At 41.1% G+C, this 144,179-nt stretch overlaps 3 long non-coding RNA genes across 4 annotated transcripts; 2 read left to right on the top strand and 1 right to left on the bottom strand.

Moving 5' to 3' along the window:
* The first annotated feature begins 79,231 nt into the window (after positions 1–79,231).
* Positions 79,232–93,010, top strand: LOC308481156. The gene is made up of 3 exons (XR_013988484.1): positions 79,232–79,294; positions 88,683–88,801; positions 92,730–93,010. It is a non-coding gene; the product is annotated as an uncharacterized lncRNA (long non-coding RNA).
* A 10,114-nt stretch (positions 93,011–103,124) lies between these two features.
* On the bottom strand, positions 103,125–130,986 carry LOC308481158. 2 transcript variants are annotated; one of them, XR_013988486.1, is made up of 3 exons: positions 130,875–130,986; positions 127,857–127,965; positions 103,125–103,196 (listed from the first exon to the last, which is right to left on the bottom strand). It is a non-coding gene; the product is annotated as an uncharacterized lncRNA (long non-coding RNA). The 2 variants fall into 2 exon arrangements; XR_013988487.1 differs by lacking the exon at positions 103,125–103,196 and adding an exon at positions 126,557–126,929.
* LOC308482275 lies at positions 118,507–120,429 on the top strand. The gene is made up of 3 exons (XR_013989180.1): positions 118,507–118,549; positions 119,598–119,708; positions 120,313–120,429. It is a non-coding gene; the product is annotated as an uncharacterized lncRNA (long non-coding RNA).
* Positions 130,987–144,179: the final 13,193 nt, after the last annotated feature.

Genomic DNA, 144,179 nt, shown 5'->3' with positions numbered 1-144,179 from the left:
TTGAGAACACTGTCCAACCATCTCGCCCTCTGTCGTCCCCTTCTCCTTGTGCCCTCAATCTTTCCCAACATCAGGGTCTTTTCCAGGGAGTCTTCTCTTTTCATGAGATGGCCAAAGTATTGGAGCCTCAGCTTCACGACCTGTCCTCCCAGTGAGCACTCAGGGCTGATTTCCTTAAGAATGGATAGGTTTGATCTTCTTGCAGTCCATGGGACTCTCAGGAGTCTCCTCCAGTACCAATGTCATTCAGTACCTGAGTGTCATTCAGTACCTGAGTGCTATGTCACTGCCAGTGGAGATGACTTGCATGCCTTCCCATGTCAGTGTAAAGCCATCTCCTTCCAGGAAAGTACAAGGGGATACATATGACAGCAAGCCACTGCCTTCAACTCTGCCTCCATCTATAAGATGCAGAGGTGACAGCACTGGTATGAAGAGACCTTGCATGCCCAATGTCTACAAAAAAGTGCCCTTTCTGTTTGCCCAGTTCCAAGGCTTGGGACATCACCCATGTGAAAGCTGTCTTCAAAAGGAGAGCACAGGATGTGTGTCAATTGTTGTAACAATTTATTAGCTTTCCTTTTTGCAAAAAGTCTGATCTTTTTGTGAAGTGGGTTCGTTTTGCAAGCACTCCAAATCAGCTTTAATTGTGCAGCCTGAAGTTGCTGGCATGTTGTTGAATCCCACCCAAAATAGTGACAGTCTGGAAGTGCCGTGGCCAAGGAAGACCCAATTCAAATGCCTACTTGGCCAGAAGGTTGGGGGGAAGCATAAGCTAGTGGAGTTAGGTCATAACGGACTTGCAAGAAGGATGGGATGAAGGTAATAACCCTACATTGCTTTTTTAAAAATTATACTTATTTGCAAATACAAATAAACTAGCACTAATGTAAGTTCCCAATAATAGTGTGTGTTTTTCTAATTTTGCATGAAATGGATAATGTTAAATAGTCTGTAGTTTGGTTTAATGGATAGCATTAGAATTTACTTATACAGAATGAAAAACTTGAGCAAATGACAAAAACATTTCATAGATGTGTTTCTACCAACTGCTTGCAGCAACAACATAAAAGCACAAACAAATGCCCAGGAACTTGAACAGAACTGCAAAGAGCCTTTTTTGGAAGCTTTCTGGAGAAAACTTACTGTTGCATGCTTTGTATCTGAGGATTCTGTGCCATATTATTCCCCACATCTGGGCTTTGGCAGGTGGAGAGGTATGCTTAACTTCCTCCATCTCAGTGCCATTATGTTGCATTCGTTTTCCATGTTTGCACAGATGTAACTGTAAAAACCTGATTCAAATGAGAGCTGTGAGAGCTTGGGAAAACCCACCTGGAAAGGCAGCTTGGAGATGTGTGTGTTTGTGTGTATACAAGATTGCAGTGGAAATTTTTTTAAAGAAGAAGAAGAATGGCATTAAAAAATCATTATAAAAATAAAATGACAGAGGCCAGTTACCATTATTTAGTGCATAAATTCAAGAATAGTGTAAAAAGCATGAAGTCTATTCCCTGGCTATTAGTAATTGAAAAGTTTGAACAAGGATGTCTGCAGTTGCTTGATTACTGGGGAGATTTGAGATGCATGGTGGCTATAATGCTCATAAGGATATGAACTAGGAAGACCTAGCCTTATGCCGTTCATTTTTTGGTCTTCTGGTAGGGAAGTGGTCCAGTCAACAAAGTCAACAAAGGTTTTATGAATAACTGACAGGTAGTTGTTGCCCAGCAGTGTCAGAAAGTCACCGTCCAAGAGCAAAGCAGAAGGCAAGCTGTCCAGAAGGCAGCTGGAAGGCATTGACATGTGAAAATGTTGAACCAGTTCATAGCAGGGGTTGGCCAATGTGGTGTCCTCCAGATGCTGCTGGACTACAACGCCCATCAGCCCCAGCCAATGTTACTAATGTTCAGGGATGGTGGGCGTTGTAGTCCAATAACATCTGGAGGACACCATGTTTATGAAGTCAAACCTGGTTGCCTCATCATGCAAGTGGGTTTCCAAACTTGAACATTATTAAGGTAGGGGTGGTTCTTCTTTCTGATATGGGATGCTTCATGAGCATTGTGCAGTTGGGCTTGTTACTGCTCTGAGAACTGGTATGACCAAATATACATTACAAGTGCGGCCCTATTTCTACCTGTGAAATGTTGGCTAGCATGCCCTGCCCAACCATGAATCCTCTCTTGGGAATGGTGGTTTCACCCTTAGTATGGATGCATTTGCTCCAACATCATCACCCTTACCTAAAGGGGACTCCAAAAGGAATTTTCCCAAGGAGAGGGGATGAGAAGGTCACTTGAGGAGAGGTGACCAATCATGGGGAAACAGACTTGGCCAATTTAGGGTCACTTCAACCCCTCCTTGTACTCTGTTCTGCAGTGAAGGTAGAAGGTCTAGGGTGTATGATGCAGGTGGGCTTTTCACTCCACATGGCTTTGAAGCAGTGGAGGGGCCTTCCCTCCCATTATTCTATCCTTCAGCACAGAGATGCTCCATAGCATCACCTGTACTTCTCCCCCATCTACCTTGTTTGGGGGTGGCTGAAGCTTCTGCTTGGGGCTGAAGAGCAGAGGCAGTGACAGCAGGTATTCTCCTTCTGCCAGCCCAGAAGTAGAATTTGGCAGTCACATCTATGGCACAAAATGACAATGCAAGTAGTAGAGAGCTTTGCTTATAAACCCTTTTATTAGAGTCAATGGGCACCCATTGCAGAGCCTTTTCTACAGTGACCATACTGTAGGTATTTCACTGGTGCCATAATAGACTCCTGTACAGGGGTGTGGGCGGGTGGTTTATTGCTGAATTATATCTTGTATTGTTGTAAGATATGGCTTGCATTGTTCTCAAGTAGAGCAATCAGGGTGATGAAAATGAAATAGATATTCCCGTTAAATTATTTGGTGAGTGTCCTCTCTTTGATTAACATCCAATGAAGGAGCTAATCCATCTCTAAGTAAAATGCGGATCACTACGGAAAACAACAAATAGACATAGGAGAAAAATGCAAGAAAGACACGGAAAATGTTCTTTAAGGCTCCAAAGACATCCACATTGTTGTAACTTTTAAAACGCTGTTTGCTTGCAAAAGGCTTTTCAGCCCGATCTGTCTTTGTTGATTGCTGATATCAGTTGACATTTTAACATGATTCTGTGTTTGCCAAAGCATCTTACGGTGCCACTTTCAATATCAGAGTCGATCTCGATGAACATTTGAACGCTTTTGCAAACAAACTTTCTCCCAATGAATAATTGAAGAGAGGAACAGCTTGTGGTGTATGCTTGGAACTAATTTTACTATATATAGTTGGAGCGAATGAAGATGCAACCAAAGGCCGCTACCATTTAAATACTCAGTACTTCGTCTGTTACCTTGACTAGTGTAAAGTTGGTTCCCAAGGTAAAAACTAAGTGGTCTGCTGGCATATGGTATAACCTCCATTTGAGCGCTAAAAGCTGGATACTGTTTTTGTGAAACAGATGTTGTTGAGTGCAGCAATGCACAACTGACTCTATCTAACAGCTGGGAATCCTCCGTGACCCATATAGCTGGAAATAAACATGGTCCTATGCTTGGCAAAAGGAGAAGGAGGCAAATTTTCATTTGTTAAAAGGGCTTCTCAAAATGAAGAATAAACGTTTCCCGCTCTAACCTGATTTTTATTCACCAGAGCCATCTCTCCGGCAGTTTCATGCAATGGCCTCATATTATTAGAGGCCCCCTTTGCCAGATGAAGGCTGCAGTTGCACTGACATATAGTGCAGATGGAAAATAAACATCTGCCTCAATCAAGAGAGGAGACCAACAGACAAGGCTGACGAATATTCTCTGGCATGCCTCTCTTTTTCAGGGAAGCACATAAATGCTACAGGACCAAAACCACTGGCATCGTCTGGTGCTGTCCTTATGTGGTTACTGACCATGAAGAGAGATGATTAGTATGCGCTCTCCAAGGAGGAGTGGTGCAGATGCTCAGAGTGATACGCTTCCAACTCGCTAGGATGGGGTTTGCTGTAGCCATGTATGCTAAGCTGCAGAGCAGCTTGGGTTTGTTTTTTGCAATGTTTTTCAATGACATTTAGCACCCATAAATCCTCTCTGTTGTTGGGATAGGGAGGGGGGAGAGAAGGCGTTCCAGCAAAAAAGAGATTGCACACACAATATATATATATATAGAGAGAGAGAGTTAGTATAGCTTTTCCCCCATAGCACCCAGGAAAATTGTCATGTTACAATTTATTTCTATGCTGCCTTTTGGCCAAAGATCCCAAAGTGGCTCACAAAGGGTTATATACACATACAAAGCTCAGGCAGCATATTAAAATACAACCTAATAACAAAATTTACCGTACTTTTCCATGTATAAGACTATGTTTTTTCCCTTAGAAATCATGCTAAAATGTTGGGGTCATCTTATACATGGGTAGTGCATTTTTATTGGTTGCTGCCGCGCCACCAGAGGCTATTGTGCGTGTCATTGGTTGCTGCGTCAATGGGTGGTGTTGATTGGCCGATGCTGCGGCAATTGGATGGGCGATTTGCTGCTTCTGGCGGCGAGGGGGTATATGGGGGTCAGATTTAGTGATGCATGTGGGTGAGCGGTTTTCGGCATTCCCCCCTAAAAAAAGCTCTACAACCCTCGGAAATCCCCCACCCACCAAAAGCTCATCAACTCTGAGCATTCCTCCGCAAAAAAGCTCAACAACTTTAATAGGGGGCGCCTTATACATTATAGATGGAAAAGTACAGTCAATAGGAATAGCCCAATGGAGTATACAAGATAAAAGAACTGAAACTCAAACACATACTCTCCCATGCTTAAGAGCAGAAATATGATTCCCTCACAACGGCCAAAAGAGAACCAGCAGTGGTGCATCCCATTTCAATGCTTCAGGCAAAACAGGAGCTGCCGCCTTGCCCTGCCCTGCCATGGCCATTGCTGCCATGCCTGATGCTGCTGGCACTGTTTCTCTGCCTGCCCTGCTGCCTCCACCACTGGCAGTGAGGCAGCAGTGGTATTAGTGCTAATTTGGGGTGAGATTTTGCCCAATTTGGGCAAGGTCTCGCCAAAACTGCATGAGATCTTGCATGCTCCGCAATATCTCGTGCGATTTCAGATGTGATTTCAGTCCAAATCAGTGCCAGTACTGGCGTCGCTTCTGCACTGGTGGCAGAGGCGGCAGAGCAGGTGGGCCCCCACAAGCTGCCACTTTGGGGGCTCCTGCCACCTCAGTCCTTCTAAAGGCTGAGCTGACTCTGACTTACTCCCACTTCCTCTCCTTTGTACAGTAGCATAGCTACTACAGATATTCACACACTTCTAAATACTCCACCCAGGCCAGTAAAAGGCAATTTTTAGTTCAGGTTCATTACCCTGGTAAGTTCAAAGACATGCTTGAGCCAGGTAAACAAAAAACACTGAATGAGAGTGCAAAACAGGGCTGGGAGTGAGGATGGTTTGAAGTGGGAATGAGATTTGGAGAAAGTCTTGAGGGCCAGATAGAGAAAAGTTGAACCTAGTCATAAATTGTTTAAAATTTGTATTTGGGGGTGTGTGTGTGTGTGGGTGTGTGTAAAAGCAATATTTATATTTAGGATCTATATATATCTTTTACTTTTAACGTTCATCTTTTTCCCATGTATCATTTGCAATAAAAAGGCATTCATTGGCATTAGGACCATCAGGTTTGTAAGTTAAAAATATAGTATAGCCGTTATTTATACTTTGTTCACCTCAACGTTGGTGTTTACATGGTTGTTTAAATAGTCAGAGATATTTTCTCCCTGCTTTGGCTTGTTTTAGTAACATGACACATCCTTATGAAAATATGCTGCACCCCAATCTGAGCACCAATTTTCCAACACATGCATATGAAATTATCGGATGGTCCTGCTGTTGGAAATTTATGTTTTCTAGCATGTTAGAGAAAGTTGGGTGCCTGTAAAAAAAGATTCTGTTTGTTATAATTTGTCGCTTCCTTCCCACTCCAAGTTTAAATAACTGGCTGCTTTGTTTAGAGAATCTCCCTGATGACATTTCAATTTCCTGATCTCCCTACTGCTGCTTACATTCTGTAATGCATCAGTGTTTTTTTTTGTTTTTTGTTTAATTCACAATCTAAGACTAAAGTAAGTTTGAAAATCTGGAGCCAGTCCAGCGAGTGACTTAAACCTTCTGGAAAATAAATTTGGAAAATTATTTTTTCTCTACATTTGTAGCAGAATGTCAGCAGTAAATAGCTCATGTCTTCTGCAGAAGAATTTAAGAAGAGCCTTGGTGGTTCAGAATGAGACCAAAATCTTATTTAGTCTAACATTCTGTTCTTACAGGAGCCAGCCAGTTGCTGATGGAAAGCAATAGCTCACTTCCCACTTGTGGTGATGATGATAATTTCTTTTTTGATGGTAGATCCACCTTCCAAAACAAACATTCTAACAAGACTAGTATATTGCTTTGAGATGTACAGATCTTTGGGGTTTGATAGCTATGAACTACACAGGGATTAATACATTTTGTTCCAATGAAGGCCAATACGCATGGAATTCTGTGAAAAGGATTCCAAAACTTTATCAGATTTCAAAAGAAAAGTACCATGTAAAATATATATTCTTTTTTCATCTTAAAAGGAAGTGTCATACATCTTCTCATGCAACATTTGATTAAGTGTACTTATTGAATAAGGTCTGTTATGCTTGCTTGAAAAAGCTATAAGTTGAAACGTTTTTTAGCATAATCAAATTATAAAACTGCACTAAATCTTCACATTTAAGTGACTGTGTCTTCATTGAATCCCAAATTTCCATTATACCTAATCATATTCTAAGCAAAGTAAAAATAATGCAACCACATGGAACTAGGAGGGCAAAGTCTACTGTCATTAGCAGTAATGGAATTAACATATACACTGATATAAAATAAGAGGGGAAAATCCAGAACCCTCTTATGTATTGTAGAAGTTACAGCTGGCCATTGGTCCACAGAAAGATCACAAAGGTTGTAACACTGGTTTACTGGTCATTAATATTACTTGTAGATTACAGAATATTTTAAATAGAATATAAAATAAAATTGTGTCTATGTTCCTACAAGCTTTCTGAAATGCAAATTCATGGGAAACATTAACATTAACGTGAACATTGACTTCCATTACGACTTTCCCCTTCTCAGTGTCTCTCCATTCTTGCTCCCATGCTATGGTCACTGCTGTTGTGCAACCTCTCTTTTGCTCCCTTACCCAGGATTGTGATGCAGCAGCGCAAATTCTCCACTCTGGGCTACACAATGACTGCATCTCTAGACCACCACTCTAGGAATCATAACCTCTTCCACATTTTGTGTGTGAGAGAGACAGAGAAGCCGGGGAGTGATCCATAGGGTGAAATGAGCCCAGGTGGAGTGAACAGAAATAGACTGAACAAAGGAAGTATGCAGAAGTGGAGAAAGGATGGGGAAACACACACATAGCTCAGGTGGTAGGGATAAAGAGAAAGTAAGATGTGCTATCGTGCAATGCTGCAAGCTACCCAAATTTGACTCTGGTCCTGCCTACGGACAGCATGTATTTCCCAAAAGATTTCCCCAAGGAATGCAACTCTCACCAGAAAAAAAGTTTATACCCTTATTTAAGAGAAGCATACAAATGAAAAGACAAGCTATCTGCCCTAAGGCAATCAATATTACGATTACAAACAAAGTGTAGAATCAATTTACACTTGAAATCTACAGTGGGTAATATCCAAAACAAGGCTGCACATTTTAGTAATTGATTTTTATTTTTTTACCAGGAAATAGAAAAGTTTATTTCACCACTTTCCCCATGAATTAGGCAATGAAAGTTATGCACGGATGTTGCCCAGCAGGCAATTTCAATGCAGAGCCATGCAAAATGCATAACTTAAAGCAGGAGAGAATTGTCCTCCAACTGGGCCTCAGCTCAAATAGTTGGAAGTGTATTGGATATTGTTCATATTTGCAGATGTTCCAGAGGAAGTATTGAAACCATATTTGCTACACAATTAGTTGTCAAAAAAAAGCAATTTGTTTCTAAAATGACTTTGTTTGCACACACAGATGAATGGGTGGTCAATGATGCCCGAATTATAAAAGATTCACAGACTTAACTAAGGAGAGATGCAGAAAGCTTGGTTTGCTTCAATTATAGTTTGGCATTATGTGTGAACCCACTACCAGCTCTATTACCATAGCTCATTTGACCACCCCACCAAGATGATCTGGAAAGCCAGCCAAACTTTCAAGAAATAGGCTAACAACAACAACAACAACAACAACAACAACAACAACAACAACAACAACAACAAAGTTATTTATACCCCACCCATCTGGCTAGGTTTCCCGCAGCCACTCTGCACAGTACCCGACAGAATATTAAACAGAATCAAACATTAAAAACTTCCCTAAACAGGGCTGCCTTCAGATGTCTTCTAAAAGTCAGATAGCTGTTTATTTCCTTGACATCTGATGAGAGGGCGTTCCACAGGGCAGGCGCCACTACCGAGAAGGCCCTCTGCCTGCTTTCCTGTAACCTCACTTCTGGCAGTGAGGGAACCGCCAGAAGGCCCTTGGAGCTGACCTCAGTGTCTGGGCTGAACGATGGGGGTGGAGACGCTCCTTCAGGTATACTGGGCCGAGGCTGTTTAGGGCTTTAAAGGGCAGCACCAACACTTTGAATTGTGCTCAGAAACATACTGGGAGCCAATGTAGGTCTTTCAGGACTGGTGTTATGTGGTCTCGGTGGCCACTCCCAGTCACCAGTCTAGCTGCCACATTCTGGATTAGTTGCAGTTTCCAGGTCATCTTCAAAGATAGCCCCACATAGATTATATTGCAGTAAACTAAGTAGGCTAAGGTTTGTTTGATCATCTGTCAGACAACTCATGGTGAGCTGGTCATTTATTAAACAAGCCATTACTTAGACAAACCATAGTGTAACATTATTGGCGAACCTGGCTAGTATTGGACTTCAGCTAAAGAGACCTCTATTTGAATCTGTACTCAGCCAAGATACTAAGGACAATTCCATAGCCTGTCACTGTCTCTCTAGCTAACCCTAGCTTGTGGCATAGTCTTGAGGATAAACTGAGACTTTCAGAGGAAGGTTGGAGTACAAATGTGATAAATAAAGTACATAAAATCAACTAAGCCCCCATATACCCAATTAATTTTAAATATGACACCTAAAACATCCCGGGATAGCACTCTATGTTGTAGTGGTTTTAATAAGATGCCAGGCATGTGGAATGTCACACATATTTGTGTGTGTGCCTGATCAGTGTCTTGCATAAATCAAGCCTTAGTTTATTCCATGAACGGCCTCTGCCTGTATGGTAGAGGGAACTGGTGAGATTGGATTTTAGCAGTGATCTGTGAGATTTGTGAAACCGGCAAAGCTTAAAACCCATTTGCCATGTTGTTCCCTAGAGTCTATGACTCTGGCAGGCAGTGTCTTAGTACATTAGTACCTCCTGTAAGTCTTCCAGCTATTGGGAATGGCCTCATTATTATTTAATAATATTTTGGCTCAAATTGAAATTATCCCTCAGCTGTGGAAAATATAAAAAAAAAAATGAGATCGCATGCCCTCTGACTGTTGAGCCACAGAAAAGAAATAGGCACACACATCTACTTTACACTTTCTCCCTATCTCTTATTCACCCCACACTCACCAATTAACAAGAAGGGAACTAAAAATGGAGAAACAGAAACTCCCCCATTCTTATATAGTATGAACAGGCAATGAAAGGAGAGGCAAGCTATTTCATTATATTGCAGAAACAACCCATAATTCTTATGGCAAGCAAAAGGTGGTCTGGTTGAAAAATGATGATAATAATTAGCCATTTAGAGTGTTAAGGCAGCACTCAACTGAAATATATTCCCAGAATACTTTTCTCAAATGTGGGGCTCTGGAGAATGGGAGTCTTGTTTGTTGCAACCACTTGTTTTGTGGTGCAAGATGCAGCAGCAGTCATGCTCCCTGTTGCTGTTGGATATCGTCCACCCATCCACAAAGGGCCACATAATATCAGCAGAAAGCATGGCCCGCAATCTGATGTGGCTTCATTAAGGCACAACATCATCACTGGGTGTCATGAAGCAAACTATAAGGTGTGACTGGAAAGTTCGGTGAATGGTCACAGAAACTGGACAGCGAGAAATATTCGAACATACAATCGGCATTGGAAAGCCATGAAATGCTCACAGTTGTGTACAGAGATGAAGCTGTACCTTGAAAGACAGTGTATGAGCAGTTTAAGCGTTTCTACGAAGAGTGGCAAACCATCGAAGATGACCCTCGGTCTGGCAGACCATCAACGAGCAGAACGGCGGCAAATGCCAATGGAGTTATGAGTTATTGATGCGGGATCGGCATTTGTCCATCCGAAGGATGGCGGAAGAATTGCATATCGTGAAATCGTTACTGAGGTTACTGAATTGTCCCACCCTTCGTATTCTCCCCATCTGGCCCCACCGGATTTCTTTCTTTTTCCAAAACTGAAATCTGCACTGAAAGAGCACAGCTTTTCCAACATTTCACATGTCCAAGCTGCTGTGACGAGGGAACCGAAAGCAGTACAAAAAGAGGACTTCTCCAGAAGTTTCCAACAGTTCTACGAACATTGTCAATAGTGCATATCAGAGGGTGCCTACTTTGAAGGCCTGTAAACAGGGGCGTAGGAAGGGGGGCAGTAGGGGCGGACCACCCTGGGTGCCCTCACTGAGGGGGGTGACATTCAGCGCGCTGCCCACCCGCGACTCCCAAGCCTACCCTGAGCCATTGTGGTAAGGGGGGAGCTGCGCTGTTTGCCGGTGGCGTTCCTCCCTCCCCCCTTTGTTTTGACAGCTTGGGGGAGACTTGGGAGTCATGGGCGGGTGGCGCACCAAATGTCTGCCATGGGCGGCTTGCTCTGCCCCTGTGGGCAACTCCCTCTGCCCCTGGCTGCAGGGTGCGCACACCACTCCAGGCACCCGAGTGGCTATCCCGTGCCTGGGGGGGCACCCTCCTCACCACGTCCCCCTCGGGAGCGCACCCACCCTGAGCAGGGTGGGCATATGCTCCACCGCTGCTTGTAAAGCATGTATATTCGAATATTTCTCGCTGTCCAATTTCTGTGACCATTCACCAAACTTTCTGGTCTCACCTCGTAGTTCTGGCTATGGTTCCTGTCCTCACCCTGCTCCTGGCAGAAAAACAGTGACTGCCAGCAACTTAGAGACAGGTCAGTTCAAGAAATAATAGCAATAATAATAATAGTAATCATCATCATCATCTGGTGAGGGCACTGATTCATTGCCTCTTCCAATCTAGCATATGAAATAAGAGGCTCATCTTGAATAATGGCTGGGCTGACTCTGCTTAGGGAGCAATTATAGCTTCTGTCCTGTTTGTCCCATGCTTCACCCTTATTTACACTCCATCTACAAAATTGCCCAAATGGCCTCCTGACTTTGTATCCTGTAAACAGGTTGGTGAAGTTGAGAAGAGGACACTCCAGCTGAACACGAAAGACTGCCTGATCCCCATAGTCTTTATAAGCAGGAAAGTATAATTATAATCATTTTGCAGATGGGAGGTTGAAATAATAGTCTAAGGGCACCCAGTGAATATGGCTGAGGTGAAATTTGGGCTATGCTTCCTGAGATCTTTGTCATTGTGTTATACCATCTTACTTATCACTCAGTATGCCCCATAAGGCAAAAGTGCTCTATATATACTCATAGGGGAAGCCAGGATTTTTTGGGGGGCAGGCTTTTGTTGGGGGGGGGCAAACCTCAGATTTGTATTGTTTTTTTATTGATTTAAGGGGCAGCTGGCCCCCATGCCTCCCCTTGGCTATGCCCATGTATAAACCTTTTATGTTTTATAGTCCTGGGATATGAATCTGGTCAGTGTCTGGATAGGATGATTGCCTGGGAAGCACATGTATTTGATCTTGAGTTCCATAATGTAAGAAAGGTGGAACAGAAAATGTAAGTAAGTATCTCAGTATAGAATCTATGCTACCTTCATTCATTCATTCATTCATTCATTCATTTATGTATGCAAGCATAACTCAATATCCATAACACACATCTAAATCTGCAATCATTGAACTTTACTGTATGTTTTCAACTGAAATAACAAAACAAAAATATCATCTCTTCGACTAGTAGTCTTCATGTCAGTTTTGTGTCCTCAGAGAGCATGGGAGTAAACAATTCTTTCCCTCTAATCTTTATGTGAAGCTTAGGAAAACTTTATACTAAAGCTTTTGATTAAATGGGAAGTTGTGCAATATGAGAAATGTCCACATACTCATATATATTATATTGTCCCATTTTTATTTAATAAGGCAGTGGTCTCCAAATTGCATTTTTTTAAAAAAAATGAAACTAGAGCTGGAACACATCACTATTTTGTTTGCTGGTTAAAAGACACAGTTGGGAAACACGGAACAGCACGGGGCCTTGGCCTGTGGTAAGGAATTGTGATTTCTCCATAGAAAACTAATGCCCCAGCTGCTCCACAGGCATCGAAATGGCTACAAGAGGATTGGGAAGGAGCAGTTGTCACAGATGGGACCATACCACATGGTCAGTGAAATGAGCCCATTTTACTCTTGCAATAACTAACTCAGCTATTGCACATCAATATTTTAAGGCCTTGTGTCATCATGTGTTAAAAATTAGCTTTGAGATGCCATGTTATTAATACAATAAGGGTGTTATAATAAGAGTATCAACTGGTATGATACATCCATGAAAAAACATTGTCAATAATTTATACAGTTATTTTATTCTTTCTTTTTTCCATCCTTTGTTGAATAGAAGAAATCGCCAGTGTATACAGCTGGTCCTTCATCAAGAGAACTACACAAATTAGTACGTTAAGCTGAGCTTTAGAGTCTTCTTTCTGTCCTCTCCTTTCTTTTCTTAGGCACTGTGGAGCATGTGGGAAAAAAACCATATACTCAGCCTCCATTGATTCTAGAATAAAATGTTGTGTGCACACAACACACAAACAACAACTGCCTGCAATTGGCTCTCTCTAGATAGATATAATGACTAAATTCCTGATTCAAATTTAATACAAATGGGGAACCTGTTGCTCTTCGAATATTGTTGGGCTAAATTATCCTATCACCCCTGTCCATGGCCCATGCTGGCTGGGATAGCTCAGAGCACGAATCTAGCAACATATGGAGGACCACAGGTTACCTACCCCTGATGTAGACAGCATTCACCAGTCTTCTTTCATTCTAGATACAACTGTTAATTGAAGAGTCTTATAAAATATAACACCCATATGCTTCTGAAATGTTACCTCTAATAGTTTTTCAGTGATGAGTTACCTTAGAGTGTGCTACTGCAATTGAGAAGAACTCTGCACAGGTGGTTATATGATTTAGGGTCAAACACACACACACAAACACATTTTGATATGGGAAAAGCATACCAAATTCTACCAGGACAATTAAAGAATACAGGTGTGGCCAGTGCTTTTTTTCCCCTAAAAAAATGTTTAGGAGTACTCTCATTTTGAAATATTGCCCCTCAATGAGGTCAAACTTAGATTCACAAAATGTTTAGGGGTATGCACCCCCCCCCGCGTCCCCCCAGGAAAAAAGCACTGGGTGCGGCACAGAGTAGGTTTGCTTGATCACATTTAACACTCTGAAGTCAAAACAAGACATTAAACAAAACATTGAAAAGATCAGAATGTTGAGCTTTTGCCAATAAGCATGTTGCTCCAATAATAGCTAAACAATAAGATCTTAGTTATTCAAATGCAAATTTGTTTATGCTCTGCTGTTCTATTGTTACATAATTTTGACCTGCTTTAATTGTTTCTCAATTGATTTGAGATCGATCTCATGCAAGTCATCTTGGAATTGTTAATATTGAAGGGAGAAGAACACATCCCTTTAAAAAAAGCCAGTTAAAATTCTACTGCTGAGATCAGTCTGTGCCTTTGGGTTCCAAAGCAAATTCATCTGGATGTACAGTATGTCAGCAGCACACTGAGGGATTGCTCTTACTATTTCCTGATGCTATTGAGTGGGAAGAGCAACAATACAGGGTCATTGTATCTGGACTCTGAGGACTTACTCTAACAAAGCAAACTTTCAGATCTCATCAGCTTTCCAGGTGCTTCCTTAGGATGCTGCAGATGTGACCATAGAGGACCGATCCCCCATGCACCAATCCTATAACTGCAGTCACATTCACTGTCACCTTTTCTTCTTTGCAGACAGCCTTTGGTTTGACAACCACAGAACATGACATGGCTCTTCCTTTGTTTATAACTGGAAGAATGTCTACCATGAAACTGTGACAACATAACTCCTTGCTGAACCTTGTTCTAGCCTCTCTCTCTCTTTGCTGTAGGGATATGCTGTTTCCCATGAGTTGCCTCCTTTATCTTTTCTAATGTCAGGTATGACCTGAATTTCACACTAGCTATAGTTACTTGCATTACTCACTACAATTCCCCTAACTTGTAAGGATGGCATCGACAACATGTGCTTTTACCAGTGCGAATACCACCATCATAGTCATCAAGAGCAATGCAGATGTGTATATACAAACAAAGGTAGACAGCTGCCATGAATAAAAGCTGTGCAGATCCACACCTTTGCACTGAGGAGTTAAAGTTAGAGTCTGCTGATTGTTCTGGCTGCCACTTTCTGCATGCTACATGCTATCAGACACCTGTGCCTACAAAGTAAAATTTCCCTTTGTCTTCTGAAACAGAAATAATTTCTATTTGTTATTTTTTTGAAAGCCCACCTATGCATTATTTCTGTCTGCTGGAACATTTATATGATGCTCGTGAAACAATTCTTTTGTAGCTTATATACATGCAAGAAGATAAAGAAACCCACAGGCCTCATCATGCCCTGGGTTTTTCACACACAATACTAATACAAATGGTAGTTTATGCTTCTCTTCTACTTTATACTATAAGCACTGGATGTACTCCTTGAAAATTAGGGATGGACACATAAGTCTATTTCTGACATGTGCCAGTTTCATACATCTCGATTTCACACATGTAGCTTCCTTCTGATTTTAAATCAATGTATGCATTTCTATGGATTTGCCCTGCGTGCAAAGACAGGCTCTGATGCATTGAGCGGACAAGACCAATAGTGGGTCCAATGGCCAAAAAGGCAGCTTTTGCATGTGCTGTAGGGGCAGATGGAGCTTGTCAACCTGGGAAGGTAGCCCATCTAGGACAAGTATAACTCTGATCCTACAACTTCTCTGTCTTGTGATATATCTTCAGGAGAAGAAAAGGCGAAGGAGCAAACCTCATGTCATTACACAAATCTCATGTTGCTCCCCTTTTTGGCCACTTCCCCAGCTTTCCTTTTCTCCTTTTACTATTAATCATATAAGGACCTTTCATTTTCTCTAAGCGGTGAAATATAAGAAGAGCTCTTGACTGACTTATCATTAATATCTTGAACAAGTCAATCACCAACACCAGTGACCGTATTCAGTGCTCCCATAACATGCAACACCCTAATAAATGTTTCTTCAGTACATGACAATTGTATTAAGAGTCACCCCTATTATCCTAATTAACTTCCTGAAGCCATGTATTACTAAAACAAGCTATCGCACCAGCAGGAAATTAACCTTTAGTAGGTGAAAAGGCCCAGTTCAGAAATTGCCACTCACTTATCTGAAATAACGATAATGTCAAGATTTAATCTTAGCTCGCAGTTATTAAACCTTTTCTCATCAAGCCAAGACTCCACTACTGTCCATACACCTAAGTGGATTATACAGTTAATCAGAATATAATTAAGTGGAAGTCAGCTATATTATTCAAAACATACCCTGTGTGAATATTCTATACATAGCTGTATATCAGAATATTTAGGAAACTATAAATTTCATGAAGTGCACTTTTGTTTTTTTCAGGCTACAATGTTTCCATATCTTAATGGCTGCAGGAAATTGTCACATTATAATTACCTTCCCCCAGATAACTACAACTCTTTCCTTAAAGAAGTTGCCTTCCTTTTTCTCATATAAATTGTCAGGTCTCTACAGAGGCTATTTTAATCCCACTGACTTCAGTGAGATTGAAGCAGTCTAACTGTGTGTAGGATTGGAAGCCCATATCACCTGGATGGGACTAGCTAGTCAATTTCCCAATGCAATACTTTTTACAAGCAGCCAAAAAGAAGCCTCCAACTTTGTGTGAAGCTTTTGGAGCTATAGGCTAGCATGCTAATTTCACCATATTGGTGGAATAGGAACCTCTAGGTGCCAGCCTCCCCCTGTCAGCTGGAAAATGGGCAAACTGTGGTAGGAAGACCTGATGCAAGTTATAGAACTCTTTTCAGATGGGAAAATTAAGGAGAAAATGCAGCAGTAGCCACTCACTGACTGCTTCAGTACTGAACTGGCCTTTCTCAAACTCTGTGCTTGAGCTTTGATGACACAAGGTCTTTTCCCCAAGCAGATGTCCATTGCTGAGGTCACACTGTCATGGTGACTGAGCTGCAAAAGTGCTTTAGGATTATACAACATTGACAAAACCAGACACAAACATAATAGAATTAAATGACTGCGTTTAACTTATTGGATTCAGATGGCATTAGCCCTATCGGTAGCAGATGTGGTGCCTCATGAGAGTGAAGCAAACCATCTCTTTGAGCTTTCATTATTTGTCTGAAATCACCACCCAACATGACAGATGCTCAAGTTGTTGCGGAACACCTAAGTAATTTTTCCCTGCTAGGCAACATTTTGCAATATTTTTTTGGAGGGGTTGGGGAGGCGGATCTTTGGGAGAATAGAGAATATCTCAAGAATGGTTTGGCACATTTATTACGCTTCTGTCACATGCCTGGAAACAATGACATGATATTTTGTTTTATTTTTTTATTTTAATTATTATTATTATTATTTACATTTATATACCACCTTTATCTTCCAAGGATCTCAAGTTGGTGTACATGGTGTACATGGTTCTCCTCCTCCCCATTGCATCCTCACAACAACCTGTGAGGTTGGTTAGGCTAAGAGATGGGGAGCTTCTCTTAGGAAGGAAAGGAGGGAGGGAGGGAGGAAGGGAGAAAACCCAATAGTGAGAAACAGTAGTGGAATGTATGTATTACTATATACCTAACACCCCTTGACTCTTCCATTGTGACTGAAAAGTCATTCTTTCATTTTGGTCTGATTCATAAGTTTACATAAATACACTCAATGTAAGGTTCTTGGGAGACAGGTGGATATCATATCACTGAGAGCTAGTGTGGTGTAATGGTTAAAGTGTTGGACTAGGGCTGAGTGGGGATTCAATTGATGCGTTGGACATACATGATATATAGCATCCTCTAATCAGGGGTTAGTGATACAACAGAGAAGAAAAATTGTGACCTTTCTTTAAGCATCAACATTGTTAACTGTCCCTCGCTCCTTCCATTGCTAAATATGCTATGAGAAACTACCTTAGTCTTCAAACTTATTTAAGAGAGACCATCTTTTGTATATACCGACTCAAGAATATAAGTTCTGTAAGATGTCTATGTATGAAGCTACAACTCAAATCCGCTGCAATTTCATGTCATATCTTTTGCATCTGCACTCTTGTCCTTGTTGTTTTTTCATTATCCATTTATGAATAATGTATAAGCAGGGTGGGAATTTCATATTTTGTCCTTTTTTATTTTGTGTCCTCTAAGTTACGCTAAAAGACCCCAGTGGGTGGCAAGCTCACTAAAACACAATAATCTCATCTCGAGTGCTATACTTAATGAATAATTCCTGAGCATTAATTTTAATAGCTCTCATACTTTTTAAAAAGCTCACTAGGAAGATTATCCCTGTGCCCTGCTCTTTACTTTCACAACTCTTTGGGGGACAACTGCAACCCCCTTTTCATACAGACATCTCCGAACACCACCTTGACCACCTGTAGAATGAAGGTGGCTCGGTGGCTCCCCTCAGCTTTCCCCTATAATATTATTCAACTTGTTTCTGTTATTATTTACTCTGTGGCTTCTTCCTCACTGATACACCTCAGGCTACTGGCATGAAGAAGCATCACTTAAAAAGTAATTTAGCAAATAAGGATGGTTTCCCGTCGGTGCAAATAAAAGAAAAAGTTGTAGTAAATAGCTAATGTAAGCAAGAGGTGCCTTGGGGGAACCCAAAGAGTGACTTCTTTCAAACCCGCAATAACTTCTGGTGCTATTGGTCCTGAGGCAGCAGGAGTCAACATTGTTTAAAAAAGCTCCCTTATGGTGTTCTCATTAATTAACTGCTCTGTTTGTTGATTCTAGATTGATTCAGTTTGTTCTCTGGAGAGTGTTTTTGGAAACTCAGTAATGCCTTGATGCAGAATTTCATCTTCAGGCCCTACGTTCTCAGGATGCTGCTTTGCTCAGGTCATAGAGACGATGAAGCGAAAAGGAGGATTTGTTAGGTTAAAAATGATAATCAAAATATTTTAAAATTCAGATGTAATTTTTGAAGAGTCTCCCCACAGAGCCAAAATATTACCTGAAGCAAAGTTTGACTGACAGGCAGGCTGTAACAAACAGAGAGCCAGGCAAATGGCATGCATAACCGATAGGAAAGTATTTGCTTCTAATTATTTGAGAAAGCATTTTAATTAAGCTGTTTGCCAATTAATACCTCATTGTCAGTGTTTCATAAATATTTTAAAAGGTTTCATAAACTTTCCTCTTCTTATAGCAATGCTTAATTCAGGTTCTTGCGGGGGTGGGGGGGAATCTCACAAGATAGCTGGCTAAATATTTTTGCTACTCTTATAAGCAAATAGACAAATCAATTCTCTCCTTTCTCAGATGAATGAAAAGTAAATTTCAGATATTATGCCATCATATGAATATGACATGTAGGAGTTATAAGTTAAAAGCAGTGGGAAATACTAATTGATGCCTGCCCACTTGTACAATGAAATTCTGATTGCGCCATGGGGCTTGCAGTGTCCCTTCTCCCCTCTATAGTACCTTGCATACCCCATCCCAAAAAATCTGTTCTCTTCCCCACTGCAGGAGAGGAGAAGGAGGAGAATCCCCATTGCATGAATTGATTGGATCTCAGTGAACAGAACCATAAAGGATGTTTTTCTACTTCCCTTCTCATAAATTTCCATTTTGATAATTTATCACTATGCATTTTACCTGCTACCTAGAACAACAATAGTGGTAGGAAGTGCAGGGCATTGCCAAATATTGGGCCAGTATAATGCAGCTGACATATCCCTGGTTAAATATGTCGGGGAAATGCTACAGAAATCTGCAAAAGCTGCAAAAAAAGATTGGTGGGACCAGGGGAGGGGAACTGAGTGGGTCAGCCCTATCATTAGCCAGAGTATGTCGGCCCCCTCAGGTGGCAGAGTAGACAGAGCTGTGCATATCACACAACCTACACTGTGCACAATAAGCTAGCTGCTCTTGGGTGCAGTAGACTCTGTATCATTAACAGTGCTGGAATAACATTTAGTGGCCAGGCTGGCTGGCTGGCTGGCTGGCTTTTCTACATGAAATTGAGGGAGACACCAACTTGCCCTTTGCTTCTGGCAGGAAAAAAAATATGTATTGAGCCAGCCCTGGCACTTCCATGCCATATTGAAAAAATCAAGCTAACTATTGTGTATCTTCCACAATAGGCATCCATTTGGTGTTAGAACAAGCAACAGCCCAAAATATCTGAGATATGTGTAATTTCAACGAACACTTCTCAAAGGCATGCTTAGCTTCCTTTTTTATGGTGTAGATTGCTATTATAATGAACGCTATTATTAGCAGTGACCACAGAACAGTACCCCACATTTTAATATCATTGCTTCTCTGACCGACATATTGCAATTGACAGTAGGGAGACATATTCAGGAAAACCACCAGCAATATTCATTTGTTGAAGCTGAGGCATTCATGCCTTTGGTGCTTTATTCTTTGACCTGTTTTTCAGCTGGGAGCAGCTACAGTATAGTCCATTTCTTACCCATGTCAAGAAGATTTCTGTCAGTGGGCAGACAAGCAGGTTTTTGATGTTAGGCAATGCCTGTTTGAGTCTAGGTTTTTCCTTAGCTTGGCCATTTCCCCCAATGGCTATGAAAAGTGAACGCTTAGCTCTTGGGTTTTTATTTTTAAAACCCTTGATGTCTTTGTGGCAATCACACTGTGCTTTAGGATTGGAGGAGGAGAAGGATTTCAGGGGGGAAACTAGACTTTACAATGAGGCAAGCTCTATGTTATGTGGCTCTGCCACATTTCTCTAAAGGGATTTAAGGCACATGGTGGGCAGAAAGGAGGTGCGTAATTCCACATTTTTTTATTTTAGCACACAAGTTTGCCCCTTGGGCGGATGCTCTGGACAGAAAAGAATTTCAGTTACAAATTTCTATCCGAGGCAGCAGGGCCCTCGAATGCATCTGACGGTTCTTCTCTTTGTGCATTTTATATGAATGGCGCTAGCATTAGAAACATACATAGAGATACAAATGTATAGGTGTAGCATATTGTTATAGATCTGTGGGTGCTAAATCCTTGGGTTTAATAAATGTTAGAATCTAATTTGAACTGGTGTGTTAGCTGCAGAATAGCCAGACCCAAGTGTGTATTGGGGGTAGTAAGAGGTGTGGTGGACACACTGATAAGTTTCTGTAATTTTTTGCTGTTTAGTCCTTTAGTCGTGTCCGACTCTTTGTGACCCCATGGACCAGAGCACACCAGGCACTCCTGTATTCCACTGTCTCCCATAGTTTGGTCAAACTCATGTTGGTAGCTTCAAGAACACTGTTCGACCATCTTGTCCTCTGTCATCCCCTTCTCCTTGTGCCCTCAGTCTTTCCCAACATCAGGGTCTTTTCCAGGAGTCTTCTCTTCTCATGAGGTGGCCAAAGTATTGGAGCCTCAGCTTCAGGATCTGTCCTTCCAGTGAGCACTCAGGGCTGATTTCCTTCAGAATGGATAGGTTTGATCTTCTTGCAGTCCATGGGACTCTTGAGTCTCCTCCAGCAACGTAATTCAAAAGCATCAATTCTTCAGCGATCAGCCTTCTTTATGGTCCAGCTCTCACTTCCATACATTACTACTGGGAAAACCATAGCTTTAACTATATGGACCTTTGTCGGCAAGGTGGTGTCTCTGCTTTTTAAGATGCTGTGTTTGTGTGTGTGTGTGTGTGTGTGTGTGTGTGTGTGTGTGCAAAGGGTTGTCTCCAATGCTAGTCCTACTCAAAGGAGACCCACTGAAATGGACATGCCTAACTTCATTTTAATTTCAATGGGCCTTCTCTGAGTCAAACTTAGTTGGATACAGCCCAGAATTTTCAGCCTGGTAAAATCAAATGCCTGATGGAACAAAAAGGTCTTTTACACCACAGTGGAAGGCTAAGAGAGGAGCAAGAGAGGACTCCCAGGGGAAAGAATTCCAAAGCCTAGGAGCAACAGACAAGGAGAACCTCTTTAACATCCCAGTCAAATGTCATTCAGATGTCAGAGGGACATGATGGAGACATCCTTGTTAACGTGTACACGTTACACATAAAATGTTTTAATGTTCGTTGCTAGCTGTTAAACTAATTTGCTGGACCACAGATACTTTTTGTTTTTGAGGTATTTTGACTATTTGGAATGAAGGTTCAAGAAATGTATCAATGTGCTGGAGTCTTATTGAACAAAAGATCTCCATGAACCACAAACAAGCCAAGACGTAGATGATTTAAATCATTATTGCGCCCCTCCTGCAATGTTGTATTGGCTATGACTAAGATCTGCCTCATACATAACTCTCCTATGTAGGTTACACATTCAACAGGCCATAAGAATTAACCTCAGGCTGAGGTTCACACCACAAGAAATTTGAATGTGGTCCAGGTTACACTTGTGAATACTCATGTGAATATTGTCACATAATCCATCCAAAACCAAAGGCTGTCTGGCAAGAGCAGGGAATACATATGACTTTAAAAGGTAGGGAGATCCAGGAGAGGGGACCAGTGATTTATGCAGTGTCACGCCACCCACAAGGCAAGAGCTAGGGACGAGGGAAAGTCAGAGCAGTCTGAGGTGGAGGAAGTTACACAGGATGTGGTGGAGGAAGAAGGGATGGGTCAGGTGAGAGTTGGGCGAGTAGATTCCCCACCCTCCCCCATTCCACTGTCTCCTAGAATCAGGAAGGGCTTGAAAAGGTAGTAGTAACAGTGACAGCTTCCATGCAGGAGAAGTATTAGGTTGCAGGCACGCAACCTCTCAGAGGAGGGTATATAAGCCAGAGGAGGGGAGGGGCCCCACTGTTGCTACAACTTCACCATAGGGCCCAGACCCGTGCATAGTGGCCTAGAGGCTAGTGTTGTGTGAGCATGTGTCTTTGGAGCACCATAGTACTATGCATGTTTCTCTTGCCAAGAAAGAGCTAACTATTAGACATGTGTCCTCCTTATTTGGGACAGGGTGTGACAATGGATCACTGGCCTGATCCAGCAGGCTCTTATTATGTTCTTATCTCAAAGTGATTTAAAATCTGATAATATATATACAACTGTTAAAACAAGTGTCTATAAAAAGACAATTACACAAAACGATAATAATAGAAAAACAGTTTAAAACAACAGCAGCAGAGACAGAAAATTAATACAAATCCAAAACAGAAACCAACTTTAGATCTCTAGAGAAGGTTGGCCAACAGAAAATTATGAGCATTACAATGCAAGTTATTTTTGAGTCAATGAGATACAATGCAACTGCTCACTTCCATCCCCATGGAGGGATATGAATTTCAATATAAAAGAACACAACTTTGTTGCATGGGACCGCAATATATGCTCTGCAATGCACAAAAGAACAGGCACTCTTGGTCCTCCAGCCACGGGAGAAAGGCTATAAGACCAGATCAATCATTCAAGTGTGTAGCCTTTGCCACCCTCTCAGGCAGACACCATGTAAATGTCCTCTATATGCCTGGTGCTCTGCAGCTCTGGAAGTGCACAGCTGGTGCAGAGACTGAGCGGGAAACAGCTGCTCTCTGAGGTATGCTGCCCTTGGGAGCAAGCATGTTTCGAGTTAGAAATATGTTGCAAAGTCGCTACTGATTGAACCAGAAATAACTTCCCCACTGCAGCTGCCAGCGAGAACTTCAAGGCCCTCTATATCTGGCTCAGAGTGAGGTTTCAGGAGAGTCAAACCAAATGGATAGTAGAAAGAAGGGCTTGTGCTAGGGGTGCTTAAACACTTTCAGAGGAAATGGCAAGGGCTTGCAGTCCAGGTGCAACTCTTGGAGATGTGGACGTTATTATACAATGAAATTTAAAGACTGCCTAAACGAATCTCCAGTGTGGAAGCACTCCTCTCCATTCCTGCCTTTTCCAAGTCTCCCTAAACACAGCTGCTATGGTCCAAGAAATCTGTTGTTCTCCAGATGTTGACTTCATCTACGGGGCCACATGTTTCCTATCCATAACCTATAGAATGGCTTCTGAAAAGCCTTCAAGGGGATCTGAAGGTCTGACCTCAAGGGCAGAACAACCCTCCTCAACCTGTTGCCCTCCAGTTGTTTGGGTCTACAACTTCTATCTGCCTTGACCATTGGCCATGGTAGTTGGGATTGATGGGAGTCATTGTAGTTGATACCCAAACACTCAGTGATCTTGAGTTAGCTTCATATTGTATTATGGATTGGTTGAGAAAATTTGGACAGGCTCCAAATTTTTCATTTCTGATTCTTGTTATATTATTGTTTCTGATTTCTGATATCTGGTTTACATTTTTGTTCTAGGGATTTTGGTGAGAGAGAGAGAGAGAGATTTTGTCATATACCATTCGGAAAACATTTGAGTTGAAGGGCGGAATATAAATGTAAATAACAACCATTTATTTTGAGATATTTCACAACAGAACAGATTTGTATTCTGCTTATGGGTTTTCAACCAGCATCTGGATGGCCACTGTGAGAACAGCTGGATTTAGATGGACCATTGGCTTCATCCAGCAGGCTCTTTTCATTCTCTTATTCTAGGCCTGACCACAATTTAGACAGGATGACAAATCAGTTTTTATATATACTTATAAATCCTCTAGCACAAGGAGGAATAAAGAGCAAAGTCTTTAATATTCTCTTTTTAGTACTCCTTAAATAAGAATTTGTACAAGGATTCTTATCCATTTTGTTTGATAATGGCTCATATGAAATTTGATTTCGATTGAAAAATCAGTCTTGGCATCTCCCTAGTGACCAAGCACTTGGGATCATGATAACAGTTTCAAAGCGAGTCTTGTGCTTGGTTTTGAAAGCCAATCATTTTCCTATTAGCTACATGTTATTTGATTTCACCTAAGCATAGCTGTGGCTCTTTCTTTTAACTGTCCAAAGCAAAATGCCTAACATAATGTTAGCAAGCCATTGTGGTCAGCTCTTCATTCTAGCATGCCAAAGCAGATCAGCTTCTCATTTCAGAGTGCATTCAGGCATGTTGCTCATGTGTAAATGCTACATGCAAGCAGGGCTAAGCTTCACTCCTCTGGGTCACTATACTTGTCACTCTCCCTGAGTTGGAGGTAGGGATGGACGGATTGGTCAGATTTGGTTCTCTCAGTTTCTCATTTTTCCAATCTTAAATTCAATTCTTCACATTTCTTCAACAATTTGTGAATTTATTTTTAATCTTCATGAAAATTTGGCAGCATCTGAGTGTAATTTTCTATTAATGAGCTTTTTTTGTAAATTTTTGTTGGATGTACACATATTTGCGAAGCATTTCCCCCTTATAATGCATCTGTGTATGTTATTTCCACTGATATGTGCATTTTAATGCACACTTTACTCTAGTAATGCATTTTTTGTTCACATCACTTGGGTGAAGAACTGCACTGCAAAATTCAGAGAAGTGTGGATTTCGAGGTATGCCTGTGTGTTGTTTCAGAAAATGTGAATTTGGAAGGTCTGCCTTTAAATGTGAACTGAGTTGAATTTCTCCACCAATCCTCAGTTGGAAGACAAAGTCAGAAGCACTGGGGGCAGCTATTTCCCACCTGTAGAATTTCCCCTGAGAGTGATTGGATGTCGCCCATTGCTCCCAGCAGGAATTGCTCTATATGCATTCAGAGTATGCCGTGGTACAGAGCCCTACATAGTGGCTGCTCAGGCTGTGGGTGACTAGTGATTCTCCCCCACCCCCAAATGTACCCATTTTTGTATGCCATATAATATAATGCCGAATATAATGCTTGAGAATTGTTATTCTCACTGATATTTGCAATTATCTGCACACTAAATACCAGTATGTGCATTTTTGTAGTCATTGCATGATTGGAGAACTGGACCGCACAATTTGGAGAAGTGCAACTTTTCGGTGTTTTGCGGTATGTATTTTGTTTTAGAAATTATGAATTAGGTAAGTTTGCAAACTGAATCCTCCAGTCCTTTTCCCCAGTGTCCACAGCTTTGTCCTGTCGGTCAGTATCAGCTCCAGATTTGAAAACCCTCCTAGCATTGCCCCCCAAATGGACTTCCCAGTTAGTGCCTCTCCTAGTCATGGGATGGCCCATGTATGTTTGGGGGCCCTCCCACTCATTCTACTTAGTGGGGCCTGGGACATCCACCCCAAAGTCCCTGGCAGCATTACTGATCTCCCCAAAGGTATGTCTGTAGATCCAGGGGGCATCAAAAACTTCAATGTCATACATATGAGTTAGAAAGGGGGGGGAATGTGTCTACTGTAGAATATGACAAGAGTGAATGTGGAAATTAACTCTGAGCACATCCTTTGTTCTAAGCTGTAATGCTCTGTATTAAGATTGTCCCTTTTTAATAGCTTTCGAAAGAATTCCTTGCATAATGGCATTCTAGTCATTATGTTAACGTCAACAAACAAGGCAGATTAATGTTTCAAATCCTGAGCTGTCTCGCAGACGGCTTATTAGAATTGTAGGCAGATCTTCATTAGAATGAATGGCATCTGATTCTCCCAGCTCGTCACAACAGAGGCACCTTCTTGCTTGAGTGTCACCCTGCAGATGACAACGTTGGCCATTATGAATGACACTCCACAATTCGTTACTTCCTGCCTCAAATTGTAGTTAATCTTTCATCCAAACTGTACACATGTGCAGCTTTAAGTGGGCTATCGCAGCAAGTACCCAGTAATGCTGCAAGCACATGGAGACTGACAGAAGGTAAATTGCTTGTCAGGAGGTCTGTATTTCAATTCGCAGCGTATTCCAAACACGTAGCGGCGAAAGCTCTCCACAACAGCTGCTTTCATTGCTAACTATTTTTGATGTAAATGTCAATAAAGCTCCAGGCCCTTTCATATTTTTGGCCAAGACTGTCCATCTTTCCCTATGCAGGCTGGCAGGTTGAGTTCCATTTATCTACTCTTAGGAGCATGTCTTATAATAATGATTGTCTCCGGAGACTGTTTAGGGTGATTGAAAGCAGTGATTGGGACAATAGGCTGCTGGATTTCATTGCTGGAGTAGGCTGACAGGTGACTCCTTTTATATCTTCTCATCTGGGGGCAGAGGGATTTTTTAAAAAAATAGTTGCACACGTTTGTATGTGATCAACAGACAAATCCAGATTGCTACCCTTAGGGTACCTGACTAACAATTCATGTAACAGTTATTTGAAACTCACTCATATTTCCATAGTTAGATCCAGGGTTTTTTTTCCAAAGTACTTTTTCAGTGGATTGTGATAACATGAGACTGAAGCATGTCCACATTGTAGTATGCACCATTCTGGTGTATGTTTCTGGTAGATCCATAATGTTGATCCATATTCATTCCTGGGTATCAGTACTACTAATATGGAAATCAGTACTTCAGTACTAATGCTTGTTGCACAGATCTCATGTAGTCAACTAACAGTATTTATGAAAGTATTAAAACTGCACACAACCTTTCCAGTTCTAAATATATTTACTTGGAAAAGAACTTCATTCATTTGAATGGAATTTACTGCACTGCCCAAGACTGTCATTCACAATCCACTGAAGCAATTCAAAAAGCTGCTACCAGAGTTAATGCAATTTATTGATATTGATATCAGGCAGGTGCCTCTGCTGTACTGTTTTTGGCATCTAATAAACTTATTTTATGTTTAAGCAAGCTTACTAGATATGCAAAATTGACATGCATTTTAAAACATAATTTTATAATACATACTTTTAAAATTGCTGGTTTCATTTATATTTTGAGAGTGTTTTGATTAACTTGATTTTAACACCTGATTTTAATTAACAATTTTAGTGTATATTTTATGTAAATCACTGAGTTTTTGATGATTATATAATGTATAAATCCTGTTAAATAAAATAAATTTCTTGGAGTTCAATGGTTCACTGAGTTGTTAAATATTTTAAACTCAGTGGTTTTAGCTTTGCAGTGATTCCACTTTCAGGTGGCTTGCACTAAAATGTTAGCGTGTGGGATGCTATGTATATGCAATATACTTGTAATATGCAAGATTTCATCTACCTAGAGCCTACAATCCAGGGTTTTTTTAAGGGCTATTTTGTACAGAGGGACACAGAAGTCTGAAGTTAGTATTCACAGGCTGGTGGGTGGTATTTGAAATCAAAAAATATAATAAAGTTCACTCCTATGGTTGTTTACTTAGAGGTAAGCCCTTCTGAATCCACTGGGACTTACTCCTAAGTAAGTGCGAGTTGCAGCCTAGATTTACAAGAAAAAAATATTGTTCAGTATGTGTGATAATGGTTTCTCTTCCACTACTGCATGGTATGATTATCCTAAGAAGGCAGTCAGGTAGAATTCTGGAGATAATATGGCAAAACTGTAGAAAATATTCACTCAGAACCAGCATCTGGCTCCTTGGCAGACCCCAAAGGCAGTTGTGTTGGCACCTTTGAAATTCCCTGTGAGTCTATGCAGTTGCCTATGGTTACACTGCAGATGGGATCTGTCTAGGCTCCCCCCCCCCCACTATGTTCCCCTCCATTCACTTTCATTTCTCCACAAGGCATATGCACACTCAGTCATTAGACCCACTTTACATGCATTTGGTACAATCCTTAAATATAAGGGGGAGAAGCAGCAATTTTAGAAGGCTGTTTGCTTGTTCTTCATGTGCAAGAAAAAGAATAACAATCTTGCACAGTTACCATTGTTTCGATGTGCATAGTAGTTGCTTGATCTTTGCAGGATTTTTTCTTACTTCGCTTTTATGCATAATCTTTCTATCATTTCTCTGGATGGTTTCAACACTCCAAGACTGGCCGCATTTTATTCAAGGCACCCAACACAAATACATTAATGATTTCTTTATATATTTATATTTCATCTTTTGCCAAGCCTGTCAGCCATGGCACAGGCTGAACTATGCTATTCAACAACAAGAAGAAGAACAAGAAATAAAATAAAAGTTTGCAGAATTCAGCAGAGAAATGAAACTGCAGGGGAGGGAGATAAAAGCTAACAGTGGTAGCAATGGCACTAAAGGGTCTTCAACCCATCTAGGTAAAAAAGGTAAAAGGTAAAGGACCCCTGGACGATTAGGTCCAGTCAAAGGCGACTATGGGGTTGTGACGCTCATCTTGCTTTCAGGCTGAGGGAGCTGGTGTTTGTCCACAGACAGCTTTCAGGGTCAAGTGGCCAACACAACGGGACACCATGATGGAAACCAGAGCGCATGGAAATGTCATTTATCTTCCCACCGCAGCAGTACCTATTTATCTACTTGCACTGGTGTGCTTTCAAACTGCTAGGTTGGCAGGAGGTGGGACAGAGCAATGGGAGCTCACCCTGTCACAGGGATTCGAACTGCCAACCTTCCAATCAGCCAAGCCTAAGAGGCTCAGTGGTTTAGACCACAGCACCACCTGAATCCCATCCATGTAAACAGTAACCATGAGGGAACTGGTGCACTAGAGCCCCTAAATGAATATCCAGAGAGTGTCAGTTGATGGAGGCAACTGCAAACAGCCTCCTAGGATAGCATGGGCATGCCAGGGCCCATTAGGGCTGACATTGATAGCTGTCATATTCCTCCTCCTGCTGCTCCTTCAAAAAAGCTTATAGTTGAAGAGGCAGATATATACTCCTAAGTAAATGCCTTCAGTATCAGGGCAACAGAAGCCAACACCATTTCTGTACATATTGCTTTAAGAGAGTTTTTAAAATGTGAAACTGCACATGCTCATAAAAGTATTGTTGTTATCTTAATCAGGGTTGCCAAACTAGTTTTTGCCTGATTTTTTGCTGTGATGCTTAGATAGCCAGCATGCTGCCCTTCAGATGTTCTGCAATCCCCATCAGCCCAGCCAGCATGGCCAATTGGTCAGGGATGTTGGGTGTTATAGTCCAACAACATTTGGAGGGCACCACATTGGCTACTTCTTCTGTAACGTAGAAGGAATATAGAAGCAGTTGTAAAGTATAAAATGGCAGTGGTTACATAGAAGGGAATTGTAAATTGGGTGCTTTGCAACATGGCCATCTAAATGGAGGCCCCTGAAAGACCATTAAGCCCAGGGTCTAAAATTTCCTAGCTGCACCACTCATTGAGGAGGCTAATTGGCCTTCCAAGAGAGAAAATAACACAACATAGGTACCAATACAGAGAAGGTCCTGTTCTGTGTTCCAGCCAGTTGGACCTCTGGTGGCAGAGGGTGCTTGACAATTAATTCCATGGTTGGGCCAGTTAATATAGGAGAAGGTATTCCAGGTCCTAAACTCTTGAGGTAATTATGGGCATCTTACATTGTGCCCAGAAACATACTGGCAGTCTATGCAGATGAAACAAACCCAGGAATTATTTGTGCACAGGTCTTGTTTGTGGGCTTCCAACAGGCATCTGGTTGGCCTGATCCAGCAGGCTCTTCTTATATTCTTAGAATTATAAACAGTGCAAAATGGGTCCCCAGATACAGCTTTGGTTGCTACATCATTGACCAGATGAAGTTTCTGAACAGCACCCTATGTTGGGAAATTTCTATTCCACCTTAAGGAGCAGACATGGAACTGTTACGTGTCACATGTCTGTTTACATTCCAGCACTGTTTTGCTGGCGTTAGTGGAACTTCCGCTGTGTTATTGCTTTTGCTTTTGACTCTCTCGCCGAGAAGACAAAGAGAGAGACGACATGTTTCTTTGTCCTGATTTAGGATTAATAAATCCGTAGTTGTAGTATGCTTCCACAAGCCTCATGCCTATTCTGTTTGCGCAGTTTGCTCTGCTGATATAGTGTGTCCTGGCTTTGAAGCCTGGGTCACTGATTTACATTGGAGAAGAGGCCAATGGGTCTTCGCAGCGGGAAGGAGACGACCCAGCTGGGGCTAGCCAGCTGGCCTTTCGACCCTCAGCACACCCTACAGATCATGTTTTCCAGGGTAGCACCCTGCAGATCATGTTTTCCAGCTTCATGGATACTGGCATCTATATCTGCCTGAATGCCAGCATCTCTAAGGTCATAATTTATGATACTGGACTGGCAGTGCAATTGGTGTTCCTCTCTAAGTAGTAATTTGCCAGTGCATGAAGTCGTAGGGCTGAAATATAAAGCGGTTATATAAATAATAGAATATCTTTATTTTAAAAAAAACTTGATAGGGAATCATCTAAGTGAAATTCAGACAGGAGTCGAGAGCTGAGCAGTTTCTCATCTGGGTTCAGTGCCAAAGGGACCTCTGGCTTTCATACTGATTGTAGAGTGGAGAAAGAGATGAGACAGAGAATCAGTTCTTTCATTTTTATAAGATATATAAAAAGAAATCCATGCATAACACTTTAGTAAATGTATTTCCAACACAGCAAATGGTGTGTAAAATACAAAAGGGCTACTTTGTAATAATATTCATTAATATTTCAGTTAAATCAACAGACTATGAAGGAAGGAGAGTGCAGGGGGGGGAGATAAAAACTTAAGTATTGGGATATATTAAAAATTCACCATATTTATTAGACCGACCATTTGCTTCTTCAACAGTTATGAGTTAGGCATAAGGAGAACTATATCACATTAACAGTTGAGCTGGAAAGGACCACGGAGAGCATCCTTTCTCCCTCTAGTGATAGCATAACTGTCGCTCTCGCTTTGTGTCTTCTGCTGTCTTAAAAAGCCCCAGCGTATATGGTGTTTGCCTCCATCCCCTTGGAGCATTTCTTTTTTCACAGGTTCTTTTGCTTCTCCTCCCTCTTTCCCACCCCAAGTAGCATTTTCTCATGAAAAGGGGGGGGGGGGAGAAAGAAAGAAAGAATTTGGCAAGTTAATTGAAATAAAGATTCCCTTTGCTTCTCATTGCACTTATATCCACTTCACTAAGCATACACTTCCCCACCCACATACCTGCTTTCCTTTGGGCACATTAGCTCCTTAGAATCTAGGCCCTTCAGGTAACTCAGCTGCAGTATATCATCCACATGTTCTGAAGGCCAAGGGATCCAGCAGCTCCCACACATGTAAATTTTGACCCAGAGTTCAGAAGTGTAGCAGGAAGATTGTCCCTGTTCTCCCTCTAAGTGGATTCAGATAACAATGCTGTTGCCACCACCTATTGCACTTTGCCACATCGCCAGCTTTCTACATGGTTGTAGTTGTCCACCAAAGCGTGCAGCTTTGGGCGGGATCCCATTTCGGCTCTTGCAATTATGGAAGGGCTTTTGCTCCAGCGAAGGCATCTGCTAATGCAAGTAGAAGGGAGGCAGCCCTCCAAGCACCCCAAAATCTGTTCCAGAGCATTGGGGGGTCCTTCCAGAAAAGGAGGGAAAGTAGGGGGGGAGAGACTGGCACAAATTGCCTCCCCTCCACTTCCATTAGCATATACTTCAGCTGGATTGAGAACTGTTCCATGAGAACAATGGCACCAACTGGATCCCACCCACTGGGATCAGCTCGGCAGGAATGTGGACCTGTGAAAGTGTGTGTGTGTGTGTGTGTGTGTGTGTGTGTGTGTGTGTGTAAAACTTACCTTCTAGCTAGGTTCTTTTAATGCCAGTTCATATACTAGCAATATTGAACACTGGAGCTGCTGTTCACACAGGAGCTTGTCATTCCATGTGGCATGGGCACATCTCAAATAAGCAACATCCATGGCATGCAGTGATACATAAATTGGTCAAACGTTGTTCAAATGACCACATTTATTTATTATTCAGAAATAACAAAAATGTATATTATTTAATATTATTTGAGTGGCAAGCTAATTCTTACAGGACAAGCTCATACATTGGCTGCTCTTTTTCGCTGTGTATTTCCTAAGTAAGGCTCCAGTCCTAAACATGCTTCCTAGGGAGCAAGCCCAATTAAACCTAGAGGGACTGTCTCCTGAGTAAGCAGACATAGGATTGCACTGCCTGCCTTTCGTATAATAGATTCTGCAGCACGGGAGAAGTTGAGTGATGGAGGCGGGGGGAAATGGCAAGTGGCTGGCCTTCTGTTTATGTCACAAACAACACAATACATTGTGGCCTGACAGAGCTGTTTCTGTCTGCGGCTCTTGGAGTGTTCAGCAATCACCTTTGGCCTGACAAAAGTTGGCATATGGAAGTGGAGAAAACAAATGTTAAGTTCAACCTCAGCCTGCAGGCTTGTGAAATTTCTCTGGTATATTTCATTTAACAATGGGGAAAAATCTTCCTTTTCATTGTAAAGTGAGGCCACTAAAGTGTAAAGGTCTCTTGAGAATATGTACCAAAAGTTTCTTCTTTGACTGCTTGTCCTGGTGAGGTAGATTTGTGAAATGAATATATATCAAAATAGCTGGTTGTAGTCAATGATGTGATTAATGCCAATTCTCTCTACCTACTTCATGCCATATCATGTACTGTTCTGGAGGCTTTCCCAACCCCAGTACCAACTTTTTGCTATGGCATGGAGTGGCTGCAGTGGATGAGGAGGGGGATGGTAAAAACCAGATTCTCTGTCTTGAGCAAGTGGAAGTATAAAGTGAGCAAGTATAAAGCCAGGACACCAAACTTCTGAAATTTGCATGCCATAATACTCACTTTCTCTATCTCATCTTGTATTTAACAGGCCTCCCCATCCCCTTTTTAGTTTGCATCCAGATATTTGGAGAGCCAAATACAAGACATTAGGTTTGTATGGAAATGAAGGATGCAGTTGTTTAAAAACTGTCTGAAGTGGCTCTTGTTCTACACCAGTGATGGTGCTCTGCCAGAATTGAACAGCAGGTTCACTGAACAATTGAGAACATTCGTGCAAACACTCACTTCTTTCATGGCCTTCTTTGATGCTGGACCAGATTCTCTCTTGGACTCCAAGACTCTAACACCTCTTGTGCTATTGGCTCCAACTGATGATGAGCTACATCTGGCCTGTGAAATGAAAATAGCAAAACCTTTGATTCAGTCCAAGTTAAGTAGATCTCCATCATCTGCTCAGTCAACTTTTGCCAAGATGGATGATACCATGTCAGAACTCTGATCATTTCAGAGGTGGAATTCCATTTTCTTTTTAGCCAACACTTGTTTTTGTGTATATAAACAAGGAAGGCATTTACTCTTTAGCATGAGGATCCTTTCAGCTTGCCTTTCTTAATGTTCCCATTTTTTAATTGATTGAAACAATAAAAGTGGCAACAGTTTATTTGACAACATGCTGCTCCAAGTTAGGTCTCTGTTGTAATTACAAAACAGAGCAGTAGCAGAGAAGACAGGAAAATAGCACTTTCAAAACGATATAGGGAATCTTTCTTAAAAGCGCAGAATGTCTTTCTTTCATAAAACCTGCATTAAATCACATGATTCATTAAATCGCATGATAACTGTCTTTCTGGATCAGATCCATTTTGTTCAATACTTTGCCACCAACAGATGCTTCTTTGAATCTTACAAGCAAAGCATGACTATCCCATTGTTGATCCCATACTTGATCCCAGCATCAAGTAATTAGAGGTATAGTGCTTTAAAATATGAAGGCTTTTGGCTATCAGAGTTAACAGATCTACCCTCAATAACATATTAATCAACAATTTCCCCCTGTTTCCCAGACAGCAGGAAAGAGATGGAAAAGCAAAGTAGGCACACTTGCTGCCATTTTTTGTGTGTCTCTTTGCCATTCATCTACAGAGTACTTTGACCATCACTATGTGTGCCAAGGCTGACCAAACTGCGGGAGGCAGTGGAAGCAGGAGTGCCTGGCGTGCTCTGGTCCATGGGGTCATGAAGAGTCGGACACGACTAAACGACTAAACAACAACAACATGTGTGCCAAGGCAATGTTTTTACAATCAAGGGTAGGGGAAGAAGAAGTGATGAAGTAGCATGTGCAAGTTAACCCTCCTTCCTTCCAATTATAGCTTCCTTCACATAGGTGGGGTAAAGGAAGTGGATTGCATAAACAGATAACAGCTGAAAATTGATAACTGAAAGGCAAGCTAGTTACACAAAACAAAACAAAAAATAGCTGTGGACTGTTGGAGCCAATGGGCCAGTCTCCCATTAGTCATATCCATGAAATTGACTCTAGTTGCCGGCCTTGTCCTGCTGTTTGTGCATTTGGCTTCTTTGTCTAAGCAGTCTTCAGCTCTTTCCGCTGTAAATACCTTTCTGCAGGGTGCTGAAGAACTACAAGTTGATCACATTTCGGCTCTTCTCAATTCCTTTAACTACTGTAGTCTTCTCCTCTATGGCTTTCCTTTGTCCCTACTTCATCCTCTCACATCTATGCAGCATACTCTACTGCAGGCATAGGCAAACTCGGCCCTCCAGATATTTTGGGACTACAACTCCCATCATCCCTAGCTAACAGGACCAGTAGTTAGGGATGATGGGAGTTGTAGTCCCAAAACATCTGGAGGGCCGAGTTTGCCTATGCCTGCTCTACTACCAAAGTTATTCCCTTATCTCATTGCTCTGCATGGACCCCTCTTTCAAACCCTGCCATGGCTTGCTGTTCACTCCCAAACCTTCCACACACTTCCCATCCTTACTTTCAAATCCTTCCATGGTCTTGCTCCACCTCGATCTCACCACTTTTTTTATCCTGATATATTCCTTCTGATGATGTCTGCTTGTTCAGCTCCTCTACCTACAGCTGCCTGAAGGTCTCATGCTCACCGAAACAACTTCACCTGTGCTTCATTGCTGCCCCACATGCCTAGAACTGCCACCATGTGACCATCTCTCTTACTTCCCTAAATTTATTTTCAAAATTCATCTTCTCCATGAAGCCCAGTCCTAACCCACTACTGTAACTAAGCCTTAATATTAGGGTAGCCAACATGGTACCCCCCAGGTGTTGTTGAAATGCAGTTCCACTGTCCCTCAGACCTTGTGGGAAGCCAGACTATATTTTGAAGAAAGAAAGGGTAAAAAGAACGAATTCCTATGCCCCACAAATAAGTCAGAGATGCATTTTAAATAAAAGGACACATTCTACTCATGTAAAAGCACGCTGATTCCCAGACCATTCGCGGGCTGGATTGAGAAGGTGATTGGGCTGGATCCGGCCCCTGGGCCTTAGTTTGCCTACCCATGCTCTTTAGATGGCAATGGGTGTTACCTTTCTCACTTCAAATCTTGGTAAGCTAACCCTCCTGCTCATTCTGCTGAATGGGGTTGTGGGCTTCTGCCTCAAATGCACCTCTACTGTGTCTGTTTCTAGACTGTAAATTCTTTGGGACGGAACCTGCCCCATCCTTCTTTGTAAAGCACCATGTACATACAAGATACTTCTATGTAAAATGTTATAAATGATTGGTATCCTTGCTCAGTTCTTGCAATTTTCCACCTGTTTGAAGCCATGTTTTAGAATACAGCAGACTTCTGTCTGGAGAAGTCAAAGATTTAGCTAGCTTGGCTGGAGATTAAACTCTCCTTGCGTCTTTGTAGCAGACTGAGTTGTCCTTCCAATTCAGGGTTGAGGTCATTGGCGGTGTAATCTGAGAAAGGGAGCATCTGTTTGAAAAATACCTGGCCTGTGGATATATTCAGGAACACACTTTCTGCTGCTGCCAATCTTTTGACCTTCACAGGCAGAAATACAGACCAAACCCAGGAAAAACAAACAGGTATTTTTTTAAAATGTAAAAAATAAATAAATCTCTATTCCTCTTTAGCTTTTGCCAATTGGGATGCAGGCCAAGAAAGCAAACAAAAGAAGCATTAGGTCAATGTATAGTGCAGATATCTAAGGACACCTGGGGGCAGCTAGAGAGGGTGACCACATATTTCCCTTTGAATTTTCACAGCGAGAAAAGATGTTTTGCTGTTGCTCCTGCCACTTCTATAAATAAAATTGATTCAGTTTCCATTTGTGGCTGTCTGATATTTCTAAAAGCCATTGAACAGGCAAGGTGTAGAATATGCAACTATTTAAAGTGTCATGATAAAAAATAACAACCAAAAACCCAGAGGATTATTTTCATTGTCATTTGCCATGCAGACGGAGTCTCTGCTTATGTTTATTAAACCTGCGGCTTTACCTGCTTGGGGAGCCACTGCCCACCCCTCAGTAGACCATTGTAATCCTCTCCCAAGAGGCTGCCATGTTCCAGAGGGGCCCCCTTCACGTGGGTTACCTGCTTCAGCTCGCCTAAGCAACACTGAAAGCCATATGCGAAGCTGCAGGAAAACAGATGCTGTTTTTCCATTTGTGAAATCAAGTTGCTGGAAAGAAGTCAGATTTCCAATATATGAAAGGCTCATCTAATCAACCTACACAGAGACGGTGCAAGCTTTCCCCAGAAATATTTAACAACATGGTTCCTACTAGCGGCAAGTAGAACTGTATACAAAACCATCGTATATAAGGAGGTGGCTGGCGCCTAGCCTGCTTGTTCTGACCACAATTTCTCTTCCCACAGTGGCAAATGGCACACTTAACTTTCATAAACAAAGAGTGTCTGCAGCCTGGTTTCTGATTGCCAAGATGGCTTCAGGGCAGTAATCTCTACAAGTACTGTAGATTTAATGAAAACATCTTGATTGTTAGATAGATAATAGCCTCTTCTGTTAAATTTCTCCTTGTCCTTTGGCACAATACAGAGCATTATACCTTGCTTGGTCACAGTCACATAAAGGAAAGAGACACTTCTTAGTGACAATAACACCCATTGCTCACATTTTCAGCATGTTTTTTTTTTTAAATCTGATCATATGAGCATGTTTATTTTATCATGTCTGAATGACATCTCTGTTTTTAGCTTGAGGGGAGTAACGAAAGCTACACTGGATGATAAATAGAGACACATGTACAGTGGTGCCTCGCAAGACGAAATTAATTCATTCTGCGAATTTTTTCGTCTAGCGAATTTTTCGTCTTGCGAAGCACGAAATCCCATAGGAATGCATTGAAAATCAATTAATGCGTTCCTATGGTCAAAAAAAGTCCAAACAAAGCCAAATTTGGTACAACAAGAGTTTATTAAGTGCTCTTTAAAGTCACACATACTGTAAAGAGCATTTCAAAATTCAAACCCAGAATTTTTTTAAAAAAACAGCAGAGTGGCCCAATGGTCACAGAAAATCATAAAAATGCAGAAAAAAACACACAAGCTTCCAGATTCTTGCAAACCCCTCCCCAACTGTTCCCCCAGCCACCCAGCACACAGAAATTCAAATCCAGAATTTTTTTAAAAAAACAGCAGAGTGCCCCAATGGTCACAGAAAATCATAAAAATGCAGAAAAAAAACACACAAGCTTCCAGATTCTTGCAAACCCCTCCCCAACACCAAGTCCTTGAATTCCAAACACCCCAACCCAAAATCCAAAACCCCCCAAAAAAGTTTTAAAAGCTTAACTTACCAAATGGCTGCAAAAGAAGTTTTGGAAAAGCTTCAAAAATCACCAAAGTCTTTAAAAACCTCAAAAAAGGCTACTATGTACACTGCGTTCTATGAGTTGCTCCTCGAAGTCAAGTCGCAACTGTATTAACGGTGTTAAGAAAAGGGAAACAAACTTGCAAGACATTTTCGTCTTGCGAAGCAAGCCCATAGGGAAATTTGTCTTGCGAAGCAGCTCAAAAAACGGAAAACCCTTTCGTCTAGCAAGTTTTTTGTCTTGCGAGGCATTCGTCTTGCGGGGCACCACTGTATGGCTATACCTTCAGCAGCCACTGAATCTAGTGCAGCTAATGTCCACTGGATATGGTAGGGCAGAAGGCTGGGAGACCAACAGCAAGTAGCACCAGAGCCAATGGCAAGCAGACCCAACTCATTCTGGTTTTGTCCCCATCCTCCATGCTGCTGAACTTTACAAGGGCAACACTGAGACTAAGGAGAAGGAAACTGACTGGCAGGGCCACCCCTTTGACTGGTTGTAAGTAACAAGGCAGGTAGACGGGTGCTGGGTGAGGGCAGCCTGAGGTTGGCAGGGCAATGCCCCAGTCACCCTGCCAGACCAACCTACAGCGACCATGTGACAAGCAACTTAAGCTGATGGCTTTCCATTTAAATATATGGACACAACAGCAGAAGCAGGTACTTGCAGTGATGTCAGTACACTCATTAATTGGATGGTACAATTTAGGGTCACAAATAATTTCCTAAATTCACAGCATACATTTTTATAGAAGTGTATCACGTCACCTCTGTGCCATAGACTCCTTTTGCAATGTGCTCTACAGAGAATTGGTTTTCTTTTATCGCTTTAGTTTTGACAGTGACAGAAAGTACATGAAGAAAGACTAGAGGAAGAGGAAAGGCTAGTACAGTAGAAGGATGAGAACCCATTGAAAGGAAAGGTAAAACTCAAATGGACTGGGGCCAATTATTATTATTATTTTGCCATGGTCACTGTTGAAAACACAGTAGTGACCTTGATGAACTCTTCTTAACATTTTTAAACAAACTAACAAAAAGGTAATCAAGGTAGCCAACAACATGAATTAAAAAATTCTATTCCCAGAATCATATATGGAAATTAGCTTCTTGCCAGAATGTTCACAAGTCCCATTATAGATTTGGACAGTAATCAGTATTGTAAATGTGAGAATCCAGTAACTGTTGTATCTTCCCATCGTCTCTTACAGAAATATTTGTGAGATAATTCGGTTAACTAAAATGCACTTAGGACTGACTGAATAGTTATAATTCTAATTTATGCATTCATTATTTGTAATGAGGAAATTTGTATTGTACAGGAGATGCCATCCAATAAACCCTTTGTGTGGTGTATATGTTTTGTTATGACCTATGGCTTAAACACATAAATGAACTGCATTCTCTCTCTCTCTCTCTCTCTCTCTCTGTGTGTGTGTGTGTGTGTACAAGACCACCACTATCACAGTGCTTTGAATGTCTTCATGTTCAAGTTACCATTTTGCGTCACATTTTTGGAACACACTATTTGTCCAAAAGGAAATCAGGCTGTGTGTTTGTTTGTTTGTTTGTTTGTTTGTTTGTTTTAAAAAAATAATTATACTTTTACTCTAACAATGTGAAACATGGCATCATTTTTATTTTGCTAGGGATGAAAAGCTAATGAATTTGAGTGTTATATCCTGTCATGGGTCATTGGTTAATTAAAAGTCTGATGTATATATGCAGCTGATACTTCTCACCCTAATGAAGAACATTAATTCTAGAACATGTGTGGCTACAGTCACATTGCTACAAATTACTACAGTCTTTCCTTTATCTGTTTCCAAGAAAGTCTCCCCTGGTTAGTTATAAAGAAAATGAAAAAAAATACGAGGTCTTAGTTCTAAGCAGCATAAATTACATGTATCAATCAGAGGAAGCTTAAATTAAAATACACATTTGGCAAACTGATATGAATATGTTGATCTCATCTGTGAATCAAAATGATTTAATGCCAGGACTGACCCCCCACTGATCAACATGAAGGTCACTGGAAACTGATTGATTCTCATTGAGAAATGTTGTTCTGTCTGTTAAAGGTGCAATTTTATAATGTGTAGCTAACCAGTAATTCTAATGTTTGGCAGACTGATTTATTTTTTCACAAAAGAAAATGGAGTTCATTGCTTTATTTATGTAATGCAAAACAGATAGCTAAATTAAAAAGTGAAAAAAGAAAAAAAGGAAATGAAAATGGTTTATGGTTCCATGCTGAGGGCTTTCCCATGTGTTCATGATATTTTCTAATCCAGAAAACTACTATTTGATAAATAGAATGTTACACCTTTCAGGTACAGAAAGATGATAAGTCTTCCTTTATCATTCCCCACATGCTTTCTGAAAATGAGAATAACTAGTTAAGTATTGTACATTACGATGCAAACCTTTCCAGATTCAGTTTAATCTTAACTTATTTTGGGATGTCTCTAGCAAGCAGATGGGCAAGACAGGGATCTTACTGATCACTGACATGGATTTTGGAGCTTTTCTATTTATTTATTTATTTGTATTTATAAGACTCCTCTTAATGAAAATGATGTAGGCACCAGACAAGCTTCCCTAGGGACAACAATTCATGGGGGGGGGGGGGGGTTTCACCAAAAAGGTCTTTTCCATTATTTTCCTATAACCAAAGCTTTTCATATCATTTTTTTTTTCTTGTTCTGGAAGCAATGTCATGGCCATACACACACACATATTACTAAGGTTTGGAGCTTTTCTGCAGATGACAGGACATGGCTTTTTATGTATTCAATTTATCTATTACATCTCTCACCCCCTTCTTCATCCAAGAAGCTTGTTGTTGTTGTTTAGTCATTTAGTCGTGACCCCATGGATCAGAGCACACCAGGCACTTCTGTCTTCCACTGCCTCCCGCAGTTTGGTCAGACTCATGCTGATAGCTTCGAGAACACTGTCCAACCATCTCGTCCTCTGTTGTCCCCTTCTCCTTGTGCCCTCCATCTTTCCCAACATCAGGGTCTTTTCCAGGGAGTCTTCTCTTTTCATGAGGTGGCCAAAGTACTGGAGCCTCAGCTTCAGGATCTGTCCTTCCAGTGAGCACTCAGGGCTGATTTTCTTTAGAATGGATAGGTTTGATCTTCTTGCAGTCCAATGGACTCTCAAGAGTCTCCTCCAGCACCATAATTCCAAAGCATCAATTCTTTGGCAATCAGCCTTCTTTTTTTGGGAAGATCAAGGAGCTTAGGATAGCTTATAAGGTTCTGTCTCCATTTTATCCTGACAACAACTCCATGAAGGACACTGGACTGCAAGAGCAAGCAGCAGAGACAAAGCCCAAGCATACCCATTGAGTTTCATGACTGAGTGGAACCCTGAACCCTGATTCCCTACTTTGAATCTGGTACTCTGACCACTATGCTACACTAGCTACACTTGAAAATGTTCAAGATTCAGAGATAGGCAACACAAGGCCCCTGGGCCCTATTTGGCCCACTGATGGTTTTCCCTTAAGCTAGCCACCAGTCCAATAATAACCTCCAGGATGCCTCCTCCACAGTGCTGTGCAAACAATATTAAGTTACTGCAGAAACAGAGCAAAATCTGTAAATCTTGTTCGTACATCTAAACTAGCACAGTGGTGCTGGCCCAAGCCCTAATTTAGAGCTTTAGAAAAAATGTATGTATTAAATAGGTTGTGCATGCGCATACACAGACACACTGGCAGGACAGAGAACAGCATAGGAGCCAACTCCTGGGGGGTGGGGTCCCTTTGGCACCCCCAATAAAATATTTGAGGGGGCTGCCCCCCAAGTTGATAGGCATTGCCATTCAAATGGGGTGTGCACACCATGTCTTGATGGTCTATGCTACAATTCAATCCTAAACTGAAGGCCCATATTGTTAGATCCGGACTTCTGACGCCCACCCCATATAGCTGTGTTAACCAATCTTTTAACTTTTCTTATAAATTTTTACTCACACATTATCTATGCTTTATTAAGTATTCTATGTATATGTTTAAATCTACATTTTGTTCTTGCCCCTATTTATTTAATAATTATTCGCTTAGATTCATACTGTTATGCTATTTATTTGGATGTTTTGCTTATGCTGGTCTATGACCGTAATAAAGTACTTGACTGACTGACACCATGTCTTGTGGGGCAGGGCTTATTCCCACCCCCAAAAAAATATCCAAGTTGGCAACACTGGAGAACAAGATCTCCCCCAAAGATCTCAAAGTTTGGGCAGATCCTTATGGAAGAAAATAGTGATTTAGGTACTCTGACTCCATCTATTTAAAACGTTACAAGTCATCACTATCACTTTGAATCATGTTTGAATCATGATAGTCCATGAAACTAATGTAAAGTAGGGATCACATGGTCTTTATAACTAACCCCAAACCTAGTCAACATTCTCCGCCATCCAAGGTTTCTGAACACTCATTAAAGGCTACATCACACAGAATACATATTGTGAAATATCTGCAGGATGGAGAGGGACTGCATGGGCAGAGAGAGAAGATGCAAGGTTTTCATTATTGTCATAATTATGGAAAAGAGGAGTTTTCAGCAGCTGATCTTCTGATCTTCTGGGAGGAGAGATACTTCATCAGGCAAGGCCTTCTTCCACCTGCCTTGCCCCACACTCCGGCCCTAGGAGTCCTCATAAAGGAGCTGTTCCTGGAGGAAGAACTGTGAGGGGAGGGACTTCATCAGGCAAGGCCTTCTTCCACCTGCCTTGCCCCACCCTCCAGTCTCTGCTTCTCAATTTGTATTGTATTATTTTATGCACTGTGGCTTGTTGTTCTTTTATTGACTGTAGTTTAGAAATTATTAGTTGAAATTGTTAAGAGTAGATTTCTATTTAATTTTTATATGCTGATATTATTATTCTATACTATTCTAATGATTGTTGAATGTTACTTTATTTGATGTAGGTTGCTTATTTTAAAGCTATGCTTTATTATTATATTTTTGTATTGCATTAGATTGTTATAAGGTGTACATTCTTTGTTTCTTCAGCTTGTAAACTGCCTTGAGTATTGTAAGATAGAAAGATTGTATACAAATTAAAAGTGATGATGATGATGAACCTTTCCTGGAAGCTATGTCTGGCAAAATTCTCTCTTCCACACAAGTATTAACAGCACAAGAGCTCTGTCTTATATCACATATGGCCATCTTTCACATGAATTGAACTCTGAAATCTGAGTTCATCTAAGCATCACAGAACTCCGTGGATGGATGTTCAAGAATTCACAAGACTGGATTTTATTTTGAACTGGGTCGAGCCATTGTTTCAATTCATGTGTGTGCCTTTGGAATGCAGGAAGTGTCCATGGAAAAAATGAAGGGGACAATGAATCTGCTCTACCAATTGATACAGACTACCAACTAAAATAGGTAGTTGGTAGATAAATAGGTACCGCTCTGGCGGGAAGGTAAATGGCGTTTCTGTGCTCTGCTCTGGTTCGCCAGAAGCGGCTTAGTCATGCTGGCCACATGACCTGGAAGCTGTACACTGGCTCCCTCGGCCAATAAAGCGAGATGAGCGCCACAGCCCCAGAGTCGGCCACGACTGAACCTAATGGTCAGGGGTCCCTTTATCTTTACCTTTACCAACTACAAACTAGAGCCGCTTACAAAGTAAGGGCATAGATCAGTGCACTTGAGTGCATTGATTTCCAAAGTGCTTAAGCATAGCTAACTCTGGGCTGGTTTATGGCATAAACCCCTTTGCCAAAAATTCTCAGAAAAGTTGACAGATGAATTATCTTTCATCCCTCCAAGCCTATTCATTGCTGTGGGCAGTGTAGAATGTACCCTGCTGTGTCCGCTGCAGAGAGTTTGGTCAAAAATATCTGAGCACAGATGGTAGGTAGGAAGGCACACTTTGTCACTTGTGTGTGAAAATGTGTGCTCAGGTTATAAGTTACTTTTTATTTTAAAAAAATGTGATGTAAATAGTTCATTTAGGCAGTCAGTACAGTAATGAAAAGCCATCTCTTTATTTCTCTTTAGCTAATTACGAAAAGTTTCAAAAAGGAAAGGGTTGATCCTACAAACTGCAGAGGTAGCAAATAGCATACAGTCAGGTGCAAAAGGTAAGTTAGCATGTTGTCCAAACTTCTGATTATGGGAAGGTGATTCAAGATACCGTATCAGGAAAGCAGCAAAAATTGATCAAAAGTGGGCTTAACAACAGTTTCTACGGTAGTTCTTTTCTACTCTATAGTACCAGTTCCATATTTCTGTACTAAAATATGCCCTCCTTTTGAGGCAGCAGTATTGTGATAGCTTTGCCCTCAGAAAATAACCAAATAAAATCAGGGCCAGCAAGGAATTGCATCCCTACACACAAACACACACACACACTTTTCTTCTGGCAAACACCACCATACTCCTCCTTGCCACAGTATCACCATTCTCCTCTTTCCCCCTGCTGCCCCCTTTCCTTCTCCTCTTTCCCTGTCTTAACTTTTCACTTTGCTTCCACATTTGCGGCGGCAAGACTGGTGGCTTCTCTGCTGCCACCCCTCTACCTCCTCCTGGCCTTGCTCTGAGGAAGTGACATGAGGATCCTTCCTCAGAGGTAAGCATTACGGGTGCAGAGGTCATGAAAGTGCCTGGGGTGTCATATACATATAGGTGTATCTGAAGAAGTGTGCTTGCACACGAAAGCTCATACCAAGAACTAACTTAGTTGGTCTTAAAGGTGCTACTGGAAGGATTTTTTTTATTTTGGGGTGTCATAGTTTGCCACGGCAAAGAAAAACTGTTTAAACTTGAGACTAGCAACAGGGTGAGGTAGTCAGAGTGTATGTCTCCATGTGTGGCGGGGTGCTGATTCCCTGTTCCCCTGTGGCTGCTGCCTGAGATAATTGCCTCATTCTGCCTCATGATTGGGTTGGCCCTGAATAAAATATAACACCAGTAGTTCCCAGGAGACGCTTTGCATATGGGTGCGTGTTTCCTTCTCCTGTAGCTTTTTGCAGTGTTTTCATGCTTCTCTCTGCAACCCTCACTATTTTAATTATCAGTGTGCTTTTTAGAAAAGAAAAAAAACCCATGTCTAATTAGAAGAGTTTAAATCCCTCATTATAGTGTATTCTCATGCAGAACTTGAAATGGGAATGATTATGAACTGTTCTAATAAACACCAGATTTCCACTCTTAAAAGACTGGAATTATTGTTTATATCAGTATGCATATTAGTTTATCTCAAGATGTGTTAGATTACATTCATTAACTTCACATCTGCAGCAGCAGACATTAACCATTTCTGTGAGCCTAAATCTTCTGAATTTTTAAAATGCTTGTTGTGGTTTACTGATTATTTGCTTCAGCTATAATCAGTCTCTGAACTTGGGCCGTGAGCCAAACAAAGTTATGTGCTTTTGCCTCCCGTTGATGTCAGTTAAAGATTTGAGATTAGGGATAATTTCAGTACCTATTTCAACTATCCCGATTTGAATGGGACATCCCCAAATTACAAAACCCATCACAGCTTCTGATTGGATCCCAGAATGTCCCTTTTTGGGGGTCTCGTTCCAGAGTGCCAGATCTAAAGGCGCTTTTTTTTTGCTCCCGCACTCTGGCATGAGTCAGCCGGCTCGTGCCCAACCATGGACCAAAGCATGAGCGAGAGGGGAGGGCGAGACCAAAAAACATGTATTCCGATTTTGATCACGTCGGATGTTGGAGGGTATTCTACCTGGATAGCTAAGACAGTGGTGAACCTCAGGCCCAGGAGCATAATGCAGCTCTTCCCAGGTCACACTTTCTCTCCCTAGTCTGCACCATTCACTAGCCCTGCTTTACCCCCGCAAATGTTTTTGCCTGGCTGGACTGTGTCTTCAAATACTGCCTCTTGCTTGTCTGAAAGAAGGATACAGAGTGTGTGTGCAGAAGGTGTGCAGAAACTGCCTTACTGTGTATAGGTGAATTTTACATCATTTGTGCCACCCACTTGACTCTGGCCCTGCCCACCACTGGCCCCTAGAATACCAGTATAGAATGGCAATGTGCCATTATAGAATGTGCATTGTATTTTTATTGTTTCACTGAAGCCTTGCAATGTACATACATCAATGATGGGGATACAGCCTTGAACAGATATCTACCTCCAACACATGCAGGGAATAGCAAGGCCATGCATGCTAGCACTGCCCCCAGCATCCCCACTGGTTGGAGACTCAGTGAAGTGGGAAGGGTTGGAGAGGGAATCTCTGCACATTCAGTTCAACACACATGGAGCACGTCCTCTGACTGGGGATCCTATAAGATCTGAGTTCCCTTTTGTGTGGAGGAGTCTATGCACATTCACCCAAACATAAAAGCATCCCTGCCTGCTCAGACTTTCCCAGGCAACACAGAACTCCAGAGCAGCAAGGGGACAAGTTGAGTCCCCAAGGCCTGCCCACTCACCCCTCCAGTGTCCTCATTGGCCCTGAGTTCCCACAGGTGAGCCAGGATCTACAGTATCAGATTTGTTCTACAATATCAGATTTGCTAATTAATTCATAATTGATCTCCCAATGGCTTTTTTGATTTGTACTGGAATGCAGCCGTGCGGTACTGCCAATTCCTTCAGAGCAGTGGTGGAGAAAATGTGTGCCAGAACTGTATCCCCCCCCCCCCCTTCTGCATGGCAAGAATCAACTTAGGGGTTTGTGTACCATTTTATCATGAAAGTTGTGCAGGCGAGGGGCACTTAAACACTGCCGTTTCAAACCAATTGGCAGTCTACCACCGCTGCATTTCAGTAATAATAATAATAATAATAATAATAATAATAATAATAATAATTTATTTATACCCTGCCCATCTGGCTGGGTTTCTCCAGCCACTCTGGGCAGCTCCCAACAGAATATAAAAAACCTGATAAAACATCAAACATTAAAAACTTCGCTAAGCAGGGCTGCCTTCAGATGTCTTCTAAAAGTCAGATAATTGTTTATTTCCTTGACATCTGGTGGGAGGGCGTTCCACAGGGCGGGCGCCACTACTGAGCAGGCCCTCTGCCTGGTTCCCTGTAACTTTGCTCCTCACAGTGAGGGAACCTCCAGCCAGAAGGCCCTCAGAGCTGGACCTCAGTGTCCAGGCTGAACTATGGGGGTGGAGACTCTTCTTCATTGTTTATTAAATTTATTTATTAAATTTGTGTACCACCCGTGCTCCAAAGTTCCCAAGGGAGTTCACAACAGAAAAATACAAATTGAGAATGCAAAATAAATAATAAAACAAAAACAAACCGATAGCAACCCCCCCCCCCCAACACATTGTAAAAGCCTTAGAATGTTAATCTGCCAAATGTCTGGTTGAAGAGAAACGTTTCCAATCAGTAAGTGACCTGTAACTTCCTGCTGAAATCCTGGTGTTTTTTTTATACCAGAAAAGTTCATGCTTATTTTTGACCCACTTCTGTTGCACTTTACCACAAGTGTGCCGCTCATCTCATCTGGAGAATAATGCAGTAACAGTGGGGAAGTATGGCAGAACAATTAATAAAGCAGAATGATGTGTGAATGGTCTAGTATAAACCCACCACTAATGCGCTATTGGGACGCGGGTGGTGCTGTGGGTTAAACCACAGAGCCTAGGGCTTGCCAATCAGAAGGTCGGCAGTTCAAATCCCCATGACGGGGTGAGCTCCCGTTGCTCGGTCCCAGCTCCTGCCAACCTAGCAGTTTGAAAGCACATCAAAGTGCAAGTAGATAAATAGGTACCGCTTTGGCGGGAAGTTAAACGACGTTTCCGTGTGCTGCTCTGGTTCGCCAGAAGCTGTATGCCGGCTCCCTGGGCCAATAAAGTGAGATGAGCGCCGCAACCCCAGAGTCAGCCACAACTGGACCTAATGGTCAGGGGTCCCTTTACCTTTTAATGCACTATTATTGTGTTGTAGAATATACCTACAAAGAACCCCAGGCTATATTAAACTAAATAGTTGCTCTAGTGCAAAGTTTAGCACGAGTGCAATGGGATTTCTCCCTGCATATCATCCCCAAATCTGCTCCAGAGGGGCGCGAGAACTCCCAGAACAGATAAAGGCAGTACATGGAGGAGGAGAGGGGAAGACTGTTCCATTGTACGAGAAGAAATCCTTGCACTGGTGAACATTTTTAGCACTAAGTTGTACACAAGCCCCCAATCTGGAGAGACCCTTGCACAGAGTGGAGAGCCAGGTGTGCCTCTCTGAACATAGAAAGCTGCCTTATACCAAATCAAATCATTTGTCCATCTAGCTCAGCAATGTCTACACTGACTAGAAGTGGCTTCCCATGGTTTTGAACAGTGAGATTCTCCCAAGCCCTACCTGGAGATGCTGAGGGTTGAACCTTGGACCTTCTGCATGCAAAGCAGATGCTCTACCAATGAGCTATGGCCCCAATGAACTATGGCTTCTGCCATTTCTACACATCAGTCACCCTTCTAGGTAACCAAAATATCACCTAGGATTGTATGCATGCACACCATGAAACAGGTTTAGACAATGCTGATCATTTTTCTGTGCCAGGTCCAGGTCCTCTAACAAGTGGCCAATGTTTTTAGAACTGACATTGATCTTTGCATACAACAATGGACATGTAGCCAATGTTACTGTTATATTCAACATCAGAAACAGCAAAAGCAGCAGCAATAACAACAACAACCCCACCCTCTGTATCAGGGCCAATATATGCAGAGGCAGATAAAATTATTTCTCACTATACAAGCTAATCTTTCACCATCAGTTTTGTTAGAACTATTTTGGAGAGGGGGCAAATCATTTAGGGTAAGAGGATTTTCCTCCATAAGAGTGATCACTTTCAGGACCAGAAACAAAGCAGAAAATTGTACAGAAAATCCAGTTTTTTGTGGTTTTTGTGTTGTAATTTTTTTTGCCCAGCGGCATTATTCATTTCCCTGACACATTATGTTTTTAATTAAAATTGCACATGAATTAATTAAAATGTTCATTCAGCCACTTTTCCCCCTCTCATGGATGCTTTGTTACCCTCCCAGTATTTGGGTAAAACACAATGTCTCAACAAACAGCTGCCTTTATCAGCCTAGACTTCAGCAGGCAGACTGTCATGTTCTCTACACCTCTATCTTTCAGATGTTCTGTTTTCTTATATATAGATATAGAAATGCATCCCTCAATGTAGTTTTTATTCTCCTGCCACCAGCACCCTCCTCTGGTTATTCATGCTAAGGTTTATTAAGTAGACATTGTCAGGAATAGACAGCACGGTCTCACAAGAGAAGGTACGGAGATGGCATTCCTCGCTCTCTTACACACACACCCAGTTTCTGAAGGTATTGCAAAGCCCTTTTTTACCCTGCACACCAAACTGTACATGTTAAGACCTGCTTGGAACAACCTGCATTCTACTAAACTAAAGGAAGCATCATGATTAGCATGATGCACTTTGCAGGGAAAGGAATTTGTGATATCTGGTCTTGGGGTCACTTTCCTATTACAAAACTGGAAGTGTTTCCTTACGGTCACCACTATCACCATGGAGCTGTTAATGTAGCCTGTTGACTAAGAGCGCCCTGGGCTCAGTCCCTGCTGAAATTCTCACCCCATCCACTTACACACTTGTTTTTAAGTGAGCAGCGCTCTAATCAGATTCAGCCTCTTGTCTGCAATGTGGGAATAACAATACCAGTTTATGTTACATTGTTATTATAAGGATGGCTGAGATGAAGATAGGATGCTGCCTTTTGCCTGCGATCAGGGAGAGATTCAATTGTTTGCATTTAAAGACGAACATACCAATTTTTCACTTTCTGAAACAAAACCTGAACCAAAACTACAGTGTTTCTTGAAAATTTGCATTTGTCCAAATTTTCCAATGCAGTTCTTTGGCACTGACTTCTTTGTGGCTGGGCAATGGTTCAGTGGTAGAACACTTACATTGCATGCAAAAGGTTCTGGCTTCAAACTCTGGAATTTCTAGGTAGGGCTATGTTTATTGACCAGGAGCGGGAAGCCTGAGGACTGCATTTCCTTCTGGGCAATATTCCAAGGGCCACATGTCAGTGATGTGTGAGGCCGGAGACAAAAGTGGATAGAGCAATAAATGTAAAATTTAACTTTGTTCAGTAAGCTAGTTTTTACACATGCAACTCCTCCATCCAGCCAGTGTTCAAGGACACATCCAGGCAGGCAAGAACACCTGAGGTGTGATGCAGAACCAATGTGGGTGTGGCCTGGGGAGAGGAGCCATCATCTGGAGAGAGTTCCAAAGCCCAAATAAAGAGGAAGGCTGCATTCAGCCCTCAGCCCTGAGGTTCCCACTCCTGGTATAGACAATACTTAGCAGTGGCGTAGCGTGGGTTACCAGTGCCTGGGACTATGCAGAAGCAGGCTGGGAGAGAGGGAAACAGATAGCGTATGCACGCACATTCAACTGCCTAATGGTGTCCACACCACCAAGGACATTGCAGCCAGAGATAAGAAGCAGTGCTGGATTATCAAATAGGCACAGTAGGCACCGACCTATGGGCCCCACACTTTTTAGGAGCCCTGTGACAATGAATCAAAATAATATTGATTTGATCTTGAAAGAAAATTACAAAAATGCAGTGCTTTTTTTAAAAAAAATGTTTAGGGGTACTCTCATTTTGACTCAAGAAAATCACCATTTTATAGTTCAAATCTGGGAAAATAAATACAGTAAATGGACAAAAGTACAAAGATTCACAAAATGTTTCGGGGTGTGCGTACCCCAGCATTTCCCCAGGAAAAAAAGTACTTCAAAAACATATTAGGAGATAATTTGCCAGGGCTCCGCCGAGATTTCAACTGCCTAGGGGCCTCCACAAGGTTTCATCCAGCACTGATAAGAAGAGAAGAGTCGTTCTGTTCTCTGGAGAGGTCACTTCCTGGTTTGCATGTAGAACCCATTTTCAATGGAGCCCAGCAACAGAAGTGCACAGCTGTATTGAGGCAGCACCAGGTGTTGAAATTTTGTGCCCCCTAACAATTTTGCACCCAGGGCAATCGCTCCTGTGCCCTGCAACTAAGCAAAGAGTGCTCTGGAGCCATAAAGGCTAACAAATTTCTTTTGGTGTAAGTTTTCAAGGGCTTGTAAAAACTCCAACGTACTTTTTGTGATAGCACAGATGTTACATTTGAATACTTAACCCTTAAAAATACCTGATGCAGTGAGGCAAAGAGGCAGAGGCAGGGGAAAATATTTAAAATTTTCAGTAAATGTTGAGTTCCTCTTTGTCACACTGTGTGCGCATAGGGCAGAATATCATAGAGCTTCTAGCTTTCTGGCTTCTCTCAGGTTTTTTGTTTTTGTTTTTTTGCAACCTTAATGTTTCCGCAAATGAGATCGTTATCAATTTCTGCAATCTTCCTGTGTTTTGCTGTAGCTCGAGGGGGTGGGGAGTGTTGTGAGGTCTGAACATGGCAACTAAACATTTAATTGAGATTCTTAACCTGAAATATGTAGCTGTCTTTTCTGTCAGCAGTTTAAGATAGCGGTGTTTAATTTCACGCAGACAGGTTCAGTTCCTTTTATTTTCACACTAAAATTATGCTTGGTAGGAGGCACTTCAGAAATTGTTGCAAATTATGTTTAAACAATTATAGATTACATATTGCAGGGATGGGGAATTTGTGGTCCTGCTGATGTTGTTGGACAACTCCCACCATCCCCAGCATCTGGAGGGCCACGGGTTCCCCATCTGATGGGTGCAGCTCGTGTTAAATTTCTAAAACAAACCACAACACCTAACCTGGATATTCTTCTGCCTAATTCCAGACAGGCAGAGGCTGTCAGCTAACTACTTTGCTCAAACACACATGAAGCCCTAATACTATTTTTAAAAAAGAAAAACAGCTGCAGGAGAAGGAATTTAGAGCACAAAAGTGGTACAAGTGATGGATTCTTAATCTTTTCATAATTCTCCACCTTCTGTTCCTATTTTGGGGTTCCATATACAAAAAAGAAGTACCCAAGTCTTAGGAGAATCTTAAAGCAATTTTATATTTGGCTGGGTGTTTTAAGTCTGCTTTCCACATGACCACCAGAACAAAGGAATAACTCCAAGTTGTGGTAGTGGTGAGAATGTATTTATTACATACCGTGAGAATGTATTTATTAAAAATAAAATAAAAATCAATGTAAGCTGCTTGGAGACCCTTTGGCTGACATGCAACTAACACATTTAATAAAATAAATGAATAAATAAAATAAACAGCAGGGGGCAGGTGGGAGCATACCAGCTACCATCTGGAGTGGCATTTTTAATAGGTCGAGGAGACACGTTTAAGCAGGTAAGAGTAATATTTTGCATTGTCCAAGGAATATCCATATTATCTTCCTGCTCCCCAACTTACGGCGCAAGAGAAATATTCAGGGAGGGGAGTAGTGTAAGTTTTGAGGGACCAAGTTCTGTGCTGTATTTGCAAGCTACTGATGAAATAATTACTTGAATCTGAGATCTGAGGAGCAAGAGGGAAGAGGAGTAATCTTCAGGGGGAGCACTGCCCTTCCAGCCTCCTTCCAAGGCTGGATCTAGACAGATATTTAAAAAACCACTATTAAAAAAAACCGCTATGGGAATCTGCTTTGATTTTGGATTCTGCTCTACAGCACCATCTGGTGCCACATTTTTATAACACATTTTTAACGTTATAAATTAACCTGTGTAGCTGGGTCTTCATCTCTCATCTCTCCCTTCTAAGAACATGCTTGCCTGACATGTTGCAAAGGAGGGCCACCTGCCAGATGCATACTCTGGTAGTATTTCCTTGGAAGTCAGAAGATGTTCTTTCCGAAAGAATTAGAGACAAGTCCAGAAAGGAGTTCATTCTAGAATGGGATAATTTTAAGAAATATTTGAAAAGTAGCTGTAATTTAAAAACGGTAGTAGCCTTTGAATGATTTCTGTAAATAATACATATGAAGGGAAATGATGTCGAAATAGAAAAAAAGATTTTTGCAAAACAATAATGATAACATGCGTATTATAACGGAAAATATGGAGAGGACGGGAAGTCATAGGTTCGTGTAGAAAACACATAGTTGAAATTGTATGTATCTTTTGTGATCATTGATACCTTTATTGGATTGATGGAAATCAAGATGACTACGTGTTGTATATATCTGGAAAACGAACAACAAAGCATTTAAAACAGAAAAAACGGAAATCAGAAGATGTTCTGAGGGCCAAAAGTTTCAAATCATGTACTCAGAGTCAGATGTAGCGGTAAGTTAATGAGCATATATCGGGCTCTCTTAAGCTCAGAACAATTTGTTAACACATCCTATGATTAATATGACCCAGTTCCATTCATTGCTTCCATGTGTACAGTAAATGTTTATAAATGAAGGAGCAGGGGAGCATACCCATTGGCTCCCCCCCCCCCGAACTCCATTCATTAGCAGGAAGGTTTGAAAGAGGCCCCTCTGCATTTACAAATTAATAGACAGAGGTCCTTCATCCACCTTGGAACCCCAGTGGCACAGGGTTCCAAATCATGTGTAGATGGTCCATATGTATATTTGTACCTGCCTAGGCCACTTTCATAGGACATAGGTGGTGCTGTGGGTTAAACCACAGTGCCTAGGGCTTGCCGATCAGAAGGTCGGCAGTTCAAATCCCTGCAACGGGGTGAGCTCCCATTGCTTGGTCCCTGCTCCTGCCAACCTAGCAGTTCAAAAGCACGTCAAAGTGCAAGTAGATAAATAGGTACCACTTTGGCGGGAAGGTAAACAACGTTTCCGTGTGCTGCTCTGGTTCGCCAGAAGTGGCTTAGTCATGCTGGTCACATGAGCCAGAAGCTGCACACCGGCTCCCTTGGCCAATAAAGCGAGATGAGCACTGCAACCCCAGAGGCGGTCACGACTGAACCTAATGATCAGGGGTCCCTTTACCTTTACCTTTAGGCCTCTTTCATACATTTTAGTTAATGCGTAGAGATCTGGATCAGGGCCAGTGAAGCCACTTCCCGCCTTCATTTATTGAACATGTGGAAATGGTTAAAAGGGGCTACAGTCTGAAGGAAAATGCTGTTTACATTGAAGTCAAGGGCAGATTTGCCTTTGACTTTGGGTGCACTAATTCTCTGAAAATCTTGACAACCTGCAGAGTTCAATTTTGTTCCCAAACCCAATTGTTTTAAGTCCACTTTATTTGCAGTCAAACAGTCTCAGAATATACTTTGGAAAAACAGGCAGCACAGACAGCTTGTATGGGGACATCTATGAGACATTTGGTCCTCCTCCACAGTCTCTCAGCCTCCCCACTAACTCGGCTAAGGCATTTTAGTTTAACTGAAGTCAGTTCTGCTGAAATCTAAACACTTTGTCTCAAATTGCTTGTGGATTAGGCTGATATATTGTGAATACAGTATAGAGAAGAAATATTTCAACGGTGCCAATTCACAAGCAGTATAAATAGTTTCTCACATTGTCTGGAAATGCGATGTCATTTCAGCCCCTAAGTTATTACAATTTCCATAACAGAAAAGTAAAATGAAAATATATCCATGAATAATTTGTAACCTTAAAGTAACATTACCTTCTACAGCAGATTATCTTTTTTAAAAAGCCTTAATTGTTAACACTTGCAACAGTAATTTTATCCAGTACTAGGCAGTCATCCAGGATATTTAAGTGTAACACATTTTTAGTCGGGGGGGGGGGATGTTAACTAGAGTTGGGAAGGACCATTACTCAGTGGTAGAGCAGAACGTCCTGGTTTCAATCCCTAGCATCACCAGGCTAGGAATATCACCCATCTGAAATGTATGTAGAGGAGGGTGATCAAGATGGTTACCAAGGGTCTGGAAACCAAGCCCTATGAGGAATGGTTGAAGGAACTGGGAATGTTTAGCCCAGAAAAGAGGAGACTGAGAGGTGATATGATAGTCATTTCAAATATCTAAAGGGCTGTCACATGGAGGAGGAAGCTGGTTTTACTCCTGTTCTGGAGGGTATGACCTGAACCAATGGATTCAAATTACAAGAAAGGAGATTCCGACTAAACATCAGGAATAACTTTTTGATAGTAAGAGCTGTTGAACAGTGGAACAGACTCCATCAGGAGGTGGTGGACTACTTTGGAGGTTTTTAAGCAGAGGATGGATGGCCATCTGTCATATATGCTTTTGTTGAGATTCCTGCATTGCAGAGGGTTCAATTCTATGATTCTATGAAACCCTGGAGAACTGCTGCCAGTCCGTGTAGACAATACTGAGCTACATGAACCAATAACATAGCTTTCTATTTTCCTGAAGTGCAAGTCACTTAGACCTGAACTGAACTGGCAAAGGTATCAAGCTAAATGCTCTAATTAGGTATCTGGGGACTTTCTGAACTGTTTTAGGCTGGTCAACTTTTTTAAATCCCTCAATTCTATAGTGCTTGCAGGTGGGCCAGGGCGGTCTTTCAACCCAGTGACCAGGGCACTGCTATGGAATAATTCAGTGTCCTGTTTCTTGTCATCCACATCGCTCCCATCCTTCCAATTCAGTTACTGAGAGCAGAGTCATCACTCTCCAGCTGGTTTTTGTCCATCTTCTGAAGTCAATCGATCCACTCTTTTGATCCCATTGATATGGCAGTTGTTCCACCTGCTGTCTCCAGCAAGGAAGAAACAAATGAAAGACCACACATAAGTAGAACACATTAGCATTTTCCTAGGGCAACTGAACCTCCAAACTGGCAGTTTTGCTTCTCAGCCCTATTGCACTGGGATTAACACAAAGGGGCATGTTGAACTAACAGGGCTATGGCCTTCCACAGCCAATCAGAATGAAGTTTCTTTCCTGGGCAGCACATTCTCAGAGCAAAGCAGGCCGCCATCTTGCTGCAGTTAGAGCTGTCTGTTCTTCCTTATTTTTCACTGATTTGCCAAAGAGCATGTGAGAGAGTTTGTGTGTGATTTGTGCATTTGTTTGCAGTAACACCCACTCCCCTCCATTTTATTTACAGTGGTACCTCTGGTTACATACTTAATTCGTTCCGGAGGTCTGTTCTTAACCTGAAACTGTTCTTAACCTGAAGCACCACTATGTGGGGCTACCTTTGAAGGTGACCCAGAAACTACAACTAATCCAGAACGCGGCAGCTAGACTGGTGACTGGTAGCGGCCGCCGAGACCACATAACACCGGTCTTGAAAGTCCTACACTGGCTCCCAGTACGTTTCTGAGCACAATTCAAAGTGTTGGTGCTGACCTTTAAAGCTCTAAATGGCCTTGGTCCAGTATACCTGAAGGAGCATCTCCACCCCCATCGTTCTGCCCGGACACACAGGTCCAGTGCTGAGGGCCTTCTGGCGGTCCCCTCGCTGTGAGAAGCCAAGTTACAGAGAACCAGGCAGAGGGCCTTCTTGGTAGTGGCATCTGCCCTGTGGAACGCCCTCCCACCAGATGTCAAAGAGAAAAACAACTACCAGACTTTTAGAAGACATCTGAAGGCAGCCCTGTTTAGGGAAGCTTTTAATGTTTAATAGGTTATTGTATTTTAATATTTTGTTGGAAGCCGCCCAGAGTTGCTGGGGAAACCCAGCCAGATGGGCGGGGTATAAATAATAAATTATTATTATTATTATTATTATTATTATTATTATTATTATTATGTGAATGGTCCACCAATGCCCTTGACCTCCTTTTCCAATGCTGTGCTGTGCACCAAGCCGCCACTGTTACATTTGTTCTCCATTTCTCATCGCACTGATGTGGGAATTGCAATGGTAGTCACATGCTGCTATTGCTGCCACTCTCTTCCACTTCCTCTGGCCACCCACCCAAGCCCAGCAGAAATAAATAGTAGGAAGGGGTGCTCACTGCCCATTGACAGGTGGGTCCCAGCTATATAGGAAGACTCAGCAGACAGTTCCATTCCAAGGCCCCTTTGAACTTAAGAGCCAGCCATGGCTGAACTTGGGTTCTGAAGAAGGAAATGTTGAATTTGGGATAGTCCAATTTGCAGAGCTAATCTTTAGAGGATGGTTCCCCTTTCTGAAATGTCAATGAAGTCCCACCAGTGATACCCCAGCATAGCTTTTCTACTCTCACACACACACGCAAAAACCCCAGTTGTGTCTCCATCTCTTTGGGTTTATTATAATTTGTAAGAGATGCATGAACATGGCATGGTATAAATGTTTTACAGCAAACTCGGATGGTTTAAGTGAAAACAGCTTTGCTCCTATTTAAAGGCACTTGCTCTTTTCCATAGGTCTGTGCATTCACTGTTGGTTTCCATGGTTAAATGTAGCAGATTTACATATTGGCTTGCCAATTGTCTCCCTACAACCGCACTAAGTCAATGACATCATTTATTAGAGAGATAAATGAGAGCAATTAAGCATCATGACTGTAGCTGCTGAAACTTTCTGGAATGAAAGTGTTATTAAAATGACAAAGTGCCCAGCAGAATTTAGCAAAGACATGTTATTTAATCTTTCAACTCTAGCTGGTCGAGTGACCTCTGCTGGCTCTCTTCAAAGGTATGCTGTTTTCACACATAGGTACACAGAACCCCAAGTATGAAATGGCAGTCAGAACTGATGGATGAAGTAGCTTATTTTTAAGAGCTGTATTATTTAGAAGAGTTAGGCAGGACAGGTGATAAACATTATCCTTCCATTCATATTTTTAAATGTACTCACTTTATAACCAGTTCAAATACTGATAAATGACATCTGCTAGAAGAATTGGCATGCTGTGCCCTAGAGGAGTCCCCCCCCCCCCCGGCGTATCAAGTGTTTAAAAGTCAGCCTGTCATCCAAACTTCATCCTGACTTGAAGTTGTATAAATACCATATTTTTCGCTCTATAAGACGCACATTTTCCCCTCCAAAATTTAAGGGGAAATGTGTGTGCGTCTTATGGAGTGAATGCAGGCTCCTTGGCTTCAGCAATAGCAATGCGAAGCCTCCGAAGCACAGTAGGAGCGCTCCCGCCATGCTCTGGAGGCTTCAGGTTGCCTTCACTGAAGCCTGGAGAGCGAGAGGGGTCGGTGCACTCTGACCCCTCTCACTCTCCAGGCTTCAAAGATAGCTGCCTGAAGCCTCCAGAGCACAGCGGGAGCTCCCGCTGTGCTCCGGAGGCTTCGGGTTCCTTTCGCTGAAGGGTAGGTGCCCCTTCAGCTAAGGCGCAGCGCCCCTTCAGCTAAGCGGGAGGAGAAATGGAAGGGGCTCTGTTTCTCCTGCCGCTTCGCTGAAGGGGCGCTGCGCAGAGAAGGGGAGATTTTTTTCCCTTGTTCTCCCCCTCTAAAACAGGGTGCGTTCTATGGTCGGATGCGTCCTATACAGTGAAAAATACGGTACTTGTTTGCTTTTTAAATTGTGCTGCTTTCATTCCTCATAATTACCAGAGCTTGTCACAGCAGAGTGAAGTAAAACTTTGAATTCAGAGAGAAATAAATATGTTGCTCAAACCCAAATCCGTGTAAAGAATTAGTATGACTTTTAAGGGTGCAGGCCTGTGGTCTGGCAAGGGGGGAATATCTCAGGGGCTTTAAGGCAGATTAGATGTCCCAGAGTCCCTAAGATGATACTGGAGAAGGAGATCTGTTGCCGCCTCTTTCTTCACTGTTTCTTCCAATGCCCTGGTGCAGCAGATGTCAGAGGTTCAATGCCCGAAATCTCAGAAAGGTGCTGTGGATCACTTGAAAGCATGCTGTAAGTGGCCAGGTTGCTCTGCAAGATCCAATTCACATTCCATGCGACTAACAAGAAGGGAGAGGGAGCATAATTAATACTCTTACAGAATATGGTAGAATGAGTAGTTGAGTGTTCAAGAGGTAATTGTAATTGCTTAGTTAGTTAGAGCAGCTTTTCACATTACACATCCTAACATACTGTAACTATTAATGAATGAAAGATGAATACTTCCATTAATTTTCATTCAGTAGTTTATAAAGTGGCCTACAAGAAGTCACTTCCAAGGAAACACATTTAAGAATGTTAAGTAACAATCCTATAAAATCACATTCACGTGTCGAGACAGTCTTGTCACCTGTCTTAAATCTTCAGGATAGAGCAAACGAAAATTCATGTTACGGATACACTGTGTTTTCTTCTTTTTTACATTTTAGAACCAAAAGCCTTTTTGCTTTCTAATGAAAATAAAGAGGTGAGCATGTATATGTCGCATATCACCTTCATATCACCTTTGTGCATTCTGATATAATATGGCAGAATGACTGCTACTATTTAATTAAACAGAAATCTGGATTAACTCCAGCTGCAGGCCTTGTAATCTGTCATAGTGTGTTTGGGAAAAAGGAGGTACTCTTCTCCCCCTCCTCTGCCACCCTTATTTCATCTCAAGATGGAAAGCTGTTCTCCCTCAAATTGATCCACATGCTACAATATGGCTTCTCTTTCCTTCTGTTTAAGACACCTTTCAAGTGTCTTACCTCAGTGTCTTTTGATAATAAAGGAAAATCCAGGCACAAACTTCATTTGACTGTTTATAGTAAATCCTTGTTAATGAACAAACATCCTGTTCGCTGACAGCATGAAGCGGGGGGTGGGGGTGGATCTGTGATTTAATCAAGTTCTGTTGAGGATCCCAGTCAACTGTGGAAATCCTAACATTGCAATTTTGAGCGATGAAAGCAGTGCTTTTTTATGGGGGGACACAGGGGTACACATACCCCTAAACATTTTGTGAATCTAAGTTTGGCCTCATTGAGGGGCAGTATTTCAATATGAATAGGAAAACGAGAGTATCCCCTAAATATTTTTTTAGGGGCAAAAAGCACTACATGGAAGTATGACACATTGTGTTCAATAAGTCTTATTTCTAGGTAAAAGAGCAAATAATAGCTCTATAAGAATTCATTCTTATGCATCCTTATTTGGAATTTCATCCATCTGAATTGAATGAGATTTACCTTCAAGTAAGTGCAATCCTAACCTCATGTGCCACCAGCTAGAAATGTATGGGACCTGTAGAAATGTCAACTGGTCCATCCCCCAGCCTGGAGCTGGAATAGCAAAACATGATGCAAAACACTTTCTGCTCTGGCCAGAACAGGCCAACAGACTTCAGGTGCATCAGTCAATCCACCCAACTGCAACCAGTCAGAGCTTAGAATTGCTATGCAGTGAACTCTGTAGCATTTCCCAGTGCTTGGAATGAACTTCTTCAGTTGAACAAACTGCATTGAACTAGTTCAAACACCTCTGAACTATGCCTGCAAGTAGTTCCCATAATTGCTTGGTAACCTAAAGGTAAATTAAATTCGTTTTGGGTAGAACTTTGAAAGATTTCTAGTTCATTTTCATACCCATCCTAGAAGGAGGGTTGGAGAGCTGGTCTTTTAGCTTTCCGTAAAATAAAATAATAAGTAAATAAGTAAATTGGGCTTCTGCAAAGAAAGTTAGAAAGCAAACTGTGGAGGCAATGTTCTAAGGCTTATTGCACAGATTGGAGGTGCTACAGTTGCTAAGGTGATTAGTCACTTAATCACTGTTGCTAAGCAATCAAAAGGGAGGAATGTGAGGCATTTCCTGTATCTTCCTTGCTGAATAGGATTTGCCCTCTTCCAATAGTATCAGGTTGCAGAATTCAGATACTGGAACAAAGCAAATGATGCATTGTGCATTTAATAGCAGTGGTGGCTGACAAACATTAAACAAAGGAAGCCCTTTCTAGAGTGTAAATGCAATTATGGGGAAAGCTTCACCTATTGATATTCTGTCAGACATCCTATTACTTGTGTGTAAGCCCTCATTTATTTCATTCTATATGCTGGAGGAAATGTCCCAGGATGAACTTGAACTGAATTAATTCATTTTGGAAAAGGATTAGCTAGAACTGGAACAAGTTCATTTTTGGATAGGTTGAATTAGAATTAAAATTAGAATTAGCTAGAATTTAAAAAAATTATAAGCATTTTTACTTTTAACTAAGGTAACAGTCCTGGAGGACCAGGGAACTGGCAGTTCTCAGCAAAAACCAGTCCCTGATCCCAAAGATAGAACTACATAGAAATCAAAACATAGAGACTCTGCTGTTGCCATAGAACTGGACTCCAGTTTCCAAAGATGCCCCTTTCTATATTAATACAAAAGCAAATAAGCAACAAAACTACTCAGAAATCAATTTTCCTGAAAGAAGTGGTAGGGGAAATAAGGCTTAATGTGGCATTCCCTTTTCACCTACTTTTTGAGGGTCTCTTTCAGCAGAAATATTCACATAGGAAACTGAGAGCCTTAGCTTTGTATTCTTGCTCCGCATGAAATGCAACTGCTATTTTATTGAAAGTCCATCTACTGCATGAAGTATACAGACAATATAATTAAAAAGGCTTGGGTTTAGCATGATTTGAGATTTGCTTTCCAACTCTTACCTGCCAAAACAAATGAAAAATAAAAAGCACTCTGTTCTCAGTGGGTCAGAGCCAAAGTTGAAGGGATTTATAGTTCTCTCATTGAATCACAAGTTCATTTGCTTCTTTACTGTAGACCAGCAAGTACAAAAGAAGTGCAAAGCAACACACCATCATTTTTACAAGTGGGACCTACAGCAAAATGTTGTAATGTGGCATTCAGGATTCCCATCACTCAGCTATGCCCTTTTTCATGATACCCCATTCCATTCTATTCATCCCTCCACCTTAGTTTTCCATACAGACACACCCAAACAGTTAGCATTCTAACTCAGTCCTTGTAGAGCTGTTTTTGTGTATTCAGTTGGTGAGCTACATGAGCAAATACACCATCACAAATAAAACTTTAATCTCAGCTGGGTCATGTTACTTGTTTATTACATTTTACCCTTTCCTTTCTGTAATGAGCTCAGAGTTCCAGATGAAAATCCCTTCATTTTTTGTTTGTTTCCATTGGAGCACTGCTAGCATAGCCTTTGCAGGGTACAGTATAAATGTTTCAGAAAGGTTATAGGAAAAGAGAAGGCAATTAGGCTGTGTCTATGCACCTTTCAACATTGGTTTGATTTTTTAAAAAATGTGGTCGGCCTCATTTTTAGTAGAAAGATGTTAGTAGAAAGATGGAAAAGTTTGTGCCAATGGGATGTAAAATCCAGAAGTTATAAGTAACAGAAGATCCACCGAATCTCCCATAGAAATCAATAGGGGATCTTAAAGGATGTGTAAATTGTCTATAAAATAGAGATCCTTAGTTCTATCTGTCTGGAAATTGGCAGGTCTTATTCCTTGAAGAATTAGTAGAACATGTGATATTTGCACACAATTTGAATGGAAAACTCCAAAATTACAGGCATCAGAACACTGGCTGGGTTTCCAACTGAAAGCAACGTAAAACAGAAACAAATAACTAAAACTGAAACAATTATGAAAATGTGAAACAAAAATTTACAAATAATGGAACAAACAAAGCCTTTAATAACTGACCAAAACAATTTTAATGCATACCGTGTCCTTAATCCTCAGTCATATAACTATGAATGCCAAGCTCAAATATATTTCAAGTCAGTTCACCAACCTACCCCCAAATAAGGGAATGGGAGCCTGTGGCCCTCCAGAGGTTATTGGACTGCCTCTCCCATCATTCTAGACCATTGGCCATGCTGGCTGCGAGCTGAAGCCTGGCAACATCTGGAAGGCTACAGCATCCCATCACTGCCCTAAAGACTAAGAAGCCCCATTGAATATAGTTAGGCAGACTACTGAGTGAACATGGATATGATTGCATTCTTAATCTTATTCATGATTTTAGACACATTTTTACTAAATACAGTCATTTTATACAATCTTCTATAGTCCTTGACAATGAATGAAAAATAGGGCGCTAGTCTCTGAAAAGAGGAGACTGAAGACTGGGAAAGGGATAAAAGAGTTCTTGTGTAGAAAGACTGCAGTTAAAATTGTATCAATATTCCTGTTATAAACTGACAAACACAGAGCTCAGTGAGGTCAAGTTGTACATGCTTGAGCTGACATGCCAATCTGCCAGCAGTCATATGGTTCTCATATGGCGACACTCCACAGATGCCAGGAAAATGTGAGAAGTTTCTGGCTCATTTCATTTCATTCTCCTGAATGCCATGTTTTCCTGTGTAATATACATCTAATATATACATACCAATCTGCTTTTCAGCAGTGCTGTTAAAAACCGTTCACTTTTTTCCCTCTTTAATAGATACGCATGCATCTTTTAATTGCTTTTTAAAAAATTAAAGCTACTTCTCTTTTAGAAATGTTAGGGGCATAGAGCGTTCAGAATGTACACTGAAGATCACAGTTTGATGCATCAAGCTTGATTGGCAATATAGAATTCAACAAATTCTGACATTCCATTGTGCATATTTAAAGCCAACAACAAGAAGCCTTCATTGACCCTGCAATAAGGATATTCAGAAACATCAGCCAAGCTGAGCACTTATTAACATTTCGAGAGCTGACCGAAGTGTAGATACAGCACCACAGTTGTTCACTTGCATTTCTATATTAACAGTGTCACAGCTCCATTTCACAGACAGACATGATCCAATCATATCTGCTAAATAGACCATAATAATTTGCTACAGTTAAAATGCACAATTTAGAAATTGTTAAAATATGTATTTCCATATTTGAACATCTTTGGAGCTGTTCTGAGTCTTTTGTGTCATGTCCAATGCACTTCAAGCAGAATTTGTTTGCCTCTTTTTAAGTATCAGAGAAATGAGAATGAAAACACACACATTAAAGTAATTTTTATGGTAAGATTTGAGTCTTCTAGATAGGCAGAGACTTCAATCTTGGCTAAATCTTTTTGTTACAACAATCATGCAATTATAAATTAAGGACAAAATACAGTGAAAGGTTAAAGTTGCTTAAACTTCACAAAAATTGAATGTCCAGATATGTGAGATCTTTAACCATATTGGTTCCAGTGAAATTTTTGAAGTTCAGAGCCATAATCTCATGTTTTATCATCCCAGCTCAGGTAATCAAGACAGCTGAATTGAGCTGTGGAGACATTTCTAACTACAGATAGGGAATATAGGGGAATATAAACTGTATTCCAGCATTCAAAAGAATGAGTCTTTGCTTAAACTGGAGAGAGGAAATAAAAAAATCCTTCCAGTAGCACCTTTACGACCAACTAAGAAGTGTGCTTGCACACGAAAGCTCATACCAAGAACTAACTTAGTTGGTCTTAAAGGTGCTACTGGAAGGATTTTTTTATTTTGACTATGGCAGACCAACACGGCTACCTATCTGTAACTGGAGAGAGGAAGTAAGCGTGTGCTCTGGGTGTCTCTGCCCAAATCCCAATCTCCCTTTGTTGAACAAAAAGGTCTGGAAAAAGCTTGCAACCATGTTTAGTTGAGCATAACACTCTTCCTTACATGAAGAACATGCCACAGGTCAGTTAGGTGGCATATTGTGCAGAGGCAAAAACACCAAGAAGTATGGTGTGATCCCACCCTATTGAAGTGCCTTAATGCAGAGATGGGCTCAAAATTTCATGGAGTAAAGCCTATCAATACAGTGGTACCTCGGGTTACAGACGCTTCAGGTTACAGATGCTTCAGGTTACAGACTCCGCTAACCCAGAAATAGTACCTCGGGTTAAGAACTTTGCTTCAGGATGAGAACAAAAATCGCGCAGTGGCAGCAGCGGGAGGCCACATTAGCTAAAGTGGTACCTCAGGTTAAGAACTTAATTCATTCTGGAGGTCCGTTCTTAACCTGAGGTACCACTGTAGTTATTAGCCATGATGGCCATGCTCTTCCTTGTGGAGGAAGTATGCTTCTGAATTCCATTTGCTGGAAACTGCAGATTGGGAGAATGCTCTTGTGTCCAGGTCCAGCTACTGGGCTTCCCATAGGCCTCTGGTTGGCCACTGTGAGAACACATGCTGGACTTGGTGGGCCATTGGTTTGATCCAGTGGGACTTTTCTAGTGTTCTTATGTTGATCAGGATCTACCAGTAGTTCTCTGGGTTGATTTGCAGTAGGTTGGCAAGGATTTCTGACTCCAAATTGCTCAACAACAGCAAGAACAAAATGACTTTGCCCACCTAAATTTGGCAGTGAAACAAAGAAAGCTAACAGGGAGTAGAAGGACAGAGAGCAAAGTTCAGTTCTGGTTACAGAAAACAAATTCCTAAGCTCTGAGCAGAGACACACAATCCTTTATTCAAATCATTGTGTCTTTTGTACTTGACTCTGGTTGGGTGATCGTGGCCAGTTTAGTACGAAAGAGAGCTGGTCGACTTCTTTGTGCCACCATAACACAAAAGTGATGCTTACTTAGAGGTCACTTTATTAAGCTGCAGTACACATTAGAAAACAGTGTGTTTTACTGGGTATTATAGCTGAGTGGCATTGGTACACCAAGTTCACTTAAAGCTGAGTTATTCATATCTCAGCCTTTACATTGTATGACAATTGCATCCCCTAATAATTTATACGGATCCCAAGCACTCTTATTGTTGTTGTTTTCGCAGATGTTGGCAAAGTTTGTAGTTGCAAATGGATTTACTGCTAAGTGTGTCTTCTATAATATTTATATTCAAAGCAGGTGTGACACAAAGCAGTCAATAAAATATGATAGCTCTGTAATTTTGTTGGCAAAGATTCTAAATGGCCTGATACACAAAAGACAGGAAAGTGCAATATTTTCTCCCACTGAGCCCTGCAGAATGAATCTGTAGTGTTAGCCACTATCGTCTGACATCTTTCAAATGAATTTAAGATTGTAGCCGAGAGGGTTGGGATAGAATTAAAAAGGAAAATCAGATTATTATTCAGAATTATAGAACTGGGAGGAAAGTAGAGCAGAGATACTCTAGTTTGTAGTAAGCATCAAGTTCTCTTCCAGCAGCTCCTCCTTCCACAGATATGGCCTCGACACAATCTGCACTTTGGCTATGCAATTAATGTGCAAGATAGCTACAACTGTCCATCTGATTGTATTTTTCTGATGTTTGGATAAGACTTGATCATTGCAATGTGCTCTGTGTTGGGCTACCCTTGGGGCAGGTCCAGAGGCTCCAGCTGGTGATGGGGATAGACTTATTACCAGCTTCTTACTCCAGAGCTTAAATGTTTGCATGGGCTGCCCATGTACAATCAAACCAAGATCAAAGTTATTGCATTAATTTACAAGGCCCTTAACAGCTTGGGTCTAGAATATCTTGGGAACTACCTGATATCCCTGCCTGGTCACTGAGGTCTTTGGGCTAGACACTATAAGCAGTCACCCACAGCTCAAATACCATACATGGCCTGTATAAACCAGGAGCTGTGTGTTTAGCACTCTGGGTCCAGTTTTGTGGCAGTTCCTTCCAGCTCAGATCAGATGAACAGGCCAATGGTCCATCAGGTCCAGCCCCTGTTCTCACTGTTGCCAACCAGATGCCTGTGGGAAGCCTGAAGGCAGGACCTGAGTGCAACAGAATTCTCCCCATTTAGAATTCCCAGCAACTAGCATTCAGAGGCAGACTGCCTTTAACAGTGAAGTCAGAGTTATCTTCCATGATTTTGCCTAATCCTCTTTTAAAGCCATCCAAATTGGTGGCCATTACTCCTGTGGGAGTGAGTTCCATAGATTAACTATGCGCTGTGTGAAAATATACTTTCTTTTATCTGTCCTGAACCTTACAGCATTCAGCTTTATTAGATGACCATGAGCGTTGTAGGAGAAAAAGCATAAAATACTATATCATATTTTAGTGCAAATTCTTTGAAAAAGGCTGCTTAATGAGGAAATGGGATGGAACAGGTCAACAACGGGAAAATGTGAGAAACAGAACAAAATGGAAATAGACTGATCCATCCATCATGACATCTTATGGTAATGAATTAAATGCGATTATTATGAGAAGTACTTTCTTTTGACTGTCCTGAACCCACTGTCAATCAGTTAACAGAGACCCACCAAAAAAAAAAAAGCACGCTCTCAGCAATATGGAGAATCTTAGCAAACATTTGTCAATCTGTTTCTAAATTGCAGTCGAAGCCAAATTACCCCGATGTACTGTCTCGAATTCCGATTGCCACTATTTATCACGCCTCCTTTCATTATTCTAATTCCTTTTGATTTTTGCGTTAGTCCCAGCCTCTTAGTTTGTCTAGCTACATCTAAAGCAAACAGGTCATTGTCCAATAACCATTATAGCCACATTCTGCCTTAGTTATTGAAGGGTTAAGTGTATCATTATCTCTGTGTATAGATTTAATATGTGAAGGAGGTTGGGGAGGAGAGATAGGAAGAGAAAGGTTGCTGCTTTTTTCCCTTAATTTTGCCATATTGCCTGGATCACAGCCTCACTCAAACTGAAACAGCCATCTGGTTGGTGTGCATAAAAAAAAAAGAGGATTTTGTCAAACAAAGAAGCTACCTCTTTATTATCCCATGCCATGCACACATCTCCCTTCCTCGCATTGCTGCTCCAGACTTTGGTTACAACTGGCCAGGACATTCTCCTGCACAAGTTCCATTAACATGAATAGGACTTGTGATGATTCTATTAATTTTAATCGGTTTTATGCAGGAGACATTTCCAAGCACTTGGGCCCTCCTGGTTGCTGGTACATGGGTCACATGTGCACAAAGGTAGGTGTAAAAGTGCGTACACATGTGGACACAGGGGCTCTTCCTCGTGACCGTTCCTCACTCCCTCCTGAAATTAGACTGCAATAGGAATGCATGAGAAATTTGGTTCAATTCACATTTAAAGGCTAACTGGCCTAATTTTCACATTTCCCAAACAGTACATGAACAGAAACACAGCCATCTTTTGAAATCGGCACTTCTCTGGATTTTGCAATGCAGTTCTCTAGCCAAATAATGCCAAAAAATGTAAATACTAAGGTAAAGAGTGAATATAAATGCATATAATACTGAACGTAAGATACAAAACTGCACTATAGTATGGGAAATTGCTGTGTAAAAATATGTATATGAGGAAAAACTATATAAAAATATGTGTATATTGGAAGAAATTTGCACTAAAATACTGGTAAATCTTCATGATGACTTTTAAAAAAAGAAAAAATTCACAGAATGATATCAATATGTAGAAAATTAAACTTAAGATTTGAAAAATGAGCAACTGAGAGCAACTGAAACTGACATATTCGCGCATTCCCCATGCTTGAAAGAAGAATTATTTAGCCAATAGAAAGTCTTTTTTTCAAAGCTGAACTAGGGCAGCGGGAGATTTCAGGTGAAGTTACAGTTGGGGGAAATTGTGGAGAAATATGTATGTTTCCCACAAGAGTTTCTGCTAGTGTGATAAATGTAAAGGTAAAGGACCCCTGGACGGTTAGGTCCAGTCAAAGATGACTATGAGGTGTGGCGCTGATATCACTTCAGGCCAAGGAAGCCGGTTTTTCCAGGTCACGTGGCCACCATGACTAAATCTCTACTGCCGCATGTAGGACCGTGGTGAGTGCCAGAGCACACTGAAACACAATTTACCTTCCCACCCCAGCTATATCTATTTATCTACTTGCACTAGTGTGCTTTCAAACTGCTAAGAAGCCGGGACAGAGCAATGGGAGCTCACCCTGTTACACGGATTCAAACCGCTGACCTTCCAATCAGCAAGTCCAAAAGGCTCAGCTATATCTTGTAGACTATTCTTAGCTTCATCTTTCATGGTATTTTTCAAGGCTGACTGCGTCTCCCCTACAAATGTGCATGGTATTTTTCCATCAGCTCGGTAAAACCTGCTATTTATCCTTTTTTAAAATCTCTTCTAATGCCTTCAGAATTGACTCTATCAGTTCTTCTACAGACATCACCACATTGTCTGCAAATGCTTTTAATTTATATTCTCTTTGTCCCACCCTTATTCCTTTAATATATTGGGTATTTCTTATTCTTTGCACCAAAACTAAAATTAACAATAAAGATGACAACAGGCAGCCTTGTCTAGTTCCTTTTGTTATTTTACAATTCTCGGTCAATACATTATTTACTCTCAGTTTTGCTGATTGTTCTGTATATATTGCCTTAACTCCTTTTATAGAAGTGTCTCCACAACGCATATATTCCTACGCTTTAAACATAAAATCCCAGGAGACATTGTCAAATGCTTTTTCTGCATCTAAAAACATTAACTGTTTGTTTTTCATTCCTCAATTCTAAGTATTATATTACATCAATTATATTTCTGATATTATCAAAGTTATTATTTAATCTATCACAATCATCACCATGTCATCTGGATTGTTCTTAGTCAAAAGTTGATTTTTTTTATAGTCTCATCAAAGAAGGGGAAAATATGTTGTATTACTTGGGTTTGATCTGAATCATTGACAGAGATGCCCAAATTTGTTGCCTCACTTGCAATATGAACCACTGGCTTTAAAGTAAACCTGTGCATTCCTAGTTCTCACAGACAAATCACACAGCTGACCATAAGCAGTGAAGCCACCTGCTTTTCCAATGGAAATTTATATCCTCCCCCCCTTTTGGGGGGAATGCCTTTTGGGGAGACAGTAAATTATTATGTTTGTACCACTGCACATTAGAAATGGAGAATGTTAATACTGGAAGATCCCATTTGCTGCATATTAATGACTGTATTTCCTTGGCCTGTTGGATCCTCCATAGATTTCACTGGGCTCTGGATGAGAAGCTCTAGTGGAGCTGTAAGGCAGTCTTGGAACCATGTGAACTGTGAGGCAAAAGCAAACAAACAACCATGACAAATAGTGGAAGCAATTCTACATTTAGAAATGGTATGATGTGACATTGAAAGAATCCCTAATCAATGAAGCACACATGGGAATAAAAAACATCAATAATGATACATCCATTTAATCTTGTTCTTTCCTACCCGCTGGAATGAGAGCAGGTGGATTTGAAACCAAAAGCGAGTCTGGATTTTTACAGGGAGGGAACCCTGATTGAAACCTATGGAAGACTTAAGGAGGTAAGTCACAGTTTGGTACAATATCACGAGTTACATGATATGTTTAAGCTAGATTTTAAAAATGGGTTTTTGGAGCAAAGCTCACTATTTGAAAGAGAAGTATTACAGAACAAGGATAAATATTTGTCTAAAATGTAATTTTTTTACTAGAATTGGAAACAAAAGATGAACTAGTTAAAGTTTCAGTGACACACTGGGCAATAGATATAGGACATAATATAGACTTAAACCTCTGGGAGAAACTTTGGAAGAATGATTTGAAATTTACTGCATGTTATTCACTGAAAGGGGACGCGGGTGGCACTGTGGGTTAAACCACAGAGCCTAGGACTTGCCGATCAGAAGGTCGGCAATTCAAATCCCCACGATGGGGTGAGCTCCCGTTGCTTGGTCCTTGCTCCTGCCAACCTAGCAGTTCAAAAGTACGTCCAAGTGCAAGTAGATAAATAGGTACCGCTCCGGCGGGAAGGTAAACGGTGTTTCCGTGTGCTGCTCTGTTTCACCAGAAGCGGCTTAGTCATGCTGACCACATGACCTGGAAGCTGTACGCCAGCTTCCTCGGCCAGTAAAGCGAGATGAGTGCCGCAACCCCAGAGTCGGTCACGATTGGACCTAATGGTCAGGGGTCCCTTTACCTTTACCTTTATTCACTGAAAGAGAACTCTATGAAAATGATTCATAGATGGTCTTTAACTCTAAGTAGGTTGGCTATAAATCAGAATCAGATGTGTGTTGGAAATGTAAATAAATGGAAGGTACTTTTTTCATATGTGGTGGACAGGTAAAAAGGTAAAAGAATATTGGGAAATGATTTATGAGTTGGGGGGAAAAAGTTTAAAATAACTCTCCCCCCCCAAAAAAAAAACCCCCAGAGTCCCTTTTGTTAGGAATAATCCAAACAGAAATTCCCAGATGTCAGAAAAAAAAAATTATGTATGCCACAATGGCGGCTCGAGCTTTGTTAGCCCAAAACTGGAAAGTGAGAGAGGTCCCAGGCAAAGAGGACTGGCAACTTAAGATGTTAGAATATGCAGAACTTCCTGCATAACGTATAGAATAAGAGAACAAGAAGAACATATATTTAAAGAAGCGTGGAAAATATTTAGTGACTATATGGAAAATAACTCCACACAGCTGAAAATGCTGGCAGCATTAAGATAAAATCAACAATGTAATTATGGAGAACTGACAAAAATGGTTTTAGTAAAATATTCAGGAAGAGAAGATAAATAAAATGACCAAGGAAGGAGAGGGGGGGAAGTCGTCGCACATTTAATGGTATGTAAAATGTCTGTTTTGTTTGTAAAATTGGCAATTTAATAAAATAAAAAATTAAGAAACCAAAAGCCAGTGGCACTATTGGCACATTTACTGAGTCACACAGATTTCATGCAAAGGAGCAGCACTGGTTAAAAATCTGAGTACAAGTTGAACATCAGTTTTGGATGTGCATAAGATGCATCTCTAAAATGTTGTAGATATGTGTTAATTTTTTATTTTTATAATTTTATTTAACAAAACTGGATTGCAAATAGAACCTCTAAGCAGTTTACAAATAATAAAACCAACATTAGAATTGTCATTAAAGTATGCCGGAAACTGTTCAGAAAGTAATTATCCTGCGCAAACTCTAGGGAAATGCTTTTATTAATTTATTGTATTGTATTTAATAAAATTTATATACTGCTTGATAGTAAAAAAAAACCAAAAAAACCTCAAAGCACTTAATGACTACTGTGCAATTGTGCAGCCACAACATCAATTTATGCAAGAATATAGCTCTTGAAATTAAGAACAAGTGGTGTTTTAGGTATTTATGCTCCAAATCCTGTTATGCTCATTGGCTCATTCCCTTTCAGGGCAGCAAAGGCTTATCATCTGCCCAGTTTATACAAGAGAAATTGCATACTGGATGAAAGGTAAAATAATCGTGCATATGGATGGTGCTCAGTTTCTGTCAAGCCCGACTTGGTGTGGTTCTATAAATGTATTGGATTGGTAAGGTTCTGATCTGCTTTTTCAATCAGTGCTGGTACAGCATTCACATCTCAAAAAATCTGTCCCTTGGTGATCAGACCCTGTGAAACCCCGAGATGAATGCAGTTTATAAAGATATTCAACTGGAATGGACAAAGAGATCATCTCTATTATTATAATTATTAGGGAAATAAAGAAAATTAATCCAGCACACAGAATGTGATGCAGGGTTCATTTCCAGCCCAATAAACACTGCTGGCTGATGCTTTCCCATTTTGCATAAATTAGAATTTTATTATCGATCTCCGCTTCAAATTCGATCGAGTCGGCTGAACTTATCCTTAAAAAGACGACAGGTCTGCTTTCAGTGTTTGGGTGTCCAAAACACCTGCCAGCTGTTTGTCCATTGAATTGAGGACATCATGTTTTCAATTTCCTTCAATAAAGCTATGAATCTGGCAATTTGCTGGCCTGCTTCAGCTAAACAGAAAGGACAATTTGAGAAAGATCATAGTTCAGGCTCAGTCAGATGGAAACGATTGAAAAACAGAGAACTGGCCGCTACATTCCCCCCCCCCCCAAACCCGCAGCTTGCTGTCGCAGTTTGACTGACAAACTGACTTTTTTGAGGTGCTCATGCCCATTTCAGTCAGAGTTTATTGAAGGTGATTTTGATCTTCTCCACGAGGCCACAGCAGTGGCCATGCCATCTGTCACCTTGATTGCATCGTGGATTCTCTGGAGAGAGTGCTATGGCTCCTGATCATTTACAGATTGTGCTGCTTTTGCCTCCATAAGGACCACATGCACAGAGCCAGATGGTGAACATACACGCTTATTATAAGTCTTTATCTCTGTGCAGGAAGGAGAGGCACCATTAGATCTCCCTCAGGAACCCCGCTCCTCTCTACCATCATGCTGCTCTTCAGCAAATACAGTCTTCTTCAGCTGTCATCAACCTACCTCTGAAAATTAAAAAAAACACAAAAACAATAATTCCATCAGCTGAAGCAAGAGACAGGCAAGCGGTTCTCACAAAGCTGTTCCCCCTCATCTCCCCCCCCCCATTCACGCTCCCCTCGCTGACTGTCAGCACAAGGTAGAGGCAAGTTTGTTTGCAAATAGATAGCATTAGCAGGGGCTTCTGATTAAATATAAAACAAGGTTATTGGGAGGGTTACATGCTCAGTTCTATGTGGATCAAGGGGCTCATTTCCATCAATTGCCTTTTTTTTATTTTGAACATTGCAAGTACGGGGGAGGGATTGTTTGTTCCGAATAAAAGATTTGCCCTTCCCAACTGTATTCCAGCATGCTAATATCTTGATATTAGCAAAATGAAACACTGGTGTATTTCTAGGCTGCAACAGGGTTGTGCATGTGTCTCAAGGAAGGAACAGAAGCAGAAAAAGTACTTTTCTCAGTAACAAACAGGCCTGTTGCATCCCACCTGCATCAACTTGAATCTGTCTGTGTTCCTGTTTTCTGGCAGACAGAGTTGGGGGGAGCACGAGAAGGCTGACTGCATCTCCCCTACAAATGTGCAGATATTTGCATCTAATTATCATTGTAAGGACAAGGAAGCTTACTACACAGCAAAAACTGTAATCTCTGCAGCCATTTCTGGAGTAGATTTGTCATGTTCAATAGCATTCCTCTAAGGCAAAGGGTGTAAGAATCTCCCCGTTGTAGATTCCAGTATTGCACTCTTAGTGTCAAACTATACATGATGCCAGGAAATTATGCATTTACTCTTAAACTGTTGTCCTCAATCAAATGCTAGAGAGTACTATGTACTTCTGGGCTCACCATTATAATTTACAAAAAACACTATTGCCATCTAAATAAGCTCTCTCTCTCCCTCTCTCTCTCTCTCTCTCTCTCTCTCTCTCTCTCTGTGTGTGTGTGTGTGTGTGTGTGTTGTGAAGCCTGGAATGTCTTATAGTGTAGAAGGTTGGACTCAACCCAATTTCAAGCGTCTTCCCTAAAACATATAGTGATTAATTCCTCCCGCACTGATTTCTAAAACATGGATTTTTTTTCTAGGCAAGCTAAAGGGGGGAGACCTATCCCCATTAGCGGTACCAAGAAAATGTGTAATTATCAATGTGATTTCAAATTCAAATGCCAATTATCAGGCATAATAATAATAATGCTGAGAGATGAGTATTTTATTTGCAGTCTATTTGATTTCTGCTATTTTCATTTGGTTAGCAGGGCAATTTTGTGGTCTGGCTCAGCTATGCCACTATCAGGAGCTGATACCAGGGCATCAAACTGGGATCCTGTGATGTCCCAAAAGGACAGTATAGCAGGAGGAATCAATGTCACAACAAGGATTATGTCCATTCCCACAGAGTCCCTGCACACTTGTTTACTGTCCACCAATCAGTGTGTCACTCCCAAGATACCCACATTCACCATGAATGAAAGGGACCAATGAACATGAACTCCCTGGTGACATGTCCATGATGATATCATTTAACCTGATTGGCCGTCGCTTCTGTCAGTCAGCAAGATAATCTGCTCTCCTCTCTGAACCATGTTTGAAGTGGATTAAAATGTTTGATAGAATAAATGTGCCAACTTGAAGGGGAAAAAAACAAAACAAAATGGACACTCCACTTGAAGCAGGCAGGGAAGCAGTGTTAATTGCTAGAGTGTGTGTGTGTGTGTGTGTGTGTGTGTGTGTGTGTAACAAATCAGCTCCCGAACAATCGAAACATGGAAGTGAGTGATCCAGTTTTCAAACAATTTTCGGAGCTTCCTGCAGCCAATCAGAAGCTGCACTTTGGTTTCCGAATGTTTTGGAAGTTGAATGGACCTCTGGTCAACTTCCAAGGTACGACTATATATACAAAGATCTGGCTGGAAAACTTGGAATGGGAAAACCATTAGAGTTTGCATTTTGCCAGCATTGCAGACTTCATTGATCGTATCTCTATCCAGGGGGCATAACTCAAGGCTAAGATTATTCTGTAACTGAAATTGGCTCACCATAATTCTCTTCAGAATTTGAAGGGGAAGTATTCATTTTTAATCAACATCTGATTATAAGAAATTTGAATCTAATGGCCTTTAAGGGCTTTACCTAGGTTGTACACCAGGGTTCAGCTGAGACACAATCCAAATCAAGCATATCCTGAGGGTCCTGTGTCTTGGATGCATCAGGTACACACAGTCACAAATGGTTGCAAATTGGGTTTGATTGGCCCAGAGCGACCCGTGGTTGAAGAATACTGAGACCTACCTGACCTGCAACTGCATCTTCTTGGGAGAAGGTAGACCCAACACCATGGCTCTCCTTCCTGCCTGACACACCAGAAGATCAATGCTTCTCTTCAGCTGCCAAGGTGTCGATCCTAATCTGAAAATTGGCTGACATAGGCAATTGCCATTGCCAGTGCTCCAGCCATTTTCAGGTTCAAGGCTATACTCCAGGTGTGGCTTTTATGTAGCACTTTTTTGTATGCAATGCACCCATGGAACTTACAGGGGGAATATATCCAATGAATATTAGCCCATATGATAGGGGTGGATGAAGGGATTGCATGGATATCATTTAACCCAAATGAAAGTGTATGAAGTAAATAAATAAATGTTTGAACACACACACACACACACACACACACACAAATGCAACACTGTTCTCAAAAACATGCAGAATATTCTACAGAAAAAATATGGTTCTTCTTCTTCTTCTTTTGGTGTCCATAGAAACTACAGTTCCATTTAGTGGTCTGCTACATTAAAATTGCCTATATAAGGAAAAATCTCATAAATATCTGAGAAGGAATTTCTTTCGTATGTTAGTCTCATTTTTCAGCCTGTTCATCTCCTCAAAACATGGTTATCTGGATGATGCACACACTTTCAAGAGAGTTATGGCTATGCCCAAGGTCACTTCTCTCTTTCTTCCAAGCCTTCCCAAATTAGTCTAGTTTAATTCTACAGGTTTGGGGTTTTTTTATTGTGTTGGTTTTTATAGTTGAATACTGTATTATGATCTGCTTTGTTTTATACTGCTTGGGTATTTTAAAAAATAAATACCATACTTTTGCGTGTATAAGACACCCACATGTATAAGAACCCCCTTATTTGGGGGGACTCAGTTTTAGGAAAATGAGGGGAGATGGCCCAAAGTTGTTGAGCCCCCCCCCCCCCGCAGCTGCGGGCAGGAAACACTCCCTAGAACATTTCCTGCATGCAGCGGCATCAGGGGAAGTTGCGCTTCCGCCAGCCCAGCCATCTGGTTGGTGGGAGGACTACCTCCCCCAATGCCACCGCGCAGGGGAAATGACCCAGGAAGTGCCCGTCTCGCGCAGCGGCCTCGGGGAAGTTGCGCTCCCACCAACAAGCTGGCTGGCAGCGCACAGCTTCTCTCCCCCCCCCCCACAGCTGCGGGCAGGAAACACTCCCCAGATCATTCCCCGTTCGCAGCGGTATTGGGGGAAGCCATGCTCCCGCCACTTCTCCCTCTCCACCCCCATGCTGCTATGTGGTGTAGTGGTTACGAGCGGTAGACTCGTAATCTGGTGAACCGGGTTCGTGTCTCCGCTCCTCCACATGCAGCTGGTGGGTGACCTTGGGCCAGTCACACTTCTGTGAAGTCTCTCAGCCTCACTCACCTCATAGAGTGTTTGTCATGGGGAAGGAAGGGAAAGGAGAATGTTAGGCGCTTTGAGACTCCTTCATGTAGTGATAAAGCGGGATATCAAATCCAAACTCTTCTTCTTCTATCTGTGTATTGGACGACCCCAGTTTTTTGACATGATTTTTGAGTCAAAAAACCTTGTCCACTACACAGAAAAATACGGTTTGTTGTCCTACAGTTGGAAAGGCTAGTCAATGAGTCATAGGATGTGTCGCAGGTCTTGACCCTTCCTTATACAAATCCTAGTAGCAGAATCCTTTTCTTGGGCCGAGGGGGTATGCCCAGCTGCAGACACTTCCTAAAATGCTGTTCAACAAAGGGACTGCTGAATTGAAAAAGAGCATAAAAACCCAAGTGTGGATGCATGGGGTACTGAATTGTAGCTCATAGAAGAGAACAGAGGAGGACACCTCACTAGTACACCAGTTCATTATCGCTACAAGTCATTAAATTTCTAACAGCTCCACTTCCATTATTGTGAGTGTTCTGAAACAAATCATGTTGGTATTATTATGTGCTGGTTGGCATTTCTTCCCTTTCAATAGTGCAAGCATTAGTCTATGTGGCTTGTACAAATTTGGAAAGCAGCATTTTAAGGAGAAAGAAAGAAAGAAAGAAAGAAAGAAAGAAAGAAAGAAAGAGATCTGTACAAATGAGCAGTAATTGCTAATGTGTTGGGACCTCTTCTGCATCAGCTGGTCCTTCCTGAGCACCCTCTTTCAAATTAGGCTACCATGTGGCTATCAAGTATTCCCTCTTGCAGCTAGAATTATATACTGTGCTCAAAATCTCTGATTAATCTGATTAAGATAGTGAGCGACTAATCCGTTAAGCTCCACATGAGTGCTGTTATGCCTGCTGAGCGTCAGATTTGTAGCTACTAATCAGCTAAGTAAATGTTAAAAAGTTAAACAATAAACTTTCATATCCACTCCAGATTATGTCTTTGGCTGGTGACCTTTATAGTTAAAAACTGAAATGAGAACATTAATAAAAATAATATATTATCTGTGGTGGCAATTCTGCTTTTATAGGCATATCAATCACCAAGGACCTGCTAGCACTTTTCTTCCTGTAATCAGCTTAATTAATAAATTAACATCTTTGGTGTCTGTTTTTGCAGCCTAACAAGTCAATAGAAATTGTTTATCTTGTACACTTAAAGAAAAATATGGTCAATTTTATAATATATATATATTTATAATATATTTGGGGTATTTATAAAACAGTGATATTTCTTACCTTGAATGCAGAGGTGTGTTGGGGGATAGGATGGGACTTTTTCAGCCAAAGCGTCTCATCCCCCTATGGGCAACTTTGGGGGGGGGGCTGCATGACAGTGGTGGGTGGGGCCAGAAGCAGAAGTGGGTGGAGCAACATATGTGACTGCCCAGTAGACTACATACCAGGCGCACAAAAGTCAAAGCTGCCTAAATGCATGCACAAACCCCACATCTCTCCATCCAGGCAAGCAAGGAGCATGAGCACAGTTCAAGGGCATATTCCAGCCAGCCAAATGCACTTGAGGAGGGGGCAGAGCAGAGACTGTGAGGGGTGTGACCTGGAGAGAGGAATGTGGCCTCAAGTGAGTTCCAAGGGGGGGGGGTGACTCTGTCCATTTCAGGTCTTCTCTGTTCTGTAGTTTAAGGGTGCTGTTAGAACTTGTTAGGAGACCCCATTCTGCTCACAGAGGTACCATTCCCAAAGCAGTTTAACAGTCAGTACCGCTTCCTGGGAAACTCTGGGAATTGTAGCTCGGTGAGGGGGATGGCGGTCTCCTAATGATTCTTAGCAAACTCAACAAACTGCAGTTCCCAATATTCTTTGTGGGAAACCATAGCTGCTTAAAATGTTATTACTGCTTTAACGTACAGTGTTACACCGTCACAACCTGAAGTTACATCAGTGTGGTGGGATATTATTATTATTTTGCAATCCTGTCATCAGCAAGGCAGCACAGCTTTAAGCTAAGTTTATACTGCCCTTTAAAAAGAAGCTATTTATCATGTTCAGTGCTGAAATCTGTTTTATTGCTGTTGATGTTGAAGTTTGCATTGTGAGATCTGGTATAGGTCAAAAGGCAGGATTTTAGTCTCTCTCTCTCTGTGTGTGTGTGTGTGTGTGTGTGTGTGTGTGTGTGTCCCTAATTGTACAAAGCCTTATATTTCCAGTTATCAAATTTTGTATTTGTAGGTGTTCTTTATCTTGTACATTATGCTTTGCACTTCCACTCTTTATCCGAACAATGAGAATGGGCTTATGTATCTGGACATTGGACATGATCCAAACTCTCTGTGGGTGTTCAATGTCATATTATCTTTAACCTCCACCACCTTTCACCTTAAGAACCTCAGCTGGGGATCAGCTGCTGGCTGACCAAAATGCTTTCTCAAGGCCTGGCAGTCAATGAGCAGTTCATTAAACCATATGGTTTATGCTACCAGTCGTAGACACAGGCTTACAATTCACCTGTTTTCAATAGGCCTGTATTACTCCATGTGCAAGAGGAGAACTAGTAGTATATGATACAAGACAGAGTGTGGGTTGCTCCACAAATTGCAATATTTTCCTGCAAGAATAATAGATCCTGCACATAGAAAAGCTGGGATTATATTCATTCATTTTAAAACCCTCCCAAGATGACTTACACCAAAAACATGTATAACATCATCAGTTGATTAAAACTAAAACATTCTGACATTAAAATAACCAGAATTAAAATAATGCAGTTCATTATGTATGAAAATCAGTTTGAAATTTTTTAAAGAATCAACGTCCATATAAAAACTAGTAGAATAGGAGGCATGTGCATCTTTTTAGGGAAGGATGCATTTGTAAAGCAGGTTAATGTGCATGTAAACCACCTGTATTCTTTAGACTTGATTAATGTATACGTGGCCCCAGTTTTCCTGTTAGTGCGATGGGACTTGAAGCAAACAAACAAAAAGAATGTTCAGGGACAACCAATCAGAGAGGAGGAGATTGTTGAGTGTGTGGTTTTAGCAGTTGGAGGGGGAAGGAAGGGGGATTCTATACTGAGAGAGCAATGATCCAGTTCTCCAAGAAGATAACACGTGACAAAAGGGTAATCTAACTCCATCATAGTTCATGAGGAAATAAGAGGCAGCGTGGGGATATTATGAAAGCTATCAGTGGCAGTGTAGGTTGCCCATTCACATATCTCTTAAGGTTACAGTTCTCATAGGATGAGCATACAGTTGCAAGTTAGAGATGGGAAAGCTCTCTGAAGCTCCTCTCAGATTGGCTCAGAAAGTTTCCAAGGGGTAGCACGGGGATCCAGAAAACCCAGACAGGATGGGGACCTTCCCCTCACTTCTTCTTCTCTGTGGACCAGTTACACTGCTGAGAGCATGTTGGGATGCTCTCCCAATAGCTTCTTTGCCACCTAGTTTCAAGGGAAGTGAAGGGGTGAGTGTGCTGGGAGGGCAGTTGAAGCTGGGAATTCTCCTCTGGCTCATATTTTAATCCAATCCTGGAAAGAATTTGTAAAATTTCCTCTTTTGAGGTGGGCCTTACAAGCCCCTGAAGTTCATTTTTGAGCCTGAGCTCAGCGAATTTCCCTGGCATCATGATAGTCAGACAGTACTCAGCCACACTAGAGAAATCCAACAAGCCTCTTCTCTGGTCACCTTTGATTGGGCAGTAAACACTATTTGATCCCAGCATTCATGTTATTAGTTTGGCATCTTTTATGCAGGGGGTGGGGAGGGATTGTTGCATTTACTGGTGTTTATTGCTTTAACGTTTTTGTGAGCCATCTCAAGTGCATTTGGTTGCAGGAAGGTGGGATAAAATTTAACTTCACTATTCATTATCAGTCTTTGATCCTCCTCATCTCTGCCCCTACCCCATTAATGTCTCCTCCATTTAACTGTGAGTTCTTTCAAACTGTGTCACAGGTATGTTCTGTACAGCACCTAACACACTAATGGCACTAAAATCAGAGTTAAAGTAATAGTAATCGTAGCAGGTTTAGCAGTAGTTGCAAGGCCATAACCCACTCAACAACAGCCAGGGCAACCCCAAACAGGATGGAAATCTCAGTAGTACCTCAGATGTGATTCTAGACTGACCAGGTACTCCCAAAGGGTAGGTAATGTTTGGGAACAGAATGCCTACCTGTAAGCCATTATTGCATACTGGGCATTCTGCCCACGCTTCTGGTCTTTGATGGGGGAGTCCAACCCAGACACCTCCCTGACATGCTAGGAAACAATGGAAGCAAAGCTTTTGCAAGTTCTAGCAGAATTGCATCACAAGATTTTTGTCACTCTGTTGACTGGACCTTCCCTCTCTCTGCATCATTCTGAAATGCAGAATTTACCTTTATTTGGCAGCCCACTGAATAGGTGACAAAATACTTTGCTTTGCTAGTCTAAAAGGCAACAAGCTTTCTTTCTTACTGCCACTAGGAAATGATGCTTTGCCTAGCAGAGCAGCTGCCTAAAATGTTTGAAGAAATGGTTTGCATCATATAATTTTCCACACACAGACAGTGTAGCTTAATATCAAGGCCTTTCTCTACCGAGTTTGATCTCAGTCCCATGAGCCAAACTCTAGTTGTCAGGGGACTTGTTGTAAGTAATGGTCATTTGTGTTTCATAATTATCTTGAATAAACACAATTAGTTCCACATTCTGCTGTTTTCTTCCTAAGGCATCTGTAAACATTCTGTACTGTCCTAGCAAACAGCTTTTGGCAATCATTAAAAAAAAACCCAAAGCAAAATTGCTCTCTGTGGATCCTTTTAATTTATTCCAAGGAGCGTGCCCAGAGGAGTAATGAGACCTCCTAGAAAAAATAATGATGAAGGGTTATCATCCCCTACTTGGTTAACTAATGTAACCCAGTTTAAAATATCTTGCGTCACAGCTTTGATGTAGTTAAAGTAAAAGTCACTGAGAAAGAGAAAATGATTAACTGTAGATTTGTGATTATAGTTAAATCTTATAGGTCTTTTAGCCCTAGCCTATGTTTGCTTGGAAGAAAGTCCTATTGAGTTCAATGGAACTTCATCTGACTAAGACTGCTTAAGATTACAGCCTTTGTTACAGCACAATCTTATGCATGCGTACTCAGATGTAAGTACCACTGCATTCAAGTGTGTGTATAGGACTGAAGTTTTCATTTCATCTCCTAAGAGTGGTTATTTGGCTAAAGTGTTCATTTTCCGAAACCATGGTTCAAATCTCCTATTAACCAGGGAATACTGTATAGTTTTGTAGAGCAAGTTTCCAAAAGTGTTAGAAGTGGAATAATGGTAGCAAAATTGGGTTAGGACAAACAGCATGGATGGATATTTTATGCTGGAAGTTCAATAGCACAATATGCACTTTAAAAAAGAAAAACAATTCTTGAACAGGTGTGAAGACCAAAAATTAAGTCTCGATAAAATGTGGAAAGACAAAGCTTCATTGTTTTCTTTTTGTAAAATATTAGTGGGTGGAACAATATGATCACATTTCTCAGTGTTTGATACACTAAAAACTCTTTTCTAGGTTTAGCTCATTAATTTGGAAACTTGAAGACACCGGCTGAAATATTGTAGACCTAAGTAGATAGCTTTAAAAGGGGAAATAATACATCATTTGTTCAAAAGAGAAGAAAAGTTAAGGCAACTTTTGTCCTACAGTTGGACTATCACATCTGAAGCAAACTTATGGAGGCACACTGCTGATCACTGCCAAGTTAACAAGCTGTTCTGTGCTGCAAGGGACATATTTATGGACATACTTTCAACAAGACGTACCTAGTGAGACCAAGCTGTGCTGTACTAAAGAGCAGAAAGTATTAGAGAAATAGGGTGGTGCGTTTTTTTGTTTTTGTTTTTTTGTTTTGTTTTTTTTACATAAACTATTTCACACATGGAAATTATTAAATTCAGATCAACTATACAAAAAGAAATGCCACAAATGGAAAAGACAGATTTGTCGAAATCAAGAAGTTGGTACAAGCACAAGCCAAAGCGAGGCAATTTAAAATGAAGCACAGTACTCCATTGTTACCCCATGCTGTGTTAGAGACACTACAAAACCAATTAAGGACAATCTCAACTCCAACTTATTTTGTGGGAGTTGCTGTAGATTTTCATGCTACTTTTAAAAAGTGTGGTTTTCAGTTTGCTGCTTTTGGAAGTAAGATTTTAAAGACTTTATCCAAAGGACTGACAATAAGGAATATAATATAAATGAATCTGTTAAGAGAGAGAGAGAGAGAATTAGGGAGTGAGAAAGAGGTGTACCATCTAGATCAGGCCTCCTCAACCTCGCCCCCCCCAGATTGTAGTTTTGAGACTACAGTTCCCATCATCCCTGACCACTGGTCCTGCTAGCTAGGGATCATGGGAGTTGTAGGCTAAAATCATCTGGAGGCCCGAGGTTGAGGAAGCATGAACTAGAGGTATTCCTTGAACATTTTACAATCAACCTGTAGCTACTGAAAAATAGCAGAGCATATTTGTCCAGTATGTAATCCATAATCTAAAACAAACCATTTATATATATCGTCCTGCTTTCCCTCCTGCTTTTGCCCAGGGAAACCTGCTGTTTACCACTGAATCAGAGCAAACATCAGTCAGATTTTCTCTGGACTGATGTTTGTTCTGATTTAGGATTAAAGGATGGGAAAGCAGCAAGGCAAAGGTGAAACCATGTAGACCCATGCCTAGAAAGCATGGGGCAGGGAGAAAACTGCCTGGACCCATGCTTTCTAGGCACAGGACAAGCAGAAGTGTGGATGAGCCTTCCATTTCAGGTCTTGGGGCTATAGTGGAGGAAGGATTGTTCATATTTTGCTTCTGTTGTGAATTAGCACTTATGACTCTCTCTCTCTCTCTCTCTCTCTGTATATATATATATATATATATATATATATACACAGTTGTACCTTGGAAGTCGAACAGAATTTGTTCTGGAAGTCCGTTCGACTTCCAAAATGTTTGCAAACTGAAGCACGGCTTCTGATTGGCTGCAGGAACCTCCTGCAGCCAATTGGAAGCTGCATAAGCCGCGTCAGACATTCAACTTCCAAAAATAATTCACAGACTGGAACACTCACTTCTGGGTTTGTGGCATTTGGGAGCCAAAACATTCAAGAACTTAGCTGTTTGAAAACCAAGGTACAACTCTCTCTCTCTGTGTGTGTGTGTGTGTGTACACATATACATATACATGGTGAACAACAAAACTAATCTGTGTTGTCTTAAAGTGGCTATCAGTAACATGTTAAAATATCTCTTTCTTCCTCAATGTTTGATTGCTCCTCATCACTGTCAAACTATGAATTGTGTGGTACTGCCACATTAGTGATAACAGTTTCAGCAAGTGTTTCATAACTGATTACTCTTAGCTCTCTTAATTTATTGCAGAGGGGGGAACCTCTAAATATTGTTGGACTGCATCTCCCATCATCCCCAGCTATTGTTTATGATGACAAGAACTGATGGGAGCTATAGTCCAACAATATCTAGAGAGCCACTGGTTCTTCACTCCTGTTTTATAGTGTCATATTGACCAGGGGTAGGGGCAAGACATTGTATTGCCATTTAGAAATCGTCTCTCTAGAATATTCATTGTAACATTAGAAAAGGATTTGGCAAATTGGTTTAAATTGGCAAAGTGGTTTGAATTGGCAAATTGGTTTGAATAGTGCCACAACAAAGTGGATTGTTCATCACCATAAGTAACCATGGGTGAAATCTAGAGGATGCTATGTACAAGTAAGTGCCATTGAAATCAGTGGGGCTTAATTGCAGATTTAATCAGTTGTGGGTTTTACTCCATAGAGTGGATGTTGACAACAGCTAGGCCCAGAGCACACTTACCCAATGAGAACATGTAATTCTATTGATAATTAATTAATCCAATGGTACAAGATCGGACAAAACCTCTCTATTATTTTGACATCTCATTTTCAATTCTTTTGCACATACATATGCAAAGGACTGGACACATTTTGGTTAGTATGGCATCATGACATCATGATGTGAATAATGGCACCATGTGTCACTACATTCCCTTCTCTGACTGGCTGTTTTCATGTGTCCTCTCTGTTTACCATCAGAAAACTGATGGTTTTGGCAGAGTTTCCAAAGCAAATCATTTTATGTGCATATGCATTTAAAATGAAACCTTTAGAGTTCCTTCAGAAAGTGAAGGGTCACAGCAATCAGCAACTGGGTATTCACAAGGATGGTGGTCATGCAAATGGCCATGCTTGGAAACTAATAAACTCACAATAAATCTCAGTTTAAATTACAAGAATATTACATTTAATAAGGTAAGGCCCAACAGATTCAACCTACAACTTCCCATTTGTGAGTTCCAGTGGCATCATTACTTTAGTGGGAAGGGGATTGAAAACAGAGACAAAATGTTCCCTACAAATCTGACTTTACCCTGCCCTCCTGGAGCTTGCTTTCATATACTTTCAGTGAAGGTTCTTTAAACAGAGAGAGCAGCTTGTTTCCTTGACAGCATAGAATGAACTATTTTGGTTTTCTTTGGTCTGTGTCTGTTCAGCATACTGTATCCATAGAAATAGCTTCTGTCCCAAAAGTACAAGCATGTTGTATTATATATGCCCAAAATAGTGTGTTAATACTGCATTAACTTGGCACAGTTCATAGCCTGAAAAGTCACTTAAAAGCAACTTTGAAGATTCCCAAGGCCAAGCTGCAGAGCCTATGTGTTTTGTGCCTGATTAATCAATTAAACATCAGTGTCATATTAATAATGGTAACGAACTACATATTATAACCCTGAGGTATCTTAAGATGCAACAGACCAAGTACAAATGCTACAAAGCTTCCATTCCATTCAATGAGGTTTGGGAAGGAATTATATTACACATATATAAAATGCTGCAGAACATATTAAAGAAGTTCAAGAGCACAATCCTTTGCATGTCTACCTATAATTCAGTCCCATTGCTTTCAGTGGGCTTACTCCCAGGTAAGTGCATGTACTACCACAACACTACACTTGGAGACAAACCTTTGCTGTTGCCTTCAAAGAGCAAGCAGAGGCTTATCTCTGATCGCAGTGCTGTGGGACTTCCCCCACCGAACAAAATACCTTACAGAGGTTGAACTAGTTCTGATGCCACTGATTTCTTCTTCCAAGTCAGTATCCAACCCACTTCTCCTGGTACCAACTCATCAGTATCCAGCTACCACTCCTCAGTGTCCAGCCCATCCCTGACCCCCTTCGGAAGAAGGAGAAGGAGCAGGAGAAACCTGCTTTGTTCATTGGTTTTCTTTGCTTATTCTAAGGAAATATGATGTACAATGTATTTTTATGTATTTATTTAAGCAATTTTTTTTATCACTTAACTCCAATCATCTCTAAATGGCTTACGAAGTTGCAATGCAAAAAATATATAAATCAGCTGAAACCATGAAATCAAATTCAAATGCCTGTTAGAATAAATAAATCTTCAGTCAGCGCCAGAAATTCCATAAGGAGGGACCTATCTGACCTCAGCTGGAAGAGATTTCCATAAAACTGGGTGCACACCTCTAAGCGCACAGCTCCTGATGGATAAGAGTCATGCATCTGAGCCATGAGAAACAATCCACAGTCTCTCCCAAAGACCTCAGTGATCAGGCAGGGATATAAGAGATTAGGTGATCCTTGACGTACTTTGGGCCCAAATTGTTAAGGGCTTTTAAAATTAAAACAAGAGGTTTGAGCATGTCCTGGTAGCATATGGGCAGCCAGTGCAGGTTTTCGAGCGCTGGAATTAGGTGCTGGTGATAGTCTGTCCCTACAGTCTAGCCACAGCATTTTGCACCAGCTGGAGCTTCCAAACCAGGCCCAAGGGTAGTCCCCCATAGAACAAATTGTCATAATCAAATCACAGTGGCCAGACTATCCCTGTCCAAGAGCAGCCACTAGCTGATAAAACCTGTTTCCATGTTCAAAGCATTTATTATTGGGGAAGACCAATGAGTAGAGTAGAAATTAGCATGATCACAGGAATGTCTTTTCCGTGTCAGAGATAGATAGATTAAATAGATGCCCAAACTGTCCTTCCTGCAAATGTTTCTCCCTCCCTCCCTCCCTTCCCCCACCCTTTGTAGCGTCCTCATGTACAAGGGTACGGGAAGCTCTTCTGCATTCCAACTCTAGTGTGCTAAAGTGCAGATGAGCAGTGGGGAGCCCTGCCTGTGCCACTGTCCTCTGCCTGTTCCTGATTCTATGGCCTGAGGCAACGGTTTGCATTTTGAGGACAACAGCCGGCTATCTGCAAGCAGGAGACCACTCGTCAGGCTTCATTACTGCACGCAAAATGACACAAGTGAGCCTGTGGTCACAACTGTGCTTATGGTGCGCTGAAAAGCCATTACGTCTCATTGCAACAAAAAAGAAAGAAAAACCCACCAACAAATCCCTGCACAATGTAGAGGCTGACCAGCTCCATAAATTGCCCAAAATCTGACAGGTCAGCTTATTTATGCAATGTATTACTGACACAATGCAGTTTCATGACTGAAACAAGAGCAAACGATTTGTCTTCTAACCAGGGCTTCAATCAATGGAGTTATTTTACTTTTACATTTTGTTCTGCTTTTGGAGGAGCTGCCCCTCTTTTCCTGGCATAAAAAAATCAGCAATTTCTCTCTAGCAAATTCATAGAACAGTAGAAACTGTCAGCTGAACTATCGTATTCTTTTCCATGCTAAGAACACTGAAAGCATCAATTTGCATCAGTGACTACAGGCTTCCATGTTTGGTGATGTTTTAAAAAATGGTTTGATTGTGCTAAGGCAGTGAATTTACTTTGAAAATAACAACTCCAATTTTCTTCACGACAGCTGAAAACACAATGTAGGAGCAATTGCTCTTTCCATATATTATTTGAATAGCAGTGCAATCCAACTCTCTTTCTGTGGGCATAACTTAATGATAGGATCACAACCACATTCCAGAAATATGCCCATTGGATGAGGATAAGATTGATACTAAGCTCTCTTGCACTACTAGAATATATGCTGCCATAAGGAACTTACATCAGTATGGTGGACTCACTCTCATACCATAGTAACATTGCTGGCAAAAATTGGTAAGGTTTGGATTACCTGGTGCTCCAAGCAACCTTCTTTACTCACCATGCCATGTCCAGAGACCACAGGGGGCATTTCAACCCCACCAGAGCATGCCTGTGCATATTAGAACATAACCCCTTCAACTACCAAGCAAGCTCCCCCCCCCCCTCTTTATCTCACTTTAGGTCTATAGCAAGTTTCAGAGCAATGGCTGGAGCAACATTCCTATTTCCAAATTGCATAGTGAATCTTTTGCCTAGTTATCAAATCCTGCTTGATGGGGAGCTCTCCATGGTCCTGATCCCCAGGTATTTGACCTTGCCATATTTCCCCTGGAATAGTCTCATGGGTTTCAGCTGGTGTTGCCCCCAAAACCACACATCCCTTTTGTGGAACCAAAAGAGCAGGGTTATTTCTGCTGCTCCCATGGCCTACTGTTTCCTGGAATCCCTGAACCCAAGGGATGGAGTTGCAGATATTTGATTGTTTGTGTCAAGCTTGGGTTGCTTTGCTGAAAGAGACCAGGGAGGAAAGGGGACCAGGGAGAAATCTTCACACTTCATGGCCTGCAAGAACCTTCCAAGCTGCTTACAGTAATACAATGTAGTTGGCAAAAGACATTCACACACACAAAAAGAGCTGTATACATAGCAAAATATAATGGGGTGGGGTTAGAATACACTGTGCCAAAGACAAGGAGGAAATCATTTTATCCAATTCTGAAAGCAGAACTATATCATCCATTCCAACTATCTGTACCCACCTTCCAACTGTACCCACCTTCCCTTGTTTCTTCCAGATATTGTTGAATGGCAAGTCCCATCATCACTGACCTTTGGACATGCTAGTTGGGGCTGATGGGAGTTGGAGGAAGCCTGTGCTATACATTTTACCTCAGAAAGCCCTTAAGATCTAGACATTATATGTGTGCTATGTGTAATTTTTGTTATTATTTCCCCTTCCCTTGTCAAGGAAAGCAAAGTTTGAGTTTGCACTTTCCTATGACATTATGTTTCAGAAATATTTTCTAAGCAGGACTTAAGTTGCAGGTGTACTTTATTACAAATGAGTGTTAAATTCTAACTTTTGAGTTCCCAATTAAGTTTTTAATCTCCCAGCAGAAGTTTCTGTGTGTGTGGTTTTAGGTTGTTTTTTTAAGTGGGTTTTTTGTCCATATTTCCTTTTCAGCTGGGCTGAGTGGGAGAAAGAACTCTAAGGGAGGTCTTAGCAGATGGTTGTCACAAACTGCATACGGCAATTGAGAATTAGTGTGCAAGCATATGCAACCTGGTATAGTATGAAACATTCCAGCATATGAGTGCTGGAATAAGTCATGCTTGTGCAGGATTTTTCTTCTTAATTTTCTAATTTAGCTTTCCATTTCCTTTAAACATTTTGATTTCAGGCATGCATTAAAACAAAGGTCAACTATCATTCTACCAAGCTGAAGAGGAGTATTGAAACATGACATTTTAAATATAAAAAAACAAATGTTGTGGAGAGCATAGCAGTTGAGATGTACATGTAAGCTTATATCTTCTGTCAACCTCAGTTTAAAAATGTAATCCTAGATGCATCTTCTTTGAATAAGTTCCACCAAAATAATTTGGGTGTATTTCCATCACTGAAGCAAAAATTCTACAAAAATCCATTGGCAGCAATCATACCACTCTTTGTTTCTCCCATTCCTTTATGGGTGTTAAACCTATTAACATCACCTTGGTGCTTCAAGACATCATATATAATCATTTTATTTACTAAGCAAAGCTGAAAACACCAAAGGCGTCGTGTAACAGTCCGTGTCAGACTAGGACCTGGGACAGCAGGGTTCAAATCCCCACGTGGCCACGAAGCTTGCTGGGTCTGGGCCTTTGGGCCAGTCACTGTTTCTCAGCCTAACCTGTCTCATCGGGTTGTTGTGAGGATAAATCGGGAAAGGGGGAAACTATGCATGCCATCTTGAGCTCCTTTACTTGAAAGAAAAGTGGGATATAAATGTAATAATAAATGGATGGATGGATGTTGCATGCATGACACAGAAAGCACCATTTGTGTTCTTTACGCACTCTCATGCTGCTTATGTACATATGTATAGTTGTTAATGATGATGAGAGCAAAATGGAAAAGTTCTCTCTCTATAAACACACAAACACACACACACACACACACACACACACACACCAATTTAGTTTCCATAATTAAGATGCAGATGCATGAAATGGGAGGGGAAACACATTTACATGTATTTATGCAGAACATTGAGTTCAATGGGTCTTATTCCCAGGTATAGGATTGCAGTCTTAGTGAAATTTAAATGACATGTGAAATTTAAATAATCTCTGGGGATAAAATACAGGTCAACATTTTGCTTCGCATCTGGTGCGTTGTAGTATGTGGGTACAGTGGCGTAGCGTGGGTTGTCAGCACCCGGGGCAAGGCAAGTAATTTGCGCCCCCTCTGCCCTAGGGGCAGAGAGCTGCGAGTGCGAGCGCGCCCCCCCAGATGTTGCGCCCGGTGCGGCCGGCCCCCCCTGCACCCCCACGCTATGCCACTGTTTGGGTATGTGGGTAGTATGAATCTACTGCCACCATGGCTTTCCAAAGCAGATCCATATACTAAATCCAGCAGCTGCCTTGACAGTATCCAGGAATGTACATCCTCCTCCCGCTGCCAGCCCCACTCACATCAGGAGTAAATCCAGTTTGAAGCGGCAGTCAATTTCAGACAAACCATGTTACCACTCCCACTCCAATTTTCTCAGCTTTGCTTTTGCATAGATGATTGTCTGGAGATCCTATGTTGTTGTTGTTTTGCCTTCCCCTCTGGTAGAACTGCCATCTTGTCATTTTCTCTGTGGTGGCAGCCAGGAACTTCCTCCCCATAGAGATCCATCTGGCCCCTACGCTATGTGGTTTTAGGTGTCAGATTAAGGAACATTTATTTTTCCAGGGTTATGGGTAAGGCTGATGTAAGAGATAGAGGGCTGCTGAATTGTCTGAATGTCTGATTTTTTTGTTTTGATGTTTGTTTCATATTGTTGGTTTTATGGTTCCTGTATTACTTGGCATATTTTAATACATTGTTATGTACCACCCTGGGAGACTTTGGGTTGCAGGGCAAGATAAAAATTTAAGTAATTAATTAGGAGTAGGTGTAGTAGAGACACCCCCTCCCCCAATCAAGTACACACATTTACTCAATAACAGTAGAGGAATCCCTCCCTCCTCAAAAAATAACAATAAAAATCAGGTACACATCAAATGGAAGACTTGCTGCTGTTTTCAGCTTGTGCTCTATGATCCTGCTTTGTGATCACTGGTTTATATGTTGCAAATGCTGGATATAAAGGAACCTTTATGCCACCTTCAACCCCTGCTGCAGTATGACTTTCCAATTATTTCCCAGCGTGCCCTCCAAAGGGTGTGCTTTGTAACAAAGGAAAGTGCCTCTGTAACATCTCCAAGGGTTCTTGACCTTCCTGCTTTCCCTTTTCTCTGAGTCACTGGTGGTGGTGGGGGGGTGATGGTGGAAGAGAAGAGGGAAGGAGAGCAAGGAGAAAGTGTAAACATTGGCACGCAAGGCAAGGCGGAATTACATACTGGTCGACCAAAACACAAATCAACTCAAAACTACAGGAGTCCACCAACATGCACATAAATCATTTATAATGATAATCCAAGACGAGGTCCAAATCTCATTAAAGTATATGAATCCTTAATCTATTTTGGCAAAAGAGAGCCAATACACATTTTTTCTTTTTATCATAAATTACAGTTCTGTGGCACTGTGCAAATATTACCAAGCTGTAAGACAGCTGTGCTCCATTAAAATGTGTAATGGTCGCTGATTTCTTACAGCACATGGTCATCAGGCTGAATCTACAGCCAGTAATTAGGAAGATGAAATGTTTAATTGTGCCTTAATTTTGATAAAATTTATCTGTCACACATCCCGTAGTTGAGCATTATGCTCACAAATCAATGTCATCAGGCCTGAGCACCAGACTCTTGTTCCTGACAGATTCATTTGAATATCAAACCGCACACAGCCGACAACCAGGGGAAAGGGACATGGGAAAAAAATAAAAAAGAAAGAAATCTTCCCCCTGACACAGCCCGGCTTGGGTGACATATGCCTCGCCACCTCTTTTAAAAGCTAGAGAGGTCAAAAGCAAAAGGCTGCTAACACTCCTGTCAAGAGTGGCAGAGAGTGTTTCCTTTGAGCCACAAACAGGGTGTGTGCGTGGCAGTTTTCGCCCCCTCCCTCTTTTGAAACTTCACACTATTTGTTGAACCTCCAGGGTTATTTCCCACCCACCTCACCCCAATTTGCTGCGTTTGTTGTTCGGCTGCAAACGCAACCAAGGCAAAGCTGGGGTCTGTTGTGTGTGCCAGAAGTGATCATTTACTTCCCTGCTGGCAACTGCAGCAGCAAGCATTACAGCAGTCACTCATGTGCAGATTATTACCGCACATAGAGAGCCCAAGTCACTTTATTTAAAATGTGGGGGGTTTACATGGAAGCCTCGCTTCAATATGGCAGAGGGCAGTTTCAAGCATGCCGGCTGCTATTTCAAAGCTATCTGCTTTATTTTTAACAACGCAGCTCGAGCCACTTAGATTTACACGGCACAGGGGCCCCTCTGCAGCATGATATACATCTCTGACCCTGACACCGCACACTTTGGTCATCCTGCTAATTCCAATAACAACCAAGAACCAAGTCATTTTCTTCTTGTTATAGCTACACAAATATCTACATTCCCCCCACCACCTGGAGTACAGCCACTGCTTCTTTGTCATGTATCAGATATGGGACATTTGAAAGGAATACTTATGCTTTGCTTTGAATAATGAAGAGATATGGGGGGGAGCTAGGCTTGTGTCTTTTTCACAGCCTACTGCCCATCTCCTCCCCCATTCTTTCCCCTCTCTGCTTTATCCTCCTTGAGAGTGTTGGGAAATGTAGTCCGCATCAAATTAAGCTGCTGCTGTGCAATTTGAGGCGAAAGCTGCAAAGAGGAAACTACTAATTAAAGGCACAGTAGCACAGAAATGCTTCAGTGACCTTGCTATTCTACAATGATTGGTTTGTGTGGAGAAATCATCATTTTGAGATTATTTATGATGTAGGGTTTCTGAAATTCAATTTTGTTTGCTGTTTAATGAGAAACTGCCTAATTCATATTTCTCAAACAATGTGTGAACTGAAACATAGCTATCATTTGAAATTCACCCTTCTCTGCATTTTGTGATGGAGTTCTCCAACCAACCACTTCATATATTTGGAAGTGTGCAAAGAAATGCCTATGTGACTGAAAGTAGCATACAAAAATGCATTACATTAGAAAAACTAATTATAGAAATGTGTGTATTAGTCAAAGTTGCATACAAAAAATTATTAGGAGAAATTTGCACTAAAATGCTAATGAATATTCATTTTTTATAAAAAGGACTGAATTGCTGCAAAAAATCAGAGAACTGAATTTAAGATTGAAGAAAGAGAAACTGGAAGAACCAAAGCTGACAGATCTGTCCATTCTTGCAAACAATATAAAGGTTTGAAGCATTAACTGTGTAAGAACTGCCTGTATTTTATGCAGAGAACTGTACTATGTCTCAATGTAGCTTCAAAGTGAGAGTTCCAGCTGATTGACAGCTTTTGTTGTTTCTTTTTCTATTCCTGGGTATGATTTTGCATTATTGTTATAATTTTCATCAGTTTCAATGTAAACTACCTTGAGCATATATATAAATGGAAAGATAATATGTAAATAAAATTTACACTGAGACAAGAAGATTGCTCAATAGCAATATAATGGTGGTGATTAGATCTAATTTGGAAAGAAATTAAAGCCCAACATATATTCCTCTGCAAGAGTAATCAGTCAATCTAGTATCACGTTTTACCATGAAGTTTTTATTGTAGGATGTTGATTTCTAGGTCAGACACACTTATTCAACCTTGAAACCACTGACATCTGCCACTTCTAGCACAATATGCCACAAAGTTATGTTACTCTCCACTAGTGATGTTACAGGCTGTTATTTAAAACAGAGGCAAAGCCTCAAAGTTGTGCTAGGAAAAAGTTTAGTAAGGTGTTGACCATCTACTCCAAGCGCAAGCAAATTTTCATGCAATCTTATTCCACTGGCTTCTTTCAGCAATTAGAGCTGTATCAAGTTCTATGTGACCCACTGCAACAAGAGAGCAGAATGAAATCAAATCAGATCTGTTTATATTCAACATTTTAAGAAACCTTAATTTCCTGGCACCAGTTTGAGGTTTTTGCCTCTACTGCAGTGGGGGGGGGGGAGAGTTAGCATTAAAAATAAAAAAATAAAAAAATGATGCTACACCTTCATTCCCTCTACATGCTCTGTTTGACCACATTCCACATAGTACTTGAAATAAATTCAGTCGGTGAGGACGGATCACATATTCCCAGCAACAAAATACTGCAGTTGATGACTGCTTGAGAAATGTGTTGTAGCTATAATATCAGAGCTACCTTGAAGGAAGATGGCTGGATCCAGCTCAGCAATTGAGTGACAACAGTGCATTGACTGTATGTGTAGTCTAAGGTGTTGTTTTTGACCTCTAAAGCCCTTCATGGCACAGAGTCTCCTGAATTGAAGCCGTTTCTTTATGGCATATGGCCGTTTTTAAAAACTCCAGAAGGCATTCAAGGTGTTGCCAAGGCAATCTTGGAGAGGAAGCAACTTCTTTCAGCTTCCCTTTCCTCCTCAAATGTGGCATAAACACACCACTTATTATTTACAATAATAATCATCTGCTACCTCTTCGGCCCATCCTTCCTTCAAGGTGCTCAGAGCAGTGCTGTAGCCTCACAGCAACTTGGGAAGGTAGGTGAAACTGAGAGAATGACCTGCAGATTTCGCCATCTTGTAAGCTTCATAGTTGAGCACAAACTTAAACCTAGGCTTTCCCCTTCTCTGGATGAATCCATTCTCAGATTTGTCCCAAAATTTCACAGCTCCAAATTGTTGCTGAAGCATTGAGAATTCTCCACTGTGCTATTTCTTTTTAAATATCTGAGGTTGTTGTTTTTTTTAAATCCCTATGTATGTAATTTCTCCTTCATTATCAGTTCGTTTGTGTCTTGTTCTACACAAGCTGATAAAACACTCTTCATTATTTTTTTAAAAATAATATTTATTATTTTTCCAAAAACTTAAACACTAAAAAGACAATACAATACAACACATCAAATTAACAAAACAAAACAAAAACAATAAAATAAATCAAACAATTTCATTATCCCATCTTTCATTCACTTATTTCCACGACCTCCTCACACCTCCCTTTTTGTATTCCACTTCTATTAATTATTTCAGCAATTCCTTTCCATCTTCCTCTGTTTTCTATCCTATAATTATCTTAACTCATTCTAACCTTATTTTTTCTTTAATGCTCTGTTAACCTATCTGTACTTAATTCCTTATAACATTTCTACTAAAGTCAGATAAAACACTCTTCAAAAGCCATCTTCATGTGATCGTAGGTATAATTGCATCAAATAGGTTTCATGGAAGGTTTCCCAAAATCATCCAGTGGCCCTGTGCAGATCAGTCGAAGAGCAGTCACAGCACCCACAAAAGAGGGTCACATCAAGATGGCCTCCTTGCAATGTTTCATAAAGAGCATGTGCGAATTGGCAGTGCAAAGTTAAAGGCACAAAGAAACTGAGGTGGCTGAAAGCTGAGGCCAACTAAACATGCTCCAATTTGAAAAATTACTTTGAAATTATCCCACTTAAACTGGAATGCAAGAGAAATAGAACACACAGTGGATCCGAAAAATGCAGTAAAGAAACTGAATGGTGAGGGGAGGAATCCTCTCATCTCTACATTCTTGCCCAGGGATGGTAAGCTTCAGGACCAGGGGGTGAAAACAACCCTGCAAGCCTTTCTATCCTTACCCTTGGGGCTCCTTCCTATCTACACCCCTCCTGAGCTTCACCCCTCACCTGGCCTGCTTTGTACCCTCCCTGATTGTTTTTGCCTGGCTGGAATGTGTCCTTGAACTTGGATAACACCTCTTTCTTTCTTGCTTGCTTGCTTGGATGGGGGATGGAGAAGAACATGTCAGCTTGTGTAGAAACGAGCTACTGTAGAAAGCTAACATTTACATTTGTTGCTCTGCCCACTTTTACCTCTGGTACCACTGGCCTATGGCCCCCAGTCAGTTGCCCATAAAGGAATGTGGCCCTTAGTCTGCCAAAAAATCCCACCCATTCTCAAGCCTCTGAACCATATTAGCGCTTTTCTTTTCTTTTAGAAAGATTTTGGAATATTACAGGATATGTGAACTCATATTTGTAAGGGGATTTGTGTAGAATTTCCTTAAGCAGCTACAGTTAGTGTGTAATTATCTGTAGTTATGTTGAAGACCCGAGAGCATATGGGCAGCTGTCCTTTTATTATTGCCCTAAAAAAAACCCCAGAATTTCTTCAGAGTTTCTGTCAGAGTGTCGCTGATGACATGTGTGATTAGAAAACGGGTTGAAAGCTGTGTGCCACAAATACAAGCAATTTTTTTAAAAAATGCCAACTTTGAAGATCTCTGCTATGTGGTTTGCATCTCTGGGCTGTATTTGGAGTCCTCTGTTACATTTGCAACGGTAACCAAAGAGTCGACAGTTACTAATTTACAATCTTGTGCCTATTTATTCACACAAGAATCACAAACTACTGCCCCTACCATCACCTCCTCCAAGACGCACTGTTTACAATGGGCCTCATGTAAACCCTGGAAATCATTATGCCAATGCTACTTAGATGTTATCACAGTACAAAGTTGTTGGAACCCGATGTCCTCACAGAAGAAAGCAAAGCAAAACTGTGCCAGGAGAAGCAAAAGATAATGTAGCTACCCCAACAGGCATTCCCACACTGTGTCCTCACATAACATCCTTAAGCACATAGCATCTTGTGAACTGCCCTGTGGGGATAGGGCACTGTGGGTATAGGGCACTATACAAATTTAATAAATAATAATAATAATTAAGCAGCTGCCAGGGCCCTTATGCCTTGGCAGGACTCACCACAGATGCCTATCTTGATTCCTCCTTAAAATAAAAACCAAAAAACAACTGGCTCAGTGCTCCAATTAGCACTTGGAATTTGGAATCTAGCTTCCATTTTAATTTCCCACAATGCCCCTTTTGGGATGACCCAGAGGGTCCCAGCCCAACCAGACACAGGTAGGGAGAAGTCACATAACAGTCCAGTGCTGCTGCTCAAGGGCTTCCCAAATGCTCCCAGTGTCTGTGTAAGGGGCAAGAAAGATAGATCCAAGGGATATACCAATAGAGCAGGGGTAGGCAATCTAAGGCCTAGGGGCCAGATGTGACCCAATCGCCTGCGGACGGTCTGAGGACGGCCTGCGGACGGTCCAGGAATCAGCGTGTTTTTACATGCGTAGAATGTATCCTTTCATTTAAAATGCATCTCTGGGTTATTTGTGGGGCACAGGAATTCGTTCATATTTTTTTCCAAAATATAGTCCAGCCCACCACATGGTCTGAGGGACGGTGGACTGGCCCATGGCTGAAAAAGGTTGCTGACCCCTGCAATAGAGAATAAGAATGGATGGATATGAAAGGCTTTACAGAACACAGATAGGCTACGGAGCGTGGAAAGTGAACCAGAGAAACTAGGAGAAAAAGAAGACATAAGGAGACAGAAAGGTACAGGGGAGAATAATGAAGCAGGTCTGGGTTAGTAAGCCTAGTGGTGAGCTGCCAGAGATTGACAGGATGGAGAAAGGGAACCACAACAACATGGCAAAATAGGGTCTGTAAGCAGGGTGTGCTATACTACCAAAAACAGGCCTGTTGTTGTTGCTGTTGGTGTTGTTGTTGTTGTTGTTGTTGTTGTTAATAATATACTCCGCCTATCTGGCTGCATTTCCCCAGCCACTCTGGGTGGCTTACAGTGCATATAAAAAAATTGTAAAACGTCAGACATCAGAACAGGAATATCTTATACAATAAACCAATAAAACAGTAGAAATTATGGGTCCCGAGAAGAGTATTTTTATTTCATAAGATTTATACAGCCAAGGACCTGCCAGACTTACAATGTCATGCCAAGAAACCCCATGCCTCCCAGCCAGCAGGGGACTCCCCCTCTGGGCCTCAGACAAGTTCGGCATGGGCCTGATTCATACTGTCTTTTATCATTGTTCCTTAATATGTTTATGTTGTTGATATTTTTACAAAATATTTTTTCTTCTTGAAAATACTTTTATGTCCTTTAAATTGTTTTCTTGGTTTCTGTGGCAATGTCCATGTTTTGGTAAAAATAAAATAGACACTGTAATTTTCACAAACCAGATAATACCAGTAACAAGTAAGCAAATGTTCCATTAAGGCCCAATCTTTGAGTGCAGAAAGTCTAAAACAAAATTAATTTCTGGTCAAATGTACATTTTTTTAAAAAAATGCCTGGAGTTAATAAAATATATGTACCTTCCAACCCAGAAAGTTAAACCACTATGCTTGGACAATAGATTTCCAAAGAAAATTAAAAGTTTGAGCAGTTCTGGTTCCAGGCTGTTCATTCAATTCTTTATTTATGTATTACTTTGGCTTATTGCGAGAGTTCAGGTTCTGTGATAATGCATTGTGCCTGTTTGTGTATCTGCAAAACCCATGAGCAGATTTGTCGAAAGCACAGAGCACTTCACAAGAGTTGCCCGAATGCTTCTGAATCACGCTATGGAACTGCACTGTTTGACTGAAGTCTGGGGTCTGCTCATTTTGGCACTGCGTCTACCTTTCCAAAGCACATACGTCTTGATAACAGCTAAAAGCAACACCAACAACGAAAACGCTGACGGTAATTCCAGCTCAAATGTAGTACATAAAGCAGGCAATGCTGATGACAGACTGCTATTTGTACAGCAGACACTGTCTTATTCTTAAACTTGATCATTGCGTCCTGCAGCTGCTCAGTGAATGCAATAGTTTTACGCTGAAAAGGTTTTGTCCTTATCCGACACATGACCGAGCCATCAGCTTTAAGGAACAATATGCAGTTGAAACTTGGCTTGTTTTAATTCCTTGGCCTAAATGCCTGCTGCTTTGATTCTGGGTGCCAGCCACATTGGAGCATGACGGTCTATTGTCCTGTAGTGCCGACATACCCCACCTTCACAGGGAGGCCCTGCCCCTCATGCTCCAGTTATGCCAGACGGCGTTTGGATAAGCAGGGCTAGTTCTGGCAGGTGGCAGCACAGGAGGCAGTAAGTGAAAGCAATACAGCATACCTAGCCCTGGTGCAGTGACAGAACGGTTGCCTGGCGTCCACATAAACAAGAACTGCTGACTTTCCATTAGTTCCAATAAAAAAAAATACTTTCATCCTTGGCTTTAGGCACAAAGAGAACAAAATAGTGATGCTTGCTCCCACAAGAATGTCACAGATACGAAACTTAGACAATCCTGGCCACGAGTTCTCTGCGTTCAGACAAGCACCAAATCCCCACACATTGAGTTGGAGCCCAACAGAGGCTGCATTCAAATAGTGCTTTGTTCAATTTCCCTGAGATTCCCTCACTGGATAATTTTCATGTTTTATGTGATCTTTCACATGACATAAAAGCCACTTGTTCTGGAAATGTAGTGGAAGCACAAATTTCATTGTGAATTGCTTTCAGGAAAAATTGGTCCGCAACCCTGTTAACAAAGAGACCCAACAAAGAAGGGAACTGAGAACAAGCAGGGAGATAATATTGGTCCATGTAGGCCAGCCTTCCTTCATCTGGTGCATTTCAGATTTTCTGGACTATAACTCTCATAATCAGGAGGTCTAGTTCTCATAAACAGATAGTGCTCATGGTGCACAACCAATTTTTCAGGCATTGACCATATCCAGGAAAATGGAACAGCTTTGCTTAGGTTTATAATGCATAATATATGAAATGGGAGAAAGTGCAAAGATTCTGCTGAAGAAATTGCTGGCTGCCTATTAGCTTCTGGAGTAGGTAAGGTGCTGGCATTGATAAAGGTAAAAGGTAAAGTAAATGACTCCTGGATGGTTAGGTCCAGTCAAAGGTGACTGTGGAGTGTGGCACTCATCTCGCTTCAGGTTGAGGGAGCCAGCGTTTGTCCACAGACAGATTTCCAGGTCATGTGGCCAGCATGACTAAACTGCTTCTGGGACTATTGACTTTTCAATGCATGTTAAAGGCGTTCCTATTTCAACATGCATTCCTATGAGAGCCAGTATGGTGTAGTGGTTAAGAGCGGTAGTCTTGTAATCTGGGGAACCGGGTTCGTGTCTCCGCTCCTCCACATGCAGCTGCTGGGTGACCTTGGGCCAGTCACACTTCTTTGAAGTCTCTCAGCCCCACTCACCTCACAGAGCGTTTGTTGTGGGGGAGGAAGGGAAAGGAGAATGTTAGCCGCTTTGAGACTCCTTAAAGGGAGTGAAAGGCGGGATATCAAATCCAAACTTCTTCTTCTTCTATGTTAAAGGCATTCCTATTTCAACATTCCTATTTCAACAAGATAAAATGTTTATCCCAGTTGGTATCTGTCCTGGCCTGCCCTGTCCTGAATTGATTTTATGCATGCATTGTTGTTTTTAACTGCTTTTATATACGTAACTTTTGCATATGATGTTATATTGTAAATTGCTTTGATCTACCTCTTGGGAAACAATTCATAAATGAAATAAATAATAATAATGTCCATTAACAAAGATTTCTCTTCCAAACTGAAACAAAATCTTTAAAATAATACAATTACATTCAATATGCTTTCTTTTTTTCTTTTCTTTTTTTGCCCCTTTCCAATTTCCTTAAAAAACAGTGGCTAAAGGAGAGCTGATCAGGATTGTGGCACATGGGAAAGGGGGAATTAACCTTTTTTCTTTGTGTCATGGAGGTTTCGTTTGTTGCATGTCAGAAAAATCATTTCCTCATTACAAAACCAGCAGAAGTCTGGGATGTGAAATTCAGACAGTGATCTTCTTGGCCTAAATACTATTAACACTAATTACATGTATACAATGCCTCTTGCATGCAATATTTCAAAATACTGTAATTAGTTCTCTGCAGTGCAAGCTGCAACAGAACTCATTTTTTTTTTTAACATCTATATTGAAATTACAATCATAGAAAAAGATGGCAATGTACAAATAGCTTTAAATTACTGGGTGGAAGCAGAACTGTGGAGCAAAATCAGATGCGTCTCAAGATGTAATCTACTAAATACTATCTGTATGTAAATCACACCAACTGAGAAATAAAACAAGAACAGAAATCTGCAGATGACATGTTCAGGCATTTGCACGTGGTAAAACCACACAAAACCTCAGCCAACTCCCAAAACTACCGGTATGTGTCTTTATTATGTTGAACCTGATGACCTGCTTGGATTTCTTCATTCAGACCTTCTTAAGCAATTGTATGCAATGGGAAAGTTATGCATAGTATGTACCGCCAGCAACTATTTTAGGCACATCCAACTGATTCATGATCACTGACATGTGGGTCCTTTTGGTCCCAGTAGAATGCAGAAAGGGGACAGAAAGGAGGGTGGAATGGGGGCAAGGCAAAGTGGAATAGGGGCAGGATGCAGTGAAACAGGTAGGGGTGAGTTTATATGTGTTCCATCGTCATGCATGGGGGCCGGGAACAGAACTCCTGCACCAAATGATTGAAGTCTCCAAAGCAATTAGTGAAAATAGCATAACAAAAATGCATTGCATTAGGGAAAACAGCTTATAATAATGATAATTTATTATTATTGCAAAAACAGGTCTATTGGTGAAAACCACATGCATTATTAACCTAAGCAAATCGTCCCATTTTCCTTGATGTTCCTGGTTAACCCCTGGAAAACCTGTTGTAGACTATGAGATCTATTCGTAAGAACTGTTTAGACAAGGCTTCCTGATCTTGGCACCCTCCAGACATTTTAGACTCCAGCTAATACTCATGTGATCTTTCAAATCCTGACAGGGAAAACTTACACATACTTCTGGTAGAGGCAGACCCTGCCTCATCTTCTCTCTTAGAAGAAAACCATACTTTTCCTGTATTAAGGTTGTCTCTTTGCCTGGTATTGTGCACCAATAGGTTTTTCAGACTGAAATGTTGTTTTGCATCAAAATGCATCTTTTGTGGTGCAGTCAGCACTGTGTGTTTGACTTGGGGGGTTTTACTAAGGAGGTGCTCAGTGAGAGAATGCTGATTATCATGCCACACACTGTAGCTGATAGATCTAGTTTGGTATTTGTTGAAGCACTACATTCATCGGGAGATGAAGCCTTGCAATAAAGAGGAACTAATGGAGGCAATTAGCAAAGAACACCTGTCGGCGGAAGACGGCAACCTCTATATTGACCATCACCAGGAATTGTTCCCAGTTGTTATTCACAACAATGGAAGGCCTCTGGACTATGAATGGAGGCAATGATGGACTGCAGTAAAATATACAAATGAGTTTTCACATTGTCCAATAAAATTCTATGACTTTGACAATCTGTGTTGACATAGACTAGCACATGGCTAAACAATAAAGTAATGTGACTGTGGGGCTACTTGTTAGGAGGATTGTCAACCACCCACCCGTGTGTGTGTGTGTGTGTGTGACACAATTGCTGGTCAAGAAAAAGGGACAGCTGCTTTTACTTCACTGCTTTCCACACGCCTGCCCCCCTTTATTTTGGTTGTGAATGCATCATGCTGGAAGGAAGCTAGGTCTTGAGTATCTGAAGGCCATAGGCTGGGGGGGGGGAGTTAATGGACAGTGGGCCCTGTGGTGCAATGGGCAGGTAGTGTTAAAGCAAAACTATCCTTATCCAGTTTTGCTCACACCAATTGGAGAGTGGTGGAAAGGAGGAGCCAGGAGGAGGAGACTCAGCACCTAGGCAACGGCCAACGAATGGTGGAGACAGATCACCATGGGTAGGAAGAAAGGAAATGCTGTCCCATCATATGGGTGGGCAATAATTATGCCTGCCATTGTTATAGCCATACAAACATTCTTTAAGGAGCAGTGGTAGAGCAAGGGCTAGTAGCTTAGTGATAGAGCATCTGCTTTGCTGATGGTGCCAAGTCCAATCCCTGGCACCTCCAGGAAGTACTGAGAGAGATACCCATCTGAATCCCCGGAGAGCTGCTGCCAATCAGTGTAGGCAATACTGAGTGGGATGGATCAATGGTCTAGCCGTTTCAGTTAGCAAATCTTATCACACACAAGATCATAGCCATGGACTAGGAGAGGTCAGACAACAGAGAATATTGAAATGTTGAAATTATAAATACCCTGCTTCATCAAAAAGAGGAAATGGAATAAAAATAGCACATAATGTTAATACCAAGGTGTACTTACTGTACTGGACCAGCTGGAAAGGGATGCCAGGAAGAGGGTTTCCCCAGCTAATGTCAGTGCCTGGGGAGCTCTCTTCTCTCTAGTTAGATGACCTCCAAAATTATGGAAATTCATCTCTTAACCCCTCTCCAAATTCATAGCGGTGCTCTGGCTTTCCTGGAGCTGATTCAGCTGCTACAGAAGGCAGACCAGTAGCATCCATGCTATCGAAATAGCAGTGATTTCTCTTTCATCAAGAGAGGAAACTACCACTTCTTCTAGATTTAGAATATTATCTTCCCTGTGAAATGTGTCTACTAGCAGGACACATAACCACAAATGGGAAGAAGCGGAATGATTATTGATGGGCACTGCTGAAAAGCAGCTTGTTGTGGATGGGCTGTCCAACACAGAAAGCGCCAGAGAGAGCGGGACAATAAATTCAGTTTTACTTGCTTTTAAAGGAGAAACTGCATGATTCGCACTTCTTGAACCGATGTATGAACTGAAGGTAGCTATCCTTTGAAATTCTCCACATTTTGCAAAGCAGTTCTCCAGCCAAACAATACACTAAAAGAAATATGCATATATAGTAAGGCAAAATGTGCATGAAAGTGCATATATTAGTGAAAAAAACATACAAAAATGCATTATTGTTTGTAAAAAATATATAGAGTCATCAAAACTGCATACAAAATATGTTTATTCAGAGAAATTCACACTTAAATGCTGATGATCCGTTTGTTTTGTTTTTAAATTTCAGATTGCTGCATAAATGCAGAAAACTGAATTTAGATTGAAAAAAATAGGAAAAAACAGAAAGTTGAAAGTGGCATATTTGTTCATCCCTGGTAGCCAATACCATCATTAGTGTCAGAATCAGTCCAAAACTTTTTTCTGCCTGAGGCAAAAGATAAAATTGCACCTTATCCACACCCATTCCACCTACTGAAGCTGGCCAGACTGGCAGCAGGATCTTATTTAGCATTCTCCACTGTATCTGTGTGCAGCAAGCTAGGTACACAGTAAGCTGTGTGTAGCACAACTAGATTTTTCTTCCTCCAACAGAAGATCAGCAAGGAGACTGCCACCCATGCAGCCCTCACACAATCCCTCACACAATCCCAGCAAAAGTGCCTAATTGTAGGGCCAATCCACTATGCTCTGAGCAGTGCAAAATTTCTGCAGCTCCTGCAATCCCTTCCTTTGCTATCCCTGTACAGAGACCACTTGTAAGTTCACAGCTGCACCTTGCAGTCGCTGCTTGTAAACAGTAGCTTCAAGGTGTCCTCTTGTCCCCTGTCACCCACCACTAGTCAGCAGGTAGACAGCAGGTAGACACAATGCAGCTAGTTACCTTGAACATCATTGAAACTATTTAAGGGAGGCTTCTTTTATGGACAGATTTCCAAGAAATAAAAGTATTGTGGGATAATTTCTATTGCATTGTGATATATATAAAACTCCTGCAATGTACAGGTTCAGTGGTAAAACTGATGCACCAGGGCCTGGGAGACCTGGGTTCAAAACTTTATTCAACCATGAAGCTCACTCTATGACACGGGGATAACTGCTAAAGTTTTATTGTGGTGAATGATTTATGCTGTCTGCAATCATCTGTCCGCTTACATGAGAATAAGTTGCACCAAGATCACTTATTTCAGCCTTTACATTCCATAAAGGACCCCCCTCTTTCACAGAGCACCGTAAGTATTCAGTCTTCCTAATAAATTAATAATTTGCCAGTTTCTTCCCATTCTGAAAGGTTCTTGGCCAGCACACATCACCTGGGACCAGAGAATCTCTAAGGACTCCATGACAGAGCACTTTGCCTAGTAAGCAGATGTTCGAGGGCATTTTGATGCCAGTTCATAAGTTTCCTTCTCATCTGTTTTGGTTCATCTGTCTACATCAGCCTTCCTCAACCTTCTACCATCCAAATGATTTGGACTACAGCTCCCATCAGTCCCAGCCAGGATGGCAAATGGTCAGGATGATGAGAGTTGTAGTTCAAAACACTGAGATGGCATCAAGTTGGGAAAGGCTGATAACACATCGCCTCCATGGTTTCTTGATGAATGTGTTGCTGTAAGGAGCCCAAATTCAACGCCTGCTGGCAACTGTGGCAACGTCCTTGCTCTCATATAACACATTTCAGAGCATACGCAACTGCGCTGCAGCACGGACTAAAGAGACTCTTTCCAGTTTGCCGCTTGCTGCTCTGGCAAGGTTCTGTACAGAGTTTAGCTCACTTTTGTTTGAAATATTACAGTATCAAAATCTCCTGTCTCAACCGGATTGGGGGATTTTTGCAAATACTCTCCCTATCCAAGATGGTGACACACCTTCCAGTGTCAGAAAGCCAACCAATCAACGGCATTTTCCAACTTAGAGAGGGAAGCAGGGCTCTCTCTTTGTTGGTCTCACAGCTGGATTTAGCTAGGGTGTTTCCCAAGAAAGGAGGTTATTTCTCCTCCCTAATAGAATGCTATAGCACTAGGGCAGGGATTTCCCTTCCCTTCATATAGAAAGGAAATAATCAGTCTTACAAATCCACTCACCTCTATATCGGTGGGTGGCAACTGTGCCTCAATAGTTTTCCAGCGTAGGGGTGGAGGTATGCCACTTCACCCCTGCATCATGGCTGGCCGCGTCACCTGTGTTGAGGGACAGCCCCAGCCAATCAGCTGGCAGGGTGGGGGTGGCCGCAAGCCATTTAATCTCAGCATGGCTGGCCAGCTCCCTCTTTCTTGCCTCTTCGTCAGATCACCCTACCTACCCACCCTCTTTTCATGCTTTGCTCTGATATGACCTTTCTATGGCAAATGTTGGTTGCCATGTTGTTGGGGCCCGGTTGGATTTTTTCCCACTTGGCAAATTGGCACTGGCCATTTGGTTTTTGCCTACCTAGTAGCAATCTTCACAACTTTTGTGAGGTTAGGCATTGGATAAGACTTCATTTGGTTGGAGGGGAGGTTGTTGCCTTCGTCTGCCCCTCCTCAGTAAGGGTATCCTGTTAAAGAGATAAGCAGTGTGAATACTGTCCAAAGCCCGGGCGTGGGCTAGGGCCATGTCACAGCCTCTACAGGGACCCCCTCAGGATAGTGACACTACCTGGTGCCACTAAGTTATAGGGCACCCCCTATCAGTGGTTTACCCTTCCATGGACTCCCTGCAGGTGGGCAGGAGTCAAGATATAGCCTGGCTTCACCCCAGTGCCAAAGCCAAACCACTCACATCTGTAACCAATAAAGTTGTGGCCTATTTAAACCCATAAACCAAAATACTCCATGTCAGTGTGATTTATTGTTCTCCTGGGAACTTTGGGGCTTGAGTGCCTTGGTGCACAACAAAGTGAGGAGTGGGGAAATAGTCAGCATTTTCTACTACATGTGGTGCCAATTTTTTAAAAAATACAATCTATCCTTTAAAGAAATTTAATAAGTAATAATTAATAATGGGCCATCCCTGCTTCATAATCCCCTGCAACATGGATACAAATCACCCCATCTCCACTCACCAGCCTGATTATCTGATGAGCAGGGCATGGATAATATGCACCCCCACTTCAGCACCGCAGTGGGGAGGGAAAACGCCCCTCCCTGCTAGAACAGAGAAGTATATGAAGCCGAAGCCCAGGAAATGGATATGTGAGTCCCTTCATATTGCACAACTCCTCTTAGATATATTCTGAATGATCAAATACAACAGCCAATGGATTTCTTTCAGAAAAATGTATAGGCAACGTTTCCCCAAAGACATAATACAGAGTCCATAACTGAAAGAAAGCTAACTGGCATTTCATATTCAAACACAGTTCAGAATGTTTCATACAGAGCAGGTCGTTGCGACCAAAACACTAGCATATACCTATAAATACATGTGCAGTATAAATCTATGCAAGTTTATTCAGAAATAAATAAACAGAAATAATGTAAAAATGAACAGGATTGCAGTCTTAGTTTGTCCCTAAGATAAAAACAAAATCACAAAATTGTGAAAATCATTAATGTTTGGAATCTTCTCTTTCAGATTTTTGTGTTATCATTCAATAAATCTTCAGTGCTCATAAAAAAGGGACAAAACCTGTCCCTGTACTTTCTGCATATGTCTGAGCATCATTTGCAGGAAGCTATTTCACACTACCTCAGCTTGAAGAGTTGCTGTTTTTCACACTCACCAAGAAATAAGTGCATGTGAGAATAATACCTTTACAATTTTGAAATGTCCTCAGACTTTTAATCTCCAGGCCATCAACATCTGTGAACTCATCTCCCCCTTTCTTTTCACACTTAGAAAGAACAGGAATCATGCAATATCCCCATAAGGAAATATGAAAAGACGGGGTGGAGGGGCCATAGTGTGTAAATGTATCCTAATATAAATCCATACGTTTATAAAACTGTACAGAAATCATAGATTGATGCATACAAATTGTCACACTGCTGCAATATAATCTAATCACACACCTGATGTCAAATTTAATGAATGTTTAATCAGAAATAAATCCCACTGAATTCAACAGGGCTTATGCCCAAGAAGTATATATAGGATTATAGCCTTAGTCTGAATATTCATATTAGAAAACACACATGTGTAGCAAACCATCTTTGCAAGATTTGGCTCTGTGGTTCTCCATTACTGATTTATCTACCTTTCCTCCATGGATCTAAAAGCATCAAACAACCATCACTGTTTTATCCTCACAACAACCATGGGAGGTAGGCTAAATTCATGTAGCGACTTTCATGGATGAGTCAGGATCTGAAGCAAGGGATACTAGTCCAATAATCTAACCACTACACAACACTGGCTCCCTTCCAGTCACTGATCCCTACCTCTAAACTAAAGTACTAAAAATCACACAATGTCACCAATCTGGATCAAGATTAAGAGGTAAATGCTACGTAAACATATGCAAGTAAAGACTGTTTTCCGCTTCACATGCAGTTCTTTTGTATGCTCATGTCCTTCCAAAGGATGAAATAAAACATGCATTGAAACAGCTGCCTTCAAAGAAAAACCAATATTCACACACAGAGAGATAGAAAGTCTTAACTGGTAGTATAAATGGGAAGTGGAACAGTGACTGTACATCTGCATCCTGTAAAGGCTGCTGGGGGTTATTATATCCTTACCATATTTAAACATATTTTACAACAAAATGTCACCTCTCTTTAACAAACAATTAGGGCAGGCTGCATGGAACTTCACAAACAGACTGTCTGAAAATCCCTTCCCTTCAATACATGCTACAGAACAGCCATCCAAACAACCAGACAAGCTGTCTCTATTGACATCTGTTCCCTTTTCAATATATGAATTATCCTCCTGGGTAATGCCATCTTCAGCTGCTTTAGCACTGATGCCATCTTACACATTACCTACTCCAATATTTCTGCCATCAGCTGCACAACAATTTTTATATTTCAGAAGCCCATAAGGGAGGGGGGAAGTATCTGCCAGTGCCCAGCTTTGTATCACATTAGAAGTGGAATCCAGTTAAGAAGGGGCTAAACTTGCCACCCTCACTTCAGTGGCTGATTTCAACATGGTACAGAGCAAAGCTGCCCAAGCTCCATTTCCATTGATGTTCCCCATGCAGTACCAGCTCTACCATTGGGCAGAATGAGATAGGCACATCAGGCAGCTAATTTGCTGGAGGCCAGTGGTGAAAGGGCAACAAACTGTTATTTTATAAAGTATAGTTATTGCTGTATTTTTACCACCAGGGAAAGGAAGAGGAGCCTGTGGAGTTTTCTGTCTCGGTTATATAAAAAAGCCTAGGATATTGTGCACCTTGACTTAGAAGCAAGTTAAAAGCAAAAAGAAACTAAACACATACACACATAAAATCACTGCTCCTACAGCTTTATGTTTTGTGGTTCCTAAATCTATTGCCATTACTGTTACTGCAGGTGGGAAACAACAAAATTCTCATCGCACATCCCCACACTTGGTGGGTTGAGTTCGCTGTAGGCCACTGGTTATTTTGCCTAGGTGCCTCTGCTGAACATTTTAGAAATAGAGCAGATCAAAAAAAGAGCACCAGGAGACATAAATATTCTTCTGCCTGCTGTGCAGAACTATTTGTACACACAGCACTCCTGGACAAAGGAGCAAAAGATGCTGGGACAGACTCAATTGTAACAAACCATTTCTCTTCCAAAATGGTGAGTCAGGTCTTTCAAATGATTGTTACATTCTGAATGCAACGTGCTCTTAGGTACATTAAACAAAGCAGAAGATGAGGTTGCCTTCAGTGCCCTGCATTGTCAAATGACAACAAAGCTGGCAGAATTTTGCCATTGGAATCTGTACAGCAATATCACAGACATTTACTATTTCTTTCATTTGTGGATGGCTTGACTCATGCAGCTAAATGACAGATTTACAGTTTACAGTAAAATTGCCTGCAATGTTATTGCATTGGTGCTGATGTATTTCAGCAAACACAGCTACAATGAATTTGAGCAATCAGCTGTCTACACAAACATCAAGACTCTTCAGCGGGAGCACAATGTAGCAGGCAACAAATACTGATGGAATTTCTCTTTGCATTCTGGAAGTCACTAATGAGGTTTATTCATTGAGAGTTGATGACACTCGTGGATAATATATGCAGTCAATCTCTTTACAAGGCAGCTTAGATGGGAAATGGCATTTCGCGTCATGAAACTGGCTCTTGATTGGCCCCAAATCGGAGGGTAATTGGGGTTTTGATTTCATGACATGGCTGCAGAAGTTCAGATGGAATTTGTAGGGGAAACGTGGCACCAAGTGAAAGGGGGCTCTTTAATATGATCTGTACCCTCAAGTGGATTTTTATCTTCCATCTGAGATACAATTCTGTTATGGTGCATCATTTATTATTTTTGCATATATTTGAAATTCTTATGGCCAAGTGGCTTAAACAATAAACACGAAGATGCTGATAGCATGTGAATATGTTAAGGGACAAGATGGCAGTGAGATGATGGGTGCCATCATTTATAATTTCTTGAACACTTATAACTTGCTAAGCATCTTACAGGGCTTTTATGCACTTACTATTTATAGTGGCATAGTTGCTGTTTAATCTGACATTTTAAAAGATGAATTTGTGGTTGATTGTCCTTGCCTTTGGTCACATGTTGCTGTTATTAGAGATTGAGTGTGGGGTATTCTTCTCCACACTAATAGTAGGTTGGCCCTAAACTGAAAAGAAATTCAGCAGCCATAGTCACATCCTTATTTTCTTCCAGGATTTGATCATCTCCTCCGTGACATCACCATAGAACTCATGACATCATGCTCCAGTACATGTCAGAGTGATGAGTATGCACACAGGAATAGTCCTTTCATTGCATCATCATCATCATCATCATCATCATCATCATCATTAAATGTCTAATATTCTAGAATTCTAATATTGAGGGACTAGAAAAGATTAGAAAATGAACTACATGTCTCCCTGAGTTTGGCAAACCCGTTTGTGGTGAATAAGTTTTGTTTGCAGCTAATGACTGCTGTCATGGCTAGTACTTCAACTCAGTACCATTGTCTGTATCTGTCATATACCACCTCTGAACTGAGGTTGCAAACTAACATCTTACACCAGTCAGAGGGAAAAGGTGTGAAACAGATGTTTCCCAAACCACGCCCACCAACCTCAATCCTGTCCACACAGAAACTGGAACAATGGTTGTACACATGCCACACAAATGAAAATATCGGGGATCCATTACAGACCTTTCACAAAAGTCAGATTCCCCCCCCCCCCCCGGCAGCAATGTGTTTTTAAACACATTATTTCAGAATACTAGCTGAATAATGATGGTGCTGTGTGGTAGCATGGCCCCAAAATGGGAAAAACCAGCAACTAGACCACCATAAATGATAAGTACAGAAAGGCCTCCAGGTACATGTGGCCTGTCGTAGGTTTGCATTGTAAAAAGAGGATTCACTCTTCAGCACCTTCTTGAAAGATATTTGTGAGGGGCTGAATTTCAAAGATAGTGACAAGTCAGCAATGTGATCATATTCTCAGCAACTGGTGAAATGTACCTTCTGTAAGTATTCATTTGTTTGCAGCTTGTAGAGTGATGCAAGCATCTCTGGGATCCTAGAAAATCACACACTCACACCAGTGAGCTACATGTGAATCTTTTGATCTTTGCATAGATTAAAGCAAAATATGTAAGCCTTTCAACTCTGTCACATGATCACTCCCACTTGAAATGAGTAAAATTATAGAGCAAATGATTGTGAAAACTCCAAAACAGATATTGCATTTCATATTTGGGGGGGAGGGAGATAACACACAAAACCAAAAGAGCTTGTACACTTTGTGTTGGTTATGGCTAGACTTGTTAATACACAAAAACAGAAAAGTTGTCTATAGGCTTTTGGTACAGTAAGCTCCGAAAACAGAAGTAAGAAAGAAAGTTACCCATACATGTAATCAAAAGGCTAACAAAACCAGGATAATATTTGGCTGTGTTGAATGACTATTTCTCATACAGGAAATAATACTATGATGCATCTGCAATTTTAAAAGGTACATTTCTATGTGGAAAAATTAACTGTGGGTAAGGGCACAAATAGAAATTATGAAGATTGGGGTTAACATATAGGTCTGTACTTGTGGGTGGTCAGCATTATAATTTACAGTTTTTAGTACTGGCACTAAGGAACTGGAAAAGGGTTCCATTCTGCTTTCTTTGTAATAAAAAAACAAAAAAAAGATGCTATTTTGTTGTTGAACAGTTTGTGGCTTAAAGTTTTGTACTACAGAGCTTTATAATAGAAAGCAAAGGGAACAATAGGTACTGACATCATGGCTCAGTGTATTCAAAACATGGATTGGCACCTGGCGTGTGGTGGAAATATCCTAAAAATCATATTGAAATCAATTTCAGAAGTTTGGCTTTACAAGCTGTACACCATTGCCCCAAGGAATAAATAAAACTCCAGAGAAAAATGCAAGCTATGTAAATATCCCAAGAGACTCTCAGAGGCATGAAATACAAGCACTTTTATACATAGCCATGTTTGTTAGTAACAACAAGTAAGCAATCAGCTGTTTTTAGCAAAATAAAAAATTGGTATCGTATCATTCAACACAGAGATAGTGCAGAACAACGAGAGTGGAGCTCTAAGGGTGAAATCCAAAGTTCTTCTTCAGCTCTAAGAACTCTGCATCTGCTCACTTTTCAGAATGAAAGCAAGGAGATGAGTAGTGCAATGCTGGATACATTCCTGTTTTGATGGGGTCCCTTGCAATGCACAGCACCAATGAGATTTACTCCCCAAATATCGTGTTTAGGATTGGCTTGTTAGCCTACTATAACACACAATGGCAATACAGACTTTTAACCCAGTTGCCCAATCAAATGCCCCAGGCCAGGAATGCAGCTTATTGGAAACTTCTTCAGTAGACATTATTCAGTTCAATGGATAAAAGAAACAACCAAGGGATGTATGTGCAGAGCTTCCCACTCCATGAAAAGAAATGGAGAAGCCCTTGCAGATCAAAATGTCTGTATCCATATCTCCACCAGTGTGCTCACAGAAATTCAGTGGCACAAGTTTATTGTGACTATGGAATATTTTACAGCAAACTACCTCATAGACACCCCATTGGAGGAGTGTTACAGAGACAGAGACACCTTTGTCTCTGTTGATTACTGCATTTTTAATTTGTGTATTCACAATAAATGCAATCACATTGTGGAATAACAACAAACCTTCAATCTCAATCATGTCTTAAGGTTCACTTTGAAAGCTTTACTTTCAATACTGGCAAACCCAAAAGAGCATCCAGATGAAGAAGCGCAATTTATATCCAATTTACCTACACGCAATGAATTTTAACACCTTTTTGTGAAAGTTTGATATATTTATCTTGTTTATTTTACTATTAACGGAGAACATTATTTTTCCATTACTTGTGCAATCCAAGCAACATGTTGCTATAATAGAAAAGGAGAGAGATCAACAGAATGTGTCACTTCTTAGGTTAAAGCTCTGCCTTAGGAAGAATAATTATCATATTATACTGTGGGTGACATGTAGTGGTATAATGGCTGTAACAGTAGTGGGAATATTACAAAGGTTTGCAAGCAAACAGAATGAATAATTGAAAACACAGTACTTTTATCTTCACGTATTGGGTGGGGGAGAGACCAATATTTCGTGGTGCATCAAGTTATTCAGTTTATTCTCATGAAATCTGAATGTCTTGACCAATACAAAAACAACAATAATGCCTGTACTTTGATTTAAACGGCAAATAACATTAATAAATATTCTTGGGAAGCAAAGATGTACCTCCGTTTAATCAGCACTTATTAAAATTTTATTCCCTACAGTTATTCAACAGGATCCATGGTATAAGAACGTAATTACAAAAATCAGATTTGAGCTCATTTGACAACAGAAGGGTTTTTATGGTGACCTATCTCCAAATGTTCCTATTTGTAATTAAATGCAGCAATCAGCAGTAAGGATTTTGAAGCTGTTTTAGTAGTTCCGCTATTCTGCTTAACATGTGGCACCCGTAATAATTAAAATGATACTAACACATGCACAATTTTATGGCCCTTATGGTGCAACCCATTATGCCAAATAAGGGCCTCTGTTTTCACAGCATACTGCACATGGTCTCATTACACCCACTTTTCTTTTCCTGTCTTCACACTAACAACTGTTAAAGTGAATCAACACACGAAACGTACTCTAACAGCTTAGTGTTTATGATATGTGTGCTGTTAGTCAGTGAACAGGAAAATCTAAACATTTACTGTTTATGTAAAGAATAGCGCTAGTGTTAGTGAATTGCTCGGGTCTGCTTACTTTATTATCCAGATCAAACGTACCGGTGGGTTTTCCCCAGCACCTATATTTCCCCGTGGTCTTACTCTTGTGCGTTGGCAGGCTGATTTGAATTTGCAGAGCCTCTGTTAAACTTAACCCACCCACCCCCCTCCTCAAAAGCCAATGATTTCTGGATTAGCTTTTCTTTAAAAAAAAATGAATAATTTTGTAATTATGCAGCTACTCAAAGACCCCCCTACACTCATTTTACAGTCATCAATTCTGAATGGTTTCCAGTCTCTCTGGTCTGGGATGCCATCCAAAGTAGGTCCCCCAGGTGAAACACCAATGGATTGAACTAAATCTAGCCTCCGCATTTTCTATTATAGCTCTTTGTGAACATTAGTTGAAAGTTCAGATAAGCAGCATAACTACCCATCATTCGGGGAAGGTCCCACCTTTTTCCTCCTTCTGCTGTGGCTACTTAATCCTAACAGTTTCTGAAATTTGCCACATTATCACTGTAATGGAAAAGAATCCAGACTCTAAATGAGAAAAGCATTTTACCTCAATTGATTTCAGCCCTATACTGGAAGTATGTCATCAGAAAAGGACACTGTTCCGTTTAGATTGCAGATACCACACAGAAATATCATTGAGGCGGGGGGTAACACTGTGCAGGATTACAATTAAGATGCCCATTAAGTGTGTGTGTGTGTGTGTGTGTTTATAATTGAGTTTTCAATTATAGCACGTTAAGACCCATAAAATGACAAAACACTGTACCAATGCAAAGAGGGTTTTCTAGCAGGATCCTTTTGGAATTAGAATGACCAAAATTAAAATTTGAATATTAAAATACTGTAGCACCAATATAATGTAGTGATTTTTCACTCAGTGAGTGCTAAGATTCTGGTCATTGTGCATGTATTTCCTGGTGCAGCAAGTCTTAGGGTACATTTTCAGGGCATTTTCTAATGCTGGTACTTCCTCTCCCCACACACAAAGACGTGTCCATGCATCCTCCACTTCAGCAAAGCCAGTGAAAAGCCAGCCATGCAGATTACCCAGCCCATTCTGCTCCATCTAATTCACTATGAGCTGTGTAGAAGGGAATGGAAGAGCATTTCATCTCCCAAACTTCTCAGACCCCTGCCTTCCCTCTCTCTTCATCATAACTTCTTGAGCCCATGATTTAAACATATGATCCCCTAAAAAGCGTGAAGAGTGTTGTGACCCATTTTTGCCCTTGTCTCATATACTTTCATCTTTTTCTAAATAACAGACAAAAGGTACCATTGAGGGCATCCAAAAGACATGATTCTGTTTGAACTTGAGGTCCTTGGTTCTTTTTTTTTTCTAATCTTGGATGAAAAACGAATGTTTGTGATCAGCACAACCACTTGCTAACCCATGATCAAAAGCAAATAACCCACTTTGTTTGTTTCTTACTGCAAATGAATTAAATTAGATGCCATTAAGAGAACTCGCTGTTTATATCCTTGTTTCAGCAGTGGTAGTATTTGAAGTTTCCTGCAGTAAGTTCATTACTCGTATTTTGTCCAGAATTAGTGAAGCGTGCTGAAAATTGCTAATGACAGATGTTTCTCCACTCTGTCACACTTCTTGTATCATTTGATTTGGAAAGCAACATACGGTGTTCTGCTCTATCAGTATGTCACAGACTGTCTGTAAACAGCTGGTCATAACTCAGTTCAGTGAAAACCATTACTTTCCAATGAAGTGCTGGACACCCTCCAAATTGCATTTTGGCATGGCCTAGGCTGCTTAATGCACAAAGTTCTTCTGTTCCGAGGTTACCTAAGGAAGGATTCCCTCTCCTTCTCCCTTCCCCCACAACCTTCTTCAGCTTGTGTCATAAAAATAAATGCCTTTTAAAACAGTAACTAGAAACTAAATGCATGATCTCTTTAAAAGACTATTCCCCCCCCCCTCTCAAGAGAGCATGAAATCTCTCCAACACTGGTCCAGTGTTAAATAATGAAAATAATAATGATAGTAAAATAATAATAATATCACCATCTTCTTTTCATCACTATTTTTGTTTGTGGTTAGGTTGTATATTAGCATGACTAGGGCACATAAAACAAGCACAGACTGAAATGTCTCCTGTCAAATAGCAGTGGCACTAACATTGCTATGACTCTGGGGCAATTCAAAAAATCTTAATTACAATGAATCCTATTAAACACAACTCCAGAAAAAAAAATGAGATAGGAATACACAAACATTGCGGTTGGATCTTCTTACCATAGACAAGAATTAGTTTAAGAACTAACATATATCTATGTAACAAGGTTGGGTGCATATGGTATGTTTGAGCCAAGAATGTGCAATTTTATAGTAGTTAACTTTTATAAATGAAACTGAAAACTCTGAAAAGTTCCTACATGCACCTTCATCTATCTTTGATTGACTTCACCCATCAAGTGATGCATTGCACATGTGAAACAGCCACCACAGATCAAATACCGCATAGGGAGTGTTCATTATCACACAATATTTTTCAATAGAAGCCATTTCTTTTCTGTTGTGAGGGCTTTGAGGGCTGTAATACATGACTATAATGACTATAGGGATGCCCAGTGGCCCTTTCTATAGAAAATGGTTTACCACAGTAACCATAGCATAGTAACCATGTAGATCTACCATTAGCACAAGTTTAAGGCAGACTTTAAGCGTCTATGGATGATAATATGGTTATGCTTCCATTAGGGTTATATAGCCATAATCCAAGCACCACTCCGTCACAAGGTTAATGTATTTTTTACCTTATTCTAACATTTCCCCAAGAACTTCCAAATAACAGGTTGTCGTCTTTCACTGTTTATCTAAGAGCACCTACTAAGATTCACAACTCAGTGCTAATTTGAACCTTTTTCAAACAATTGTGGATCACAACTCACTAAAGCTGATCAAACTAAGAAATGAACTAGATATCAAGTTTTTAAGGATAGTGCTAAATAAGAGTCACAAAAAGTACATAAAACCAGCATGCTGATATAGGTCTGTAAAGGATACAGCGGACATTTCTGTCTAGAAATGTTGATTAGGATGGTGACTAATATGTCTATATTATACTGTCCTAGAATATAAACTCCAGCTCCCTGCTGAGAGAAAGATCCTGCAGGTCCAACTGGGAGCTATCCAGGGTCCTGCTCTACTTAGAGAGAACTGCCTTCCTTAATTGTGCATGAATCTTCCTTGACTTTACCTGATCTGGCTTTGCCTTTGCCTTAGCCCAGGCTTCCTCAAACTCGGCCCTCCAAATGTTTTGAGACTACAGTTCCCATCATCCCTGACCACTAGTCCTGCTAGATAGGGATCACTGGAGTTGTAGGCCAAAAACATATGGAGGGCCAAGTTTGAGGAAGCCTGCCTTAGCCTTAGCCTTAGCCTTAGCCTTAGCCTTAGCCTTAGCCTTAGCCTTAGCCTTAGCCTGGGCTTGGCTTGGCTTGACATTGCCTGGCCTAACTTGACTAGCTTGGAAGGGGCTTTCTGTGGACTGAAAGCCTTGGCAGAGCATAACAGAATTCATTCCACTGAACATTCCAGGCTGCAATGTGGAAAGTTGAATACAAAGTTTGTATTAATCAATAACCCTGCAATCTTCAATGTGGGCTGCAGTAGCATAGCACCAAAGGCTGCCTCCATTCTAGTTCTCACACTTCACCAAGCACATGTTTAGTTAACACCCAGTAATACTTTGTGCCAGTGAAGTTGCCATAAAAGAATTTCAACCCACAGTGTCTTCATCATTCTTAACTTATTTCTACATTTGACAATAGACCAGTTCTTATCACACATTGTTTCTGCTATTAAAGCAAGAGAAAAGAATGTGTAAACATGAACTTGAGATCTTAATCAAGCTCACAGCACACTTCTTTGCAACCAAAAGACTGTAATCAGGGTGAGATTATTGCTGGCAGTGAAACAAGGCAATAGAGTGGACTGAGATCATGCAAATTTAGACTTAATTATTTGTGTCATAACAAGACAGAAAAGTCAGAACAATGTTATTCTGAGAAATGGACTTGATTTTGCAAACAAATGTGAGTATTTGCAGGCTTAACGGAACATTATTCCATCAAGGAATTGTCAATAAATGAAACCATCACAAAACATGTGAATAAACAACTGAATACAAGGCCAAATAAAGTGAGTCATTTTGGAAGATGTATAAGAACAACCATGACATGAATTAATTAATTGTTTACTTCCAACAGGTTTGTTTCATGCACCTCAGGCAAGCTGAGTAAATGTAGCAAGAAAATACAAAGGTGGGTGTTAGGGCCAGCCCCTAGACAAAAGGAGGCAGCTGCTTCAGACAGCAGATGTTGGAGGGTGGAAGTAGTGGTGAGGGCTTGCAGGTCAAAACTGTGTATGCCTGGCATATAGATGCTTAAGCTAGTCTGCTGTCTTCAGGTCCAGTGGAGGACAATGTCCCATCACTAGTGTTGAAGTAAGCTTCAACTGCCAAGACCTTTGAGAGCTGCTGGCAGTCAGAGTACAACTTTCCCCAATGAAGTTCTCTCCAGGTATTTTGAATGACAACTTCCACAATCCCTGACCATTGCAGGTTGGTCTGATGGGGGTTGAAGTCTACTCCTCAGCTCTCCAAAATGTTGTGTTGGGAAAGGCTAAAGTAGAGCATGATAAACAGCCCAAGAGCTCATTCACTCCAAGCTTGGGAACTGAAGTAGCTCACATCTTCTTCCATTAGGTACCACTGCCACCAGCTCATTCTTTTCCTCTGCCCTTGAGATAGGAGCAAATTCTCAAGGCTAAAAGCCTCCTGCCTAGACCTTTTCCTCTCTTGAAAGGCAGAAAACTTATTTTCTTGCATTCTCTTTAGTATATGTAGCATGGGTCAAAATGACCAGGGCACAGTTAAAATAACATGTGAGCAGTCATAGAGGCATATCATACCTCCACATTAATTAATTTACTAAGTATAAAGTTTAAGATCGGAAAAAGGAAGAACTGCGGAAGCCCCGTCAGACATTCAGCTTCCAAGAGAATGTTCGAAAACCGGAACACTCACTTCCGGGTTTCAGTTGTTCGGGAGACAAAACATTCAAGAACAAGGCTGTTCGAAAACCAAGGTACGACTGTATATTCACATTTTTATTGTATTTTGTTCTCTTGATTGGTATTTTATTACCTACTAATCTAGAATTATTATTATTTTATTAGCAAAGATATAAATTCAGACTAATCAGTGTTTATTAGGCAGAGGAAAATAAAAGACAGCATAAAGAAGATTGTACGTATTGTAGATTGCATTTCTATAAGCACGCAATACCCTGTGGTGGTGGTGGTGGTGGTGTTATGGACACAGCAAAAGCTTTTGACAATATTGAATGGCCATTTTTGGTTGAGATGTTAAAGCTTACCATTTTGGGGAAAAGATTTAAAACAAAGGTACAGGCAATGTGTTCAGCACAAAAGCAAAGATATGTATCAATGGGATAACTTCAAATCTCCTTAATTCATATAAAGGTACAAGACAAGGTTGTTCTTCATCTCCACTATCGTTTGCATTGGGAATAAATCCACTTGCAATTAAAATCAGGACCTGTAAGAATGTCAGTGGAGTAAAAATAAATACACATGAAATAAAGCTTAAACTATATGAATATTATATACCTGTAACATTAATAATAATAATAATAATAATAATAATAATAATACAATTCTATGATTCTTTGTTGAGATTCCTGCATTGCATGGGGTTCCTAAAATTCATAGAACCATAGAGTTGGAAGGGACCCTGAGAATCATCTGGTCCAACCTATATATGCAGCTGCCCAATACTGGCATCAAACCTGCAACCTTGGCATAATCAGCACCATGCTCTAACCAACTTAGCTATACCTGTGGGGTCCCTTCCAACTCTATAATTCTATGATTCTATTATCCTATGTGTGTGGTCTGCAGGACTCAGAAAACACTTCATGGAATCTCTGATTTGTGCAATATGTGAAGGTGGCGGGAAATAATTAATTAAATCAATTAATTAAATCATGTTTCACCTTCATTATGTGGTGTAAGCAAAATTACATTTATATGCATTTATTTAAAACAGTAAATAAAAGCACATACGGGGGGGACTGTGCAGAGGTCAGTTTTTCTTGTGTCAATGTCTTCCAGGTGTTGTTTTGAATCCCCATCATCCTTGATCATTGACAATGCTGGCTGTGACTGATGAAAATTGTAGTCAAAGGCATCTGAAGGATAGCATTTTGGAAAAGGATGGATTAGGTAGGTGTTAGTAACTTGGTCCCAAACCAAGGATCACAATGGGGGATAAAGCCAATGGATGTGATCCCATCTTCCATAATATGTTCATATGGATATGTTCATAGGAAAATGGGTTAGTGTAAACAATTTCTTTTTCTGTTTTTTAAAAAAACTGAAGCTTGAGAGTCTAAGAAAGTCACAAGATTACTTATTGTGTATATAAATGTAAAAATTATTTTGTTGCATTGGAGTATCACAGTGAAAAGATAGATGTTAATCTGTATTTATTCTGCTAATGCTCTCAGACTTCAATAGAAGGATAAATTCCTCAGTTGTGCTAAGCATTACACAAATATATAACAAAAATGTTGCCTTCATTATAAAGTAGGTAATAACCCAAAGTTGAAGTTAATGATGTGCAGTTCTGAAATGACAGTGATTAATACCGTAGTAGGTAATAGATTTTTAATCATGCCAACAAAAGGAACATTATTCAGGTGATTCACTGGTCATTTACTAGTGTAGACTCATTATATCCCTTGAGACTACACCAATGTAATTGGTCAGTGAGTCACTCACCACATTTGTTCATTTGGTTGGAATTTGTTGTGTGTTGGATATGCAGGATTGGTCTATGAAATGTTGCCATTCCGAGGAAGACTGGCAAAGAGAAGTATTTTGGACACAGACATTGAAAAACAAATATTCATTATCATGCTCATCAAGGGACAAAGAACAAATGGTGAGTTGGCCTCTGCATGTTCATCAGCCAATGACTGCAATATCAAGGAATGCTACTATCTTTTATTCTATTACATATATAAATCTAATAAATACATCAATAATAAATATTGTATATCTGAAACAGGCATCAGAAATCTCAAAACCCAGCAGAAATCACCATCAAAAGAAGGGGATGATGCTTAAATCCCAGTGAGGACAAAGGAATAGGTTAGCTTCAATTAACTTAAATACCATGATGTCTTCCAAATTTTACACCTCATGGAATCTCTGGTCTGTGAGCCTAATATTGCATGCCAGGCATCCTCATTTGGCCCAGGAGGCCATTTTAGCTATACCACACCCAACTGTCCTGTACCTGCTGTTATATATGACATCACATGAGAGGCAGGTAAAAGCAAGGCTTGGGAGAAAGGGATTTGAAAGCCCCACCAATCACCAATGCTGCCAAAGACCACCCCTCCCTCCCGTGTTTCCCAGTTATACCCAAATCAGCTGATTGTCAGGGCTTCAGAAGAAAAGGGGCTTTGCAAGCCATTGGAAATTATTGCACTAGGGACTTGGAAAGCTTAGGGGAAAGGAGCAATTTTTTCCTTTCCAAAGGAAGCAGTTGGCATGCAAAGCACTTGGAGAAGCACCTTGAATACAAAGTGCTTTCTCTGCAGATGGGGAATTGCTCCATCTTTATTAGCATTCCCCTCTGTGCAAAGACTTCAAAGTGGCTCCCTCTATCAACTGATCATTGGTTAGAGAGGTTTTCACACAGCCAAAGCTCCACGAAGCCCAGATTCCTTGTGCTTCTTCTGCTTGTAGTTCATATCAAACCTAACATCACATCTGACCTCCAATTCAAATCTTTATTCCAGTCATAGACCAGCATGATAAAAACACCTCCATACATTAATAAAACATGCTAGATAGCCAATATGGCAACTGCAGAAGTAGAAGGTACACATATTCATACTCTCGGTTACAATAGCATAAGATTAGAATGCATAAAACTTGTAAATCAAACCTTCAGTTTTAGACCTGCCCTGTGGCACATAACATTCTCTTACGTGTGTCAATCATAGCAGCACATCTGATGAAAGTTGGGTTTTCTGCACATGTTCGCAGGTACCCTTTTACTGTTATCCTCAAATGATTCAGGCCCATTCCAAATGAACAAAACATTAAAGAACACTGTCAGTACAGGAACGATTCAATTAAGATTTCACAAAGCTTTTTTTGTTTGTTTGTTTCAGTGTATCTTGCCCATCTATATGAATATGATTATTGTTTCACACAGTGGGAGCTTTCCTCTTAATGATACTTAGCAGCAGGGGCTTTGTTTGCTGATGCAAATGAGAAACAATAGTTTGTATTGTCTAATATACAGCATTAGCTATCAAGAAGCTGGGTTCAGACTAGTGCTTTTGTCCTTCCCTTCCCTTAATTTCTAATTGCAAAAGTTCTTTTTGGACTGTTTCTGAATGAATGTGCCATCTCAGAGAGAAAGAGATCTGGCTTCGGGGGCGGGAAACTGCCACATTGCCATCTGTGCAACCTTTCAGGGGCCACATGAAAGTGGTGGGCAGGGCCAGGGGCAAACTGGGCAAACTAACTGTGAATTTTACCTTCATGTGGTTGGCTACACATACTCATACACTCCTCTCTGTCCTCCAGCTAGGCAAGCAAGAAGCTGCATAAGAGTTCCAGGCAGGGAAAAGCACTCAAGGAGGGTGTGGCTTGGGAGGGGAAGTGGCCTGGGGAGAGTTTCAAGGGCCAGAGAGAGAGGCTTGGAGGTCTCCATGTGGCCCCCAGGCCTGAGGTTCCAGATACCCAACTTAGTAGGGTGTTGCACAGCCCTCCCCAACTCTATACCCCACATCCAAAGGCATCCAAAGGCATCACTTATGGGCTCATTGTTAAGATCGTGTTCATGGAAGACAATCTTACTCAGCTATGAGTGATCACCAAAAAAAGAAGACTAGACTTCAGCATACAGTAATAGACAATAAAGGATAATTGGTATAATCAACAATAAAGAATGGGAAGTAGGTGGAAATCTGAAACGGCAAAAAATAGGAAAAGATAAAAGACCTGATTGTGGAATAAAGTGTGAAATACCACCACAATGCTTTTCCAGAATAATATGAAGATTGTTAATCATATGGGATGTTTTAATATTGAATGCATCAGAATGCAATAATTTTGATTCTGAAAGTTCCCACATTAGCCCTATCATGAGAGGCTCATCCTATACCAGCCATGAGTAAAAATATTTGATTATACCATGATGGCACACAATTTATTCTTGTTCATATTAGCCAAATGCTACCTGCCCGTGAAATTTAATACCTGTCAACTCAAATATCAGTTTGAATTCTGACAACTGAAAGGCATATAAAACATATCCAATATTTTTTAAAATAAAAATCTGCCAGGTAGCTCAATAGAGGAATAATTAACACTGGCATGCATAAGGGAAGCTATCAGTGCCACTCTAAGTGGTGTCAGTAGGAGGAGATATCACACTAGATTGAGAGATGTGCATACAGGTATGAATCCAACTGACTTCACTCAAAAAACTTCAATTAAAAATGTATCATGAAGAAATCTCGTTGTCTGAGGTGATGTGAAGTTCATGCGATCTGTGATAGCTGTTTTACACATGCTAGTCATCACATTACATTCATTTGTTTTATTTATCACATTTATATACCATCTTTTCCTATGAGGAACTTGAGGTGGTATTGAACAGATCGAACAGATGGAAAGTTCTTTAGCTTTCCAAGCAAAGAGTAAGGTTACCATAACTTCCGTCATAGAGCTTCAGTATGCTGATGACAACCTACTGTGTGAACACTCAGAGGATGACCTCCAAACCATCCTAAATATATTCACAGAAATTTATGAAAAGCTTGGTCTATCGTTCAACATCCCAAAAACCAAAGTGCTGCACCAACAAGCACAAAACAACCCCTCTGCAGCACCACAAATCCAACTCAATGATGTAACATTGGAAAGTGTTGATCACTTCTCCTACCTGGGCAGTTAGTTCCTTTCCATAAGGACATTGATAGTAAAATCCAGCATTGCCTGAGCTCTGTGAGTGCAGCTTTTTCGATTTAAGTGCAGCATGTTTGAGTACCGGGACATTTGCAGGGAAACCAGAATGCTTGTTTACAAAGCTATTGTACTACCAACCTTACTGTATTGGTGTCTCTGAAAATTTTTACATATCATTTGGGAAGACAGGTGAACTAATGCCAGTGTCCTGGAAGAAGCAAAGTGTTGAAGCACTGATTCTTCAACATCAGCTTCATTGGACTGGTAATGTTGCACAGATGCCTGATGATCATCTTCCAAAGCAACTACTCTATTCCGAACTTAAAAATGGAAAGTGTAATGCTGGTGGTCAGCAAAAGAGGTTTAAAGACTCTCTTAAAGCAAATCTTATAAAATGTAGTATAAACACTGCCAATTGAAAAACACTGGCCTGTGAGCGCTCAAACTGGATAACAGCCTAAGTTCAGTGGGACTTACTTCCAAGTAAAGAGAGACAGGATCACAATTTGAATCCCATTGAAATTCATGGGCTTTAACTGTGTCCTTTAGCTTCATTAATGTCAATGGGACTAAGTTGTGACTAACTTTTACTGGATTGTGCCCCCCACACACTTAATTTTGAAAGATGATTTCAGTTTGGTAATGAATTTAATTAGCTCAGTAAGGCACCAATGAAGCTACCTGAGAAATAGCTATTAATAATGTCCCCAACTATTTAGCAGGAATTTTATCCCAAATTAGATGGCTCAGATTCAGGAAAAAGTAATTAGTCAAAGATCTAAGCTCATTATGGAGATTCCAATTAAAGCCTCTTTTCAGTGTGCTGTGGCAGTAAAATAAGTAAATTTTAGAACAGAAAATGAATGTGACAGGAAATCCTGGGATTATACAGTTCTATTAGTATTATGCCCTCTGCCACAGTGAGATGATCTGTTTTAATTGATCCACAGATACATAGCAAAAGCAGCAAGTAAAATGAGCAGTGCTGAGGAAGGCTCACACTGCCTTTGCATACTCTCAGTGCCTAACTACATGAGATGTTGATGGCATGCTTGGCAATCACATTGTGAGTTTGTGGATTTAAAAAAATTATTTCTTCATTTGATTCTTTGGGGAATAACACGGAAACAACCAAACATAAATACCAAACAAGACAGCAACAACTGCCTGGCAGAATTTGACCAAATGAAGAGTAAAAATGCCAGGAAGTTAAAAGAGGCATTATTAACTTTGAGGGGGTTTTTTGGTGCTTACAACCAAGCAGAATAGAAATTTTATGAAATAAATAAAATGAATTAACTACTCCAAATATCTGCACAGCAAAATCAAGCCTCCATACACCTCTACTGTCTCCAAAACAGGTCTCTTTAAAGTTCTATCTGCATTCCTTCAGTCCTGCTGTGACATCCTTCAATATTAGCAAATGGTAGTAGCCGCCACCATGACCTCTCAAACGTATTCTCCCTTAGTATACCCTGTTAAATTGGCTTAGGTGCAAATTAAATACCAGCTATAGAGGAAGTGGAGTTTTTTGTGAAATTATTTTTGGGATTTCTGCTAGCCATGTTTACTGAGGGTGCAAATTCCACAGAAAGGGTATTAGCACAGGAAAGAAGAACAAGAAGGCTTGTTAATTCTTAACCTTGTCTAGATGTTCTTCAAACACAGAAACCAATACCTTTTTTCCCTACTTATTATGTAGGAATAATAAAGCAACTTCTCTCTCTGCCATAACCTTTTCCTTTGAACTAGCCTCCTGAAATTAACAGTAGCTATTCAGATCATGGCTAGTGTTACTTTATCAAAACAAAATGTCACAATCCTAAACAGGTTTTCCCAGAAGTAAGTCCCATTGATTCTAATGGGAAAGAAGTTTAAAAATGCTGCCTACCAATAATAAGATGAAATCTTGCATTACCGTCCAGGGTAAACTAATATTTGGCCATGTGAGCACTTGCTTAAAGGTGAACATTGATGGGGATAGCAAAAAGGGTGGCTGTTTTGAGATAATGGGAATCAAAGCAGATCTTAATTCAATAAAGCAGAAATTGTCGCCGTTGCATTGCACTTCCGCCAGATCAACATATGGTAGCACAGCTGACAGATATAATCTTTACTCTGTTTTTTTCTGTTTCACATGTTCATTGCATTTGGTGATGTCCTACACAAGAATTTATATAATTTGCCTGTAACTCCTTAATGCTACAACACTCATTGCCGTGAAACTGCAGCATTATCTTAATCCTGAATTCTGACATCTCAAGAGTTAATTTAGTGATTAAATGAATGGTCTAAGGCCCCCAACAGCAGGGGCCTCCAAAATCCTCAGATTTTGATGTGGAGTGGTTGCTTACCCACCCACCCCTCTTTAAAAGACAAAGCTGTCTTCTTTTTTTTAAAAAAGCCAAGCATATTGAGACACAAATGTACCAGCCCAGGATTCTGTTTGCAAGTGTTCTTCGGTTCCTAAACAATGTTATTTGAAACTTGCTGATGACCACCCACCAAACACATTTGTCCCCACCTTATGAGCACAAACGGAGAGAGAGAGAGAGAGAGAGAGAGAGAGATGCTTTTAAATTCATTTCATTGGCCTGCTGACAGTTTATAAAAGGGGATGGCAACACAGTTGGTTTCAAAAAGAGAACACCACCTGCACTTGCTAAAAGAAAAGAATTGATTCTGCAGACAGACAGCACCTTCAACACAATTCCTTTTTAAATGGAATAGAACATTTGTAGAGCATCCTTTATGATCTCACCAATAATCTAGGGCAGAGAAGCAAGAGATGATCAATTTCCAGTTTGAAAATGCATTGTGCTTATCCTGTTAACTCAGCTTATCCTGTTATTGTTTTTCTCCATAGACCAGGACTCTTTCAAATTCTAAGAGTCCATCTCTATTAAAAAGTGCATCATTTTTATCACAGACTGCAAACAAACTCTTTGGAGAAACAGCACATTATGTCATTGCATTTTTCCAGATGTATGGTATGTTAGAAACCTGACACAAAAGATGTGAATCGGGTTAACGAGCCTGCCTGCATTTCTACCAAAATGTGTGTTGATTCATTTGAATAAATTTGACCTTTTCTGTTTATTGCTTTCTTGTAGTGGGCAAAGAATTCAGTCCATAGCCAATCATTATGATGACCACAAGTCCACTCAGGCACCTTGACAGCTGAATCGCCACCCCATCAAGAGATTTTCCCTCAGGCAACTGGCTGAGCTGGCACACATTCGTTGGTTCTTTTTGCACATTAAATATCTTTACAGTTTTCATATTTTTGCTGTTTTTACACTTTTCACTTCTGCTTTGTACAGCATTTGCAGGCAAAGATTTATACAGCATAACACACACCATTAGCACTTTGCAAGCCTTTGTTGTACAGATGCTAAGCTATCCACAAGGCTTTCAAGTTTCGATATGCAGGGAGGGAGTTGATGCTTCCTAGGGGATGGAGGAAAGGAAATGTTTGCAGAGGGCTACATTTGGTTAAGACAGCAAGAACAACATTATAGCACTAGAGTAAAAAAGCATCAGAATCCAGACTTTGGCCTGGACCCAAAGAACTGTGTAACTTGTTCCATGTGTTCAAAGGGATCTCTTCTTAAACCACAGCTCCTCATACCAAATGGCAAACTTCTTTGAAACTGAAGGGAGTTTCTAAGGCAACATAGAGGTCTGTGGTCCAAAGAGGGGGAAGTTGTCTCACTGAGCAATGCAGATTTTTGGACCAAACTAAATCAGCTTTATGTATCTGCCCCTTAAATACCAACCATGAGAAGATGAAGCAAAATTAAGAAAGTGAGATAAAAGCAAACAACAGATCATTTTACGAGTCAATGTGCCTCAGTCTGCACTGGCTACAGCTTCATGTTGTCCTCAAGGGCAGCCTCCTGCAGAGAACATTGCAGTATTCAAATCAAGAAAGTTCCCAGGGCATGTATTATTGAAGCAAGGATATCCCTGCTGTGGAATGGTCATAGCCAGGGGTCGGCAAGGTTTACCTCGCCTGAGCCGGTTCACTCCAGCAGAGATCCCTCCATGGGCTGGGCCGTGCATGTGTGTGAGCGCGCACACCCGTGATTTCCGGCATCTGCGTCTGCACAGACGCGATGTCCGGCGCCTGCACATGAGCACATGCGATTTCCGCTGCAGCAGAAGCGAGCACAGAAGTGTGCCGGTTTAGCGCAGCACGTGGGGACTCGCCAAGCGGGCGGCTCGGTTCTGGAGCAGCTCTTGGGCCATTTAAACGACCCCCATGGGCCGCTTGTGGCCCATGGTCTTAGGTTGCCAACCCCTGGTCATAGCACTTAGCTGGTCAAAGGTACTGCAGCTATTTGAGTACTTTAAGAGTTCTCCCAGACTACCTACCTGCTCCTACAAGGGGAATGCAACCTCATCAACAGCAGGTTACTGTCCCAATCACCCACAGAGCCTCCATCTCGTAGAGATTGCGTTTCAGTTGCTTCTTCATATGAAACTGGATCAAGGAAAAAATCCAAAATGCATTAGCATTGTAAGTCAATATATGTCTGGCAGACCTAATGCTTGTTTTATTTTATTTTTCTTCAAATCAACAAATGAGCATCCGATATTACAAAAAAAAGGTTCCTTTCTGGTCTGATGGCATTGTGTATGTATTCTTACATTGCACAAATGGAATTCATTTTATATGCACAAGATAATTCTGCATCTTCTTTTGTCTGTTTATAAGTCAGTTTCTGCTCAGTCTTGATGCTTTGATTAGCCGTCCTCTGCTTGGAAGGGACAACAGCTCTGTTCCACTATTGATACTGTGCCTAACTTGGGTTTTGATAGAACCAAGGAGCAAACTAGATGTTACCCCTAAACATGAAACTGTCACAGAAAACAGGACTTGCCTGTCTAGCTTTCTCTTCATCTACTGCAATGTTTAGTATAACTTACCTGGGTCCATATTTCATGAAATTCTGTGTTTCTTAAGATTCTCTCCATATCATTGGCTATCACTGGTAGTGAGTAAAGAAATGTGGGACATAATAGCATCAGGGCACACAGCAGATGTTTCTCATACCCTAATGCATTGCATTTTGCTTCCTTTTTTCTTTTTTTAACTAGCTTCAAAGTTGCCTTTTTCTGTGGCACCATATGCTAGGGTAACTTATAGTTTAGTCTTCTTGTTGGTCTGGACAGCAATAGTCATTTGAAGCTAGCTCTCTGCCTTTTAGCATAGCTACAATTCTTGAAAAATTGGGGGATTCTAGTCTCAGCCCAAGAAGAATCTAATAGTAGTCAAATATGCTAAAACACACAGGTCTCAGATTAATACTTGCCCCATATACCAGGTGTAGGCCAGGTACAATGAGCTCCACCCACTGAGCTATACACTTGTATAAGCATGTACAAATCGATATCTGAATTACAGATCAGGAATTCTATCAGGATAATAAAATGAGGAATAAATCATTTTAATTCTTACTGTTGTTCAAACAACTGGGAGTCAAAAACCCTTTCTCATCTACTGCAGATCACCCAGGGATTTTCTAGTAGATCCTGATGTACCTTCTACCCCCCACTCACCCCATGCCAGCATTTTCTGTTAGTCTACCACCAACCAATTCTAAACATTCTGCAGATCAACATTTATTAATTGAAAATAACGTTAACCAATCCTGACTGTTCTGTAGTGGAATGAGAAAATAATTCCTCTACCTGCCACCCTGTCAAAGAACAATGGTTAAGCTTTGCTTGGCATTGCAATCACAGAATTCCTGTGCCAAACAGAAACTATATGTATGATATTATTCATAATCTCCCTAGCACCTTTATAAGGAACAAGCACCAACTTCCAAGGCCAGCCATCTATTCCCTGGGCCACTGCATCTTTACTAGCAAGCTATGCTCACATATTGTGAAATATGGCAGGATAATACTTAACAGTTATTTAGCATTTGCTTTAATTTCTAAGTGCATTTCACATATACAAGCTCAGTAATGCTAGCTAGGCCAGCATTATTGTCCCTGTGTTATAGGTGAATATGGTTTCAAGATATCCTGGTTTATCTATGGTTGCCCAGTTTATGTGCCTCTAGGAACACAAAGACAGGGATATGACATTGATATCAGTCAATGAAGCCAATTTTGGGAGCATCTGTCTCTCATCGCTAGGTGAAGGAAAGCCCCAGCTTAGACAGTTTTAAAATGGGATTAGATAAATCCATGGAGGAGGCCATGAAGCAGAGGTGGCCTTTTTCCAGTGAGTTCTTGTGAGAGTTCCATGGAATAAGCCATGAAACTGCTTCAGGCTGACCCAGGAAATTCCTTCTAAAAATAGAGAAGGGAATTCCTAGGTCATTCTAAAGCAGTTTTAGGGACCTTTCCTTGGACTTGTATTACTCAGTTTTTCTATGTAACACTTGTCAAACACAGCTTTGACTTTGCTTATTGGCTATTGGCTAAAAGAAGTTGTTTTGAATGATGCCTGCACATTTTGTTCAATAACTTTTGTTCTACAAAGGTTACGTTTTAAAAAAGTAAATGTTAAACTGTGGAACCCCTGCTGGCCCTGAGTCTGGTAGAGCAAATAGTCCTGTGTCCCCCCACTCTCAGCAGCCTTAGCTAGGGAGAGGGCTTAACTTAAGGGTTCTCCCTCAGATAGAGATTCTCCAAAGCTGCCTTCCATTTACCTCCAGCAAAGGAAAACCCATCTCCTGCCAGCAAGTGATCTCACTAGCTTGTCACTTGCACCAGCCAGACTCTTGCTGGTGCCCACAAGACTCTGCTGCTTGCTTCTTTCAAGCAGGAGGCTCAGAAAGCCAGGCTGGCAGTTGTCCTCCCTGAAGATTGCTGAGGGTGCCACCTCACGACACCATTTGGATTTCCCAAACTGGCAGGATGCATTGTTTGGGGTTACTCCTACCTCAGTCTAAAGCAAGGTTAGTTTAGTGGCTGGTGTTTATTAGCAGGTGGGGGGAACTCTGCCTAATACAAAGGGCAACTTTCTTCTACCCGTGCCTAAATAGCCACTTTTTAAAAACAGTTGAGCTGTTAAGTTCTATGCTAAGGCACGTATGCACTTTGGAAAGGTAATTTGAAAGCGAGTTGAGCCATGACAAATAGGGACAGCTGGCCTAATTGAATCATTTGATCTAAGACAGCTCAACTTGGTTATCCTCACTGCAGCCCACATTGATATTAGCGAGTGAATCATTAGCCATGAAATCATGTCGACTTTGCCGACTGCACCGTTCTTGACATGACAGGGAGCGCGGTCTGCCTTTCATTATAGCCCCAATGAGTTCTTTAGTCTGTCATGAAGAAAGGGGAGGGGGGAAAGATGTCGTTGGAGTGGGGAGGAGGGGAGAGCAAACTTTTCGGCATAACAACAGAAAGCAATTTGCTCCAACATACCTCGCAGAACAGTTCAAAGAAAGACACTTTTGTTGTGGCTCAGGTTATCTGTTAGCCACAGCAGAAAGCATGTGCACCCAAGCTTGTTCTCTTGGCTCTGCTGTCAGCCCTTCGACCGCATACACAACACAATCTGCTGTTGGAATACAAGGACATGTGCAGAATAGCTGTTTTTTGAGGGAATGTAGAGACAGGCTGAGATATTTGTTTTACTTAGAAATGTCCTGGGCTGGGGTTGGTAGCTTAGATATAGCAAGCAAAAGGCCATTTAAACAAAAGGCATCTGTTTATCAAAATTTGCCCAATTGTTTGCTCTAGGTACAGGCCATAAGACTTGGCTGTTCCTCTCTCTGCCATGGGATTTGGTCTTATCCCCATTGCAGAGCCGTAACCATCCTGTATTTTATTTCTATATGAATAAGAGTAATTATGCCTAAATATGCATCTATACATATTTATACATATACATCTATACATATGAGCAGATGCAAATTTTAGGCAAATCTCTGTCCCCTTTTGACCTTTGGCATTTTCCTCTTTCTTGGCAATGTGTTTCTAACTCACTGTGTTTGACTGGAAGAGTGCCAGGAACTTCCACATCAAAGGCATTGGTGGGCCACTGTAAAGCCCCAGCAAAGACACCTCAAACTGGGGCTCCCAGCAGTTAACATCAGATACTGTATCTCCTGCACCATCATTGCTCTGTTTTTTTTCTAGTAGAATGACCTCTTGAATTCCATGGCACCATGTAGGTCAGGGGCCTCCAACCTTTTGGGGCATTGAGGACACATTTGGAAACCTAAGAAGTTGCTGTCGGCACCTCGAAATACCCATCTCACAAAAGAGAAACTCGCAGTGCTCAGAAAGCAACCACCACTACCATCTAGGAAAATACATACTCATACCCCAAAGCAAACAAGACGCTGAGAAAAAGAGGGCAACACCTCCATCAAGACATAAAAGCCAAAAGTGAGTAATTTGTACTCATTAATAAAGAAATGGGGAAGATCAGGGGGACTCCATGGTACCCATGAGTGTTGTGTTGGGAACCCAAACTCTAGGTTGTAGTACCAGCTTACATAAGCCTTCAGACAACTAACACAAAGGGTGAAAGGGTCGCTTTGCTCTTCAACTTGTCTTTAGTGTGAAAGAGTCTGCCTAGTTCCTGCTTCCCTCTTTCTGATTGCCAACTTGGGTTGTGACCTCTGTCTGCCTTTGAATATATAAGCGCTTGTGCACCTTTGCTCCTTGCTGTGGGCCTCAGAGCCTGCCTATTTTATACACTGCATCCATTTCTGACTGTTGCTCAGGCCTTTCTTGGTTGCATCACTCTTGAGGTCATTTCATGCCTGATGATCCTGCTGGCCCTTCAGTTGGGCTCCAAGACTTCTCCCTGCAACAGGACAGTGCCTGCCCTCCCCCTTTTTAAAATGAGTGAGAAGGTTAAAAAGCCTTGGCTTTTACCTCTTTCTGGTTGAATGACTAAGTTCAGCTTAATCAAGGGATTGTTTAGACCAGAGCCAGACCCTGTGTTCTGGTAACAAAGTACAGGGCTGGAGGCCAGAACATCACTGCTTGGCCCATATTAGTTTTCAGTGATATGGAAAAGCAGACATGAGTCTGGACAGAGCTGCATGTGCTTGGAAAAAAACTGGGAAACATCCAGCTCAGAAGCAATGGTAATGGCATATTTTTGTGAGTCAAAAGGATTTCCCAGTTTTCAGCAGTGTAATGCCAAGATCTCAAAAATGCAAGCTAAATACATTTCCTCAACAGCAGTCAAAAGTGATCATTAGCATTGGTATATTTGACTCACTGAGTTCAAAAACATCTGTTTTCTGCCAAGAGACAGAGATTCTTTTTTGTCTTGGAACACAACGAAAACCCAAATGGGGTGAAGACTAGGATTTTATCAAATAGCCCAAAGAAAGCTAAAAAGCACTGCCATGATATTGCATCCCTCTGGTTGCTGAGAACTCCATCAACAACATATATGACTCCTGAAGATGGGTCTGGAGCTTAATTGTGGCATAGCACTTTCCAGAACTAGCCTTTGCTGTTGTTTTTTCAAAGAGAAGTGATTCTGAGGCTTAGATAGTTCAGTCAATGGAGCATGAGATTTAATCTCAGGCCCCACACTGGGCAAAAGATCCCTGCATTGTAGGGGGGTTGGACTAGTCCAGATAACTCTCTTGGTCCCTTTCAACTCTACAGTTCTAAGATCCTATACTGTTGATTTCAGTAAGTCACTATGATATTCTTGCAAAGAAACTTGTAAAATGTGGGTTGAATGAGGTAAATGTTAGGTGGATTTGTAGCTGGTTGACTGATGGAACCCAAAGAGTACTCATTAATGGTTCCTCGTCTCTCTGGGAAAAAGTGACAAGTTGAGGACTGCAGGGTTCTGTCTTGGGCCCATTGTTGTTCAACATCTTTATAAACAACTTGGATGAAGGTATTGAGGGGATGCTCATCAAATTTGTAGATTACTGTACACCCAATAGGGAAGAGTAGCCAATGCCTCTGAAGACAAAATCAAGATTCAAGATGACCTTAGCCAATCAGAGAACTGGGCCAAAACTGACAAAATTAATTCCAATAGTGGCAAATATAAGGTTCTACACTTAGGCAGGAAGAACCAACTGCACAAATACAAGATGGGGAACACCTGGCTTGCCAGAAGTACATGGGGAAAGGATCTAGGGATATTAATAGACCACAGGCTTAACATAAGTCAACAGTGTGATGCAGCAGCAAAAAAGCTAAGGGTATTCTAGGCTACATCAAAATAAGTATAGTGTCTCAATCAAGGGAAGTAATAGTTCTGCTCTATTCTACCTTGGTCAGGCCACACCTGCAGTATTGTGTCCAGTTCTGGGTGCCATGATATTGACAAGCTGGAACGTATGCAGAGGAAGGCAGCCAAGATGGTAAAGGGTTTGGGAACCAAGCCTTAACTGGAATGGTTGAGGGAAATGGGTATGTTTAGCCTGGTAAAGAGGAGACTGAGAGGAGATATGATAGCCATCTTCAAATATCTAAAGGGCTGCTCCAGAGGCTGTGGATTCAATCAATAGATTCAAGTTTCAAGGTAGAAGATTCTGACTAGACATCAGGAAGAACTTTCTGACAGTAAGAGCTGTTTGACAGCAGGACAGACTCCCATGAGAGGTGATGGTTTCTCATTCCTTGGAGGTTTGTAAGCAGATGTTGGATTACCAACTGTCATGTATGATGTAGCTGGGATTCCTACATTGCAGGGGGTTGGACTAGATTACTCTCAGAGTCCCTTCCAATTCTACAATTCTGTGATTATATGATTCTGTGATTCAGACTCAACTTGTTATGCAAGAGTAAACAAAGTTTCTATTGAGATCTCATTTCCTGAAAGATTCCAGAGCCTTGTTTTCTTTTTCCTCTGGTCCTCCTGGCATATTAGCAATGTTTATCAATGTTCTGAAGTCAGTTGATACAGCACTAAGTGTACTTTTCCAGTTCCAGTGAGAATCAAAAGGCTTGATTGACTTGCAAGAGCACATAAATATCCCAAAATATCTCAACAAGTTGCACTTAGAGGCACAAAATATAATAATGACTTGCTACAATTGCTACCTGGATGCACTTTGATTTAGTGGCTAGTCTCAATTAGAAATGTAGCAATAAAATGTGTTTTTTCCTCACTGATGAATTTGTACACCAGAATGTTTATCATACTCAGTACCTTATGTCACCTGAATCATTATAATTATCATTCCCTAGTGATGCATGGTTCCAGAGAATGTGATGTGCTGTTTATTAATTATCAGAACCTTGTTTATACATGATGCCTTTATTTCTGCGGGAAGGGAGGAGGTGAACTTGCCTTAATTATGTAAATGTTTTGGAAATACTTTGTGCACTCCTATGCAATGGGTTTCATGTGGCATTTTCACTGAACTCTGCACCATCTTGAAAACACAATGGCCACAATATTGTGCAGAATTAGGCATACTGAATTAAATTGCACCCCTTTGCACACAGTTTACTCTATGTTCAACTGCAGCCGTCATAACTATTTGGGACCTGTGATTCACAAACTGTCTGATTCTATTCAGAAAATGGGAAGCTGTCATAAATGGAGTCATACATTGGATCAATCTAGCTCAGTACTGGCTACATTGAATGGCAGTGGCTCTCCAAGGTTTCAGATAGGTATGTTTCCCAGCCCTACCTGGTGATGCCAAGGATTCCATGTGGCACCTTTTGTATGCAAAGCTGGTGTTCTATCACTGAGCTACAGCCTTTCCTCAAAAAAATATTTCCTTCAAATCAAATTTGAACTGGCTGTCTAAGGATTTAAGTGGCCAGCACTCCTATAGTCCTGTGCTCTGCCAGGTGAGCTACTAATTTCATAATTCCAATGGCCACTATTCTGTGGTCAAGTTCGTAAACTGGATAAAGTAACAAAAAAAGTACATTTGCAAACCTGACTATGGTAATATGAAAACAGGAGAAACTAACTGTGATAGGGTTTCATACCCAATGTCCATTTATTTCACTACCTTTTGGTAAGGTTTTTTTAATAATAATAAAAAACCTGTTACAGAAGGTTCAAGCCAAGAATGGATTCAGCTAAATTGCTATCATTCAGACCGAAGTTCACAGATTCAGTATCTAGAGAAATCATGAACATAAAATTTGCTAAAATGCATTGATGAAGATATTTGTCTGCATGAAAAGTCTTCCTTATATGAGATTCTTCTGGCAATAAGAACAGATCATTTCAATTGGGAGTATCCAGCTAGTACCCTCTACTGAGAAAGGCAACTTTTGACAATTTAGTGAACATGAGAGAGAGAATGTGTCCATGTTAATAAGTGGGGAAATGATTCCAAATGCAGAGATGGAAGAATGCTAGGGTGAGGGAGACTGGAGGTCACTGGGTTAGAAATATTGGGTTGTATCCAATGATTCACTTCCATTCACACAACAGAGAATTTGACTTTGTTAATCAATGCCCAATGTTAATCAACCTCATTCTGCATCTAAACTTTTAATGTAAGTCACTTTGACTTACTTTGTAAGAAGAGTGCCTAACAGATATAACAAACAACAAAAGCATAGTTTAAAATTACTTCCTGATTCTCTTTGTACTCTGATAAAGATTTTATGAAACTCAGAAGCTTGCCTTTTATTTAACCAACAGCAGTTGTTTCAGTTTAAACAAAAAAAAAAAAAACTAATACCTTCCCTACAGTGTTCTATCCCAAGGACTGAGAGCTTCATTAGATGTTGAGATTAATTTTAATGTTTTCCAGATTAATTTGAGATTAATATGCCTTCAGGCATTTGTGCAACTCTCTAGCAATATCTTTCCTCTCTGTCATTTCCATCATCTTGCAGACAGTGGAAAGGGGGAAATGTATAGTTAAGATGTGTCATGATAAAGCAAGTAGAGAGAGAGATTTAATTACAGTAAATCATTACATCTCTTAACCTTGCAAGCATGGAAATGCGAAGAAGAAGCATAAATCTGAGGGTGATGGGAAGACAGGAGGAAGCCATAGCAAACAAAGTTTGTATTTTGAATGACAGCAGAGCAAAACTGCAACTGACATGCCTGGTTCTATATGAATCAATGTGCAAGAGACAGAGAACCATCATTTCACATCCTGCCATCATGTGGCAGCATTTAAGAAACCTGCTTAATTTTCACTGCCCAGGCCATGAAGGAGGAGCTATTTTGGCAGCAGAATCTTGCTGCCAATTGGTCTGGAAAAAGTCAACAGGACTGCCTGTTCCGGACAACCTTTGAGATCAGGATTATAGGCAGTACTTGGCGAAAATTCACCATCAGATCACATAGCATGTCCATGGCTATAGCCTGCACCCAAAAATCACGCATCCATCGTTTCATGGGGCCGCAATGGCACAAAAACGTGGTTACAAAGCATGCATCCACATGGATTCTCAGGATTTTTGCATTGGGCTACCCCACACTCACCGTCAAATCACATACCATGTCTGTGGCCACAGCATGGAACCACAAAAACCATACATCCACTGTTTCATCCAGAATATTTTTTTTCTTGTTTTCCTCCTCTAAAAATTAGGTGCATCTTATGGAGCAAAAAATATGGTGCTTCTTCATGCAGCACATAGTTAAACAATGGAACTCACTCCCAAAGGAGGCGGTGATAGCCACCAACTTAGATGGCTTAGATAGAGGAGAGGATTGGATAAATTCAAAGACAAGAATGTGATCAACGGCTACTAGCCATGATGACTATGCTCTGCTTCCATGGTTAGAGGCCGTAATGCTTCTGAATATCATTTGCTGAAAACGCAGGAGGCGAGAGTGCTGTGATGCTGGGGTCCTGCTTAGGGATCCAAGCACAACAGCACTAGTTTGCCACTATGAGAACAGGATCCTGAACTAGATGGGTTATTGGCCTGATCCAACAGGCTCTTCCTATATTCATGTGACAGGGTGGAGGGAGCATAATGGGGATGTTCAGTGTCTATGAGTTCAGTGTGAGAGTGTGTGATTGAACCCATCTGCAACGTTGGATAAGCTTTGACAACTGATTTAATTTCAGAACCTTCTTTTCCCCCTGCCCTGGTAGTGTTTCCTTTTCCCCCTTCCTGCATTGGTATATAGAGCGGGAAATGGCCTTGAGGAAAAGGAGTTTGGAGGTGTACCCTTTGAGCATCACCTTAATGGAGAAGCTGACCATCTATCTCATTTTGGCTTTATACCATGCCCTAAGGAACATCTAGCTTTATAACCAGGATAATTCCCTGGCATACTAACAAGTCACTTTCAGGAAAATCTCACAGATGGAGGCAGCGCAAGGACAAAGAAGCTGAGAAGATGCATCTGACACCAGAAATACTACTTGCTGTTGTACTTCAAAGGGAAATATTCTGCTAATACCGACAAGACATAATAAATCCCTCAACTCTGGATATCCTGTTTAGCATCTCATGACTCTCAGATAAAAACTCTTGTCACTCTGAGTAATAAAACGCAAACATAGTAATAGCACCAAAATATTTGCCAAGTGTACAACAATCAACAAACTATTAACACAGGTCTGTTGACTTGAGCAAATGGAATGTGATAGAACAGCTGTTAGTTTCAGCCTACCCGTAAAGAAAACCTTTGTGAGTCACTTAGGGGTTTATGAATTAACAATGTTTTCCTCATTGCTAGTATAAACACACGGATTTCCTCAACATACTTCATTGCTTATCATATACTGAGATGATGCATTCATACAATGGCAAACCACACAGTTGTAATGCACAGTTTAGAGTACACTGGCTTCAGAAAGCCTTTGGCACTTTTTCACATATATGTGTGAACAACTGAAAATCAAAGAGGTGGTTTCATCAGGTAGATTTAGAGACTAAATTTTAGGCCCTTTACTTAAACCTTAAGGGCTCGTCCACACTAATTTACCTCCACACATTCTAGGCATAGGTCTGTGCTTTTCCAGTTCATTTTCACACTCTTCTTCATCATCATCATCATCTTCTTCTTCTTCTTCTCATTCTTATTCTTCTTGCACCACCACTTTCCTAATTAAATCCTACCATTTAATACATGATTTTAGCCAAAACCATCTCAATCGTGCCCAAAATCAGTGCTTATCGTGGTGGTGCTTCTCCATCAGTGGCAGATGTGGCAGGGTGCACAGCAGACAGCAGCAGGGGCAGGTAGGTGGTGGTGGCAGTGGTGGCAGGACAAAGTGTCACTTCCTGTTTTGCCTCAAGCAGCCAAACGGGATACTTCACCCCTGATTTAACCTCTATACAACACTGACCAACATATATTAATATAGCCCAATCTCATTTATTCCTATGGCTAGGTGACCTTGAAAATCTCTGGATAATCAGATGTTTAGATAAATATGAGAGCAGGTTTTGAAGTGTTAAAAGAGAATGAGGCTATGTAGAGAACACACCATAAATTCAAGTAATCAAAAGATCTAGATAAACAAGGTTTGAATAAAATGGGTTCTTCTTTATTGGCAGTAATAAGAAAACTATTCAAGCAGTGAAGAAGTGCAATGTGTACTGTTAAGACATTGTAATTATGATTGCAAGTCCCCAATGATTTTTATTGAATTGGCTATCAGGCAAAAGGGCATGAGTGAGTCGTTTCAGTGCAGATTAGTCGTTGCTGGGGTGAGGAAGAAAAGGGGCATTTTACAAGAAGGAGACAAGATTGTGTCACAAAAGAGAAAGTCATAGGTCTCTCTATCATGGTAAGATCTGTGAGCACCTAGTGTCATTGGTATAGCCTGCACCCTTTCTGGAGCCAATATTCATCAGTTGTAGTGGGAATTTGTTCCATCCTCAGAGTAGAATAACTGTCTGTCACTTATTTTGCAGGAGATTCAGTTGTCTTCCCTCAAAGTAGTGCTTTTGATTATATGCTTTTGAGGAGGAACCAAAGCTCAGTATTTGAGCATAATCTTCCCTGCAGAAGGTCCCAGGATCTCCACTGTGAGATCTTGAGTAGAAGGGTTAGCTTCAGTAGCCACTGTCAGTCAGAACAGACAATATTTAGCTAGAAGGACTTAGGGGTTTGACTCATAATGAAGCACCTTCTTCATATGACCCAGCCTTGTACACTGACACCTACACAAAGATGGTTGACACTTCTGGTGGCATTCAATGCAGCACTAAGTCCCTCATTCCACTGGCACACAGATTTCTCCTTGCATAAAGGAATGTTCTCCCCTCCCACTATGCCCCACTAAAACTGTTCTAGTGGATCTGACAACCCTCTGGAGCAAATTGAGGGGGGCACAGGGCATGTAGGGGAGGGGACAGAAATGAATATATAATTTTTGAAGCAGTCTAAAGGAAAGACATGAGTCCATGTTTCCTAGATCCAGCTTCCCATCCAGTTGGTGTAAGGATCATGTTGGAAGCTCATGTGCTCCAGTCAATAGAACAGGAGTCTGAAAAGAGATGTTGCCTTACCTGTTTTGCATAACTGGGTCATTTCAGGACATGAGAACAGAACAGTTTCTACCTGGAGATTGTTCAGTTACCCGAGTGGTGGAAGTGGGAAGGACTCTTGAAAGAGTCTCTCTAATAGAGCCATACTGTTGAATGTCACGTTCCAGACAGGCAGCATTTCCATGGGATAGTACAAAAGTAGACTGCATGCTGTTGCTAGGCAACAACACATGCCAACTTAACTTGAATGGAGGCCAATGGAATCAATAGAAGCCAAGGGGCTTAAGAGGAGAAAGAAGGCTCACACCCAGAATTCCAAGTTCTGCCCTCTGTAGCGGTCATTTGGCAAGATTGCTATATTGTACTTGCTGGGACTGGACTCTATACAAGCATGCAGCAACTCTGCCAGTTATTCTAATCCTGCATTCAGTTACACTGATTGATAATGGCAATATGTTAATTATAGTATTTGTTCATGAATTGTGAATTCTGCAAGGAGGAACACATTGCTGCACAAAATGTTCTACTCACTCCAATATGCAGCCACCCACTTATTTTCTTTCATGTTTGAACATTACAATCCCTTGTCCCTCACACGACATATGTTATTATTAGTAGTATTTATTTTTTATTATTACTATTTGCAAAGTTGCCTCAGAGACGTTAATGATATGATTCTACATTAAAGAAAGCTGGTTGTGCATATATTCCCCCCCACACACACACACACATTTAATTGAAGGGTCTATGAAGATAGGATCACACTCCAAAACGACCTTGACAGATTAGAGAACTGGGCAAAAACAAACAAGATGAATTTTAACAGGGAGAAATGTAAAGTATTGCACTTGGGCAAAAAAAATGAGAGGCACAAATACAAGATGGGGGACACCTGGCTTGAGAGCAGTACATGTGAAAAGGATCTAGGAGTCTTGGTTGACCACAAACTTGACATGAGCCAACAGTGTGACGCGGCAGCTAAAAAGCCAATGCAATTCTGGGCTGCATCAATAGGAGTATAGCATCTAGATCAAGGGAAGTAATAGTGCCACTGTATTCTGCTCTGGTCAGACCTCACCTGGAGTACTGTGTCCAGTTCTGGGCACCACAGTTCAAGAAGGACACTGACAAACTGGAACGTGTCCAGAGGAGGGCAACCAAAATGGTCAAAGGCCTGGAAACGATGCCTTATGAGGAACGGCTAAGGGAGCTGGGCATGTTTAGCCTGGAGAAGAGGAGGTTAAGGGGTGATATGATAGCCATGTTCAAATATATAAAAGGATGTCACATAGAGGAGGGAGAAAGGTTGTTTTCTTCTGCTCCAGAGAAGTGGACACAGAGCAATGGATCCAAACTACAAGAAAGAAGATTCCACCTAAACATTAGGAAGAACTTCCTGACAGTAAGAGCTGTTCGACAGTGGAATTTGCTGCCAAGGAGTGTGGTGGAGTCTCCTTCTTTGGAGGTCTTTAAGCAGAGGCTTGACAACCATATGTCAGGAGTGCTCTGATGGTGTTTACTGCTTGGCAGGGGGTTGGACTCGATGGCCCTTGTGGTCTCTTCCAACTCTATGATTCTATGATTCTAGGTATCATTGTCCAGAACATTTCATAATACAAGTACATTACTTTAAGTTCTATGACATTGACAAAATTATATTATGCAGAGGTACATGACTTCTGTTTTCTACCTTTCCAAGTGTGCATCTGATCCTTCCCACTTGACAAAGCAGGAGGTGGAATCCATGCAACACTGACTGATTAGGCACTGCAGTAGAAGCAGCAGGCAAAGCCACTCTATACTACACCTAATAATTGATCAGCTGAGGCTAAACTACCTGCCACCAGGTAACATCTCTCTCCCCCCCATGCTTGTCATGTAAAACCAGCTGCCTTGTGGTAGAGCATCATGTGCAACAGTCACACCCATTTCAGCAGAGTGGTTGGTAGTGGAACACAGGAACATAGGAAGCTGCCTTATACTGAAGTCAGACCACTTTTCAGTATTGTCTACAGTTACAGTACACTGACTAGCAGCAGCTGTCCAGGATTTCAGACTGGGGCTCTCCCAGCCCTACCTGGAGGTACCAGGGATTGAACCTAACCTGGGGTCTTCTACATGCAAATCAGATGCTCCAACACTGCCCTATAGCCCTTCTCTTTTTGAAACCCCTTTCCTTTTTACTGCCATTTCATGGTTGCTCCCACACCAGCCCTGTGACTTTCATCCACATGGCCATATTGTGATAACACAGCACAATAGTAGCTTAATAGAGGGGACATCTCTATGAGCAAAGTATCTTACCATACAGTACACCCTAACTTTGAGAGTAGAAATCAGATACATTATTGGGAGCAGTGAAGGAATAAGTACAGAATGGCATCAAGTGTACCATAACCAGGAATTGCGATATACTGCAAGCTGAAAAGCCAAGCAAATATATCTGCTGAGGAATCACCTCAGAGAAACCGTTGTCACCTGGGGTCGTGCAACACCAAACTGCCTTGTGAGGGAAGGGAAAGTGAGGTAAAAAGAACAAGAGGGAGGTGAAACAATCTTTTGTGTCTTTACTGAAACATCTGGGACATTTAGAAGATCTTTAAGTCAACTTAAATGTATGAAAAAGCACATGACACTCATGATCAATTTCTGAAGTTGCCAGTGAGCTGGTTTCATTTATGGCTTAATTTTTTGATTTAGTTCTTTGAGTACTAGAAATCCTCTCCATACTGCAGCAACATGGTGGTAGTGGAGGAGGACAAATGAGCATTGTTGTCACAGCAAGCTGGCTTAGTCTCCTTCATGGCTAGGGGCTGGGATGATGTTCTACTAGCACAAGTTTTGGAGGAGCATCAATGTGATCCAGAAAAGTCATTAAAGGGTTTGCTGTTCTTGTGTTCATTGCACACATAATGGTAAAAGGTAAAGGTAAAGGACCCCTGGACAGTTACGTCCAGTCAAAGGTGACTATGGGGTGTGGCACTCATCTCGCTTTCAGGCCAAGGGAGCCGGTGTTTGTCCACAGAGAGCTTTCCGGGTCATGTGGCCAGCATGACTAAACCACTTCCGGCACAATGGAACACCGTGACAGAAACCAGAGCACACGGAAACGCCATTTACCTTCCCGCCACAGCGGTACCTATTTATCTACTTGCACTGGCGTGCTTTCAAAATGCTAGGTTGGCAGAAGCTGGGACAGAGCAACGGGAGCTCACCCCGTCTCAAGGATTCGAACTGCCAACTTTCTGATCAGCAAGCCCAAGAGGCTTTGTGGTTTAGACCACATCCCACATACATATGTGCCTATGAACTATTACTGCTGATTTTTTAATGCTAAACTGGAATCACAGATTCACTCATGAGTTCAACAGGGGGCACTGACTTTAGACTCCAGTATTTTTTCTTCCCAAAGGGGCAAGCATTCTGATGGAATGGCAGAGAGGAAAGGCAGCCTTCTTTTGGACCTTACTGGTCTTTGTCAGTTTGTGTTAGAATATTTCCTAAATCCCTAAATTAAGGGATAGATTGTCTGTAAAACAGACAAGCCATTGTCGCTATATGACGGGGGTGACTAGAGGTGATTTTATATGTCAACATCTATTTGTGGCTTTAACTATTCTACCTCCATAAAGTTATGTTTTTATTATAAAAACCTCTTATGCTGAAGACAGACGTAACATGCCAAGTGTGGAGAAACAGCTTGAAGTTTGAACAAACATTCACTGCACTCTAAGGCGTTTGTTTTCAGGGCAGAGAATATGTGTAGAAACCATGTCCATAACAGATTTAGAATGCCTGTCAGTCTGTCTTCACCCTCATCTTACTCCAAGATCCTGCAGATGGCTATAAATTTGTTTTTAAGGAAGTATTTCCCTATCAGCAGTGAGTTAAGGATTACTTTTTGAAATTGCACAGAATTGCCAACTAATGAGTGGACTTCTTTGATTACTCTTTCGTAATTGGGTGCAGCTGGGAAAGAATCAGCCACAAAGGGATCTTGATCTTGTTATTCATTAATTCAGACTTCAGCAAATGAAGCCCTCGTTCCATTGTCACCTTCACAGTTTGCCTTTGTCTGATGTAAGGCTCAGTTAACAGACTGACACAAAAGTTCTTTTAATTCTTCAAGTAGCTCTTTTTTATTATTGTATATACATCGAATCCTATGAGCAGCACTATTAAGCAGGTCATGTATAAGTCTGTAAGAATGAGATTTGTAGGGCTCCTGTTAGCATCCACATAACATCTGAGAGTCTGTTGAAATAGTTCACCAAGCATTGTGAATGGGGCAGTGACAATGGTGATTGTAATAGGAAGGTGAATCTTGTTCAAATGCAGCATCGCAGCAAC

The sequence above is a fragment of the Podarcis pityusensis genome, assembly GCF_964106645.2.
Source record: "Podarcis pityusensis genome assembly, chromosome: 7".
Lineage (NCBI taxonomy): Eukaryota > Metazoa > Chordata > Lepidosauria > Squamata > Lacertidae > Podarcis > Podarcis pityusensis.
The sequence above is the reverse complement of the archived record's forward strand: the minus strand, read 5'-3'. Positions and strand labels throughout refer to the sequence as shown.